General features: G+C 31.7%; 16 protein-coding genes, 2 long non-coding RNA genes and 3 pseudogenes across 26 annotated transcripts; 8 read left to right on the top strand and 13 right to left on the bottom strand.

Annotated features, from left to right (window-relative positions):
- Positions 1–3,981: 3,981 nt before the first annotated feature.
- Positions 3,982–8,195, top strand: LOC137831303 (disease resistance protein RPM1-like). Its single transcript, XM_068638927.1, has 2 exons — positions 3,982–7,563; positions 7,904–8,195. The coding sequence occupies exon 1, from the start codon at positions 4,918–4,920 to the stop codon at positions 7,555–7,557; it is 2,640 nt and encodes an 879-aa protein (XP_068495028.1). The 5' UTR covers positions 3,982–4,917; the 3' UTR covers positions 7,558–7,563; positions 7,904–8,195.
- Positions 8,196–14,692: 6,497 nt separating this feature from the next.
- Positions 14,693–18,105, top strand: LOC137831302 (disease resistance protein RPM1-like). Its single transcript, XM_068638926.1, has 2 exons — positions 14,693–17,545; positions 17,870–18,105. Exon 1 carries the CDS (start codon positions 14,831–14,833, stop codon positions 17,537–17,539), a length of 2,709 nt encoding a protein of 902 aa, XP_068495027.1. The 5' UTR covers positions 14,693–14,830; the 3' UTR covers positions 17,540–17,545; positions 17,870–18,105.
- A 5,080-nt stretch (positions 18,106–23,185) lies between these two features.
- On the bottom strand, positions 23,186–24,169 carry LOC137833455 (protein MAINTENANCE OF MERISTEMS-like). Its single transcript, XM_068641803.1, has 3 exons — positions 23,857–24,169; positions 23,575–23,744; positions 23,186–23,362 (listed from the first exon to the last, which is right to left on the bottom strand). The coding sequence occupies exons 1-3, from the start codon at positions 24,167–24,169 to the stop codon at positions 23,186–23,188; spliced, it is 660 nt and encodes a 219-aa protein (XP_068497904.1).
- Positions 24,170–28,985: 4,816 nt separating this feature from the next.
- Positions 28,986–35,019, top strand: LOC137831300 (ABC transporter C family member 3-like). Of its 6 annotated transcripts, none has more exons than XM_068638925.1 (11): positions 28,986–29,208; positions 29,769–31,573; positions 31,741–31,827; positions 31,927–32,580; positions 32,733–32,897; positions 33,109–33,403; positions 33,506–33,720; positions 33,847–34,152; positions 34,242–34,305; positions 34,415–34,654; positions 34,742–35,019. In XM_068638925.1, the coding sequence occupies exons 2-11, from the start codon at positions 29,792–29,794 to the stop codon at positions 34,852–34,854; spliced, it is 3,921 nt and encodes a 1,306-aa protein (XP_068495026.1). In that variant the 5' UTR covers positions 28,986–29,208; positions 29,769–29,791; the 3' UTR covers positions 34,855–35,019. The 6 variants fall into 6 exon arrangements, with proteins under 6 accessions (XP_068495026.1, XP_068495022.1, XP_068495024.1 ...); XM_068638923.1 differs by having other exon boundaries at positions 29,083–29,410; XM_068638922.1 differs by having other exon boundaries at positions 29,102–29,454.
- A 13,248-nt stretch (positions 35,020–48,267) lies between these two features.
- Positions 48,268–49,419, top strand: LOC137833454 (F-box protein At5g49610-like). The gene has a single exon (XM_068641802.1). It carries the CDS (start codon positions 48,268–48,270, stop codon positions 49,417–49,419), a length of 1,152 nt encoding a protein of 383 aa, XP_068497903.1.
- Positions 49,420–50,587: 1,168 nt separating this feature from the next.
- Positions 50,588–54,431, bottom strand: LOC137831299 (protein transport protein SEC23 E-like). 2 transcript variants are annotated; one of them, XM_068638918.1, is made up of 7 exons: positions 53,800–54,431; positions 53,567–53,679; positions 53,244–53,416; positions 53,056–53,137; positions 52,353–52,430; positions 51,599–51,657; positions 50,588–51,416 (listed from the first exon to the last, which is right to left on the bottom strand). In XM_068638918.1, exons 1-6 carry the CDS (start codon positions 53,816–53,818, stop codon positions 51,622–51,624), a joined length of 501 nt encoding a protein of 166 aa, XP_068495019.1. In that variant the 5' UTR covers positions 53,819–54,431; the 3' UTR covers positions 50,588–51,416; positions 51,599–51,621. The 2 variants fall into 2 exon arrangements, with proteins under 2 accessions (XP_068495019.1, XP_068495018.1); XM_068638917.1 differs by having other exon boundaries at positions 53,567–53,964.
- Positions 54,432–55,748: 1,317 nt separating this feature from the next.
- LOC137833453 (uncharacterized) lies at positions 55,749–56,468 on the bottom strand. The gene has a single exon (XM_068641800.1). It carries the CDS (start codon positions 56,466–56,468, stop codon positions 55,749–55,751), a length of 720 nt encoding a protein of 239 aa, XP_068497901.1.
- A 4,117-nt stretch (positions 56,469–60,585) lies between these two features.
- On the bottom strand, positions 60,586–61,860 carry LOC137833452 (protein PUTATIVE RECOMBINATION INITIATION DEFECT 1-like; annotated as a pseudogene).
- A 1,168-nt stretch (positions 61,861–63,028) lies between these two features.
- LOC137833451 (protein PUTATIVE RECOMBINATION INITIATION DEFECT 1-like) lies at positions 63,029–66,548 on the bottom strand (annotated as a pseudogene).
- A 175-nt stretch (positions 66,549–66,723) lies between these two features.
- Positions 66,724–68,401, top strand: LOC137833449 (protein FAR1-RELATED SEQUENCE 5-like; annotated as a pseudogene).
- Positions 68,402–70,081: 1,680 nt separating this feature from the next.
- Positions 70,082–71,368, bottom strand: LOC137833448 (protein MAIN-LIKE 1-like). The gene is made up of 3 exons (XM_068641799.1): positions 71,135–71,368; positions 70,243–71,060; positions 70,082–70,151 (listed from the first exon to the last, which is right to left on the bottom strand). Exons 1-3 carry the CDS (start codon positions 71,366–71,368, stop codon positions 70,082–70,084), a joined length of 1,122 nt encoding a protein of 373 aa, XP_068497900.1.
- A 3,686-nt stretch (positions 71,369–75,054) lies between these two features.
- LOC137833447 (uncharacterized) lies at positions 75,055–76,204 on the top strand. Its single transcript, XM_068641798.1, has 2 exons — positions 75,055–75,163; positions 75,279–76,204. Exons 1-2 carry the CDS (start codon positions 75,055–75,057, stop codon positions 76,202–76,204), a joined length of 1,035 nt encoding a protein of 344 aa, XP_068497899.1.
- A 777-nt stretch (positions 76,205–76,981) lies between these two features.
- LOC137833068 (disease resistance protein RPM1-like) lies at positions 76,982–80,142 on the bottom strand. Its single transcript, XM_068641450.1, has 2 exons — positions 77,342–80,142; positions 76,982–77,263 (listed from the first exon to the last, which is right to left on the bottom strand). The coding sequence occupies exons 1-2, from the start codon at positions 80,098–80,100 to the stop codon at positions 77,251–77,253; spliced, it is 2,772 nt and encodes a 923-aa protein (XP_068497551.1). The 5' UTR covers positions 80,101–80,142; the 3' UTR covers positions 76,982–77,250.
- A 2,129-nt stretch (positions 80,143–82,271) lies between these two features.
- Positions 82,272–85,034, bottom strand: LOC137831298 (probable cytokinin riboside 5'-monophosphate phosphoribohydrolase LOGL3). Its single transcript, XM_068638916.1, has 4 exons — positions 84,616–85,034; positions 83,434–83,562; positions 83,072–83,256; positions 82,272–82,987 (listed from the first exon to the last, which is right to left on the bottom strand). The coding sequence occupies exons 1-4, from the start codon at positions 84,820–84,822 to the stop codon at positions 82,591–82,593; spliced, it is 918 nt and encodes a 305-aa protein (XP_068495017.1). The 5' UTR covers positions 84,823–85,034; the 3' UTR covers positions 82,272–82,590.
- A 1,348-nt stretch (positions 85,035–86,382) lies between these two features.
- Positions 86,383–88,861, top strand: LOC137831296 (small ribosomal subunit protein eS8). Its single transcript, XM_068638915.1, has 5 exons — positions 86,383–86,521; positions 86,592–86,664; positions 86,895–87,228; positions 87,842–88,011; positions 88,487–88,861. The coding sequence occupies exons 1-5, from the start codon at positions 86,518–86,520 to the stop codon at positions 88,560–88,562; spliced, it is 657 nt and encodes a 218-aa protein (XP_068495016.1). The 5' UTR covers positions 86,383–86,517; the 3' UTR covers positions 88,563–88,861.
- Positions 88,862–89,372: 511 nt separating this feature from the next.
- LOC137831295 (uncharacterized) lies at positions 89,373–94,091 on the bottom strand. 2 transcript variants are annotated; one of them, XM_068638913.1, is made up of 6 exons: positions 93,635–94,091; positions 92,366–92,854; positions 90,986–91,135; positions 90,754–90,885; positions 90,211–90,647; positions 89,373–90,123 (listed from the first exon to the last, which is right to left on the bottom strand). In XM_068638913.1, the coding sequence occupies exons 1-6, from the start codon at positions 93,672–93,674 to the stop codon at positions 89,518–89,520; spliced, it is 1,854 nt and encodes a 617-aa protein (XP_068495014.1). In that variant the 5' UTR covers positions 93,675–94,091; the 3' UTR covers positions 89,373–89,517. The 2 variants fall into 2 exon arrangements, with proteins under 2 accessions (XP_068495014.1, XP_068495015.1); XM_068638914.1 differs by having other exon boundaries at positions 92,366–92,885; positions 93,635–93,851.
- LOC137831297 (uncharacterized) lies at positions 89,622–93,065 on the top strand. The gene is made up of 5 exons (XR_011084397.1): positions 89,622–89,756; positions 89,928–90,062; positions 90,245–91,900; positions 91,989–92,250; positions 92,381–93,065. It is a non-coding gene; the product is annotated as an uncharacterized lncRNA (long non-coding RNA).
- Positions 94,092–95,133: 1,042 nt separating the features above from the next.
- LOC137831294 (uncharacterized) lies at positions 95,134–96,461 on the bottom strand. The gene is made up of 2 exons (XR_011084396.1): positions 96,337–96,461; positions 95,134–95,779 (listed from the first exon to the last, which is right to left on the bottom strand). It is a non-coding gene; the product is annotated as an uncharacterized lncRNA (long non-coding RNA).
- Positions 96,462–98,495: 2,034 nt separating this feature from the next.
- Positions 98,496–102,221, bottom strand: LOC137831293 (beta-1,2-xylosyltransferase). The gene is made up of 3 exons (XM_068638911.1): positions 101,350–102,221; positions 100,450–100,599; positions 98,496–99,715 (listed from the first exon to the last, which is right to left on the bottom strand). Exons 1-3 carry the CDS (start codon positions 101,995–101,997, stop codon positions 98,993–98,995), a joined length of 1,521 nt encoding a protein of 506 aa, XP_068495012.1. The 5' UTR covers positions 101,998–102,221; the 3' UTR covers positions 98,496–98,992.
- Positions 102,222–106,830: 4,609 nt separating this feature from the next.
- On the bottom strand, positions 106,831–110,311 carry LOC137831292 (pirin-like protein). Its single transcript, XM_068638910.1, has 6 exons — positions 110,030–110,311; positions 109,848–109,897; positions 109,714–109,752; positions 109,587–109,615; positions 108,576–108,742; positions 106,831–107,465 (listed from the first exon to the last, which is right to left on the bottom strand). Exons 1-6 carry the CDS (start codon positions 110,143–110,145, stop codon positions 106,967–106,969), a joined length of 900 nt encoding a protein of 299 aa, XP_068495011.1. The 5' UTR covers positions 110,146–110,311; the 3' UTR covers positions 106,831–106,966.
- A 19,930-nt stretch (positions 110,312–130,241) lies between these two features.
- LOC137831289 (glycerophosphodiester phosphodiesterase GDPDL3-like) lies at positions 130,242–138,792 on the bottom strand. Of its 2 annotated transcripts, none has more exons than XM_068638903.1 (9): positions 138,572–138,792; positions 137,288–137,584; positions 136,098–136,219; positions 135,526–136,030; positions 133,734–133,772; positions 133,297–133,581; positions 132,386–132,528; positions 131,221–131,704; positions 130,242–130,905 (listed from the first exon to the last, which is right to left on the bottom strand). In XM_068638903.1, exons 1-9 carry the CDS (start codon positions 138,693–138,695, stop codon positions 130,607–130,609), a joined length of 2,298 nt encoding a protein of 765 aa, XP_068495004.1. In that variant the 5' UTR covers positions 138,696–138,792; the 3' UTR covers positions 130,242–130,606. The 2 variants fall into 2 exon arrangements, with proteins under 2 accessions (XP_068495004.1, XP_068495003.1); XM_068638902.1 differs by having other exon boundaries at positions 133,285–133,581; positions 138,572–138,756.
- Between the last annotated feature and the right edge of the window lie 4,308 nt (positions 138,793–143,100).

The following is a 143,100-nucleotide window of genomic DNA, read 5'->3' as shown; positions in this document are numbered from 1 at the left end:
GAGTGGGCTTTGGCTCTTCAACGGTCTTAGTGGCAGTGGGCGAGGTCTTGCTTGGTCCGGTAGATAGACCCCCATCGGACAACTTCTTCTTCATCTTTTCATTTTCCTTTTGGAGAGCTAGAATCTCCTCTTCATTCTTCTTTTTCATCTTAGCCATTTCTCTCTGTAGAGACATCAACAGTTTCATATGCTTAGCTCCCGATGTCCTATCCTTCACCATATTTCTGGTTGACACCATTTGATTTCTTCTTTCTTCCAATTCTATTAGCCCCACGAAGGCCGCCAATTATTCTCGAATAGGGTTGGAATCAAGAGAACGATTGTCTTCCTTCTCAGTCGGTCGGTCTACCTTTCCTCCTTCCCTCTTGAGATGGTCTTCGTGTTCTCCTTTCACTTCTTTACTCCTCGTCTTCGTAAACTTCAAACTCGGATGGTACGTGCAAAAGGCACTCCGACGCTCAAGTGAGATTTGGGTGTTCAGCGATACTATTAGTATTGCATGATGACGTATATGATTCTTAAAATTTGTGCCTATTTATATAATTATCATGAGTCTTTTTTTATTGGGCCGGATTAGGGTTATGGATCATGATTAAAAGTGTATTACCTAATGTTTGATCATTGATTAGTTTTGTTAATCTTCTGTAAGGAATAATGAATTTGGTCATGTCAGATGACTCTAACCGAATGCTGAGATCTCTATCAGTCGTACGGACTCGACCAGTAGAATAATTACAATATAATTCTTTTGAGATTTAATCAAATTTTAAAATATTTAAAATATAATAATATACCTAGTTTAATAAAATTGTCATCGTTATAGTTATATAAAATATTATTATGTATTAGTTATAGATTATTATACGTAAACTGAAATTATTATTAGGGATTTGAGTGGCTCGGTATCTTCGCCTTCAATTTTTGCTTATTGTGTGCATTTTCTACCTTCAAGGCGTTTACCTCTTTCGCGCTTTCCCTTTTCAAGCTCTTCAATTCTTCTCTCAACTCCTTGATCAACGCCAATGGTTTGGCCTCCAGAACTTGCTTTTTCTCTCGTGGTAACCATATAGCTAATCATCTTCAACTCACAATGGCGCCAAAATATTCTTGCAAGAATCGTGTAAAAAGATCAAATATCCTCTAATCGGCTCAGAATAACTGACACTTCACCTTCCTCCTGCTAAAATCTGGGTAGCTTGTTATCTTTGGATCTGATCACAGTATGCGGCTCACGATGTCTTTGATTTTCCAGTCAACACATCTCGACAAGTGAAGACGTGTGTAGCTGCAAAGAAATTTCAACTTTCAAGACCTTTTTGCGTTAAAGCAGATTATTTATGTTATTTCACTTACTTTTTTACCTTTTTTTAGTGTCAATTTATATACATTTATGATGGACCATGATACGTAACCGAGATGTCGATATGATTAATATTGTTTCAAACTTAACTATAAATACTCTAAGCGACTATTATATACATTAAATATAATTAATTTTGTTTAAAAACTAGCTATAAGCAACGTGACTATATCGCATACGAACATTGATACGACACAGATATGGATATGGAGATACGTAAAATTTCTAATGTAGGACACAGATCTATATATTATATAATTATGAATTATATAAATTGATAATAAAGATTTATGTACACAAACATGTTTTAGATTATTTTTTGGAGTAGAAAGATGTTTTTCATGATTGGTTCACAAGGATTTGTTTCTTATTTTTATAATCATAATAACAATTTATACAATAAAGTTTAAATTTTGAGAAAATTAATATACTTTCCTTTTTTTAAAATTGTGTTAGAACCGTATTAGAATTGTCATAAATCTAACAAATATTTTTTGAATTGGACACTTCACGAATACCTATCCTATAGATGTCATACGAGTGTCGGTGTCCGGTATCGGACACCGACACGTCATTTAAAAGAAGTGTCCGAGCTTCATAACGTGGTAAAAACTCTAAACAACTATTATATAGTAAAACATGCCACACATACCACCGACATGTAAAATTTGTTTGAAAGCTAACCAGTCCAATTAATATTAGAACTACCTATCATAAATACAATTAATTGTACAACTACTACTTAGTACGACAAAATAAATACGAAAGACCTAACCACGAAACATTTTCTTAAATATACAATAAACCATGAATAAAAATAGACTTAATTACTTTATTATTTATTTAATTTGATATTTTATTAAAAGTATAACAATATAATTCTTTTGGGATTTTAATCAAATTTTAAAATATTTAAAATATATAATATAACTAGTTTAATAATATAATAATATAACTATTTTAGTATTTAGTGCTGATAATATAGTAATAAAGACATATTTTTCTCTTGTATAACATGTTTATTTATATAAGATTTAATTACCTTATTCGTCTTTACATTTAAGACTAATATTCGATTTAGTATAGTTAAAAAAATCAATTTGGTCTCTATATTTTTTAAAATATATTCAAAATGGTCTTTTCTGTTAAATCGCATGAAACGACGTTAAGTGGAACACCATGTAAACCACTCAAACCCTAATGCGCCGTGCCGTGAAGCTGCGGTTTTCAAATCCCTCTATGTATACCCAATCGATAGAACATGCATGACCAGATCCCGTTCTCCACATTCTCTAAGCTCTCCTTCAACGCTCTCGAATACTATGATCGTTCATATGATCGCATCACCTCCAAAAATGAACGTCGTTTTGAGTGTTTCAAGAATCAGAACTTCTTCAAAGTCATCACCACCGACGATCCTGTTGTACATAGACTCGTGAATGAGGACAAAGCCACGGTTAAGGAGAAGTGGAACCGGCTGCCCCCGGCGAAGTGAGCTTGAAGGCAGGGTTGAAAGAGAAAGAAAAAACTCACATCTCTCTGCCACATAAGCCATTCTCTATGCTACATAAGCCCCTCTCTCTACCACATAAGCAACACTTGACGTAGTAAATTGAGATTTAACGGAAATGACCATTTTGGATACATTTTGAAAAACATAAGGACCAAATTGATTTTTTTAAAAACCACTGTACTAAATTGAATATTGGCCCTAAATATAGGGACGAATAAGGTAATTAAATATTTATATAGCTTGTAATGAACGATATTATTAATGAACCATATTTAGTGTGTATCATTATAAAAATATAACTCTATCTTTATATATTTACATTAGCCGGTTGGATGATCTTTGATACCGAGTGCGACTGGATTGTCCAACTCCGAACGGTACAATATAAAATATGATATGTAAACTGAAATTATTAATATTTGTTTATTAAAACTGTACTTCTGGTTGGATAGAAAATTGTCAGATTATTACATAATTTTACATTAAATTGAAAAAAAAAGAAAATTAGTCAAGAATGGGACAGATAAAGAGAATATATTGAAGATGCCTACATCATAGAAGTTTCTATAATGTTGAAGGTTTAAATACGTTAGAAGTAAAAGGAGCGTGGCATGTCGTGGAAGGTGTAAAATGGTATTATCAAGTAAAGATTAATCCCATGGTTATTATTCATAGTCTATTTCTCACCACTTTCACCTTAACATTGCTATATAACAACACCAAGCTTTGCACTCACCATTTTTATTTATTTTTAAGTGAAAAACAAATTAATAAATAAAAGGTATTTCAGTGATTCCTCGATCCTTGTACAAGTATGAGAATCTAATATTCTAACCTCTTAACAAAAACTTATCTCCTAGGAACTTTAACTGACCTCATACAAAACAAAGGCTCAAGACACCAATTTGAATATGAAAAACTTACATCGTGCGCTTTAGACGTAATCCAAGACCAAGTCTTCATTTGACCCATAGTGAAAATTTCAATGCGATCGACCCTACCTCCTCTGAAAATCCTCTTATTCCTATGTGACCACAATTCTCCTACAACTGCTATCCACACACCGCCCCAAATTTGATTTACACTTTCCTTGACACCATTCATCATTAAGCTTTTAAAATGAATTTTTGGCTCCCTATGATCCGTCGTTGCCAACCTCATCCACTTAGACCACATGAGCCAAGCTACTCTACATGTGTACAAAAGATGGGATGTGGTTTTCTCTTCCTCCTCGCACAGACAACACTGGTATTCATGCATAACCCCCTTCTAACCAAGTTTGATTTAGACGCTATTTTGTCTTCTAGAACCCTCCATGTTGTGAGATGTGAAGATGGTTGTGCCTTCAGCCTCTAGAAATCTCCATACAATTCCCTTTCAATCCCAAGAACATCATCATTAAGAACTTTGTACGCTGATTTTACCGTGAACACTGCTGACCCTTTTGTCTTTCCTAACCCAAAAATCATCCTTATCCAGCTTTACCCTCTGATCTCCCAATACTTGCATCAACTAATGTTCCTGAGTCTTTTCCCATTCAAACATATTCCTTCTCCATTAGATCTTCCACTTCCATTATGAGTTTTGTGACCTCTCGCCCCCTTGCCAAACGGACAAATCCTTGTTGGAGCTGATGGTGAAAAGTCTCGGAAAGGCGTCCTTGAGATTCAGGTTGCCTACCCATTTATCCTCCCAAAACCTTATCTCCCTCCCATTTCCTACCTCCTAAGAAAAAGTATCCTCAAAACTGTTTTTCCACTCGTCAAGAGACCAAACCTCTTTCAAATCCCTCCACCAAAGAGAATTTGTTATGCTTTTTCTTCGACTTCAAAGATCCCTCTAACCACCATATTTTGAATCTAGAACTTCTTTCCACAAACCCGTGTTCTCGGATCCTAAACTCCAGATCCACTTGTCCAACAAAGCAAAGTTAAAACGCCTTAAACTTATCACATCGAGCCCTCCATCCTCTTTTGACTCACAAACCTTTTTTCACGAAACCCAAGCTAGTGTGGACGATCTACGGTAGAACAACTACCCTAGAATGGAAGATGAACTACGGGGGAAAGTTTCGGAGCTTGCGATTTCAATACTTTGGGAAGCTATCAAAAAGATGAGAGGCCTCCCAGAAGAAGTTCAAAAGATTAAATATGAACTTGTACGCTTGCGAGATTCCATCGATAAAGAAGATGAAGAGGCTGAAGCTGAAAGAGATGACACTCGACGTCCAGAAAAGAAGAGAAGGTTGATGCAGTTGAGAAAAGTATCTTTTCTCGAGGAAGATGTGATTGACTCATATAACATCCGTATTGGAGATGTTCCTCCAACGGTACCTTTATTATCTAAGGCTGTTCACTACATCCGAACTCTGATCCCTCGACTTCAAATATCAAATAAGATTGAAGATATTAAAGGGCAATATCCACCAAGATCAAGCACTTCTGGAGAAAATAAAAGGAATCCATCGCACCAACGTCGATGGGATCCTCTGGAGACGCAAGAGGAGGTTGTTGGCCTTGTTGAACCAACAAACATACTGGAACGTTTGTTGAAAGACGGACCAAAAGAACGCACTGTGATTTCTGTTGTGGGTATTCCAGGAGTTGGGAAAAGCACTCTTGCCAAGCATGTTTTTGACAAGTTCCATGCAGACTTTGAATGCCATGCAGTGATCAGAGTCTCTCAAACCTACACTGTAGAAAAACTGTTGATGGATATGATACAGCAGCTTTGCAAGAAAGAAACTCCTTCTAATATTTCTACGATGAGTCTATACCAGTTGACAACAGAAGTCAGAGATTGCTTGCACAAGAAGAGGTATGTTATCTTATTTGATGACGTGTGGAATGAAAACTTTTGGGATGACATTCAATCTGCTTTGATTGATGATAAAAATAAAAGTAGGATAATAATCACAACAAGGCTCGACGAACTTGGGTACTTAGGATCTACTTTGGTTGAAGTATATAAGCTGGAAGAACCGTTAAGTGAAGATGAATCTTTGAGATTGCTCCACAAAGCATTTAAGTATGGTTCCGCTGGAAGCTGTCCAAAAGAACTTAAACATATATCTCTTGAAATTGTGAGGAAGTGTAAAGGTTTACCTCTAGCAGTTGTGGTCGTTGGTGGTCTTTTGGCTCAAAAGGAACAAAGTGCCTATCAATGGAGACTGTTTAGTGAAGAGTTCAATCGTAACTTAAACGATATAACAGAAATTATAGGTTTGAGTTATGATTATTTGCCATTCCATCTCAAATTATGTTTATTGTATTTCGGAATGTATCCGAAAGGCTATGAAATTGAATCTGATAGATTGGTCAGGCAGTGGGTAGCTGAAGGATTTGTTACACCTGATGATACCCAGAAATCTTTAGAAGAAGTTGCACATGAATATTTGTTAGGGTTGGTCAATAGAAATTTGGTGCAAGTGTCTTCATTTTCCATGAAAGGAAAAGTTAAAAAATGTTGTGTTCATGATTTAATACACGACATGATCCGTAGAAAAGTCAAGAATACTTGTTTTGGCGAGTTTATTGGTGCTGGGCATGATCAATCTGAGTCAAGTGAGTTGGTTCGACGTCTGACAATTGCAACCAATGATGTAATTAGAAGTACTGAAAACTCACTCATTCTGTCAATTATAATCACCATTCCAGAAAAACAAGAAGACTCATGGTTTGTGCAATTGGAAAGCAAAATTCTTGAAGACAATATGCCATTGAAGGTACTTGACTATGAAGATTCTGGATTACCTTTTGTTCCTAAAATGTTGGGGAATTTAATCCACCTGAGGTATTTAAGCTTTAGGGGAACACAGATAGAAAGTCTTCCAAAATCCATTGGTAAGCTCCTGAACTTGGAGACCTTGGATATACGAGAAACAAAAGTGTGTAAGATTCCAAAGGAGATCACCAAGCTTCAAAAGTTACGATATCTTCTGACACCTAACTGTGCATCTTCTTCAATTGAATGGAAGGATATTGGAGGCATGACAATGCTACAAAAGATACCACAAGTGCGTGTGGAGTTTGATGAAGTGGCGATTAGAGAGGTGGGAAAGCTAAAGCAGTTAAGGGATCTGAGGGTACTTTGTTTCAGCGGAGAGCACAACAATTTTCTTTGCTCTTCAATAGAGAAGATGGAACACTTGCAGGCACTACGCATTGAAACATCTGGTCATCACCGCAGTGAAGTAGTCGACTTGAACATTACGTTACGAAATTCTAAACTTAAGAAGCTTTTCCTTGATATGAAGTTAGAAAGGTTACCAAATTGGATTCCTCAACTCCATAATCTTGAGAGATTGACCTTACGCCACTCTGACTTAACCAATGATCCGTTGAAATCACTAAAAGATATGCCTTGTTTGACGGTTCTCTCTTTAACCCACGCTTATGAAGGTCAAACTTTGCATTTTCAACGTGGAGGGTTTCGGAAACTAAGGAAGCTAATTCTCTCAAATCTTTGGAACTTGAATTCGATCCTTATTGATAAGAGAGCACTTTATTCTTTGGAATATTTTGAGTTGACATGCCTTGATAAACTCAAAAGTGTGCCTGTGGGCATTCAACATCTGAAGAAACTTAAATGTCTTGATGTCGCTTCTATGCCAACTGAATTTGTGGACAAAATTGATCGCATTGGTAAAAAGAAGCACTGGAGCATCAATTATGGCTATATGTGATCAGTGGTATGTATTTAGCATGATAAGATTTTCACCACTATAATCTTATTTTGTGTTAATATTTTATGCTTCGAATTGGTAGGTGTTGACCTCAACTCTTGAATTACGTTGTTTAGTTTAGATGTTCATAAGTGTGATCATGATAAACACTTGAAACGTGCGATTTAGGAATAAGTTTAGTCTTTTTGTGGTGTTTGTGAAAGTGTATACTTAGTGTAAATTTAGTATTTAGGCACATTATAAATTTATGTACATTTGATTGTGTTAACTTTAATTGATGTTCTTTAGGGTTTAGGGTTCTTAATTCTAGATGTTCCACTCACTTGTATACAATTGTGAATTTTAGGTGTGCTATGATACGAGTGAAGATTCCCTCAAGTGCTCTCTCTTGCGACCCTTGAAAGGGTGGATCTGGATTTGATGCATCAAAGTGCAAGTGCCGTCATTTTCTGATGATGTTTTCTAAGCTTCCTTCTTTCTCATTCTCTTTTCTTTTCCAAAATGTGTTTCTAAATTGTAGTTTGGGGTGAAGAATCCTAACTGGAACTTGATGTTTTTATGTAATTGAAGTTCATTTTATTTTATTTTATCAGTAAACAATATAATGAATAAAAATGTAGCATTTTGAGGGGTGTTTATTTCTGTGATCGCAATGAGTTCATAAATTGTTCACTTCACCATAAGTTATCTTATTCTCTCTTGACCATTTCAAAATTGGAAGACTATAATTGGATTTAATAAAGCAACATTATTGGAGATACTGTAATTCTTGTCTTAATTGTAAATTTTTAAGGAGTTAGGGCTTTCACTAAAGAAAAAGGTTTCTCACTCAAACTATAAACTTGAGGTTTATTACTAATATTATTTCAATTAGTTAGATTTTAAAATTTGTAAGTAAAATCTGGTTAACTAATTATATATATATATATATATATATATAAAAGTTTAAAATCAATAATATAAACTAATTTAGATATAAATAATTTCTTTTAATTTTTAGAATAATATCTAATTTAATCAATATAATAACTAATTATTTTTAATCTTTTAAAACTATTTTCTATTTAATAATTTTTTCTTATAATATTTTTTTTCATTATATTTATTAATTTATCTTGAGAATTATTCTCAAAATGCTCGCAGATGATTTACTCTTATTTTTTTATTCCTTAATTGCATTATACTTAACTTTGATTCATGCATATATGTTTTCTACTTCCATGTTAAAGATGATTATTCTAATTTATTTTATAGCTTAATTTAATTTATTTCATTTTGATGTGTTTGGTGATATTTTGGCATTTATTTTAATATTTTTTTGTTTTCTCTCGTAAATCTCATTGATGGAAACTCTAAGGTCTCCTACTCAATTGCACCTGGTGGTTCTCTTTAATCCAATAATTGGTTCTCTTTACTACAATATCATTATACTTTTTTCTATTTCTATAATTTGTAATTATTATTGCATATTTAAATTGAAAATTATGACATATTTTTACAAATGTATATTTTTAAATTGAAAATTATGACATATTTTTTATTTTTAAAATTAATTTATATTTGACCAAGGTTTTTGCTATCAAATTTAGAAACTAAATAATTGGTAGTTAAAACTTTGATTTATAATTAGATACCAATTTAAAAACTATTTAATAATAATAGAAACTAATTTAGAAACCAAATTTTGTTTTAGTTTCTAAAATGATCTCTAATTTAGTTACTATTGCAACTAATTATTTTTTGTCTTTAAAAATTAGTTTCTATTTTATGATTTTCTTGTAGTGAAAACTGAATGGAAGTTAATTTTAAAAAATATAAAAAAACTTAAATAATACACTAAATAGAGAAAACAAAATATGAAATTTAAAAATCAAATTTAAAGAAAAAAATATCTTTTCAAAATTTTGATGGGTAAAAAAAGCTATTATAACTGTTAAACTACCACCTGACAAATAAAATTAATTAAATCAACTACTATCTGAGAAATACAATAAATGCAATTTACTGATTCTTGATGTACCACAAAATAAATAGGCAAAAACAAACTCCTCTTCTTATCCGGCAACGTGTTGGTACACAAAAAACAGAAGTAGAAAACAAAAAAGTGATACTAATAAAATCCATGTGTTACGTGGTCATTATGTTATTCGTGTAGTATATATTGGTGTTGTTCAAATTTCTTCAACGATGCTTTATAATTTTTTTCTACCTCAATTCAATTTTAATTTGTTCTTAGTCAATACTTTATTGACCCTAGTGATTTGTTAATCACCTTTATAAAAAATAATTTTTTTTTTATCCGGTTTATGTTTCATTCCTGAAAAATTGTCAATGATAATCTCAAGGTTTGTATATATTTTCTTACTATAAGTAAATCATTAGTTTTGAAGATTTTCACTAAACCAAAGGTCAAAAAGTGTGTGATTTGATATTTCTCAAAGTTCATTAATTTTGATGCATGCATTCATGTGAACTTAGCTTGGATAATTAATATAAGCTTGGAGCAAACACTAACCTTTGCAATTCACCATATCAAAATTTATATTTTACTATTTTTATTTCGGCATCACAAAATGCACAAATAAAAACTAGTGCTCTCTCCATTTCATTTCTTCCGTCACAGATATATTAAGAAAAATAATTGATTTTTTTTACTAAAATTTCATTCCTCTTTTCCATTATTTATAATTATTGTATTTAAACCGAAAACAATGCATATCTTTCCTGTAACATGAAGTTTTTTTTAGTCTTAATTTTAGTCTTCAAGATACTGATACAATTGTAGTAAATAAATTATTGGAATAAGTTTTTATCAATTTCTTGTTTTTACATGACAAACAAATTTTTAATTTGGATTATATTATAATATTATAACATTCATGTTAATGATGAGTTAATATGAAATATTTTAACATCCTATTCCATATTGAAAATTCGTTTACCACTTAATAAAGTTTGTAATGACTCATTCCAATAATTTTTTTACTACTAAAAAGTCTAAAATTTAGATTAAGAATGAAAATCAATTTTACTTGTACAAAGATGAAAAACATATTTAATCCGTTTTATAAATAGATATTATATACTTAGAATTATTTTCGCGTCGAATTGGTTTATAGATGTATAATATTCTTTTTATCTAACTAATTTATAATTCATAATAAAAGAATTTAGATCAATGTGAGCACATATTTAAAGTACTATTAAAATAAAGTTGTAATTATTCTATTGAGAGAACTTAATGGAAGTTAATTTAAAAAATTATAAAAAAACTTAAATAACACACGAAATAGAGAAAACAAAATATGAAGATTACTTTAAAAATCAAAGTTAAAGAAAAAAAAAATCTTTTCAAAATTTTGATGGGTAAAAAAAACTATTAACTGTAAAACTACCACCTGACAAAATTAATTGAATCAACTACTATCTGAGAAATACAATAAATACAATTTAGCGGTCTTGAAGTACCACAAAATAAATAGGAAAAAAAAAAAACACAACCTGGTCGCAAAACATTTAATAAACATGCTGAAAGCTCAAAGTCACGTAGATGCACAAAATTTGCTGGAACAATATCATGAATAAAAGTAGACTTAATTACTCTTTTATTATTATTATTTATTTAATTTAATTTTTCACTATCAATAGAATGATTTATTACAGAAAAATCATTAAATAAAAATTAATTTTAAAAATTAAAATAATTAGTTAATATTTAACTAAACTAAAGACCATTTTATAAAATAAAAAATTATTGATATCTAAAATAATTTCCATTATCAATACAAATTTATAAAATAATTTTTAAATTGGTATCTAATCATGAACTACAATTTTTTTTTTCTACTTACTATTTTATATTTTAAATTAGTCTTTATTAATATTTTAGAATCTAATTTAGAATCTAAAGGATTAATAACATGAACCTTGATAGCTAATATATATACTAATTTAGAAATAATTTAATAAATTTTATTAATAATAAAAATCACTTTAGATATAAATAATTTTTTAGTCTCTAAAATAGTATCTAATTTAGTTAATTACAAATTATTTTTTGTCTCTAAATTTAGTTGATATTTAATAATTTTTTTTAATATTTAATCAAATATCTCTTAATTTTTAAAAATACAGCAATATACTTTTTTTTTATCAATTATAACTCATAGTTTGTTTTAAAACATTTGCTACTTGATAATTATAATAAAACTGAAAAAGTAATTTACTTTTATCCCAATTGAATGACAATCCACTTGATAATGTCTAGGGTGGTGTCTCATGCCTCATATCTAACTTAGTTGGGCTTGGGTTAAATGACTTCTCGCATGTGCATTATTGGACTTGCCTAGGCGAGTTGCAAAAAAAAGCCCCAATGTCACTGGAGTGATCTAACCTGGGCGAGATTGAGCTCGCTTGAGCGAGATTCTATGGGAACTTCTGGCTTGAGTGAGCTTGGGCGAGCTTTGGTGAGTGTTGGTGCACTTCAGCTTTCCCTTCTTAACTTTGTCTATTCTCCTTTTGCCCTTTCATCTCCATTCTTCCATAAAATCTTGAAATTAACATAAATTTGGGAATAATTCGTTCTTATTCAAATTAATATCACAAAATATGTAAAAATGTTTCTTATTCAAATTCATATCACAAATATGTAAAAATGTTTAAATAAATTAGAGGTTATATTATACTTATTTTATCAATTAATACTCCTAAGTGTCTATATTTTAATATGAAATATTACTAAAATATGACACTTATTAGGTAGAAACAAAGAGTTAAACAAACAAATTCCGAGAGAAATCCATAGAAAAGAAAATTTTAAGAGAATATGCATGCTTTTGAACACTTCACAAAAAGGTAATAATTTTGACTTGTATTCACAAAAATCTCAAAAACAACATTCTATTTTGACATTGCAAAGCATAAGGTAATGACCAAAACAAAAGAAAAATGTTTTTTAAACATAGGCCCTTAATTTTTCTAATAAAAACTTTTACAAAAATAATATAGAGCCTTATTTTCTTGTTATTTTCTTTAAACACATTTTGTTAGTAAAGAAACTTATTCAAATTTTATTTGTTATTATAGATGTTCGATTTAGGAGGAAAATAAAAAGAAATAACTAATAAAAGTTGTTGTCACTAAACATCAATCAAATAATGAGATAAATCCTTTTCAAGAGGGAGAGAATTATGAAAATCATCCAACCACCACACCACCACACCTATATCTTTGGTTAAGAGGAAAGAAGAAGATGAAGGCTTATGAGGAAGACTCTACACTTAAAAAGAGAATATTAGAATTTTCTTTCTTCTCAGTTGTACACATTGTATAATAGTAGATTTTCTTTATAAAAGTGTAGGCCTTTTTCTCTGCATTTTGTAGAACCATAACCCTAATTGGTCCTTGTTGGATAAGCAAATCGAGGAGCTAGTCAAACTTCGACCAACACACATGGAGTCCCACATAATGGAGAACATGGCCAAAATAGGCTAAAATGAGGCGCCACTCCTCCTCTCCCTTGGATGTGCCAAAGTTGCTCTCATGTGGAACCTTGTGTTGCATTTTACACTAGTGCAAAAAGAAAAAAATGATACTCTTTATTTAGTGTGGCTTTTGCGTTACCCGCTTTCGTAAAAAATGCGGTGACATTTATTAAATTATTTTGATTTACGAATGCGGCTATTTATATAGCCGCACTTGTAAATCAAAGTACTTGATTTACGAATGCGGCTATTTGTATAGCCGCACATGATTTACGAATGCAGCTATTTGTATAGCCACACATGATTTACGAATGCAGCTATTTGTATAGCCGCATTTGTAAATCAAAACTCTTTGATTTACGAATGCGGTTTTACCTTTAGCCGCATTCGTAAATCCTTTTTTACCCTAAATTTTGAAGCGCGCCACACACAATTTCATACTTTCTTTCTCGTCTTTGCCTTCGTTTCGCGTTCGCACTATGAGTTCGTCTCCTTCTGCTGCATCTGCATTCCATTTGTGCAATGTAAGTTTCTTAAACTCTCTTTCTTCCTCTTCATCTTCACAAATATATGCATAGATGTTTTTCGTTTTTCTTATATATGTTTCTTTCCTTGCATTGGTGGTCTCGAAGCACTGTTTCGTTGGCTGGCATTCGTTTTTCTTACATTGTTTGGTTTCTTGCATTGCTTAGTACTCTTTCATTGTCTTCGTGGGTTCTTGTGGGTTTTTTTGTTTGCTCCGTTGCTGCTTCCCTGTCTGTCGTCGCTTCTGCTGTCGCCAATAGCTCCCGTGATTCTTCATCAACGTTGCCTTCACACAAGATTGACGATGTTTTAAATTTTTTTAATGATTTGGCATATACAAGTGCGGCTACTTAGCCGCACTTGTAAATGGTATTTATAAATGCGGCTATATAGCCGCATTTATATTTCTTGATTTACAAGTACGTGTTGATCAAATGCGCCTATAAAACCGCATTTATAAATTCGAAATAGCCGCACTTGTTTTATGTTTCTGCACTAGTGTTAAGTCCTACACTCCATACAATATGAAGTGTAAAAGACTTGTGTATCTATAAATAAGACCACTTGTCCCTTGATCTTTAATTGAATAAGAATTGAGTTGCAAAATGAATACATTTTTATTGTGTTTTGAAGTCACCAAAATGGAAGTAATTTTATCCTAAGCTCCTTTACCCAGAATCTTTCTTTAAAAAAGGAGCTAAATTCCAAGTTCTCTCTATGATGTAGATGCTTACACCAGAACTTGTATAAGGATTGACTATTGAAGTACTTTAAACGACTATTAGCAACACAACCTACTAAGGAGGACATTAAGTGTGTATAACTACTACCTATGGCAAGTACAATCAATTGTACAACTACCCCTCTTGCTTTAGTACGGCAAAATAAATAGGAAAAAGAGCAAAACACGAAACATTTAATAAAGATGTTGAAAACTCAAAGTCTGTTTCGCCTAAACAGTGCACAGCAATTACATGAATAAAAGTAGGCTGAATTACTTTTATTTTATTTTATTCAATTTGAAATTTTATTAAAAGAATTAATTAATCGTTGTTAATTTTAAAATATGCTAAGGTTCAATAAAAAATTGGAGACACAATTTCAGACAAGTTCATCATGATTATTCTGCTTATATTATATTTTTGAAGGCTTAAATACATTAGAAGTAAAAGGACTGTGGTATGTTGTAGAACGTTAACACATAAAGTATTGCACTCACCACTACCACCACCACATAGCAAAACGCAGATGAAAACTACACTAAAATGGCAGAAACTGCGATGTCCTTTGCTCGCCAGTATATGCTCCCAAAACATTTTGAAGCTGTCAAAATGATGAGAGATCTCCCAAAAGAAGTTGCAGAGATTACAGAAGAACTTGGAAGCTTGCTAGATTTTATCGATGATGTAGATAAAGTGGCTGAAGCTGAAGAAGATAACAAGAGGCGTGAAAGAATGAAGGAAAGGTTGATGCGGCTGAGAGAAGCAGCTTTTCGCATGGAAGATGTGATTGATGAATATTGGATCCGTGTTAGAGAAAAACAACCTCAAGATGGTCCTCGATGGGTAGCTTTACTCTCTAAGGCTGTTCACTACATCAAAATCCTGATCCCTCGACTTCAAATAGCATATAAGATTCAGGATAACAAATCAGTTGTTCGTGATGAAAAAGGTAGTTTTCAAAGCCAATATTCTTTAGAAACAAGACTAAACAGTTCTGGAGAAAATCGAAATGTCACATTGCACCAACTTCAAATGGATCCTCTTCTTATTAAGGAAGAGGAGGTTGTTGGCCTTGCTGGACCTACAAAGATATTGAAAGATTGGTTGACAGAGGGACGAGAAGAACGCACTGTGATTTCTGTCGTTGGTATTCCAGGAGTTGGAAAAACCACTCTTGCCAAGAGTGTTTTTGACAAGGTCCATGACGACTTTGTGTGCCATGCAGTGATCACAGTCTCTCAATCCTACACTGTAGAAGGACTGTTGAGGGATATGATACACAAACTTTGCAAAGAAAGAAAGGAAGATCCACCTTCTAATATTTCTAAGATGGATCGAGGCTCCTTGGAAGAAGAAGTCAGAGATCGCTTGCACAAGAAGAGGTATGTTATCTTATTTGATGACGTGTGGAATGAAAACTTTTGGGATGACATTCAATCTGCTTTGATTGATGATAAAAATAAAAGTAGGATAATAATCACAACAAGGCACCAGATGGTTGCGGTGTTCTGTAAGAAATCTTCTTTTATTGAACTGCATAAGCTGGAAGAACCTTTAAGTGAAGATGAATCTTTGAAATTGCTCCACAAAAAAGCATTTAAGTATGGTTCCGCTGGAGGCTTTCCAGAAGAACTTAAAGACTTATCTCTTGAAATTGTGAGGAAGTGTAAAGGTTTACCTCTAGCAATAGTGGTCGTTGGTGGTCTTTTGGCTCAAAAGGAACAAAGTGCCTCTCAATGGAGACTGTTTAGTGAAGAGTTCAATCCTAACTTAAACGATATAACAGAAATTATAGGTTTAAGTTATGATAGTTTGCCAATCAATCTCAGATCATGTTTATTGTATTTCGGAATGTATCCGAAAGGCTATGAAATTGAATCTGATAGATTGGTTAGGCAGTGGGTAGCTGAAGGATTTGTTACACCTGATACCCCGAAATCTTTAGAAGAAATTGCACATGAATATTTATTAGGGTTGGTCCATAGAAATTTGGTGCAAGTGTCTTCATTTTCCATGGAAGGAAAAGTTAAAAAATGCCGTGTTCATGATTTAATACATGGCATGATCCTTAGAAAAGTCAAGGATACAAGATTTTGTGAGTATATTGATGGTGGGCATGATAAATCTGAGTCAAGTGGGTTGGTTCGACGTCTAACAATTGCAACCAATGATGTAATTAGAAGTACTGAAACCTCACTCATTCGGTCAATTATAACCATTCCAGGAAAACAAGAAGAATCATGGTTTGTCCAATTGGAAAGCAAAATTCTTAAAGATGATATGCCATTGAGGGTACTTGATTATGAAGATTCTGGATTACCTTGTGTTCCTAAAAAGTTGGGGAATTTAATCCACCTGAGGTATTTAAGCTTTAGGGGAACACAGATAGAAAGTCTTCCAAAATCCATTCGTAAGCTCCTGAACTTGGAGACCTTGGATATACGACAAACAAAAGTGTGTAAGATTCCAAAGGAGATCACCAAGCTTCAAAAGTTACGATATCTTCTGACACCTAACTGTGCATCTTCTTCAATTGAATGGAAGGATATTGGAGGCATGACAATGCTACAAAAGATACCACAAGTGCGTGTGGAGTTTGATGAAGTGGCGATTAGAGAGGTGGGAAAGCTAAAGCAGTTAAGGGATCTGAGGGTGCTTTGCTTCAGCGGAGACCACAACAATGTTCTTTGCTCCTCAATAAAGAAGATGGAACACTTGCAGGCACTACGCATTGAAACATCTGGTCATCACCGCAGTGAAGTAGTCGACTTGAACATTACGTTACCAAATTTTAAACTTAAGAAGCTTTTCCTTGATATGAAGTTAGAAAGGTTACCAAATTGGATTCCTCAACTCCATAATCTTGAGAGATTGACCTTACGCCACTCTGACTTAACCAATGATCCGTTGAAATCACTAAAAGATATGCCTTGTTTGACGGTTCTCTCTTTAACCCACGCTTATGAAGGTCAAACTTTGCATTTTCAAGCTGGAGGGTTCCAGAAACTAAGGAAGCTAAATCTCTCAAATCTTTGGAACTTGAATTCGATCCATATTGATGACACAGCACTGCCTTCTTTGGAATATTTTGAGTTGACATGCCTTGATGAACTCAAAACTGTACCTGTGGGCATTCAGTATCTGAAGAAACTTAAATTTCTTGATGTCCCTTCTATGCCAATGGAATTTGTGGAGGAAATTGATCGCATTGGTAAAAAGCAGCACTGGAGCATCAATTATGGCTATATGTGATCCGTGGTATGTATTTAGCATTATATGAGTTTCACCACTATGATCTTTTCTTGTGTTAATTTATGCTCAGAATTGAGAGGTGTTTACCTCAACTCATGATCACGTTTTTTACTTTAGATGTTCATAAGTGTGATCATGATAAACACTTGAAACGTGCGATTTAGGAAGAAGTTTAGTCTTTTTGTGGTATTTGTAAGTGTATACTTAGTGTAAATTTAGTATTCCATTATGATTATAGCAGATTATAAATTTATGTACATTTGATTTTGATAACTGTAATGTTCTGAATTCTAGATGTTCCACTGACTTCTGTATAATTGTGAATTTTAGGGAAGCTATATGATTTGAGTGAAGATTCCCTCATGTGCTCTCTCTTGCGACCCTTGAAAGGGTGGATCTGGATTTGATGTATCAAAGTGCGAGACCCTTCATTTTCTGATAATGTTTTCTAGGCTTCCTTCTATCTTTTCCTCTTTCCTTTTCCAAAATGTGTATCTAACTTGTAGTTTGGGTCAAGAATCCTTAATGCAACTTGATGTTATATGTAATTGAAGCTCATTTTCTATGATCGCTTATCTCCGTTTCTAATGCCTTTATAAATTGGTCACTTCACTTAAATTTGGCCATTACAATATTATGACCAAAACCAATATTAATTGTACAATTACAACCCCAAGCATGATCCATTTAAGTAATAATCGTAAAAAAACAAATGAACTAGCTGCATGTCGAACTTGCCAAAAACATATTAAATAATGGGGCATCGATACTCAAAGTTGGCCATATATAATGTTGAAGAACATTAAGTTTTGCACTCACCAAGAAGAAAACAAAGAAAAATAACTAAAATAGCAGAAACTGCATTGTCCTTTTGCTGGTCAGCATGTGGCTTCAAAGTTTTGGAAGCTGTCGAAATGCTGAGAGATCTCCCAAAAGAAGTTGCAGATGTCAAAGATGAACTGGAAGGCTTTCAAGATTTCATCAATGATGCAGATAAAGTGGCTGAAGCTGAAGAAGGTAACAGTAGGCCTGAGCGAATGAACAAAAAGGTTGATGCGACTTAGAGAAGGTGCTTTGTGCATGGAAGATGCCTTTAGTAACGATTTAGAAACTATTACTCAACAATAGTCAGTTATAGTTTCTCTTGTGGTGTAATACTTTTCATTCTCCCTCAGTTTCCCTTTCCTCTGTCTCACATGGTATCAAGAGCTCAAGCTCCTTCCATGGCTTCCACTCTTTTTTCTCCTCATTCTGAAAACAAGTTTTGCAACGAAAAAATGGAGCTTCCTCCTCCTCAGAATCTTTCTACTACTATGGATAAAAAGATCACTGATATAAGAAGTCAGAAACTGCTTGCGGCAATAAGAGGTATGTTGTTTTGTTTGATGGCATATGGAATGAAACATTTTGGGATGACATTGAATTAGCTGCAGTTGACAATGAAATTATTGACTTGCACACTTTTCATGGCTGCTAAATATGGTGGAGTTGGTTTTGATGTACACCAATTTATCAAACAATCCTTTGTAGTTACGGAAAGATATGCCAAATTTGTTGTCCATCTCTATCAAGGCCAGGGCCTATAAAGGTGAAACTTTGCATTTTCAAAATGCAGGATTTCAGAAACTTAAAGGAACTGGTGCTCTGAGATTTTTATGACTTGGAATCCATCTTTATTGATGAAGGAGCATTGCCTTCATTGGAGAAGCTTCGGTTAAAGAAAAACCCAATACTCAAGACTGTCCCTCTGACATTCTTCACTTAGAAAAACTCCAAGTCCTCGAAATCTGGTTAATGCCTATTGAACATAAGGACAACACTGCACTCAATGGAGGAGAAAAACATTGGATGGTCCAACATGTGTCCCATCTTAATATCATTTCTTCCCTCAGGGCCAAGAGATCAGACTTAGAATTTATAGACTTTTGAGATTTAGAAATGTAAGGTACATTTTTCTCTCTTCTTATTAGTATTAATTTTGTTGTGGATTGATACATGTCCCTTATTCTTTTCGTAGTAGAAATGTATTTGCTTCCTAACTTCTGAACTGATTTCTCTACTTTTTTTCTACCTTCTAGCATATGCTTTATATTTGTTTCTCTATATCACTCCAACAGAAGTTAGCGATAATATTATTTAATAAATAAAAATAATTTTTGTTATCATATTATCATTTTTATTATATTTATTATAATTAACATATATATAATTTATACATATTAATATAATTATTAATAATAATAATAAAATAAATTATATTCATATTATTAATATTATTACTAATATTATTAATATTATTATAATTAATATTATATTCATATTATTAATATTATTCATATTATTAATATTATTCATATTATTAATATTATTATTATTAATATTAATATTATTAATATTAATATTATTAATATTAATATTATTATTAATATTAATATTATTAATATTAATATTATTAATATTAATATTGTTAATGATCTGTTTGTGTTTTTATTATAGTGTCTTTTCATGCTAGTCAAACTAACAATTTTATTTTTATTTTGGAAAGGACGAGGAGTGACTCTTAATTTTTATTTTTATTTCTAACAAGGTAAGATTATTGGGAAAGATTATTGTAAATATCAGAAACATGACACATTTATAACCACTCGGCTGAACACAAAGGATTTGTTTGTCCAGAAGTCACTTTTGCAATAGTGTTACATGCTTGCATGTCCAACTAACAAAGGCTTATGTGACTGGATCGTGCAATTGAAGGTGAAAGAAAAGGAATGCTTTTTCCTGCACCTTCATCACTTACTCAGGCACAATGTATTGTTCTGGGTATATCAAGATTAAGCTTTTGGTTCATATTTCGTCGACCAATTCTTCCTAATTCACATCTTTGTTGAAATTTTTTTTTTTAATTCTTTCCATAAAGATTCAGAAAATACTGGATCTCCGCCAACACAAGCAAATTGTCGATAAAATTCCAAAATGGCATTTTCTTTTGACCCAATTTTTTTTTTATCCTTATCATTTAGGAAAGACACGAAAATTTCAGGATAACAAACATTTTCTAGAATTTCGCTTAAATTCGAACCCATAGCTGATAATAGAATTAGAATAGATCACCTCCATAAATTTTAAAAATCCTAAAATTAGTTTTTAAGTAAAAAGATAAAAATAGAAGCTTTGTTCTACATTTTGTCACTTGAGTGAAAAAAAAAGTGTTTGTAGTTCTTGTTGTTGCTCTGTCGGTTGTGGTGGCGGTGGCAATAATAGTGGTGGTGTCGGTAGTGGTGGTGTGATGATGTTGTTCATGGTGGTTTACTCGTCATTCTTAGTTAAGTTTTTCAATCTGGTGCCTTAAATGCTTATTTTCATATTGGTTAATATGTTGGATCAACATATTACACAATCCATAACGGTTAATGCGAAGAAATTATGTTTTGAATTACATAATACGAAACTTAGTCTAGATCTGGAATAATATTCCAGATTACTCAATCTGTAATAGAACATATGTTCCGCATAAGGTAATCTGGAACATTTTTCCAACTCTGAAACTAAGTTTCGTATTATGTAATCTGGAAGAAAAACACAAAATTAAAATTAGTTAATCTGTACGTATATCGGATCCAAAATTAACCAAACTCACACTTCCAGATTGTGTAATTCGGTACTAAATGAATTATGGATTACACAATCTGGAAGTCATTTTATAACTTAAAATATGTCTTATTGGTTACCTAATCCGGAATTCATTTGTTCTGTTAAAATTTGACGTACGGATTACGCAATCCATAAGTAATTTTTAATTGGCAAATGCTTTACGGATTATCCAATCTGGAAGGTATTTTTGTAATTACTAAATGAGTTATGGATTAAACAATCCGAAAGGGAAATTGGATGTTGTTTTTATTTTGCATACTTGTGTAAATTTATGAAAATTAGAATAAATAGAAATTTATGTTTTATTAATGAAGGTGTGAGTATGAAGGTTGGGTTGATTACAAAAAGATCCGATAAAGTAGAAATGATATGTGGTATGGAAGAATTAATGAATTTTGTGCATTAACATGAATTGGTTGAAGGGGACTATGGTACCCATTTTAAACAAATGAGGTGAATAAAATTTCGTTTCATTCATGTTTATTGCATTATAATTTGAAGAAGTGATTTTGTAATATTGTTATATAACTTTATGTAGTTGTTTCTTTCGCGAGAAGACTTGCTTGAATGAGTTCGTAGGGTTAGTTATGGACTTGATTTTGTTATTGTCATCATTAGGTCTGACATAACAAATGGAAAGTAAGGAAAAAAGACATGTCTTAGGCTGTGAAAGGGGGTAGTTACAGAAAGTACAAGGATGGTTTAGAGGTTACGGTGACTGGTACTTGAAAATGTCAATGTCCCTTTAAATTGCGAGGTAAACCTATTAGAAAGGGCGAAGGTTGGGTATTTAAGGTAATATGTGGTACCCATAATCATGATTTGTATGATACATTAGTTGGTCATCCATATGTAGACAGATTAAAAGTGAATGAACATTCCATTCTTGTTGATATGACTAAAAGCATGGTTAAGCCGGATAACATACTACGTACTTTGAAGGAGAATAATGAGGATAATATGACAACAATAAAACATGTATACAATGCAAGATACTCGTACAAGAGATCAATTAGAGAACCAAGAACTGAATTACAACAATTAATGATGTTGACAACTATCTTCACTGGAGTACGTGTCATGAGTCTTCCAATATTGTTAGTGATATTTTTTGGACTCATCCTAATGTTGTGAAACTTTTGAATGCATTTAACATTTTATTCTTGATGGATATGACTTACAAAACAAACAAATATCAATTTCCTTTGCTTGAGATTGTTGGTGTGACTTGTACAGGTTTGTCCTTCTTTGCTGGTTTTGCGTTCTTATCTAGTGAGAAAGAAAAGAACTTCATATGAGCATTACAAAAATTTAGAGGGTCACTTTTGACATCACATGTGGGGCCTAAAGTCATTGTTTGTGATAGAGATTTTGCTTTGATGAATGTCATCAATATTGTGTTTCCTAAAAGAACAAATCTTCTCTGTCGGTTTCACATAAATAAGAATGTTAAAGCAAAATGTAAAATGTTGGTAGTTTCTGTCGAGGCTTGGAAAGTTGTGATGAATTCATGGAGGACTATCATTGATTGTACAGAGATTGCTAAATTTGATGGGTTTGTTAAAAAATTTGAAACTATTTGTTCACTGTGGCAATTACTTTTTGAATATGTGAAGAACACATGGATTATTGCGCACAAAGAAAAGTTTGTGAAGTGTTGGAAAAATTCGTTAATGCATTTGGGAAATACAACATCAAACAGGTATATCAAAATATGTCTTTACTTTGTTTAGAGCATGTATAACGTCTAATTGTTTTATGTTTTATACTTATACAGGGTTGAATCAACTCATTGGTCTTTGAAACGAATATTACAAAATAGCATGGGAGACATGTGCTCGTGTTAGATGCTATCAAACATGTTATTATACTTCAACATAACGAAATAAAGGCATCATTTCAAATGAGCCTACATGTCATATGACACACATTCAAGATGCAGTTGTATAAAATGTTGGCAACCACCTTTGATCAATGATGTGTGCACCACGACCCTCAACTGACATCGGTGATGGTAGATTTCTCTGCTCGTAGCCAAATTAACGCAACACGCGCTCGGGCATATGTCTCTGTGATAAGTTGCCCAATCGCAAGTGACCCGAGAATAAATAAAATGGTCTCAAATAGCCTGCTCAATATGTGGTCATCGTGTATGAATCCATCCAACTGCACCTGCACATCACCAACAACATAAATATGATGGGCAATAATGTGTCATGTTTCCCGTGGGTGTACCTCATCAAATGAGGGATTAATATCCCTTCTTCCCATGCCCGAGAAGTGCTCTTAAATTCATGCCTACGTAATTCGATCATATTAATTATAAAATAAAAAACATTATGGAATGTAACATGCGATTGCTAATTATTTGTATGGTTTCATACCTGAACTAGTGTTGCATAACTACCCAACTGCTTCATGTTAAAATAACATGCATCCCCCAATTGCTCATATAGATGTGTCAGTGTTGTAGCTCCCCATGCATATCCACCACACATACGTAGATTGTTGAATAACAACAAGTATGAAACAGATATAGATGTGACACTTTTATCTACAAAAATAGTGCATCCAACCATATGCAACAAGTAAGTCTTGGCAGCACACTCCCAAGCCTCCTGAGCGCAACATCCCTCATATATATCTCGGAGCCAGCTCAATCGTACGTGGGCACCTTATCTCAGCCTTCCCACAAACCTCCTCCACCCCTAGTAACTTAGTTAAAATTGTCGTAGCTCTGTTGTACTCTAAGGGCACATATGTAGGGAATTGACCTAAATTGGGGAGGTGTAAAAGAGATGACACATCATCAAGTGTGATGGTCATCTCACCTATGGAAAGGTGAAAGGAATTTGTCTCCCCATGTGACCTTTCGACAAAGGCTGAAATCAACCCCTTGTCCCCCAACTCATAACCTATATTGCACAAACTAAACAATCCAAAATTTTGTACAAAAAGCTCAATATTAGCATGAGGCATCCCAAATTTACGTAATTTCCTACCATGGGATACCAATTTAAGTTCTCCCCGATCCTAATGCAAAATTTGTATATATTCAATATAATTAAATCAATTTAAACAACCCTAGAGGAGACACGCGTCAAGGAGAAATATCATGGATAATTTTTCCTTGTTTTCCATGCTTGTAATTATCAATATGAGTGGTTAATTCTTCCCTTTGGAATTGAGAGCAATATGTTAAAAAACTCTTATGTATTGAGGTGATATTTATTTATGATATTATGTTCTTTATTGATTATTGGTATTGTCACTTTATTATTAAAGTTTGAATATTTATTCATGATTTGATCCTTATATTTGATTAGAAAGTACTTTTAAGTATCTGACCTAAATGATAATACTTAACATATTTGAATGTTAGGAATAATTTTGAAATGTTAATTGTTTTATAACATTTGTTTGTAATGAAAAGGGGGTTTTATAAATATGCGAGAAATCAATATTTAGGAGATTTTCTTAATAATTTTGTATGCGGAGAATCGATATGAATTATTTTTATATGTGCATTAATGTCAATCAGATGAAATGTTATATGTTTTTATTCATTGAAAATACAGATGAGTGAGAAGGATGAACCTCAATCCGATATTTCCCAATTGACTCGTCTAAATCATTTACTTTGCTTTTATTTAATTTCTTACAAATTCATGATACAAATAACCTTTCAAACAAACTTTGACACATATTTTCATATTTAATGCATATTATACTTGAGATTTTAGAATTGTTCCATGTGGATTCGATATCCATCCTTAGGAAAAACTTATTACTTCTGACTCAGTACATTTGTCGTAAAATAGTCATAAGACATTTCGTTTTTTTTTTATCAATACTAAAGGATATAAGTAAAAAAGGAGTATTAGGAGTACTTCAACCTTTATACAAAAGCTCAAACTCTTGAGCCAAAACATGTAGCACCACAAAGATCCTATTACAATCTAAATTAAGCATTATACTGTCATACACTACAATATTGCTTCAATTTTCATCTCCACCTTCAAGGGCAGAACACCTACCAAAGAAACAGAATAATTACAGAAACTCATATTTACCAGTTTCAAACAAGATAATATGTTAGACATTTAGTTTTAATTTTGAACTTTTAAACTATGTTAGCACTTGATCTAGATTATAAATTGTTAGAACTTGATTTGAATTATCTGTTCCGGAGCTTCATTTTTGGACTATGTCTTGTTAGCACTTGGTTTTATATTATATGTGGTTAGTTCTTGATTTGGATTATATGTGGTTATAACTTGATTTTGGATTTTTTAGCACTTCATTTAGATTATGTGTTGTTAGAATTTGATCTGGATTATATTTTCTTTTGGAACTTCATTTTGAGTTGTGTTACAGGAGTACAAAACAAATTTAGATACCAAATAAAATATTTTTTTATTAAAATATTACTTACACATTTACATATGGAATTACATACATATTTACTAATTTTTTTAATTTTAAAATTATTTCATTCACATTAATTACATACAAATTTGTTTGTATGTAATATATACGTAGATATCCATAGATTTCTTACATACTTACGTATCCACACAAAAATTCCGCTATATGTATCTACACCTCCATTTACATATAATTTTTATTTTTTTTTATGTAATCCGTCGATAATCTTTCGTTTGCAAAGGATTTATGACTTTACCTACAAATTTCTTCCCTCAAATAAACTTATTTCTTGTAATGACTTCAATTTTGATTTATAATATTTTTTCCTTGATAAAAAAAAACGTTGAAAGCTAGTCTTAAATGTTGTCAAATTCATTATTATTTTAATTTTAAATAAGTCAATTATTAAATTGAGAAGAATATGTTTTCTTATTTATAGTTACCATAATGAATCAGTTAGTATCACATTTTATTAGTCATTAATCAGTAGCAACTCTTAAATATATTATAGAACAAGATTTCTATTTAGTTATTATTTCAGTGTATTTAAATGTAAGTTATGTTCAATAAATATTATATTCAACAATTCAAAATATTTTGTATTATTTTCTTGTTCAATTATTCTGCTTTTATCTTTGAAAAATATCAACAACATAAAAGAAATAGAAACAATAGTCTCTAAAACTTAGTTATGTCAATTTTATTAGTTTAAGTTTAAATTATTTTATAAAAAAATATATAATAAAAATAGTATTTTAGGATATTTTAACCTTATACAAGTTTGAATGTCTCTTAGTTAACATTTACCATATGTTGACTACTAAAGGATCATAAGAAAAAATATATCTTTAGAAAGTCATCATCCTTCAATCTGAATGACTTTTGTCCTAGATCTGTAACATTTTTGGCACTTGTAACTAGGGATGACAATGCAGGATTTCTCACAGCCCGCTACCAAAATGTGCGGGACATACTCACTAATCTAGCTTGTTGACCTGTTTAGGCCCGTTCCGCATAACCCATAGCCCACGTGGAGCAACGGGGCAGAGCGGGTTGATCCGCCAACCCACACAAATAATTTTTTTTTTTATTTTCTTGCACAAATAAAACCATACCTCACTCACTCATTATTGTAATGTGATCTTTATTTTATTTTATTTTAAAAAAAAAAATTAATATGCTAAAAAAATAAATGTTTTATTTTAATCATCTAAAGAAGTTAATATTAAGAGTAATAGTGAATTTAATTTTAACTAAAGTTTTATATTTAAAATTTGTTAATAAAAAAATAATATAAAGAAGAGATTTCAATAAGATACTCGTTAAAAAAAAATTGATAAGATACTTTGATATATTTACACCTATATAGAGGAAAAATAGATACAAAACAAAACTTTAATTATTTTTAATCAAGCCTTATAAAAATCTTCATACTTAAATTCCTTCATATTTTTTTTTATCTTAATTGAATTAATTGAAATGAAATTTTAATTTTGTAGCAACAAAAATAGATTTTTTTATAATTAATGAAATCTTAATTTTTTTTAAAAAATATTTTTCTTATGCGGACTAACTTGCATGTCTACGGGTTACCTCTTGTGCAGGATAGACCAATAAAATGAATTTGCGCGAGACGGATCAATTCGACCCACATTTTGTGGGCCAAACATGAACGAACCTATGTGGGCCGACTAACCTTGTCACCCCTACTTGTACTTGAAACCTCCAAATGCACAACAAAAGCCTTAAATATCTCTTGTACAATTACAACTTTATTTGTAAGTAGAAGTGTGATGAATTAATTTTTCTTAGAAAATTTAAAGAGTTGGGTTCTTAATCCAAACATAAGAACTGTTTTAGAGAGGCATTGCTTTAACATCTTCCAATTTTCTAATTTCTACTTTACTTTAACATACTCACTCCCAAAGTGAACTCTTTTTCAAAGAAACCCAACTTTCAATGTTGTTTTTCTAAAAGAGAATCTAAAGTTTGCTAGTTGTCAAGTCTTTGCTGAATGAGGTCCACCTTATCTTAAAGAAATGGAAACTATTTGAATTGATCGAAACTGATAACTTTGAATTGATAGATTTTGTTTTGAAGTGATGGGTGAAACAAAATGACTTGTCCCTACAATGCATTGTGAGGTTTAAAAGTGAGTCAAAGCACGTGCAATAGAAAGGAACAAATTTGATTGCAAAAAAAGTCACAGACCTTGCATTATTAGTGTATATAGGACCACACCAACACTTTGAACCCAAAGTTTTGTATCCACTCTACCCTCACAAACCCTAATTCACTTTAAATGTTTTGGATCATTCACGGTTTTTGGAAAATGACATGTGCTCACTAATATCTAAGGACACCAAAAGCAAATCCTATAGGCTCAAACTGTTCATAAATACTTTCTTTTACAATATCATTCAATCACAAATACTCATACAATATATTTATTAACTTTATTTTAATTGAATTGAAAATATATAAAAAAATTCTGTGTAAAAGATTGTTATTGTAAACAAATATGTTTTAATTAAAAATAAGATTAAAACTGATGCATTTAATAAAAATCAAATACAATACCTGAGCCATTTCATAGATTAATATTACGGGTACAAAGTTATTTATTGATTATTATATATATTATCTATTTAATTCATCCATTCTATTCATTACATGATTATAAAAATTATATGGGTTCATCAATTATTTCTCAAAGTAAGATGAATTCTTCTGTCAATACTTCTCAACAAAAGTTTTGTTATACAATATTTTTTTTGTTAAAAAACTTTTTAATTGGTAATACTTTCTAATCAATCAAAGTGATTTGGTTTGAATTTAAAAGTAAAATTACCCAAACTCAAAACAAATTTAACACAACATTCACAATTTTATTTGATGGAATAATAAAATTAACCATACTCTATCGAAGTAGATATGTCTTTATCCCCAAAAGTTTCATTGAATAATTCTATGTGTTCTGTTTGTACTAAAAAATTATTATAAATTTTTTATATATAAATATCATAACTCTGAAGTAGTTGTCACTTGGCTCTTTGTCTGAAAAGAACATTCATAAGTCACTTAGAAACTTTTACCTCCCACTCATAACAAATGAAAGACTAACAAATAGACTACCACCAAATTTTATATATTCACTTCTTATCTTTTCTATTTTTATTTTAATTTAGTATATAAATTAAATAAAAATAAATAAATTGATAAAATATTATTCTTTGTTTTAAATAGAAGAACTAAAAAAATTATTAATTTTTTATTTTAAATATAAGCTTAATAAATATTGAAATATACCATTGAAACTTTCACTTAAATAATATACTATATTTGATTTAAATTTTGTATATACTTTGAACAGTTTGTATTGTCATAACATTATGATATTATATTATTTAATATTTTTTATGTATCATTGTATTATTATTAAAGTTTGGTTCAAAGAGTGCTTAGGAAAGAATATGATTTCTTGATGGTTTATTGAGAACTCTTAAGTGAACAAGTCAATCACTGTTCTTCAACAAGAAAAAAATATCCAATAATGAAGCTTTATGCTTATTATGTGTTTTGAAGTAAAGGTATATTCATATCATGTTCTTCATGTTCTTCTGTTCTTACTTTTCTTCACTACTGTTCTTGTGATGCACCATCCAGCTCATTCACTCCCCCCCTCCTCTTTTCACACGTGATGTGTCTGCTTCACTCCACCAAGTCTCTTGTTTATTATGCTTCTTGTGTCATGGCTATGAAAACAAGTGAAAGAAGACCTCAGACAAAAGAGTGAGAGCATTGGATTCCAAAATTCTGGTTTCTTGTAATTCATGGTTTGTAAATTAGTTATTTTTGTGTTCAACCTTGTGTTATGCTTACTAAACTACTTTTACTTGTATAAACATGATGGTTGAGAGAAGCTTTGCCACAGTTTTTTATTTGACCCTCAGGACAGCCTTTTAGGATGTTGTTTGTGCTTACTCCGATGCAAAGGATCATAGTAGTTTCTCATGTTTGTTAAGAGTTTGGTGCTGTGACCATTATTTTGTTTATTCTTGTTTCCTTGTGATTGACTCTGTAGTTTGTGGAAAGCATGTTTTCTTGAGAATTATATACCTTGTTTCTTATATTGCTTCCTCTATCACAGGTTTATTTCTATGTTATAACAATATGGCTAAGCTTTCCCCTCTTGAAGAGACCCTTCTAAATGGTGACTCCAGTGCAAGCAAAAACTCTGATCCCATTAAGACAAGAGAAAATGAAAATTTAACTAGAAATTCAAATCCTGGGTTTTTCAGTATTCTCAGTTTCTCGTGGATCAGCCCATTAATAAAAATAGGCAATGAGAGGACTTTGAACCATGAGGACATCCCACTTCTTGGTAGTGATGACAGTGCCAATGGGATTTTTCAAACTTTTAGAAGCAAACTCGAGTCAGAGTGTGGTAGTGTTAGGAATGTGACCACTCTTAAGCTGGCAAAGGTATTATTCTTGTCGACATGGCAACGGATCCTTTTATCAGGGTTATTTGCATTCTTGTATACGTGTGCTTCATATGTTGGACCCTTTCTTATTGATATCCTTGTTCAATACCTCAACGGGGAATACATGTTTAGAAATGAAGGATATATTTTGGCTGCGGCATTTGTTGCTGCTAAGCTTTTGGAGAGTCTTTCAGATAGGCACTCCATGTTTAGGATCCAGCAGGTTGGGGTTCAAATTCAAGCAAAGTTGGTGGCAATGATCTATGCTAAAGGTTTGACTCTTTCGTGTCAATCAAAGGAGGTTCATAGCACTGGGGAAGTCATCAACTTAATGTCTGTTGATGCTGCAAGGATTGGAGAATTTTGTTGGTATATTCATCGACCCTGGATGTGTGTTTTGCAAGTTTCTCTGGCCTTGTTAATTCTCTATAGAAGCGTAGGGGTTGCTTCAATAGCTGCTCTTGCTGCCACTGTAATTGTAATGTTGATAAACCATCCTGTGTCATCATGGCAAGAAAAGTTTCAAAGCAAGATAATGGAGTTCAAAGATAAAAGAATGAAGGCTACATCTGAGACTCTTAAGAATATGAGGATTCTAAAATTGCAAGCATGGGAGATGAAGTTCTTGTCAAAGATTATTCAGCTTAGGAGAGCTGAGGAGATATGGCTAAAGAAATTTCTAGCTGGAACAGCAATTACTAGATTTCTCTTCCATAATGCCCCAACGTTTATTGCAGTGGTTACTTTTGGTACTTGTGTTCTTATAGGCATCCCACTTGAATCAGGAAAGGTCTTATCTGCACTTGCAACATTCCGAATTCTTCAAATACCCATCTACAGTCTTCCTGACACAATTTCTTTGATTGCACAAAGTAAAGTTTCTCTGGATAGGATTGTATCATTTATTCGACTAGATGAGTTGCAGACTGATATTGTACAGAAGCTTCCATGGGGTAGTTCCGATAAGGCAATTGAATTAGTGGATGGAAACTTCTCATGGGATTTATCTTCCCCTAATCCAACATTGAAAAACATTAATCTCAATGTTTATCATGGTATGAGAGTAGCTGTATGTGGCACTGTTGGATCAGGCAAGTCTAGTTTACTTTCTTGTATTATAGGGGAAGTACCAAAGATATCTGGGACATTGAAAATATGTGGAAGAAAGGCTTATGTTTCTCAATCGCCATGGATACAGAGTGGCAAGATAGAAGACAACATATTATTTGGTAAAGAGATGGACAGTGAGAAGTATGAGAAGGTGCTAGAAGCATGTTCCTTGACAAAGGACCTTGAGGTTCTACCATTTGGTGATCAGACCATTATTGGGGAGAAGGGAATCAATTTGAGTGGTGGACAGAAGCAAAGAGTGCAAATAGCGCGTGCTCTGTACCAAGATGCTGATATATATCTGTTTGATGATCCATTCAGTGCGGTGGATGCTCATACGGGATCTCATCTCTTTAAGGTACTATTTTCCAACAGTATCTTATTTACAGATGTAGTTTCACAGAATTCGATTTTTCTTTTTTCTTTAATTGGTGATATAGTTTAAACATAGATATGCTAATTTTGGTTATGCCTTTGGATAGACATGCTGTAATCTGATTGTCCATTTACTCTGCACTGTTTCAGGAGTGCTTGCTTGACCTTTTAAAATCCAAAACTGTGATATACATAACTCATCAAGTAGAATTCTTACCTGATGCTGATCTAATTCTGGTAAGTGATTCATAGCTTTCATGCTCAGGAACTAAAACATGAAAATTTGATCAATTTTCTATTCTCTCAGTAATTTTCTCTTGCTTACACTGTATTTAGGTCATGAGAGAAGGAAGAATAACTCAGTCAGGAAAATTCAATGATATTCTCAGTTCAGGGACTGATTTTATGGAACTTGTAGATGCACACAGAGCAGCTTTATCTTCATCAATTAAGTCCCTAGAGAGAAGACCAACATTTAAACAAACAAGTACCACCGAGGAGAACAAAAATTCATTAACTGATTTTGAATATGAGCAGAATGAGGAAAAAATATATGATGAAAATAATAATAAAGATGACACAAATGAATTAAAAGGACAACTTGTTCAAGAAGAAGAACGGGAAAAGGGTAGAGTTGGGTTTAATGTATACTGGAAATACATCACAACAGCTTATGGAGGAGCTCTTGTACCCTTCATATTACTTCCTCAGACACTCACTGTGGGTTTTCAGATTGCAAGCAATTACTGGATGACTGTGGCAACTCCTGTTTCAACAACTGCTGAACCTGATATTGGAAGCTTTACACTTATGGTTGTCTATGTCGCTTTGGCTATTGGAAGTTCAATTTCAACCCTTGCCAGAGCATTTATTGCTGTGATAGCTGGATACAAGACAGCAACAGTGCTCTTCGGTAAAATGCATTTGTGTGTTTTTCGAGCACCGATATCTTTTTTTGATGCCACCCCAAGTGGTCGAATCCTGAATAGAGTATGTTATAGTATGTTCATAATTCTTCATTGGTTTAATTCCAAGAGACAACTCATTTACCTGATCATACTTCTTTTTGCATTGTATTAGAGAGTTCAATTCTCTATTTTTTCCCTACATGGCCTTATTCAATATTTTGACTCTGGTTGCAGGCTTCAACAGACCAAAGTGAACTAGATATGAACATTCCAGCCTTCGTATGGGCAATTACACTCAATTTGATTCAACTCTTGGGAAATATTGTTGTGATTTCTCAAGCAGTATGGCAGGTGTTTATAGTATTGGTTCCTGTAATGGCAGCATGCATATGGTACCAGGTAGTTTTATAGATAATGTCTAACCTATATTATATGGTAACAAGAACTTCAGATGTCACCAAGTGAATTTGATTTTGACTTTCTTTCCCTCTGTTTAATTCTTCCTGGCACATGATTTCCTCATTTATTAAGTATTTAAAGGGTACATAATTTTATCATATTATTGTGCAAAAATGTCATTTATGCTAACGTAGTGCTTTTATAAATGCAGCGATACTATTCTGCATCTGCAAGGGAACTGGCAAGATTAGTTGGTACATGTCAAGCTCCAGTTATACAACATTTTTCTGAAACTATTTCAGGATCAACAACCATAAAATGTTTTGAGCAAGAATCAAGATTTAATGACATAAATATGAAACTGATAGACAGATATTCCCAACCTAAATTATACAGTGCTGTTTCAATTGAATGGTTGAATTTCAGATTGGATATTTTATCCACTCTCACATTTGCCTTCTGTTTGGTTTTCTTGATATCTTTTCCAAACTCATTTACTACTCCTGGTGAGTACTTCAAACTACACACATTCATTAGACAAACTTTACTCCTTGTATTCAAAATCTTCATTCCTTTTTTTTTTTACTTCAATTCTTGTCTTTTTCAAGGCATTGCTGGACTGGCGGTGACATATGGACTTAATCTAAACTCTCTACAATCTAATATAATCTGGTTTATTTGCAATGTGGAGAACAAAATTATATCTGTTGAAAGAATACTCCAGTACACATCCCTCCCAAGCGAAGCTCCTCTTGTGATTAAAGACAACCAACCTGATTCTTCTTGGCCATCATTTGGCGAGATTCATATCCGGGATTTACAGGTACATTTCAATGGTCATTCATTTGTTCCGTTAAGAATTGAAGCCTACAATTATAATTTCTTGGTTAGAAAATCTTTCCTGATTTTCTTATGGTACATAGATGTAATGAGGAGCTGTGTTATGCAGGTTCAATATGCTCCTCACTTGCCTATTGTTTTACGAGGTCTTACTTGCACTTTTACTGCTGGAGCAAAAACTGGTATCGTGGGAAGAACAGGAAGTGGAAAAACAACTCTGGTGCAAACACTTTTTCGACTTATTGAACCTGTTGCTGGAAAAATATTGATAGATAGCATTAACATCACTTTGATTGGAATTCATGATTTGCGGTCTAAAGTCAGCATTATTCCTCAAGATCCAACAATGTTTGAAGGGACGGTAAGAACCAACCTGGATCCTCTGGAAGAGTACACAGATGAACAGATCTGGAAGGTAATTTGGTTTTGTTTGTAACTATGAGAAACTCATCTCTTTAGTGCATGCATGGTATACTTCCTAATTTGCTTTAAGAAATATTTTAGGCTTTAGAGATGTGCCAACTTGGAGATGAAGTAAGGAAAAAAGAAGGGAAGCTTGACTCCATAGGTTTGACTTCTCAAAACTTTGAACATAGACATAACAGGTGTTACAAGTTACAATCATATGTCTAAATGAAGTAAGTATGTGTATTACTTATCATTACGAGTTTTTACAGTAACTGAAAATGGAGAAAATTGGAGCATGGGTCAAAGGCAATTGGTCTGCCTAGGCCGTGTTCTACTGAAGAAAAGCAAGATCTTGGTGCTTGATGAGGCTACTGCATCAGTTGATACAGCCACAGATAATATTATTCAGCAAACAGTTAAGCATCATTTTGCGGAATGCACAGTCCTTACTATTGCTCATAGGATAACTTCAATCATCGATAGTGACATGGTTCTGTTTTTAAATCAAGGTAAGCATCACTGTGTCTCTTTCTTCTTGCTAGTGTGGTCTTGTTTTAATTTCAATCATATGATTTCCTTTCATATTGATGCTGCAGGATTGATTGAGGAATATGATTCACCAAAGAAACTGCTTAAGAACAAATCTTCCTCTCTAGCTCTACTGGTTGAAGAATACACAAGGAGATCAGACTCTGGTTTTGGAAATTAAATTCAAAACTGATTTGAAATTTTCCTCGAACCAGATATATCTGTAATATGTAGTATTTGTTATCCTACCTAGCTGAACTGTGTAGAAATTTCCTAAAGCCTTTTCCCAAATGCCAAATAACATGCTTTGGTCTTTTATAAATAAACTTCATGAGTGCTTGAATTCTCTTCATGCAAGTTAGAATAATCATTGAAGCGATTAAGAGTTGTTTATATCAATGATGTCAAACTCTTAACTCGGAGGCGGATTGGAGAGAAAAAAAAAATAGTAATTCGGGCATCAATTATACATAAAATAATTAAAATAGATTCATAATTCATGAAATGATCCAAATAAATGACATAATATTTAATACAGATAAACTATCCAACAATATCATTCATATTAATTATAGGATAATCATCTTCCTCTTTTAAAATATCTTTATTTTCATTATCATTCATTGGAGGAATATGTAGTATAAAACATGAATTACAAAAACTTTTATATTATTTATTCATTTTCTTACACAATTTTTTTTGTGGTAGACCTATGGAAAATGAAAATATCTTTGTAATGGTGCGAAGATGAATTATGACCCACCATGTATCTCTGTTTTTTTAATGTACATATTATGACCCTAAACCCAAATTGATGAACATAGAGATAGAGAAAAAAAAAAGTGAAATGACCCTCCTATTCTAAACGAAATCTGCATAAAATCTGCATAAAAGTAATTGTAATTTAATATGTTGAATTTTCAATTTCTTATTATAAATTGTGAATTTCGAATGATGCTTATTTGAAAGAATGAGATATATAACAGAATCCATAGGTTTTTGTTGTTTATAAATGTTATTGAAAATTGGAAATGATACCATATCCATTGTTTTGAATCTCTTTAGTTTTCTTTGACTCTGCAAGTAGAAAATGAATGTTGACGATCAAAACTCTGACCTCAACGAGCTCTCCTCGCAGAGGAGAGGCTCAAGGTTGCAGAGGTGAATACTCCAATTCCACTTCTTTCTTTTATGTGAGATTATGTTATGACTATATTAATATATGATGTTGGGTCTTTTTGTGATAGAAAACATAAAGCAGTAAAAAAATATAATGGAAGAGAGGCGATGGTCAAAGAAAAAATAAAAAGTCTTGAAGAGTTGATGGAGACTCTGGAAAAAAGAGTAAAAAATATTATCAACAAATTTGAAGAGTTGTCTGAGACTATGAAAGCAATAGTCGAAGAGAACATAAAAAGTCTTGAAGACATTTGTGATACTGTGATCCAAAGAGTCCAACCGATGCAAAATCTCGAGGAAGTGTATGAAGCCTGCACAAAAGTATGGAAGTGTTACAAGTAAACCTAAATTATTTAAGAGAATGATGAATTGCGCAAACAGACCTAGTGTTTCTAATTATGTAATGATCCATTAATCATGTCTATCATTATCAAATTAATGGTGTTTAATTGCGTACACGAAACCGGGATGAAGGTAATTGCAATTTCATATGTTGAATTTTCAATTTCTTATTATAAATTGTGAATTTTGAATGGTGCGGTTTTTGATGATTATAAATGCAGAATGTTGACGGTGAAAACTCCGACCTCTCCGAGCTCTCCTCGCAAAGGAGAGGCTGAAGATTGTAGAGGTGAATACTCCAATTCTGTGAGATTATGTTATGACTGCATTAATATATGATGTTGGGCCTTTTGTGGCATAAAGAAATTGAAAAGAGAGCATTACAAAAATATAATGAAAAAAAGACAATGGTCAAATAAAAAATAAAAAGTCTTAAAGAGTTGATGGAGACTCTGAAAAAATGAGTTAGAGATATTATCAAAAGATTTGAAGAGTTGTATGAGATTATGAAAGAAATAGTCGGAGAGAACATAAAAACTCTTAGAAGACATGTGTGATACTGTGGCCCAAAGAGTTCAACAGATGACAAAATAATTCGCATGAAGAGAGGTGTGAGAGCCTGCATAAAAGGATCAAAGTTACAGGTAAACTTGAATTATTTAAGGGAATGATGAATGGTGGTTAGTGTTAATTGTTACATGACAAAGTTAATTTCTCTTTTCTATTTTTCTGTTTTGGTTATGTTTTCCTCTTGGTATAATTGGATATGATTATTTAGTTTACTCTTTTCTGTTTTGCACAAACAGACCTGCAGTGTTTTTAATTAGGTAATGATCCACTAATCATGTCTATCATTATCAAATTAATTACGTGCAATAATTGTGTATAATTGCGTATTGTTTGATAATCATTATTTTCTTAATAATGTCTGAAACTATGGAAGCCCAATCGTCTGGTTAGGCTAATCTCATCAAATTTCTACACTGCTTTGATCCATTGTAAATGTAGTTATTTAAATCTGGATTTTATTTTAATTAATTGCGTACAATAAATTGTGTATAATTTGATAATCATTATTTCCTTAATAATGTCTGATATTATGGAAGCCCAATGCACCCATCTATAGTAATAAAAATCACACTCCAACCAAAATGCATGCACTCACCTACTCTAAACGAAACCTGCATGAAGATTAAGGTGGGAAAAATCTGGTTAGACTAATATGATCAAATTTCTAAACTGCTTTGATCCATTAGAAATGTAGTTATTTAAATCTGGATTTTATTTTGATTAATTGTGTACAATAATTACATACAATAATTGTGTATAATTGCGTATAATTTGATAATCATTATTTTCTTAATAATGTCTAAGACTATGGAAGCCTAATGTACCCATCTACATCAATAAAAATCACACTCTAACCAAAATGCATGCATCCATCTGAACGAAATTTGCATGAAGGTTAAGGATAGAAAAAAAAATCTGGTTAGACTAATCTGATCCAATTTCTAAACCTTTTTGATCCATTATAAATCTGGTTATTTAAATCTTGATTTTATTTTGATTAATTGCGTACAATAATTGTATATAATTGCATATAATTTTATAATCATTATTTATTTAATAATATTTGAGACTATGGAAGCCCAATGCACCATCTATAGTATTAAAAGTCACATTCCAAAAAAAACATGCACGCATGAAATCTGGTAAGGTTAATCTTATCCAATTTCTAAATTGCTCTGATCCATTATAAATTTGGTTATTTAAATCTGGATTTTATTTTGATCCACATTTAACCGTTTTTCCAAATCAGATATCTATTTTATTTATACAAATTTAAAAAATTTAAAAATCCAAATTTTCAATCCAAATCACATATTGCACTTCGCTCTGCACCTCCGACAAAACGAACGAAGCACACCACTGCCTCCGACTCTCTCCACCGCCTTGGCAAATCGATTTCTTTGCATTGAAGCACTCTGTCTCTGCAGCAAAAGCAACTTATTTTGGTTTTCATCCATAAGCACTTATGTTTGGATGGTTGATGCATTATATTTTTTCAACTCACTATTACTTCTAGTTTTCCTTGGATCATCTCATTAGTTCCAAATATGTTTGCTATAGTTTATCCAAATCATTTTTTTGGTAGGATAAACTCCCATTTTTGGGATTTCTACATTGCAAATAATAGTGCAGTTTTATATTTAAATAATTATAACTTTTCTCACTTAGCTAATTAAGAATCTCTTACCATTTTCTTGAAAAAATTCGCTTCTGGGATAGAATCATTTTGGCATTACATGAGATCTTGATTCATTTTACCATATTTAGGAAAACTATGAGGTTTCTCTCGTGTAAACTTCCTCTTATAAATTATATGGAAGACATTCTTTTTGTCAAGGTAATAAAGAGGTCAATGTTGGATCAAATTAGAAGCCATGGCAAGGAAGAATCAAATAGATGCTTTCTTTGAATTTAGAGAAAAAAGACTTTTTTGTAGCCATTGCCATAGATTTGTGAACTGTACTTGGATGCTATGTGAGACTTCAAATGGTTAGCCTATGGAGACCAACATAGCTATAAGTCAATTATAAACAACCATGGACAATTAGTTGTTATTGGTTACTTTATATACTAGTTTCAATGTGCTTTAGAATGTAGGGTAGACATTTAATCTGTAATTGCGTAATTGCTTGGAGCCAACTATGATGGTATAAGGCATTCAGTTCAGGTTTTAGGAATATAGAGGACAGGCTTGAAATAGAAGTGAAGTATTGTGCAAAAACGTGTGTTTCTACTTGGTGTTTCACATGCTTCTTGTGCATGATATGTTTTTAGTTGATAAGACTAAAGAAGGGTACACTCTAAATTTGAGTGCTGGAGTAAAGCCTAGCAATGGAGCTTTTAATTTAAAGCATAAAGAATTATTTCAAACAGCAGTCACATACACAACAAAAGACGAATGTAAACTCCTAAAAACTAGCAATGTGACTGCTAAGAATCCACAACTTGAGTTTTTATGACCTTCACATTGACATCACACGCATAAATGCCTTCATAAATTGAGAATCCCTACTTTCTAGAAGGTATTATAGAGAACAGGACAACTTTAAAGAAAATCATACCCATGGACCTTATAAAGTTGTTGCTACTACACTTCACTTAAAAATTTGTCTTGCTTGCGATGATATATACAATAGTGATATCATTCTTATTTTATATACTTGTATGTACATGTATAAATGACTTTGTAGTCTTTACTTCATATATATATATATATATTTTTATTGTAGAGGAGACCGTCTAGCCATATTGCAAAGGATACAATAATAGGTTGTATCTTTTACTTTTATTCAATGTCATCAATGCACGAAGAAGATAATTACTCAGTTTCAAAACCAATTTAGTATGTGGTTTCTACTCCATCAACTGTCTCTGACTCTACAAATGCAAGACCTTCTTTCCATGAGGGAAGAAAAAATCGCTCAGAAACTTGAAATCATTTTATTCAACTAAAACCTAAGTCGGATAAGAGAGCTTAGTGCAAGTATTGTGATATTCTTATTCGATATGAGAAAGGAACAAGTGTAATGTGGAATCATGTGTTGAGATGTCCAAATAACCCTAATAAAGAAGAAAACAAGAGACAAAAAGTAGGTACATCTTCAACAGTTGATGGAAATATGAACTCTCCTTCCTACGGTAGATTTGACTAAGAAGTTTGTCAAGAAGAACTGGTAAAAATATTTGTGGAAGTTGAACTCCCCTTTCGATTTGTTGAGCATGTTGCTTTTAGGAAGTATTCAAATGCATTGCAACCAAGATTTAAGATCCCATCACACTATACCTTATCACAAAATATTATATCATTATGGAATGCAAAAAAAGGTATATTTGAATAAGTTTTTTTCTCAAATTTGTTAGAGAGTTTGTCTAACTACTAATACATGGACTTCACCTCAAAATAAAAGTTATGACAGTCCACTTCATTGATAATGATTGGATCTTGCATAAAAAGATTTTGAATTTTTGTAAAGTAATAAGTCATACAGGAGAAGTCATGGCTAAATTTTTTGAGTCATGCTTGTATGAATGGGGTTTCGTGTTTTAACCTTGACAGTAGATAATGCTACATTAAATGACACAGGAGTTCAACACTTGAAGAAAAGACTATTATCTTGGAATAACTTGGTTTTGAAAGGTGATTATATCCACATGCGTTGTTGTGCACATATTTTGAACTTAATTGTGAGTAGTGAGCTAAAAGAGATTAACTGCTCTATTTTAAGAATTCGTATTGCAGTAAAATATATTAGATCATCTTCTTCTAGATTTATGAAATTCAAGGAGTCTGTTGAGAAATAAAACATTGAATATAAGGGTCTCATCTGTTTGGATGTTGAAACTAGATGGAATTCAACTTATTTGATGTTAGATGCTGCTTTGAAACATAAAAAGGCATTTGATGAGCTTGAGTTTCATGATACAAAATATGCTAATGAGTTAGGAAAGGGAATTGGTTTGCCTTCTTATGAAGATTGGGAATATGTTGAGTCTATTCTACCATTTATGAGTATTTTTTATGAAGCTCTTATGCGCATCTCTGGTACCTCCTATGTTACTAGTAATATGTACATGTTAGAGGTGGTAGGAATTTGGAATGGGATCAATCATTTTCTTAAGTCCAATAGTGCAAGCAGTGCTACATATAAGATGGCTGAAAAAATGGGAAAAAAATGAGAAATATTGGGGTGAACCTAACAAGTTGAATATGTTATTGCTAATTGTCGTTGTCTTAGATCCTAGATACAAAATGAGATATGTGAATTGGACAATTGATCAACTTTTTTATTCAGAAAAGACAAATAACGGATGTTTCTTAAAGTCAAGATTAAATATTTCTTTGAAGTTGTTGTTTGATGAATATAAAAGTCAAAAAGGGGGAGCTGAAAATGACACACAACAAATACCTACAAAGATACCGATTTATAAGAATGATCCATATGGTTGGAATAAATTTTTTCAAACAACAGGGTTACCCTCTTCAAACAAATATGAGCTAGCTTCAAAAATATTTAAAGGAGGAACTTGATACAGGTGCAAATTTGAATATTCTAGATTGGTGGAAAATTAATTCATGTATATTTTCAATCCTTTCAAACATAGCACGAGAATTATTAGTTATGCCTGTTTTTGTAGTAGCATATGAGTCCACGTTTAGGAGAAAGAGTGTTTCATCCATATCATAGTTTTTTTATCACATCAAAGAGTGGAGGCACTTATTTGTACACAAGGTTGGCTAAAAGATACACTTTTACCGTCATTGTTAGACTATGATTTTGAAGAGCTTCAATGTGTTGACCAAGGTATGTTGATGTTCCAATTATGTATTAATGTTACAATTAAATATGTATAAATAATGATAAGTTTTTTTATTTCTCATAAAATTGGTTTCTCAACAAGATGTTGGCGGATCAACCACAATTTCTCTTACATAATATGTTTGCTTCATGACCATAACTTGATTTCTTTTAGATTGAGATGTTATGATTCACCAATGATTTTGAAGAGATGTTATCAACAGATTTCAAGAGTTGTCTGAGACTATGAAAGAAGTAGTCGAAGAGAATTGAAGACATGTGTGATACTGTAGCCCAAAGAATCCAACAGATGAAAAATCTCAAGGAAGTGTATGAAGAGAGGTGCGAGAGCTTGCACAAAAGGATCAAAGTGTTACAGGTAAACCTGAATTATTTAAGGGAATGATGAATGGTGGTTGGTGTCAATTGTTACAGGACAAAGCTAGTTACTCCTTTTTGTTTTTCTGTTCTAGTTCTCTTTTCCTGTTGGTATCAATTGGATATGATTATTTAGTTTACTCTTTTATGTTTTACGCAAACAAGCCTGCAGTGTTTCTAATTATGTAATGATCCACTAATCATGTCAATCATTATCAAATTAATTGCGTATAATTGCATACGATAATTACTTACGATAATTGTGTATAATTGCATATAATTTGATAATCATTATTTCTTTAATAAACTATCTGTTTAGACTATGGAGAAGCCCAATGCACCCATCTATAAAAATCACACTTCAACCAAAATGCATGCACTTATCACATACTCTGAAGCCACATTCCAACCAATAGGGGTGGCAATGCGGGTTGGTTCGCCCCGCATAAGCCTGCCTTGCACTTGGCACGCAAAAAGTGGGTCGGGTTGGCCCACCCTGCATAGAATTTGCAGGCTGATTTTTCTAGCTTGCCCCACATAAGGGATGGCCCGCGGGCCTGCTGGCCAACTCGCATAAGAAATATTTTTTAAAATAAAAAATTTGATTTTTTTTATTTAGATGCATTAGGTAAATGATTTCATAATATTATTTTCACGAGACATGCATAGTAAGACAAAAGGCGCCTGCCATGGAATTCGGCCAATGGAACGAATCCTGTAATCATCTTCAAGATGGCTGCAAGCGGTTCAAGAAAATGTCCCTAGGACAATTGTCGAATATGTAACTCGACCTTTGGTTATAGACGGTGTTCAAGACAACTCATGTTTCATCTTCGAACTTGTATTTTGGGCTTTCAAGCCTTGCATTGATGACTTTAATTATTGCAAGCCAATAGTCCAAGTTGACGGAACATTCTTGACTGAAAAAATACTACGTGACTTTGGTAACTACAATTGGTCAAGATGGCAATCAGATCATATGCCCTTTAGCTTTTGCAATAATGAAGGTGAAACAAACGAAGCATTGATCTAGTTCTTCCGCCTGTTGCGATCACACGCCATACTGCAACAAAGTATATACATGATAACTAATAGATGAAAGGTCATTTTATCAGTATTAAAATCTCCAGAAGTTGCTTGGGAAGGACATGGTATCCTATCAGTATATTGCATACACCACATTGCATTTAACTTCAATAAAAAGTTCAAGAATGTTGAGGCGAAGAGAAAATTGATAAACATGGGTATTCGGAAGATATTACTATCTTGTTATGAAAAAATGAACAATAATTTGTTATGTGTCATGTCTAAAGCTACAATAGACAAAATTCAGAGTTTGATGTTCAAGAATTACTCACTGCCCAACTACGACGCCTACTTATGTCATACACAGTAAGACTTGATGACTAGTAGTGTGATTGTGGGGAGTTTCAAGCTCTCTAACTTCCCTGTGCTCATATTATCGATGTTTGTTCGGCATGTTGTTTACAACTAACAACATTCGTTGATCCTATATATAGTCTGCAGTATATTTTGCAAGCTTACGAAGTTGAATTTCATCCAATTCAAAATAAAGATTATTGGTCTACTTATATGGGATCGAATTTCATCCCAGACCTCCACATGCACGGTAAGAAATCAGGCAGACCAAAAACTCTTATGCATAATGAAATGGATGAACAACTCCCAAATAAGTCAAACAAATTATTATATATTCAAACATTATAAACGTATTTTCATATAGGATTAGTTAAAAGACTATATCAATTCTAGGTTTTAAATTTCTTTTTTTAAATTTTTATATATTATAATATTATAAAATATATATACAAAATACGATTTCTAATTAAATTGTATATCGTCATATATATGATTTTTTTTTAAATAGTAAACACAATTGACGATTTATGGTAAGCGTACTCTCTGTTGGCTATTTACCCATTTCTAAAAAAAAAATTGTGCATATTGAGAAATTTGAAAATAAATTAGACCAGTTTAAGAAAAAAAAACCTCACATAGATTTTAGTGCATTGACGAAGACTATGAGGTGTCTTTCTTTAAGGTTCTATTTGGTGTGAAGATTTGAAGTGTAAAGATTTGAAGTGAATGTATGATAATTTGAGAGGAAAAAATAGTGTATTTAGAATGTGTTATTATGTTATAATTAATTTATAAGAAACATTAATCAATCAAAATTGGTGTGATGATTATAAGGATATACTTTTTAAAGTTATAAAATATAATATTATAAATTTATTCTTGTCATTTAACAAAATAGAATAATCAAATATTATATATTTTTTATAAAATTTAGATGAATTAAAATTATTAATTAATATAATTTGATGTAGTTGAATAATTAATTTTAAAAAAATATGAATTACTTGATGAAAATTATGTACATGTAAAATTTTGAATATATGTAAAATTGTAAATTGTTATATAAAAATAAATAATTTAAAATTCATAAATTTAAAAATTTTAATTAGAAAATATTTTTGTATTAAATGCAAATAATATTATTATATTTATAATAATAATTATATAATTTATTTATTATAAATAACTATATATTTTTTATTAAAATTTTATTTTTATTATTAATTATTATTATTATTACTTTATTAAAATATTTGTGTTAGTTAAATTTATTTAATAACTAATATTTGTAATGAAATCTATCTTTTATTAATGAAAAATGTAAAATAAATGTAAAATCATAAAATAAAAAATGATAAATTTGGAGAAAAAAAAATCAATATTGAGTTTGGTTTCCCTTTAGTTCTGTTCAACTGTTCAATGGAGAGAAAAAATTTACTTTTCACATTTATATTCTCTCCTCCACAAAATCATAGATTCAAATAACAAAAATACCCTCACATTTGTTTATGAAAACAAACTCTAAATATTTTGCGAGCAAGTAATGGATTTTTTTTTAATTTTGCCGTAGTAAGTACAGCAATGTAGTGATATTGTGCTCCAGCTAAGGTGATGAAATTAAACAACGATAACTGTATTTTTCAGTGGTTGTACCAATTAATAAAATTTTATCCAAAACCGTATATGCTTTCCAAAGTTTTTGTCTTTCATTACAGGAATAGTTTCATTTGATTATTCATTTGGTTCTATTGTTTTAAGGCTAATAATTCAAAAAACCATTTTTGTCCCTCAACCGTATATATATATGTACGAGAACTTGCAACTAGAAAATACATTTTTTTGCAAATGCCTCTTAGACAATGTTTGAGTAGCTTGCGATGGGAAAAACCTACGTCAAAGCAATACACATAATCACGAATCAATGGCATAAAATAAACAACACAGGATTTAACGTGATTTGGTCGTCAACTACAACCTACATCCACATTGGCAACTATTAGGTTTTCATTTTTGTCTTATTGCACACCAATTACAAGTATAATGATCTCTTTAAATAGAGATTATAAAAGGGACACAATTATTAAGCCCACACACTAAACATGGTGTCTAGTCAGCCTAACACAATTGGACATGGCTTCATACCCAACAATCTCCCACTAGAAGCCAAAGAACAATGTTTACTTGCTCTTCAACTCTGTACATGTACTTTTGTAATCTGTTGACGGAACTCAATGTTCCACCTCTAGTTGTCACCAACCTTCTTAATCATTTTGAAAACTTTGTTAAAACTTCCTTGAGTTTCAACACGTCAGTCATGACTGAAACTGCCACTGACTCGTTCTCTATTACTACCGGCTCTCACTTACACGAAGTGCCGGATCCTAGAATAGCCTGAGAACAAACATAGTTCATACTCAACAAGAAATTTTCTGGAGATGTTTCAACAACTGGAATACTGATTCTCCTAACCCACTGTCGTCTAGGAATCTCAGCTAAAGCACAACCCGTGTTCCCACTGCAATAAGTACCTCTAACTATCTACCTGAACCTTTCCATGATCATTCATCCTTAATTTGACCTGTGGCTCTAGGTTTCTCTCTTGTAAAGACAAACATCTTCTGTCTACGAGATTCTGTGAATCGGACTTTGTTTATCTTCTGAACTGGGATGGTCACTCCCTCAACGGTAATTCAACCATATACAATGAACCTCTCTTTCTTCTGCGGACCATGACAAGATTTCCCTTGACGACCTTCCACTGCTGATTTCCGAACTTCATTTCATGTCCTTGTTCATCCGACTGCCTAACTGAAATCAAACTTTTCGTCAAGCTTGGAACAACTCTAACATCCTTCAAAGTCCAAAAACCAACTGGTGTTTTCAACACCACTATGTCACTCATGCCCGTAACATTAAGAATTTTGTTGTATGCTAGTCTTACCTTTACAAAGTCTCCAATAATTAGATTCTACAATGCTTCACTGTTGTGGGTAGCATGAAATGAAGCACCAGAATCCATGACCCAATAATCCACACTGCTATCCGTGCAACAAACTAAAAGGTCTTCGCCCGCGAAGTCTTCTGCAATGTTGACTTGTTTATCATTTGGGCATTGATTCCTTAAATGTCCCACCTCTTTTCAGTTCCAACATGTTACCTTTGATCAATCTAGAGTCTTTGACTGACTCCTTCCTTTATTATTGCTTCCACTATCTCTGATATGTTTCTTACCTCTGATGACATATAGCGATTCACTATATAATTCCCCAGAACTCCTTTGTTATGGCTATGAATTCTATTAAAAAATTATGAAAAAATAATTTATTAAAAAATTATTATCTTGTAAAATACTAACTAAATACTTTTGATATATTTATTATTTTTAAATTGATAAATAATTGCTTACGCCAGATATTAGTTCTTTAAAATATCTTCAATCAAATATAAAATAATCTTAAAATATACATTATATTACTTAAGAATAAAAAGTTGAATCTAAAATAATTATGAGATTGTAATCAACTACACATTTTAATTAAAATATTTGGTTATTGAATTTGCACGATTTCCATAATATCAATCTTATCAATAAAATAGTTATCATTGCTCTCAAAATTAAAATATAAAAGGGCGTTGACTAAAATTTGAATTTTTTTTTTTTCTTTCTTAATGATCAGATTGTGAGGTTATGCATTTTTTTTCTGTTTTTTAACCGTGCAAATAAAAACAAAAACAAAAACGTGTTAATTTAAAAAAATAAAATAAAATTTTTGTTAACATTTTTTAATTGTATGTACAGATAAAATTTTAATTTTTTTTCTAAATTTTCTTAACACTACTAATATAAGTTTTTTTTCACATCACAGTGAGGTTTGGAATATATTTGAAGAATAGAAACAAATAAAAAAATGGAAAGAAAGGATGAATCTATCTGTCTATATATATTGTAATGGATATTAGATTATATTGATAATATTCATAAAATAAAAAGTTATGAATAAATAACAAATTATTAATAACTAAATACTTTGTATATATTTACTGTTTTTAAATTGATAGGTTGCTTACACCTTACACCTTACACTACAATAAAATCATTAAATATAAAGATAAAAAATAATTAATCATGATTAAATTAAATATTATTATAAAAACTTAAAAATTATTGATATATAAAGTGTTTCTATTATTAATAAAAATTTATAAAATAGTTTTTAAATTATATCTAAATTAGTTATTAAGATTTTGCTACTCATATTTTATACTAAAAAGAGTAATATTGATTAATTTAAAATATAAAAATTTGGTAGTTAATAATTATATATGAATTTAAAATTACTTTATAATTATTTTATTAATAATAAAAACTAGTTTAAATATAAAAATAATAATTTATAAAATAGTCCCTAATTTAATAAAATAATAAACTATTTTAATAAAAAAATTAATTTTTATTTAATAAGTTTTTTAGTGTTAATTCCTTAAAATATCCTCAATCAAATATAAAATAATCTTAAAATATATAAATATTAGTTAAGAATAAAAAGTTGATTATCATTGCTATCAAAACTAGAATGTAAAATAACTTTATTTGACTAAAATATGAAATCTTTTGAGGATGTATTATAAAATATTTTCTTGGAAGAGATTTTGTTAATGATTAAATTGTGATATTGTCGCTTTTTTTTTAAAATGTGCAAATAAAAGAACGTATTAATTAAAAAAAATCAAGATTTTCTGTTAATACTTTTTTAATTGTATGCATATAGATAAAATTTTCTTATCTTATCTTTTCTTTGTTAACAAGTTTTTTTTTATCTATTTCTATATATTCATCAAACTATAAAACTGAGTTCTCCAGATATCACATAATCTCTTTCTTGAATTTGCCTACACATTTTTCTCTACTCACTTTTTTTCTTTGCTTCTCACACTAACCTCATCCTGCCATGACTATGATTTCAAGCGAGATATTTCCTATTTATACTTATTTGCCAGCAAAATCTCTTTACAGATTTAAAGTTGTGAACAAGGGGTTCTGCAATCTTCCAGAAGAAGGTTTTTTCCTAGTAAATCATGTTCATAACTCGTTGAAAAGAGATGATACATGTTTCTTCTTACAACTAGAGAGGTCGTGCAACGAAGAAGTTATGTTGCATCCATTACCTTCGCAACAAGGATCAGGTGTGTCTGGCAAGGTTCTTCAGTTCTTGTCAAAATCCAGTCAAATCTTAGCTTCAATCAAGGGATTGATTCTTTGTCGTGTAACAGATAAGACACCTTCTGAGTTTTACATTTGCAACCCAGCTACAAAGTCTCGGTTGCCAATTTCTTTACCCATCAATGATGAAAATTTGAATGCGCATGCACATGTGATGATCATGTTGTTGGAGTGTTATGATGAGTTTGATGATTACATGGTGGTTCATTTTGAAACCCCAACTGATTGGTCTTCAGATTATGCATGCAAAATTTTGAAGCCTCGGGAAGGATTGTGGAAACCAATGGAAAAGGGTTTCTGTGCAGGTGGTAGAAATATGAAGTTTAACATGCCTGTGCATGACAATGGAGTCATCCACTTCATTTCAGATTGTGGCTCTTACATCACTAAAGGGAGCCCTTATTTTGAACCTTATATAATGTCCTACAATCTCAAGAATGGCACCTCCACAATGCTCAAGTTGTCCAAAACTGCTAGAAAGAGCTCAACTGATGAGAAGTGTGACATGAGCATTTTCAACTGGGGTAAGGTGTCAATGGCAAGTTCCTCCATTTGCTTGGTAAGACTTAAAGGATTTACTTTCAAAGTTTGGATTTTGAAAGATTATAAAACAAGTAGGTGGAGGAGCATTATGAAGTTAAAAACAATAGAAATTGGTTTGAAGGAAAAATACCCTACAATCACAGGCTTCACAGTTATAAATGGTGAACTTCTCATTTTTGCTACTGAAAAATATATCTACAGTTGTGGCTTGACTGATGAAAACTACATGAAGATTAAGGAAATATGTGAAAACAAATGTAAATACTATGTTTCTCTTACTTCATACATGGATACTCTTCGTCCATGTGGACCTGGAGCTACACCTTTGCTATGTTAGAATTCTTATAGATGTTTGATTTGTAGAAGAAATAAATGTAACTCTTTTATGTTTTTTTATCATACTTTGTTATTATAATTTCTTTTTTATCAAATAGTAATATTGTTATGATAAATTTCATACTAATTGTTTCTACAAAATACTGTTTATTTTTTTCTTCTTTCCATTTATTGATATTTTAAATTAAAATAAAATCTACATAATATTTTATTAGGATCTTAATTTTTGTAAAATCTATTGAATATTTTACTAGATTCATATTTTTTTTATTATTACTAAAATGAGAATATTTTGTTTGTGACGTGAGTATTCAATTTAAGGTACAGAGAAAACATAGTGTTGAATAAAATTTAACTACCAATTACAGTGAAAAAGAAAGTAACCTTACCAATAACCAAAATTATCACACAAAAAAGTTGAAGTAATTCTTAACCAAAATCAAGATAATAAATGTTCTAGTCAAACTGACGCCGATAAAAAAATAAGAATAAAATAGACGTAATAGTAAAAGAAAAATCAATAAAAAAATCTAAATCTTTACATAAAATTTGAAATCCATTACTTTACTTTAATAATTTTTTATAATTTCAATTTTTTACACTTTCTTATCCAAATAACACAATATTATAAAGCATTTCAAAATCTTTACTATTATAAAATATTTCAAATTTATTTTTTAAAATAGTAAATGCCACTTGAAAAAAATCATCTATACATAACCGCAATAAAAAAAAGTTAAAATATTTTAGCTTTCGACTTAATTAATTTTCAATTTTGGCTAGATTTGCTATTCAGTTATGAGCTTCCCTACAAATCATTCATGTTAAAAAAATTATAAAATAATATTTTTTAAGGAACTCCTACTTTCTATTCAAGTAAAAAAAAAGGCTTTCAATTTTTGTAATTTAAATCTTCCACATTTTTTTCATTAATTTTGTTCTTCATAAACTTTAAAAGTTTAGATAATAATACACGCATCTAAATCTAAATAGTTAAAGATAATAATACAACATCCCATATTTTTTATACAACTTCATTATAATTCCTATTAATTCATACAACCTTAAAGTTTTCAAATAGTAAATATGTCATGTACTTCATCATCACAATATAACCACTAGCATGTCACAATTCGGTATTGTAACATCTTTTCTAAGATTTTGAAAACTTTATAAGAACTAAATTAATCTATAAATTTCTGTAATACAAGTAAAATAATTTTTATCCATGTTTATATGAAATCAAAGAAAAACATTTAAGCATGTCCCTCTTCATGCAGGAAGACAGGGCACTGAAAGTATGAATTTCACCGAGATGGGTCCTATAAGCTTATTTCACAATATACAAAACAGTATCAAGAGAATGATATGAAGCTCAACATCAGAAAATGACTTTACTTACTTTGCTACCTAGGGAACATATAAAAGTAAAAAACTCAATAAATTAATCCAGCTGAGGAACCCAAAAATTCAGATCTGGGCCAAAACAAAGAGAAAAAACTGAGTAAAAAATATATCCCTCATTTGCTAAGCTGCTGTCGCAAAGGTGGTCTCCTAACTCCATTTTCTATCCTTTCTTCCCGCACAATACCCAAACTTAACATACTTTCCAACCCTTTATTTTCTCCATAAAAGAAAAATCAACCAGAATCTTAAAGAATCATGTTTCAGGTCTTCCTTATTCTTCAATTCATGTAGGCTCCGACCTTCTCTTTGTTAAGAACAAAGGAAAGAAAGGAAAAGTATTTAATGCAACAGCACAACCCAGGACACACATGATTGGTGAATTCCCCAAACCAAAGTCCAGACACAACCCATAAAATCTCAATCTCTACTATCATCTGCCCTCAAGATTGGACAGCCAACCTTTGCAGATGCTCAAAGAAAACTTGAAGGCTCACAACATCAGTGAAGATTACATCCGAACCAGCAGACATTTCGTGTGCATTATTTATTATACGTTGCTGAGGGATTCAGTTTTGTTAATAAAAATCTAGCCTGTTAAAACATCAATGAAAACTCAGTAAGTTTCAACACGACTACAAATCTAAACTTGGTGAATCAATGAAATAAACAAAAAAAACTGTTAATATGATATGTGGTGGAAGGGGAGGAAAAGTAACTGTAACAGTTAATGAAGACAAATAACACTCAAACTGGTCTTGATAAACTATACTGACCTGGGAACCGTGCTGGTCACACACTACCAATCTAGGAACCGTGTAGCATCGAATGTTTCCTGATCAAGCGAAAATGGATGGTTAGCCAGGGATTTGTTTATAGAAAGTTTTACTCTAAAAAATTTCTCACAGATATGATAGAGAATAACATTCATAAACTAATAAAATTTAATTTTGAAAATAAAAATCATACTCAATACAGCGCAATACAATTGCTGTCCCAGAAACAGTATATTTTGTCCAGAAACTGCAAATTACAGCCTAGTTGCCTAATTCCACCGACTATCATAAGATATACCGTAATGTATAACTTTCATAAGTTATTTTCTATGAATAACTCCAATAATGTTGTTTCCAATACAGAGCTAATACATAATTACTAATAAATGATAAGTTATTTTCTATCACGTGCATTCCTCCTAATAGTAACTGCCTCCAATTTAACAATGGATCCTTCCTAACAAACCCACTTGGTTCTTGTTCCCATCACAGTACATGCCCAACAACCAAGGATTTGATATTTGATAAACTGGTTATTTGCAGCGAGTTGTGAACCAAACATTTATACACACGTACATACACCTTTCATCAAAACATCAATATAAACCTGTTCTCCCAATTTTAAGTTTTCCTATAATCACATTTGAATAAAGATATTATATAATTTATTAAAGCTTGAGAAAATAAATCTTAATGATCTTAAATTATTTTAGGAATACCAAAGAAACGGGTAAAAATACAACTTGTGACATACCTCACTCTCCATTTTTAGAGAAGCAAATCTAGCCATTACAACTTCTGCGGTTTCTTGGTCAAATCCTTGAACCAATTCCTGAAGAGAAAAATGATATAAGTAATTAAAAACCCTGTATTTATCAATTTCGTGGTCAATAAATAATTATCCTAAACAGAAAATAATGCATATGTAGGAACTAAACTAATTCAATTCAGTTTATTACATTGATATACACAATGAACACCCGGTTAGGATCCAAGAATTATAAAGAGAAGAAAAGAAAGGTTTTTATTGAATAGAAAGTAAAGAACAAGAAATAGGGGAGCACTCTCTCCTCCAAGGGTTTCTCCTTCACAAAGAGCTAAAGCTCAATCTACAAAAATATTACACACTCCCCTCCCCCTCCCCCTCTCCTTCTTTCTCTTCTTTCTTATTTATATCTAACTAGCAAATCAAATAACAAATTCGTGACTATTCTAATTCTAACTAACTCCTACTATACGTGTAACCTAACACACCCATAAATGAAAATAGATAGATTTGGATAGATATCAGCATATGACATAACATGAGAGTCAGACTTGACAATTGAATGCAAGAAACAAGAGTAAGAAGTTAAAACATTAAAGCTTTCTTAATATTATGATAAGTGTAGGCGTCCCAGATATTACTTTGACAATGAACAAGCATCCACCAAAGATATAGAAAAGGCTGAAACTACCTCAGAGCTAACAGTACTATCTACCCCTCTCCTAGTTACTGTCGTGACACGAAGCACTGATTGACCAGTTGGGTCCTGGTAACTGCAATAAGAACATGAGCATTAATATGCAATGCCTAGGGCATAAGTTTAATTAGGTACGAAATAGTACATATATGAGATCATATTGGTGGAAGTTATGTGACAACCTTGTAAGGAACTGTAGGTACAACTGTGGGTTCACAGCACCTGGGGTGTTTGCCCGATCACTTGATGAAAGATCAAACATCACAGTCAAGCACGTGCTTTTGTCAAGGACACACATCTTCCATGCCGTTGTGTTTCCCTCTCCTATAATAGAATCAGCAACAGAAGGCCCTTTCTGCAGTACGATTATAACCATCAAAATCCAGAAAAAAAAACACATTGATTCTGTCTTAGTTCTGTTACTTTGATTGACCCACTACCAACTCCAATTCCAGAGTTAATAAGCAACACGGAAATAAGAGTTTCAAACAAAAGAATATCCAACCTTTTCCAAGGAAGTGCAAGGCCCAATCACTCCCTGAATTTTGATTTCCTTGGAGCAATTTATCTCCAGGGTTCCAGTGAAACATACATAAAAAGAGCTGGCAGTGAGTACATCTGATGACAGATAAAGAAAAAAATGTCTGAAGTAAATAAGAGATAAGGGAAGAGAAAAATGAAAACACATTAACAAAAGGGAAAATGTCAGAATAACATTCAAAATGAACGAATTCTCACCAAGAGACTGTTCCCCCATTCTCAAAAACTCGCTTAAAAGAGTCCTTGAAGACTGAATGACCAAAACTTTCAGACAGGACAACAAGACCACCAGTTTTTTCAACCGCAAATTTAATTTCTGCAACTCCAACCTTTATATTTAAAGCATTCATGAATCGGCACGGTACAGAATTAAATCCTAATTGTTTTTCATTGCAACATTCTGAGAAAATTACAAACTCAAATTCATGCATGCCCACTGCATAATATAACAAGAACTTTCTTGCATACCCGCAATAAAGTCAATCACAAAAATAAAATAAAATAACTGAAATATCACCAGATTCTCTTTTAAGCAGAAAAGTAAATGGAAATCATGATTATATTTTTTTATCAACAATGAATTAATAGAATAAAATAGAACACTTTAGGGTGTCCCAACACAGCAAAGCAAAATTAAGTGATACACCACTTAACTCAAATCTTAAACTATTTAAACAGTCCCTATCCAAACAGAACTGGGACTTGATGGCTATTTAGCCACTGAAATTTTAACAATCTAAAAACTTGAAGTCTATCTCTCTACCCATTGTAGCAATACCAAACCTACTACCATGTGCACTACACTTTATTGCCAAAGTGAGGCACGGCCTATGCTGCCAATCTACTTCCAAAAGTTACAAAAATCTCCACACATCCTTATCTTTTAAGCTCCAAGAGCTGGTCTACTAACCACACAAAAGATGCATCTGCCAAAACTGCAAAATGTTGACCAGCATTGACAGCATTTGGACATGGGTTTACAGGTCAGATTTTTGCCTAGCAGACCACACAACAAACCTTTATCCTGCTTGCTGCTGCAATAAATAACCCAGAACCCTTTTATGCTTAATAAATCACTTATACACCATCATCTTCCTTGTCCCTTCCTCAGCGCCCTTCTTGTAACGTATATATGACTCCAGCATAAAGAGAATCATTGTCCCTGCATCCCTACCATAAGACTTTTCCAACCAATAGACATAGATATACAATTCTAACCAATAGCTAATGCGCAGAACAGAAATGGAAATCATGATGCCATCATACAATCACTCAGATGGATGAAAGGGACACATTAATAAACCACACTGAAATATAGCTTCACAGGTCATGTAGCCAAGCGTTGCCAATAATAGGGAAACAAATTTAATTTGGAATATGTCATCAAATAAGCCAGTAAAAATTGTACATAACTACACGAATCTACTTAGTCCGTCAATGTAAAATAAGATAATAAGGTGTTTTATGAAATTAAATTAAGAGAAAAGGAACTTGATAATCAGAACTCACTACGTGATTCAAACTTTCTGATATCTATCAGCAGCACAGCAAGTGAAAGAAATCATTAGGTATGAGAATATTAAAGTAAATTAATGAATTCCAAATTTTATGTAAGGATTTGGATTTTTTTTTATTGATTTTTCTTTTTCCTGTTAAGTCTATTTTATTTTTATTTTTTTATGGACGTCATTATGACTAGAACATTTATTACCTTGATTTTGGTTAAGAATTACTAACTTTTTTGTCTGATAATTTTGGTTATTGATAACTTTCCTTTTTCACTGTAATTGGTAGTTAAATTTTCTTCCACACTCAGTACCTTAAACTGAATACTCACGCCACAGACCAGATATTTTCATATTAATAATAAAACTAAACAAAAATATGAATCTAGTAAAAATATTCAATAGATTTAAAAAAAATTAAGATCCTAATAAAATATTCTGTAGATTTTATTTAAATTTAAAATATAGATTAAATGGAAAGAAGCAAAAAAAATAAGCACTAATTTTTAGAAACATTTAGTATGAAATTTATTATAACAATATTACTATTTGGTAAAAAGAAATTTTAATAACAAAGTATGATAAAAAAAACATAAAAGAGTTACATTTATTTCTTCTCCAAATCAAACATTTATAAGAATTCTAACATAGCAAAGATATAGCTTCAGGTCCACATGGACGAAGAGTATCCATGTATGAAGTAAGAGAAACATAATATTTACATTTGTTTTCACATATTTCCTCAATCTTCATGTAGTTTTCTCCGATCAAGCCACAACGGTAGATATATTTTTCAGTAGCAAAAATGAGAAGTTCACCATTTATAACCGTGAAGCCTGTGATTGTAGGGTATTTTTCCTTCAAACCCATTTCTGTTGTTTTTACCTTCATAATTCTCCTCCACCTACTTGTTTTATAATCTTTCAGAATCCAAACTTTGAAAGTAAATCTTTTAAGTCTTACCAAGCAAATGGAGGAACTTGCCATTGACACCTTACTCCAGTTGAAAATGCTCATGTCACACTTCTCGTCAGTTGAACTCTTTCTAGCATTTTTGGACAACCTGAGCATTGTGGAGGTTCCATTCTTGAGATTGTAGAACATTATATAGGGTTCAAAATAAGGGCTCCCTTTAGTGATGTAAGAGCCACAATCAGAAATGAAGTGGATGACTCCATTGTCATGCACAGGCATGTTAAACTTCATGTTTCTACCACCTGCACAAAAACCCTTTTCCATTGGTTTCCACAATCCTTCCCGAGGCTTCAAAATTTTGCATGCATAATCTGAAGACCAATCAGTTGGGGTTTCAAAATAAACCACCATATAATCATCAAACTCATCATAACACTCCAACAACATGATCATCACATGCGTATGTGCATTCAAATTTTCATCACATGGGTAAAGAAATTGGCAACCGAGACTTTGTAGCAGGGTTGCAAATGTAAAACTCAGAAGGTGTCTTATCTGTTGCACGACAAAGTATCAATCCCTTGATTGAAGTTAAGATTTGACTGGATTTTGACAAAAACTGGAGAACCTCGTCGGACACACCTGATCCTTGCTGCAAAGGTAATGGGTGCAACTTAACTTCTTCGTTGCACGGCCTCTCTAGTTGTAAGAAGAAACATGTATCATCTCTTTTCAACGAGTTATGAACATGACTAGGAAAAAACCTTCTTCTGGAAGATTACAGAACCCCTTGCTTACAGCTTTAAATTTGTAAAGAGATTTTGCTGGCAAATAAGTACAAATAGGAAATATCTCGCTTGAAATCATGGCCATGACTGACTAAGGTTAGTGTGAGAAGCAAAGAAAAAAAAGTGAGAAGTAGAGAAAAGTGTGTAGACAAATTCAAAAAAGAGATGATATGATGTCTGTATAACTCAGTTTTATAGTTGGATGAATATATATAGAAATAGATAAAAAAAAAAACTTGTTAACCAAGATAAGGTAAGATAAGAAAATTTTATCTATATGCATACAATTAAAAGATATTAACATAAAATCTTATTTTTTTTAATTAATATGTTCTTTTATTTGCACATTTTAAAACAGAAAAAAACGACATTATCAAAATTTCATCATTAACAAAATCTCTTCCAAGAAAATACTATATAATACATTGAAATTTTAGTCAAATAAAATTATTTTATATTCTAGTTTTGATATCAATGATAATCAACTTTTTACCATTAACGAATATTTTGTATATTTTAAGATTATTTTATATTTGATTGAGGATATTTTAAGGAATTAATACAAAAATAATTTATTAAATAAAAACTAATTTTAAAGATTAAAATAATTTGTTATTTGATTCAATTAGATATTACTTTATAAACTAGTTTTTATTATTAATAACAAATTATAAAGTAATTTTTAAATTGGTATCTAACTAACTATAAAGTACACATTTTAATTAAAATATTTGGTTACTGAATTTGCAGGATTTCCAAAACATTAATCTCGTCAATGTTATCATGGCTATCAAAACTAAAATATAAAGGACTTTATTTAACTAAACTTTGAAATCTTTTTCATAATGTATCATGTAATATTTTCTTGGAGAGATTTTCTTAATGAAGATTTTGATGTTATCTCCTTTTCCCTATTTTTAATAGTACAAATAAAATAAAAAAGGTATTACTTCAAAAACAAATCAAGATTTTCTGTTAATATTTTTTTACTTATATGCATATAGATAAAATTGGTTAACACATTCTTTTCTTCCTATTTTTATATATTCATCAAACTATAAAATTGATTTTTCTAGATATCACTTAATCTCTCCCTTGAATTTGTCTACTTCTCACTTCTTTACTTTGTTTCTCACACTAACCTCACTTTGTACTTATTTAACAACAAAATCTCTGTACAGATTTAAAGCTGTGAGCAAGGGTTATGGAATCTTTTAGAAAAAGGCTTTTTACTAGTGAATCATGTTCATAACTCGTTGAAAAGAGATGATACATGTTTCTTCTTACAACTAGAGAGGTCGGGCAACGAAGAAGTTAGGTTGCATCCATTACCTTCGCAACAAGGATCAGGTGTGTCTGGCAAGGTTATCCAGTTCTTGTCAAAATCCAGTCAAATCTTAGCTTCAATCAAGGGATTGATACTTTGTCGTGCAACAGATAAGACACCTTCTGAGTTTTACATTTGCAACCCAGCTACAAAGTCTCGGTTGCCAATTTCTTTACCCACCCATGATGAATATTTGAATGTACATGCGCATGTGATGATCATGTTGTTGGAGTGTTATGATGAGTTTGATGATTACATGGTGGTTCATTTTGAAACCCCAACTGATTGGTCTTCAGATTATGCATGCAAAATTTTGAAGCCTCGAGAAGGATTGTGGAAACCAATGGAAAAGGGTTTTTGTACGGGTGGTAAAAACATGAAGTTTAACATGCCTGTGCATGACAATGGAGTCATCCACTTCATTTCAGATTGTGGCTCTTACATCACTAAAGGGAGCCCTTATTTTGAACCCTATATAATGTCCTACAATCTCAAGAATGGCACCTCCACAATGCTCAAGTTGTCCAAAACTGCAAGAGCTCAACTGATGAGAAGTGTGACATGAGAATTTTCAACTGGGGAAAGGTGTCAATGACAAGTTCCTCCATTTGCTTGGTAAGACTTAAAAGATCTACTTTCAAAGTTTGGATTTTGAAAGATTATAAAACAAGTAGGTGGAGGAGAATTATGAAGGTAAAAACAAAAGAAATGGGTTTGAAGGAAAAATATCCTACAATCACAGGGTTCACGGTTATGAATGGTGAACTTCTCATATTTGTTACTAAAAACAGTTGCGGTTTGACTGGTGAAAACTACATGAAGATTAAGGAAATATATGAAAACAATTGTGACATGAATATTTTCAACTGGGGTAACTTGTCAATGGCAAGTTCCTCCTTTTGCTTGTTAAGACTTAAAAAGATCTACTTTCAAGTTTTGAAAGATAACAATGATAGATGTCAAATAAAAAAAATTAAATGACATTTTATGGTTGATATTGAATTAAAAAACATCAACTTAAAAAACTAGTTTATTGGTATTTTTATTACCATCTATGAATTAATCCAATAATATTGTTTCTAATACATAACTAATACATAATTACAAATACATGATAGTTATTTTCTATTGCTAGCACTCCTAATAGTAACTGCCTCAAATTTAACAATGGGTCCTTCCTAACAAACCCACTTGTTTCTTGTTCCATCACAGAACATGTCCAATAACAAACCCACTTGTTTCTTGTTCCATCACAGAACATGTCCAATAACTAACGATTTTGTTGGAGATCCCACATCAATTCAGAATCAGTACCATACACCCCCTCATGCTAAGGCTACCAACTTGTATGTGCAGGGATATATTAGATATCTCACGTCCACTAGAGATTAGGACATTTTATTCTGTATAAATGAATACAAATCTCACCTTATAAATCGATTTTACAACTTTAAGTTAAACTTAAAGTTTATTCTTAATAGATTCGATATTTGATAAACTAGTCATTTACAGCTAGTTGTGAACCAAACATTTATACACGTACACAACTTGTGACATACCTCACTCTCCATTTTTAGAGAAGCAACCCTAGCCATTACAACTGCTGCGGTTTCTTGGTCAAATCCTTGAACCAATTCCTGAAGAGAAAAATGATATAAGTAATTAAAAACCTTGTATTTATCAATTTAGTTGTCAATAAATAATTATCCTACACGGAAAATAATGCATATGTAGGAACTAAACTAATTCAATTCAGTTTATTACATAGATATACACAATGAACACCCATAAATGAAAATAGATTTGAATAGATATCAGCATATTAATGGAAGGGGAGGAAAAGTAACTATAACAGTTAATGAAGACAAATAACACTCAAACTGGTCTTAAAACCTGTGAAGAAGTGTACTCTTCCCTTCACCCTGAGGACAGAGAAAAGAGAAATGGACTTACAATGATCTCATTGCTTTATTGACATAAAACATACTGGTAGCATGACTGCACGAAACCAAGATAGGTAGTTATACCATCTTTGCCAAATTCAAACGTACCATGGATGAGATGAAAAACTGAAGCTACCTACAACCACCATCATCTACAGACAAGGAAGTGTAAAACATCTCTATTTCTTCTGAGAGCTTTTTACTGCCTGTATGAAATCCCCTGGAAACCGTATCTACGTACGCCTCTGATGTCATTAAATCAATGAGAAACTCAAAAAAATGTCTCCCGTATCATACGATGCCGTGAGGACCTTCTTTATCACCTCATTTGGGAGACCCTCTTGAGCATAGTTAGTGTAAATGCACTTTCTGCATTCCTGTAAATATCAGAATGGCATAACTACGGCGCATATACAATTTAAATAACCTTAAGTTTTATACACATTCTAACTTCTATACCCATTTTAAACTTTATTTCTTTCTCTGTATCCTTCCTATCTCTCTTCTCTTTCCTTCCCTACGAAAGTATACAAATTTCAATGAGTGTAAAGGGAACCTTTTCACATTATTCTTTTGCTGAATCACCTTATAAAATGGATACGCTACGCATGAAAGAATTGTATTGTATGAGCTTTACAAAATACAAGGAAATAATGGTATGTATGGTGCAAACACGGATAAAGCATAAAGTAACTGCGGAAACCTAATAGAAGACAAGGAAGGAGTTACCTGGGGAATTTGATTTATAGTTGCAATTTGTTCTGTAGTTAAGAAGTTAGATTCCAGTAGTTCTCGAAATAAAACCAAAATCTCCGAACTCAAGTTACTTGCAGTAAAGTTATCCAGTATGCCAGATATACTTTAACTATCAAACACAGATCTCATCCACTGAGGGATTTTACGCAGTTTTAGCAAAGCTATAGCTATGAGTACTTGAGGGCTTTGTTTGTTCGTGAATGATTGTGATGCTAAAGCAGGAGCTGCAAAAAGATATTGTCATCTCCTCAATAGTCAATCTACACCAGCTACTCCCTTCCAAGAGTTTTGTTTCTTTTGTCAGATTTTCCCATCCCAGAATAATTGACAGGCAGAAGCAAAAATTTGTAGCCAGATCATTATATAAAACCAGCCCTTCCAATATGCTCCTTATGGACATTAAGTACCCAACAGTACATCTCAACTCTTCATGATTACTGTTTATTTGATCTGATATTCTGTTAAATAACTCCAACAGACTATAAGAAGCAGCAATCTTGATCTTGATTACAGGAGATTAGGCTAAACAGGCCGAACTCCATTAACAATTTTCGAGTGTGTTTTTTCCTCTTTATCTCTTTTATTATTTCGCTTTATTTATTTAATATTATTTGTCGGGTAGCTCTGTTAGGGTTTTGTTTTAGTGGGAAAATTACCCGTTTTTCCCAACAGGTTTCAATGAAACAAGAAGCTTTGCCAATCCACAAACTCTGGTAGGATAGCATGCAAGCTAGAATAGAAGATTTAGGATTTAAAACTCATTGTTTTAAATATTTAGAAAAGACCATTAAGGGTGCAAAATATAATTTTCTTACTTTAATATGCTATAATTTATTTGCCAGAAGTGAAGAAGATAAAATATACTTTTTTTTCTTTTTGTTACTGATGTGAAGGGCTTACCTTTTAACCGCGAAGTAATGAAGCAGAAGCACAAATATTAAAGTTTCTCCAGTGCTTGTTCCCTCGTCGTGTTCTACCAAAGCAGGTCCCTTCAAAGAAGCAGTAGAGACTACGGTGTTGACCATTGAGATTATAGAAGTATTAAAAAGAACGGCCTTCGAAGTCTCTTCAAGTCTTTTCTTGGTGGAAAGATGCAAAATTAAGGAAAGAATGCCAATAACGAAGAGACTTTCGTCACTTAAGATATCAACCTTTTCGGATGGAATTGAATACTACTCTATCATCTTCAGTAGTGGACGTGGTGTGAGAACAATCATTAACTGAGTCATTATGTTTTCTAGTATGTCTAGGGATACTCTATCATTATGTATTTTTCCACCTCATCTGTAACAATGGTGGTTTTGCTGTAATCTACTTCCATTTGGTGCTTATACTTGTATCTATTTATTTCTAATATTTCGTAATAATTATTGTAACACATCTCCAAATAGTTGTTGGTGGCCTGTTATGCATTATAATGTACTACAGATGTTTTTGCATGCATGGGCATTGTATTACTCAATCCTCACATCAGTTATCTTTAGCCATACAGAGTACAGCTCTGCTCTCCCTAAAATGCTTGTAACTAACGCTCCTCTGCATATTCAAATTTGAAAATCGGGCTAAATGACAACGTATTAACAAAACTCAATAATGTGCCATGTCATCATTACGGACAAAGATTATGCATGAATGGGTTCGAATTTGATATTACATTAAAATCAATCAAATCACACAAATTTAATGTTTAACCAAAAATTGAATCAAACGACACTGCTAACACCTCTGAACAGAAGTAGGGTGGAACGTTAGAAAATTCAGGGACTATGTCGAAAGCTAGAGTAAATTGGCACGAACAATTGTATTCTAACCAAATAAAAAAAGAGAGGTCAGTAGACAACCAAAGGAAATGAGACCCAAAAATGGCTCTACCCACATAAAAAATAGGTCAGTAGGCCGCTCTAAGAGGAAGATAGGACTTAAAATAGAAGTCTAATAATGATAATGATTAAATTTATACGGGAGCAATATGAATAAATATAAGTTCAGCTACTCAAACCTTCATAGCTACCGCAACCCAACTTTGATCAGCAGATAGTGTTTCAGGATGCACTCAAAGTGTTAAAAACCAAAATCAAGATGGACATGTAAGTTGCTGTCGACAAGGAATTACTCAAATAAAACCAACTCCTGATTGTTGTCGCCATTCCATGCAAAGATAATTGCTCACAAGCAGTTGGGTAGACATGGACCATAGTTTCCATGACATTGGGAACACATACTACGTCACATGCATGCCTTTCTTCCTTCAAGAGCTGTGCTAATAGGCACACGAAAATTCTAGCTCCGTAGTTATCCTCTGTTGATACTAACTCTGCTAGCGTCTGGACGTTAACAGTTTGATTATTGTTGCAAAATTTGGTTGATATTCCTTTCAGAGAGACAAGCTAAAATGGCATGTCTTGTTGCTTCCACGATTGATTTTGACATATCCAGAGCTCCATTACAAGATGGATATCTTATAAGAGCCACAAAGACGGAGCAGACCATTATAAAGGTCTCGGGAATCATACCCATTTCTCCATCAGAATACTTTCTGAGCATACTTATCAAAACAAGAATCAGTTCCTCTAGTTGAGAAATTGATACAGATCCAGGGCACTGAGAAATGCATTCATAAATAAGCTTCAATGTCGCACACTGGACAGGGTGAAAAGGAATGTCCGCCACATAATGTAATGCCGGAATAAGAGTTGAAATTCCAACAACGAGTCTTAGTTTAAAACTTTCCTCAGCAGTTGATAACCTGAAGGCGCATCTTGACTGCTGGATCCTTATACTCTGTTCATTAATAGAATAATTAGTAAGCCACGTACCAATGCATAACAATAACGACAAAATTAAGTTCTGCATTCACAAGCTTATAACAGAAAAAGTTCAGGTAAACTAAATTAGATTAATAAAACCGACTAGATCCAGATAACCAACTCTGAATTCCGTTAATAAGAAATGAATCTAAATTAGGACAAATGTTTTCAGTCTATATATTGTGGCAATAAACGAGGCTATAAAGTATGCACAGTATTCAACACAGCAAAATCAATATCGCTTTCATCTAGGAGAGAAAGAACTTCTTTGGCAAGTTCAATACTAGGTTCTCACCTGACAATCTTAATATTTCAAATAAATAATCCGCAATATTTTCTTCCACCAAGACTCGAATCTCATAGTCTGAAGTTTTGACTGAAGACAAATAGTGAAAGAGTAAATCTATAGTGCCGATTTGAACTTTACTGTCTGACGACGTAATGGGCCTTTGATGGCTTCAGCAAACAGATTTACCAGAGATGTGCCCCTGGTTCCATCTTCAGTTTCTTTAGAGTTAACTCCTCCATTGGAAGAGATGTTACAAGCATCATATGCACATTCTTCCCTGAGCAAACGTCTTCGAGCCAGAATGGTCAAAAGTGCTAATTAACAAAAATGTAAACTGTCATTCAAAAAAGAAACAAAAATGACAATTATGTTGTAAACTATAGCATCTTACAGTTGTTGATATCTATTCTGTGAACTATGGCCATACTACTGACTTTTAACCATCCCTGGAATTTTAACGTTAACCACTCGTTCATTAAGCCAGCAACTTTGGTAATTCGGATGATGCAGGATACGGATGCAAACTCTTGGAGAAAGATACAAACAGGTAATCAACCTTTCCATTGAAATTCATGAAACAAATGGTCATCAGATGTAATGCATGGCATGCCAGTGTTTTTTGTCTTCATATTGTCAACATGTAAAAGTCTAGTGTTCTATACCACCTTTGTATCTAGTACTATGAGTAGTTATGTAGTTGAGTATCCGTTTGAGACAACGTCCTAATGTCAATCTCTAGTCTACCCATCCAAAATAGGCTTCACGAAAAAGTTAAAACAAACAAGACAACCAAAAAGAAGTTTGGAGTTTTCTTTTCAAGGAACAAAAATACTGAGAACTTGATAACGGACCAATACAATTCAAGCGAACATCGTCAGTCTCCATGAGCACATCGACCAACAGGTACAATATCTGTGGACAAAAGGGAATCAACATATCACTTCCTTCTCCCTCTGCTAATGTACTCTGAAGAACAGATAGTTTATAAAGGACAAAGAGGACCTCCCCTCGGATCTCCTCACTGCACGGAGCGAGCAAAGGACTTACCACGTGAAATAAATTTTAAATTCCTCGGTACAGCAAGTATCCAAAGCATAATATATGTGAACAATACCTCGGAAATCGAAGGCCCGTAACAAGAACAGAAATGAGGCTACAAATGTCTTTTATGTGTTTATGGAGATCATCATCCTTCTCACTATTCAGAAGAGCCCCAAGGCAGTGAACCTGTCCATTCAGAACAATAGAAACAATCCATAAAAATTTCCATTTAGGTATAATAAGATTATTAACTTCTGTAATAGGCAATCATATCTAGGGTGAATCCTAAGTTATGTATGGATAAACTAGTCTATAAGTATAAACACTTTTAAAAAATGAATTGAATACTTTAATGAAGTTAAAATAAACTTAAACACTTCAGTTCATGAAATTGTTAATTATATAAATTGATTTTAGCTATCGAAGAAAGCTAAATTTATCTTACTTCCTACTTATAAAAGGTTACTAAAAAATTTATTCAAACAGTTAATTGACAAGGTAAAAATGCGGAAGGGAAACTGAAATCACCATGTGCAGCTGAGGGGAAGACCAACCGAAAGCACCGGAAGTGATGCGATCGGAAACCCTAGCGACGAATTCGCGGGAAACGGAAGGATCGGCGGACGCAGAGAGGGAGAGGATGAGATGCGTGAGCTGAGCGGCGATTGGTTCGTCGTGGAAGGAGGAGAGGGCGGCGACGAGAGGCGAAAGGAAGAAGTGAGGGTGGAAGGTGAGAAGCGGTTGAAGGAAGTGAGGAAGTGAGAAGGATCGAGAGAGCTGGGAGAGAGCGTAGGAGACATGGACGGTTGGGGAGAGAGGATTGGAGAGGAGGTTGGAGAAGCAGACGAGGCAGATGGAAGCGCCGTCGTGAGTTTGGAGGTTCAACGAAGATCGATGGCCCTGAGAACATGAAACTGAAAATCCCTCGTCGTCGGCGACAACAACTTCCACATCGCGTGAATCGCTGCACCACTACATTCTCTTCTCTCTACTCAACAATCACCACAATGCTGCTGCTACTGCTTTCGTTTTTTTGGCGCCATGCTTAGCTTTAAATTGAAAGGTAGTTACTAAGCTTTTCTGTTGAGCTGCGTTGTTCGTATGTGATGGCAATTGCTTCCTGCACCCGATCAATTGTGATTGGCACCCGATACATTTTTTAAATTCCAAAAATGCCCTTGTCTTCTTCATTTATGAAAACATTGAATGGTGAGGAAAAAGAAGTTCATGAATGTGTGAAGCTTTGGTTTGAGCTGCAAAAGAGAAGGTTGTGCTTCGTTCATTGTTGCTAAGTTGAGTGTAAGCTTCGTTTGGCAAGTTAATGAGGTAAGTAAGCCATTTTCGTTCGTCTTTGGTTATTTTCTCGAGCTCAGCTGGTCTCGGATATCGGAATCCGGAATTCAAATTTTCTGCCTACGGATATTAATATCCGGAAGTCAAAATTTTGTATACGGATAATAATATCCGGAACTAGGATTTGCCTACGGACGCTGATATCCGTAGTTCATATTTGCCTTACGGATGAAAATATCCGAAACTAGTATTTGCCTTACGGATGCAAATATCCGTAGTTCATAATATTGCCTTACGGATGAAAATATCCGGGACTAGTATTTGCCTTACGGATGAAAATATCCGTAGTTCATAATATTGCCTTACGGATATATATATCCGTAAGTTAACTGTTGATATTTTTTTGGTTATGGATTAATTTATCCGGAAGTGAAGTGTTAATTTTTTTCAGCAACCGAATGGATACAACAGAGTCATACATGGGAGTTTTAGGGGAGATTAATGTGTGGGATGGATTAGATGATGTTGATCTGGAGCAGTCAACAAGTTATAACGCATTAGATAATGAACACAGGGCACATGAATGTAGTGGGGCATTTTCTACAAATGAGGTATGGTCAATGTTGGGTTGTGAATGTTTTTTATATGAATTATTTTTAAATTTGGCATGATGATCAAGATGTTCTTTTAAATTTTTAAGAATGTTATTGTAGGTATTTCGTGATCGAGATGAGCTGTTAGATTGGGCAAGAAGTGTTGGCTATAGTTATGGGTTTGTCATTGTTATATTAAGGTCAGATACATGGACGGGCCAACGAGGAAGGATGACCTATGTATTGTTAGGTTGTGAGAGAGGAGGTAAATACAGACGGTATAAAAAGAAGTAGATGTCAGTCAAACTGGAAGTAGGAAGTGTGAGTGTCCTTTCAGATTGCGAGGCAAACCAGTCAAAGGTGGTCAAGGGTGGAAGGTGGAATTAATTTGTGGTTCTCACAATCATGAATTGGCAGAGACAATGGTGGGTCATCCCTATGCTGGAAGGTTAAGTATAGAGGAAAAGGTTATGGTTGAGGATATGAGTAAAACTGCGGTGAAGCCAAGAAATATTTTACTAACCATGAAAGAGAGAAATGAAAAGAATGTGACAACGATTAAGCAGGTTTATAATGCAATCACTGTTCACCGAAGATCACAACGAGGTCACAGAACAGAAATGCAACAACTGATGTTGTTACTAGAGCGAGACAGGTACGTGCATTGGTGTAGGTGCGATGAGGTCTCTAATATTGTGCAAGATATATTTTGGACACACCCAGATTCAGTAAAATTGGTGAACTCATTTAACATTGTCATATTAATGGATAGTACGTACAAGACGAACAAGTATAGGATGCCGTTACTTGAGGTTGTTGGGATTACGTCTACAGGTTTGACTTTCTCCGTTGCATTTTGTTTACTAGCAGCAGAAAAGGAAAATAATTTTTTTTGGGCCCTTGACAGACTTAAAGGGTTGTTTTTAAGAGTTGATTCATGCCCTAGGGTGGTGGTATGTGATAGAGATGTTGCCTTAATGAATGCAATTAGAATGGTGTTTCCTGAAGCTTATAATTTGCTATGTCGGTTTCACATTGATAAAAATGTGAAAGCAAAATGTAAAATGTTGGTGCATCCAAGAGAGGCATGGGATCAAGTAATGGAAGTGTGGGGATCTGTTGTGGATTGTGATATTGTTGAGGCCTTTGAAGATCGTGTCAATGCTCTCGAGTTGTCTGTTCTCCATGGCCTATATTTGTTGATTATGTGATGGATACATGGTTACGTCCACATAAAGAAAAATTTGTCAAGGCATGGATAGATAAGGTGATGCACTTAGGAAACACAACAAGTAACAGAGTTGAGGCGGCACACTGGAGCCTAAAGAGAGTTCTTCAGAATTCGATGGGGGATTTATGTTTCTGCTGGGATTCCATCAATAAGATGATTATTTTACAACATAATGCAATCAAAGATTCATTCCAAAAGAGTTTGCATGTGGTTGGACATCGGTTCAAGGTTACAACTTACAAAAAATTGTTAGGTTTTGTGTCTAAATATGCTTTGAACCTTATTTCAGAAGAACTTGATAGGGTTAAATCAGTGGGGTTTGATAAAAGTAGGTGTGGATGTAGTCTTACCAGAAATTGTACCAGCAAAATGTATTCCTTTCCTTGATCAGTTCCCTGTAGGGTATTATCCATATATTGTTGATGTTGTTGACGTTAGGGCTGATGGCCATTGTGGCTACCGTGCTGTTGCTGCCCAATTGGGAATGGGAGAGGAGTCATGGGCTGTTGTTCGAATGAATTTGTTAAAAGAACTAAGTGAATGGAGACAAGAATATGTTCAACTCTTTGGTGGTGATGATAGATATGAATACTTGAAGAACTCACTTCTAGTGGAACACATGTCTATGGTACCAACCACTAAAACCATTTCATTTTTACATTGCATTTCTTTATTTAACTTTGTTTGTCAATTGTACTTGCAGGCAGGAACAGATAAGTGGATGACAATTCCAGACATGGGATATGTTATTGCAAATCGGTATAATGTCATTCTTGTTTCTTTGTCCATGTTACAATCATTGAGTATTTTTCCTTTAAGAACCCAAGCACCAAGTAACTTCCGTCAACACCGAATCATTGCAATTGGACATGTCCACGGAAATCATTTTGTCCAGGTTTAAACTAAACCAATCAAGATTGATGTGCTAAATCAAGATTTGTGTACCTTATATTTATTACCTTTATAGGTCAAGCTCAAAGATGGTTGTCCAATTCCACCTACGGATATATTGTGGGCATCACATCGTTATCCGGCGGCCCAAACTTGGTCAACATACTACACTAGCCGGATACAAGTTTATACCCAACTAATGTCCATTAGACGATATTTGTAATTATAACATTTGTAATAGCATAATTTAGATTTATGGATGTTTAGTACATTTGCAGTTGTCCTACAATATTCACTGAAGTCACTGTTATGCCTACGGATAAAAAAATCCGGAAGTCACTGTTATGCCTACGGATAAAAAAATTCGGAAGTCACTGTTATGCCTACGGATAAAAAAATCCGGAAGTCACTGTTATGCCTACGGATAAAAAAATCCGGAAGTCACTGTTATGCCTACGGATAAAAATATCCGTAAGTCATACTTTTGCCTACGGATAAATATATGCGTAAGCCAGTGATTTCTGTACTAATGATCATATTGAAACATATAAGGATCATATTGAAACATATAAAGAAATCGTAATACATCTGACATATTGAGAAATCCTAATCAATCATTCCTACGTGCATGTCTCCTGACATAAACAGCTATTTGATCAGTCGCTCCTCGTGCTAACGTAATGGCTGCTTGTATGCCTTCCCAAACAGGGCTGCCCTCCACGACATCGCCATGATCAAGTAATGGCTGCAATGTCTCTGTAATTCTACGACAAATACCCTACAAGCATGAATGACATACTATTAGAAAAAAACAATAGAAATTAATATCTTAACAAGGTTAGAAGCATACCAGAGCAGGATGTGACTCCTCATGATGACTTGGCACTGCTTCGTGATGACGTGCATCTGAGGGTACCGGTACAGGACGGTCATCCTCATCTGTATTAATCACATATGGATGTGATACAGATCTAAACCAACCCATGTACTCTTGAACGCAAGCGTCAGGATGACGTGCTATGGCATAGTCATGTATGACATAATCATTGAAATGTAACCATCGACGGTCCATTTCATTTGTATCCGAATGACCATGTCCAATTACAGATGGGTTGCGAGGGATGATCTGTGTATAGCCATACTGACGCAGAACACGTTCTGGCATGTGCAGCTGTGTCCAATTTCCAAGCCTCAAATAACCACAGAATAAGGAAATCCACTCGAATGGACGTTCTTCCCTGTGCTCGTTGTATGGACAAAACCGAATGAAAGCTGGTGTCAATGTATCCAACTGTGATCGTACAACAACAATTGAAGTACCTTTTCCAGCATCATACAGCCTGCACCGAGGTTGATCTTCAGAATACAATGCTTGCATACGTCTCATCCCTATAGACGGGAAATGCTCATAAATCCACCCCTGCAACAATGTTGCATAACCAGCTAGTTGCTTTGTATTTGCATAACTACAATCTCCTAGCTGTTCATACATGTGAGTTAGGGCAGCTGCTGCCCAAGAATATCCCCCGGTGAGCCTCAAATCAACAAAAAATCCAAGATAAAACACACTTACTGATGTAGCACTCTTGTCCGCAAAAATAGTGCAACCGACAAGGTGAAGTAAGTATGCTCTGGCAGCCACAGTCCACTGCCTCCTTGAGCATGCATCTTGATACACTTCTCTTAACCAGCTAAGGCACACATGAGCTCCCCGACAGTGTCTTGTTTCTTCAGATGCAAGTGCATGGTCAACATGGAGGGCTTCTACCAATAAATCAGTCGCCGAATCAGAATCTAAGGTTTCCTGTGTGTAAAACTGACCGACAATGGGTAAATGTAATAAATTTGACACATCATCAAGAGTGATGGTCATCTCCCCAACCGGTAAATGAAAACTGTTTGTCTCTGCATGCCACCTCTCTACAAAAGCACACAGCAGTCCTCGGTCTAGACTCTCATAACTAGCATGAAGCAGACCACCTAAGCCAGACAATTCTACAGCAGCTTCTATGCGCTCATGAGGTGCTCCTAACTTATTTATCTTCCTCCCATGTGAAACGACCTTCAGCTCACCACGATCCTACAATAATCAACATATATCATCAATAATCAGGAATACATAACAAATACAAAAATTTGTTTTTCATTACTTACCAAACCATCCCACAACTGTTTGGCTACGTGATGTTCATAATTAACAAGTAAGGACTTATCCAATGGCCCTCCTGGATAGCCTTCATCATCAACTTCAACTTCTTCTTGTTCAATATAATCTTCAAACTCTTCATTTGGAATTGAAGTACTAGACCCACCCCGTTTTCTTCTAATCGATGCAGTTGGACGCACACGATCCAAATTAGAACTTCCTCCACCTCTAGTCCGCACCATCTTACATTTCATAAAAGTAACATTCAATCCAACATATATAACAAAATTATAACACATATAGTTTAAAACACTTGTGAAAAATTTCACATTAATACGGATATTAATATCCGCAGACCAATAACAACAATCTGGATAAAAATATCCGCAAGTCAAACGTAGCTTACGGATAAAAATATCCGGAACCCACTTTTGAATTACGAACAAAAAATCCGGAACCAATTCTTGCACTACGGATAAAAATATCCGTAAGCCATTAATGAAGTCCGGATGAAAAAATCCGGATGCCAATATTCCTCTGCGGATAAATTTATCCGGAACAAAATGGTGGTCTACGGATAAAATTATCCGGAAGCAAATGGTGATCTGCGGATAAAATTATCCGGAATGTACTACTCTACGAAGAAAAATCCATGAACGGTACCTCAACTTCTTTGACGATGAAGCACTCACGACGAAGCAAACCAACTCTGCTCACGGTGGCTCACGGTGTCTCCCTGCAACTTCACGGTGGCTGCTGCTGCTTCACGGTGGCTGCTGCTTCACGGTGAAGAAGAAGAAGAAGAAGAAGAACCCTATTGTTGGGTGCAGGCATTGGGTGCAGATCATAATTTAAGTGTTTTTAATTTCATTAAGGGTAATATGGTCTTTTCACAAATCTGATTGGGTGCCAGTCACAAAGCATTGGGTGCAGGGAGAATGAGCCGTATGTGATTTGGCAAAATTGGGCCTACTGAAGACAGAACTTTTGAAAAATAAGTAGCCTTTTTTTCCTGCACCTCCCCAATTTCCGACCTGCACCCCCTCAATTGGGTGAAATAACCATATTACCTCATGAGTTTTACATTTTTCTCTCACGGTCATCACCATCGCCGTTGTAGAAGAAGAGAGGAAGAATGTTGTAAATGAAGAACAAGAGAGTTTAAGATTCAAAGATAAGAAAAACTTAACTTATAAGATATCTATGTAATTATCAACAAATAAACTCTTAACTTGAGGTTATTTAAATTTTAAACCAGAATATTTATAAAAAATAAAAATACATAAGGAGACTAAACTATTATTTGTTCGTGGAAACAAAAATTAAAAATAAAATACTTATAGAGATTAAAAACAAAAACTACAAATTATAAAGACTAAAATATGATATATCTATGGATGAAAATAAAATAAAAATTGAGATATTTAAAAAATATCTTTAATGTTAAACTAAAGTTGATTGATATATTTGTGTTCCAATAATTTGTTTAAAAAATTACTAAATTAATCAATTTTAAAATTAACTTTGAACTCTAATAATATTTATATTTATAAAAAATATAATAGTCAAGTAAATGTAGGTTTTATTTTAAAAAAAATTGAATGTATAGTTGTTAGATGTATAGAATTATAAAAACAGATTTGTTGGAGATCCCACATCGACTAGAGATTAGAGCATTTCATTGTATATAAGTGGGTGCAAACCTCAATCCTATGAGCCGATTTTATGGGGTTGAGTTAGGTTTAAAGTTCACTTCGTAATATGGTATCAGAGTTTACACCATACATTTCTTTAATAAATAAAAATTTATCCTAAATAATACTTAATATGAAAACTATATATATAAAAAAAATTATTAATTTTCATTGGCTTAATGAAAAATTAATAAATAGTTGTGTATATAAAAAAAAAGTTAACTGATCATGGATCATTCTAAATTAAAACTTAAGTAAAACAAGTGAAAATATATATACTTTTAACAATAAAAAATTATAATCTTTTTAATGTCCAATAATTTTTTTATTTTAATCCTTAAAAATATATTATTTTTTAGTTTAATATTTGATGACCTATGATGTACACTTTTAATTATATGATTATTGTTAAGTTGACTAAAATTCAAATAAGTAATTTTTATATTTTATTGAGATTTTTCATTTTGTCCATTAACAAAAACAGTTTTAGAGAGACATTGGAATATATTTGAAGGACCGAAACTAATAAAAAGTTAAAATATATATTTATTTATGGCTATGAATTCTATTAAAAATTTATGAAAAAATAATTTATTAAAAAATTATTATCTTGTAAAATAATAACTAAATACTTTTGATATATTTATTATTTTTAAATTGATAAACAATTGCTTACGCTAGATATTAGTTATTTCAAATATCTTCAATCAAATATAAAATAATCTTAAAATATACATTATATTACTTAAGAATAAAAAGTTGAATCTAAAATAATTATGAGATTGTAATCAACTACACATTTTAATTAAAATATTTGATTACTGAATTTGCAGGATTTCCAAAATATGAATTTCATCAATAAAATAGTTATCATTGCTCTCAAAACTAAAATATAAAAGGGCGTTGACTAAAATTTGAAATTTTTTTCTTTCCTAATGAAGAGATTGTGAGGTTATGCATTTTGTTTTCTGTTTTTTATCCGTGCAAATAAAAACAAAAACAAAAACGTGTTAAATTTTAAAAAATAAAATAAAATTTGGGTTAACATTTTTTAATTGTATGTGCAGATAAAATTTTATTTTATTTCTAAATTTTCTTAACACTACTGTAATAAGTTTTTTTTTTCACATCAGAGAGAGGTTTGGAATATATTTGAAGAATAAAAACAAATAAAAAAATAGAAAAAATGATAAATCTATCTGTCTATATATATTGTAATGGATATTAAATTATATTGATAATATTCATAAAATAAAAAATTATAAATAAATAACAAATTATTAATAACTAAATACTTTGTATATATTTACTGTTTTTAGATTGATAGGTTGCTTACACCTTACACTTCAATAAAATCATTAAATATAAAGACAAAAGATAATTAATCATATTAAATTAAATATTATTTTAAAAACTTAAAAATTATTGGTATATAAAGTGTTTCTATTAATAATAAAGATTTATAAAATAGTTTTTAAATTGATATCTAAATTAGTTATTAAGATTTTAACTAGTTTAGGTTTTAGGGCTTAGGGTATTTTATACTAAAAAGAGTAATATGGACTAATTTAAAATATAAAATAGTTAGTACCTAAAAATTTGATAGTTAATAGTTAAATATTAATTTAAAAATTATTTTATAATTTGTTATTAATAATAAAAACTAATTTATAAAACAGTCTCTAATTTAATCAAGTAACCAACTATTTTAATCTTTAAAATTAGTTTTAATTTAATAAGTTTTTTTGTGTTAATTCCTTAAAATATCCTCAATTAAATATAAAATAATCTTAAAATATACAAAATATTAGTTAAGAATAAAAGGTTGATTATCATTGATATCAAAACTAGAATATAAAATAACTTTATTTGACTAAAATTTGAAATTTTTTAGGTTGTATTATATAGCATTTTCTTGGAAGAGATTTTGTTAATGATGAAATTTTAATAATGTCGCTTTTTTCTGTTTTAAAATGTGCAAATAAAATAACATTAATTAAAAAAAAAATCAAGATTTTTTGTTAATATTTTTTAATTGTATGCATATAGATAAAATTTTCTTATCTTATCTTATTTTGGTTAACAAGTTTATTTTATCTATTTCTATATATATTCATCAAACTATAAAATTGAGTTTTACAGACATCATATCATCTCTTTTTTGAATTTGCCTACACACTTTTCTCTACTCCTCACTTTTTTTTCTTTGCTTTTCACACTAACCTCACCCAGTCATGGCCATGATTTCAAGTGAGATATTTCCTATTTGTACTTATTTGCCAGCAAAATCTCTTTACAGATTTAAAGCTGTGAGCAAGGGGTTCTGCAATCTTCTAAAAGAAGGTTTTTTCTAGTGAATCATGTTCATAACTCGTTGAAAAGAGATGATACATGTTTCTTCTTACAACTAGAGAGACCGTGCAATGAAGAAGTTAAGTTGCACCCATTACCTTTGCAGCAAGGATCAGGAGTGTCCGGCGAGGTTCTCCAGTTCTTCTCAAAATCCAGTCAAATATTAGCTTCAATCAAGGATTGATACTTTGTCGTGCAACAGATAAGACACCTTCTGAATTTTTCATCTGCAACCCAGCTACAAAGTCTCGGTTGCCAATTTCTTTACCAATCCATGATGAAAATTTGAATGCACAGGCACATGTAATGATCATGTTGTTGGAGTGTTATGATGAGTTTGATGATTACATGGTGGTTCATTTTGAAACCCCAACTGATTGGTCTTCAGATTATGCATGCAAAATTTTGAAGCCTCGAGAAGGATTGTGGAAACCAATGGAAAAGGGTTTCTGTGCAGGTGGTAGAAATATGAAGTTTAACATGCCTGTGCATGACAATGGAGTCATCCACTTCATTTCAGATTGTGGCTCTTACATCACTAAAGGGAGCCCTTATTTTGAACCCTATATAATGTCCTACAATATCAAGAATGGCACCTCCACAATGCTCAAGTTGTCCAAAACTGCTAGAAAGAGCTCAACTGATCAGAAGTGTGACATGAGCATTTTCAACTGGGGTAAGGTGTCAATGGCAAGTTCCTCCATTTGCTTGGTAAGACTTAAAAGATTTACTTTCAAAGTTTGGGTTTTGAAAGATTATAAAACAAGTAGGTGGAGGAGAGTTATGAAGTTAAAAACAAAAGAAATGGGTTTGAAGGAAAAATACCCTACAATCACAGGCTTCACGGTTATGAATGGTGAACTTCTCATTTTTGCTACTGAAAAATATATCTACTGTTGTGGCTTGACCGGAGAAAACTACATGAAGATTGAGGAAATATGTGAAAACAAATGTAAATACTATGTTTCTCTTACTTCATACATGGATACTCTTCGTCCATGTGGACCTGGAGCTATATCTTTGCCATGTTAGAATTCTTATAAATGTTTGATTTGTAGAAGAAATAAATGTAACTCTTTTATGTTTTTTTTTATCATACTTTGTTATTATAATTTCTCTTTACCAAATAGTAATATTGTTATGATAAATTTCATACTAATTGTTTCAATTTAATCGATATTTTAAATTAAAATAAAATCTACATAATATTTTATTAGGATCTTAATTTTTTAAAAATCTATTGAATATTTTACTAAATTCATATTTTTGTTTATTTTCACTATTAAAATGAGAATATCTTGTTTGTGGCATGAATATTCAATTTAAAGTAATGAGAAAACATAGTGTTGAATAAAATTTAACTACCAATTGGAGTGAAATCAGTAGCAAAGAAAAGGCTAATCCACATGGAAGATATATTTTTTCTTAAGAAGTCCCACATTGTTCGCCTTATTTCTCAGGACGCAATTTATATATGTTGAGTTTAAAACCTGAAAATTTGACATGGTATCCAATAGTTCATTTTGGTATCTTGTCTGATAGTGGGGAGGTGTTTGTTAGAGTGGGGACATGTTTTTTGGTCAATAGTAACCATTGAAGAGGTAAAGTGACCATATTATTATAAACCAATTCTTTATGTTTTTCCCATTTCACTTATCACTTCAGTTGTTGGGTGATTCAGCAACTGCCATTATTACTCGTTTTGTATCTATTTGGCTATTGGACTGTTCCTAAATCATCACTTGCACCCATGGATTCACGCACGAACCACATCAAGCACAACAAAAACAAAATGGAAACATACATATACAAGGTTATGACTCGTTGAAATTTATAGTGATTAACTCTTTTTTGAAATATATAGGGTTAACCCTTTTTGGAAAATCAAAACAAAAAAACTAATTAAGACCAAATGCTTAAGCCCTAGAATTTTGTGGTGAAGGACTAAAATCCCAGTTCTTCAAACTTCACACAGGTTCAAACAGTAGCAAACCTAGTAGATTTTCCATAGCATCACCCGCCTAAGCTGTAGGAATTAAGTGAAGTTGATGATGAATTGGTACCTTGTCCTCCAATAGTCACTCCCTGACCCTTCAAAAATCAAAAGGAAGTTGTTAGTTTAGTATGTTTAGAATAATTGAATACTGTAATTTTAACTTCTAAACTTACACATTGGCAAAATGCTCTGTGGCACACTCTGGCGAAATAGTAATATTCTGGAGAATAACATGCGGCACATGTTGGATCATCCAATGTTCTCTTCCTCCATTGGGAACAATGCTTTGTTCAAATTCAGTTGGCATCTTCCAGACAGTGAGAACTTCAAGTTTCTCTAAGTGTTGAATGCCAGAGGGTACCCTCTTGAGTTTGGGGATTTCCTTTAAACGAAGTTTTTCCAAAGAATGCAATGCTCCTCTATCAAAACATATGGAAGTCAAGTTTTGCAAACATTTGAGCCGTAGTTCCTTTAGTGTCTGAAACCCTCCCTTTTGAAAATGCAAGGCTTCACCTTCATAAGCATGGGATTTGATAGAGAGGAACAACAAATTTGGCATATCCTTTATTGATTCCAATGGATCATTAGTTAAATGAGAGTACACCAAAGACAGTTTCACAAGATTTTGAAGTTGTGGAATCCAATTTGGTAACACTTTTAACGTTCCACATAGGTAAAGCTTCCTAAGTGCATTCAGAGATGACTTAAAGTGCAAATCAATAACTTCATCATCATCTTCTACATATATATGCAGTGTCTTCAAGAACTGCATCTCATTGACTGAGGAACATAGAGTATCACTGTGTTCTCCCTTAAAATTAGTAATCCTCATATCCCTTAATTGTTTTAGCTTTCCTAGCTCTCTAATCACCACTCCATCGTCATCAATTTCCAGAAACAGTATCTTTTGTAAGGATGCCATGCTTCCAATAGTATCCTTCACTGAAGTGGAAGATATTTCGTCAGCCATAAGATGACGTAGCTTTCTGAGATTGCAAATCTCCTCTGGCATGTCATACACTTCTGTTTCTCGTACATCCAAGGTCTCCAAGTTTTGGAGCTTACCAATGGATTTTGGAAGACTTTTTATCCATGAATTCCTGAAGCTCAGATATTTCAAGTGGATTAGATTCCCCAAAATTTCAGGAACATCATCTATCATAACTTCTTCAAAATCAAGTACCTTCAATGGCATGTATTTTGCAAGTATTCCACCAACGCAACTTTCAAAACATTCTACATATGAGAAAAATAGAATTGACCGAATGTGTGATCCTTCAACAATTAAATCATCACAATCGGTTTCTATTGTTAAGCGTCTAATGATTCCACCAGACATTGACATATTATTCTCACCCATATACTGACAAAACCCTGTATCCTTCATTTTTCCACTGATCATTTCATGTATTGAGTCATGAACACGACACCCTCTAGCTTTTCCATCTATGGAAAATGAAGATACTTGCACCAAACTTCTAGTAATCAACTCCTTTAAATGTTTTTGTGCAACTTCTTCCAAAGTTTTTCCTCTTTCCTGTTTGATAAACCCTTCAGCAATCCACTGCCGAATCAATTTACCAGATTTAACTTCATAGTCTTCTGGATACATTCCAAAATACAGTAAGCATAATCTGAGATTGTAGGGCAAGTCATTGTAACTTAAACTTAAAATTTTTGTTATACTACTTAACTCAGAGTTACTTTCCAACTTTAAACTTAGATTTTTACTAAATTTTGCCCATTTAGCTGCAGTTTGAACTTTTTGAGATAATAGACCACCGATGGCCACAATTGCTAGAGGTAAACCTTTACACTTTCTAACAATTTCAAGAGATATATCTTTAAGTTCTTCTGGACAACCTCCGTTAGAACCATAAAATGCCTTCTTACATAGCAATCTCAAAGATTCTTCTTCACTTAAAGGTTCTTCAAGCTTATGCACTTCAATAAAAGAAGATTTCTTACAAAAGTAAGCAACATTTTCGTACCTGGTTGTGATTAATATTCTGCTTTTATTCTTATCATCAATCATAGCAGATTCAATGTCATCCCAAAATTTTTTATTCCACACGTCGTCGAACAAGACAACATACCTCCTATTCTGCAAGTGCTTCCGAACTTCTTTTATCAACGACCTTCGATCCATTGCAGCAAAATTTTGAGGAAGAACCTCCTTTTTCTCACCGCAAAGCTCCTTCAACATATCCTGTAGCAAGATTTCTACTTTATAGGATTGAGACACTGTGATCAATGCATGACACTCAAAGTCGTTATGGACCTTGTCAAAAGCTTGCTTTGCTAGAGTGGTTTTTCCCACCCCTGGAATTCCTACAACAGAGACTACAGTGCGTTCTTCTCGTCCATTTGTCAACCAATTTTTCAATATATGCCTAGGGCCATCAAGGCCCACAACATCATCTTCCTTGACAGAGAGAGGATCCATTCGAAGTTGGTGCCAGGTGATATTTTGATTTCCTCTTGAACGGTTTGGTTTTCGTTCTAAAGGAAATTTGTTTTGAAAACCATCTCTTTCAGCATGAGCAAGTGATTTAACATCCTGAATCTTATACGCTATTTGAAGGCGAAGTATGAGAGTTTTGATGTACCCAACACCCTCACAGAGTAAAGCTGCACATCGAGGATCATCTTCAGGTTGCTTTTCCTCACAGATCACATATTCATCGATGACATCTTCCATGAGAAAAGTTGCTTCTCTCAGTTGCATCACCCTTCTTTTGATTCTCTCCCGCCTACTGGTATCTTCTTCATCTTCAGCCAGTTTATCTGCATCTTTGATGAAATCTTGAAAGGCATCAAGTTCATCAGTAAGGTCTGCAACTTCTTTTGGGAGATCTCTCAGCATTTTCATAGCTTCAAACAATTTTGGAAGCACATGCTGATTAGCGAAGGACACTGCAGTTTCTGCCATTTCAGTCTAGCTAGCTTTGTTTTCTTTTGATTTGTGGTGAGTGCAGAACTTTATGTAGTTCAAGATTATATATAGGCAGTAGTAAGAGGAGGACTTTGAGTTTCGCTTCTCAATTCTTTCATTTATTCAGCAAGTTGGATTCATAACTAATTTATTGGATTTGACTTCTCATGTTGTTGCTTAAAAGGATCATGCCCATCATCAAAAATACTTTTTGGATTGTTTACACATTATTAAATATCATCCATTGGTCCAAAAACACATGCATGCTAGTTTGACTTTCTGCAGATATGTGGGAGCATGCCATGCCAGCATTGAATTTGCATTTTGTTAATGTTAATTAGTTGTCACCTATAATTTTTAAGCTTGCTGCACCTATAAGAAAGTTAAATTTCATCTCATCTCACAAAAAGTCATAGCATCTGATAAAGAAAACAGATTGTGGTTAAGTTTTGATCTGTTTATATTCAGTTTCAGATAATGTGTCATGAAAGTATGAAAACAAATTATGAGGTGAATATAGTGATTCATATTACTTTTTGTCTTTAATTAAACAATAATGTTAATTATATTGTTTATGGAGAACGAGCTAGATGCTTGTCTTGTCAGTATTATTTTTGGCAACAAAAGTCGTAACCCTGCTTGGGAATTTAATGGCATGCCATTTATGAAATACTAGCGTTTGAATGTTGCATTGGCTATGTAGTTTTAGCTTAAAACTTCAGTTAAAAACTTTATTTCTTACCAATGTGCATCTGAACTTTGCATCTGCAATGTTTAAGGGAATAGAAAAGAAACTGAATAATTTGTTAACCAGGTACTGAATTTCAAGAATTGAACTCTAAAACTTCACTTGGACTTTTCTTGCATGTAATTCATCTTCATCTTGTATCTTTATATTAGACATTGTGTTTGAAATCATTCTCCTGTGAAATAGTCATGTCAATCTTTCTTTCTATTTCTAGTTTATTCTCTTGATTACTTTTGGATGAGTTTTGAGAAGAAGAAAAGAAATTGAGACGAGTTGAAGATATAAAATCAACAGTCACTTAATCTTGTTCCATCTCATGATTCTCATTGCTATTTATTTATTAGAGCTCTTTCTGTTTGATTTATAGATTATAATTTTGTGTTTTTGTTACTGTTGAAAATGTTATCTGAAAAACAACTTTCTGGTCATTCAAAGTGAGAAAAAAAAGAAACCAATTTAAAATTGAATCTCAAAAGGTTGTCCTTAGAATTTCTATTCAGAAGGATGAAAATCTAGAAAATTTATGCTCTAAAGCTGAAATTCTAGAGAATGAAGAACAAGAACGAGATATATACGAAGAGTAGGATATTTTACTTAAAAATAATGAGATTCAAGATTATTTTCATAATGAAACTGATAATAATTCTTATGTTAAAAGCTGTAAAATTAAGCGTTGAAAGTTTAATTATTAACTCTGGACACAAACATGTTGGGAAGTCTTATAAATGTTGTAATTGCAATTAAAACAGACTAGAGATATAAGAGAAGCTTCACTTCAATTAGTTGAACAAGATAATGATTCAGGTTTAAGAGCGAAATTAAATCTTTAGCATGTATGGAATTGGAACTTAGTAGGAATGATTATTTGGTATGAACTATTGACTATTATAAATGGAATTAATAAAAGTTCGCAAACAAAATATATATGTGTTGATGTGGCTATAAAACTTGTAAAAGGTTTAATTAAGTACTTAGAGAAATATTGAGAATATGGTTTTGTAAATGCTATTGTTACTGAGAAAACATACAAATAAAATGGATATTAAATTGGAAATTAAAAATTTACTGGATACTTATGGCAAAACCAATCATATATTAATAAATTGAAACCCCTATTGATTTTTCTGAAAACATTCTATTGTTTCTCTAATGCATGTATAACTTAAATTACTATTACATCTCTTGGAAGATGTTTTTTCGAAATAAAAACTGCTAAAATCTTATTTGCAATCTGTTATCTCACAAAATAGATTAAATTGCTTAACTCTAATTTATATTGAAAACAATTTCTTAAAATATCTTGGTTATGAAAGAATTATTGATGATTTTCCAATATAAAAAATACAGATAGAGGGATAGAATCATAGGCTAGTGTCAAATAGTTTGAGAGAATTGCAATCTTAGAAAAAAAACACACTGATTGACTAAAAGAGGATGAATGAGATCCAATGGTGTTTTATTTATAGAGAAATTATTAATAACTAACCATCAAGAAACTACCCGATCAACTTACCTACCCCACTAACTATTCTGATACATGCATAACCCATAATCCAAGAAAGCTTCTGTTCACAGTGTTATACTTTCCTTTTCATACTTTATCCAACTCACAAATGTGTTATGGGTGAATCATAGGATACCTTTCATGTACAATCAGAACTTGCTAGTGCACATGTCAAATGTCAACAAAAACCTGGTAATATTGCAATAGTTCAGGAAGAAAAGGAAAGTAAAAAATCTCACGAGGAGGGTGATTCATACGTGCTACAAAATTTAGTTACACTCTTACTTTTGTCAATAGAAGAAATGCCATAGAATTCTTCTAGGTACGCCAAAGCTTCTGAGTTGCTGTTACAAACCTTCCACAATGATGCAACCTCTCCTTTAGAGACAGTTCCCCAACCCTCACAGTCATTTAAGAAATCAAGCAGCTTTGAATAAAATGAATCATAGTTCATCAAGAGCAAGGGAACAGGAAACTTTGATCCAATCCGTTCCAGCTGAATCAATGCCATCATCTCAAACACCTCATCTAAAGTACCAATCCCACCAGGAAGGGCAACCACGGCAGTCTTATCAAATGAGTTGTTCCTCACTACAGCATCCACCAGCCCATGCTTCCTTGCAGAGAAAAACCTGAGCAAAAACGTTAAAACAATTCATGCAGCCAATTACATATATGTCAATAGAACATGTTATTGATCAACAGTTGAAGATTACCTGCAGGTGAGGTAATTTTCTGATGGTAAGTATGGATGAAAGTTAGATGCTGTCCATTCACCAGCTTCTTTTCCTATCTTGAATCCACCGACTGGTTTTCCTGCTAGCATGGCACCTTGAGTAACAGCGTCCATTAGCCCTGGTCCAGCCCCTGACCAAGAAGTGCAGTCCAAAAGATTTGCTATCTGCGCAGCAGGATATATGAAAAAAATAATCACAACTTGTAACACCCTTTGCCACTATCACTGCTGTTAATGCCAGAATCCATGTGAATAGATAACAACTGAATGAGATCTTATACAATACCCACAAACATCTAAGCTGAAAAAAGAGGCAGGAAGCTATTGTAAGAATTTACTTGCCTCTTTAGCCAGCTCTTGTGTCTGCACATAATGTGAATGACTGGGTCCCATCCTTGAAGAACCCAGATACACAGCTCCTCTCCCTAATCTGTTTATGAGTTCATAACATTTTTTAATCTCTTCTCTAACCTGTAATATTAAGAAAACAGAAAAGGAGTGAGGAATCAGTTTCCTGGATTATCACTGGAATTACGAAAAAATCTTTATATGAAGTTAAACAAGAGGGAATGAATTAACAGCATAGCAAAACTCGGTGTAAAGTGTTTTTCCAGTGAACTCAAATATGTAACAATTACGATTGGTCCCTGCCATTAAACACTATTATTTCTGTAGTGCTTCATAGAGCTGCATCAAACACCAAGAGTTTGCACTAGTTATAGGCACCAGAGATTGAGATATTAAGTCCAAATATACTTAGAGTGACACCTGCTTGATTAAGCCAAAAATATATTGCCCCAAGTCAAGACCAGATAGAATTTACCGTAGGTCATGCAACACTTTGCATCATATATTGCATCTTACATTTCTTAAGCTCTCTCCTTTAAATGAGGCATATCCATGATATTCATTATATAATCAATAGCACCATCCACCAAGTGCAAGAAAAAATATAAAAATTGAAAACGAATTTAAGAACCAATACTCTCTGAGGCAGCAAAATAGTAAGGCGGTTAGTAGACATGTCAGAAGCCAACAACTACTTCAGCCCTACTAAAATATGAATTTCATGACTAGAAAACACAAAACCTTCTAGATACAGATCATGTTATAAGTTACTTTTCCAGATAGGAATGTAAAATTCAATTAGAACTTAGTTTTTCATAGATTAAAATATTCCTATCAGCAAATTGAAAACTCGACAGAATAAATATTCCTATCTTCCCATCATTGTAGCGCAGGCAATTCTTCTATCAATTATCAACAACACATTCCCAAAAACAGATTCAATTGAACACATCTTACCACTGGTTACACCCTCTGAACTAAAACATCACACAGCCATCAGTTGTCACCCCCACTGCTTACATGGATTTAACCCCTACTCTTCCAAGCAACCCAACTAAACAGAAACTTTCATATCACAAAAGGGTTTCAACTTTCACCAATTCCCATCAAATTTATGCAGCAAGAAATAAACAAATAAGCAAAAGGCACTAACTTTGACAAGATGGTAAATGCTACCTCATCTGGGCTCTTCCTCTCATCCAAGTCACTGAACTCTTGCTTGCTTAGAGAAATCTTTCTTTGAAGGGCCTTGGGCTTTGAGAACTTGAAACCAATTATATTGCTCTCTTGTCTTTTGTACAAAAAGTGGCACTTGATTCTTGCTTCGTGAGTGTTTCTCAGTGCAATATGAGTACCCAACGAAGCTGCCACTGAGAAACCCATCCCTCAGATTCCTAAAGGCTTCAACTTTTGAAGCCTTGTAAGCACCCAAAATTCAAGGTCTGAGTTTTCTAGGAACATAAACAATATAAGGTCATTGCAGAAAAAGGAATCAGGAATCAGGAATGAACAAGGTGCTCTTCTTCTCACCCTCTTACATCTACAATGCTGTATAAAATTATCACATTACCCTCACCCATTCTCATGAGTGTTTTAAAAAATATTTAATTATGCTTTCAGTGTAAATCTGATTTTGTTTTCTCAAAATAAAAATTATTTTAATTCCTCAAATTCCACAAAAGAAAATTAATTTACAAACGTTAAATTTGAGAAAAATAAAAATAATTTAAAAAATTCATTTAAATATATCAAAGTGTTAATAACTTCTTCATGAAGATTGTTCCAAATAATCTTAATAAGTTGAATGGATTTGCATTCGTGAATAAATAAATTTAATAACTTTAACTAAGAAAAACTTTTATCAACATCCACCCAGCAATATTGATTTATATTAATTGAAAATAATTTTGTTCCTGTCAATAAAAAAAACTCTGTCAATATAAAACAAAAAAATCTCTATTAAATTAACTGAACTAACACTCTAATTGACACGTTGATATAAAGACAATTTTCATTAATATCAATTAAAAAAGGGTTTACTGAAAAATAAAGTAATTATTTATAACTTCATAAATAAATGAAAGTATAATTTGTAGTGTGTTTTTTGTTTTCATTACTTCAACTTTTTGTATGATAAATATTATTTGTTAATTATAATTCAATTTTTCTATATAATGAGTAGCTTGTTAATAATTTGAAGATTATTGGATAATGAAATGTTATTCTTTTTTTACCATTTACTTGTTAAAGTGGTAATAATACTATTTTTTGATGTTTTTTTCTCATCAAAGAGAGCTTCCCCAAGGAGACTATTTATCCCCATATTTATACTACTAATGCATGGAGAAGTGATTCAATCAAGGTTCAAAGTGGTGTTTGGCAACTTGTAAAGGTTTCTAGGAATGGTTCCACTATTATTTATTTATTTATTTATAACTATTTTCTAATTATTATTAAAAATATTCTTTGCATTCAGATAAGATTATTTAAATAATCTCTTCTTAAAATTTGTTTAGTTTTGGAATTGAAAGCTTTTCTTGATAGGTTCTACAAATACTTTTGCATAATATGGCCAACCTTTTCAAAATGTATGGGCAGTATTCAATAAAATCGAGTGGTGCAGAAAGAAGATAAAACCCATTACAGAGTAGGCTTTAATTTACACTAGGTTGGCCATTTACTTCCTCCACTATCATAATTACTAATTGCACCTCAATACTAACAGCAAAAATCTAAAATACCACAGACACCATCATTCTTTACTGCACTCAATGAGAGGAAGACAGAGAGAGAGAATAACACATTGGGTTTGGTGAAAACTAGAAAGTTTTTTTTATGTGCTCTAAAAAATTTGTTTCAAAAAATAATTTGATCTAGAAACTTTTTTTATATGTTTAAAAAATACGGTGGTGCAATTAGTAATTCTTTGTATGCATGTTGTAAACGCTCAATGTGGCCCAATGGGTTCTTAACCTAACATCCTTCAACTTTTCTTCTTCTTCTTCTTCTTCTTCTTCGCTGAACGGGCGAAGTTACTAGCCAGAGCTCGCAGCAGTACCACCGTTCTACTCTGCCAAAATGGGTACGTTTTATTTTTTTCTTTCTCTCTCTCTCTTGTAACTTAATGTGTTGATTCATGTGAGTTCGCGTAGGTATCTCTCGTGATTCCATGCACAAGAGGCGCGCTACTGGTGGCAAGAAGAAAGCTTGGAGGAAGAAGAGAAAGTAAGTTCTTCTAACTCTAACTAATTATATTTCAACATTAGTTGAATAAATTTTTTTTATAATCAATGTTATGTGTTTTGACATTTATTTGGATCTAATCAGAATTAGAGTGAAACAGTCAGTAATTCAAGGTTTATCAGAGTGAAACCCTAATTTTAACAAAGAAGTTTATCGATGTCATGTTTTTTTTAGTGATGATTTTGTGTTTAATGGGGTGTGTTTGATTGCAGGTATGAGCTTGGGAGGCAGCCAGCAAACACAAAGCTGTCAAGCAACAAGACAATTAGGAGGATTAGGGTTCGTGGTGGGAATGTAAAGTGGCGTGCTTTGAGGCTTGATACTGGGAACTATTCTTGGGGGAGTGAGGCTGTGACTCGCAAAACAAGGATTCTTGATGTGGTGTACAATGCATCCAACAATGAGCTTGTTCGGACTCAGACATTGGTCAAGAGCGCCATTGTTCAAGTCGACGCTGCGCCCTTCAAGCAGTGGTATCTTCAGCATTATGGCGTTGACATTGGTCGCAAGAAGAAGATTGTAGCTTCTGCCAAGAAGGAAGGAGAGGTACATGTTAGTTTAATTTCTTGCTAATACGTGTTTACATATAGTTTCACTTTTAGTTATTTTCCTAGCTGAATTGTGGTATGATATTTAGTGTCCTTAGCCCTGTGTCAATGTTGGTTGTTGGAACTTGGAAGCTTGCATCTTTTTCTTTATTGTCTCATCCAGTAATTCTTGTTATTTTTTAAGAATTTAATTTTTATGCATTGTCCCTTTGGAACTTTTTTACATAGATATTCAATGAGATTTGATAATTTTATCACATATTCTCTCTATTTCATTAATATAAGATGTCGTAACCCTTTGAAATGGTAAATTTTTGTTGGATACCTATGTAAAGACCTTTCACTGATAATATATATAATTAAACTTATTTTATAATTATTGTTTGAACTATCCAAGGTTATGAAGTATCAATGTAGAACAAAAAGGATCTAAAACAAGTTCTGGAACTGTGTTGCTATTGCTACATGAAATAGTTTATTTTTTAAACTTGGGAACAGGTTATCATTTTTTACAAACTGCAATTTTGTTTTTCTTTAAATAAATGTTGTATATTTTGCTTGCTTATTGTTTATTTGCTTCATTCACTCATTCAGTATATTTGTTTGGACAGGATGGTGAAGCTGCAACCGAGGAGGTGAAGAAGAGTAACCATGTCCTAAGAAAATTGGAAAAGCGAAAACAGAGCCGGGTGCTTGATTCTCACATTGAAGAACAATTTGGAGGTGGTCGCCTTTTGGCTTGTATCTCATCCCGACCTGGCCAATGTGGCCGTTCTGATGGGTATGTTACTTTGTACTCAATTAGATAACGGAGATGTAAATAGTGTTTGTTTTCCTGCTTCCCAGTGAGAGTATTTTTTAAAATTGCTTTTCATAGCTAGAACAATCATCCCATTTGTGACTTGCAAGAGCATATATATGATGACCTAGCATTTAAAATATGTTGATAGTGGCGGAAAATAAGGGATTTAGTCTGTCAAGTGTTAACAAGTTGATCTCATGTTGTGTTGAGGAGATCTTGAAATGGTTTGGTTACCTCTGCTAAAATGAAATTGCAAGACATTGATGTAAATCAGTAGCATACCTTATTAGCAATTTTATCATGTAATCTGAAGCAGCATGTCTGGTATGCTAGCGTCAAAAATATATTAAGTTATATCAGATGCTTGAAAGTTTTGCCAAGTGAACAATATTCTTTCATTTTTAATTTAATGGTTCTGGCTGTTGGTGCTTAATGTCTTCTAAATTATTGGCAGATATATATTAGAGGGCAAAGAGCTGGAATTTTACATGAAGAAGCTTCAGAAGAAGAAGGGCAAGGGTGCTGCTTAAGATATTGTCTATCTTCCTAACTCTTTTTATCAGATTTTCTTGATGGTCTTAACTATCCAGTCAGATTATACGTTCTGCTAGGAAGTCGACTTTCTTGAGGAGGGAACGGTTTATGGTGTAAACATGGCCAATAACTTCTATTTCTTTATTTAGAGTGAGTTTAAATCGATTATCTCCACCGTTACAGATTTATAGTACATGACTCTCTCACCTTGTATTTTCCTGAACATGATGTGCTGGTTTTTCAAATAGTGTGGTATAAGCAAATCCGTTACCAATTAGTAGTATTTTTTAAACAATTTGGAAACCCAGTTATGTTCTTGTTCATGTTATAGCTTGTTAAAGAACAAATATAAAAAAACTCTAGCATAAACTAAAGTATCAAAAGGACCAAAAAACACTCTCGCTTTACTTCTAAAACAAATTTGGAAAAACTAATAAATTGGATATTTAATCAGAAATTTTAATAAAGATACAAGTGACGTGTATTTATACAGAATGGCATACAACTCGAAATAGTTTGAATTGCATAAAAAATATTGTAGTCATTTTGATCGAATAACAATATGTAAACCAACTTCAATATTCTTAACAAATAAAATACTAATACAGCCAACATAGCTAATCAATATCATGTAACATTCCAAATATTTGTGACTAAAATTTATTAGCTTTAGAAAATTGTTTCATAGTAGTGCATTAACGAATAATAAGAGATCGCCACGTTCATGTATAAGGACTAATTTATTAAATTTTGAGAGATTATTAGTGACAAGTGTTTAGAAGACTGGGAAGTATTTCCGAAAGCAGTTTGGTCAAATTCTATTTTCATTATAGTTTGTGAAACCAACTTCGGACTACACTCAATAATAACAAATTCCAAAACTAAAACCTCATGGTTTTACATTTCCATTCTTCAGCCTATTTTTCATATGCTGGAACAACACAAGAGTCCTTACCAAAGACTTTGATGATGATATATACAAGAACCATAAGTTGATATGATCATTTGTATGAACAAGGGAAGTTGAAGCCTTGCAAATAGGGCAACTGGAACACATGCCAGAAGAGCAATTGGGATTGACACCCATTTCAGTCTCTCCCTTAGCAACAAATCCAGACCTGCACCAAATGCTATCATTGTAGTTACAATGGAAAAGAACAAAGAAGCCAGACCCAATATTATTCTCTCAGGTAATCTCTTGAGAAAATCTTCTTCTGCATAATGTGCAGTTAGAATTGATAAAAACATCAAAAGGGAAACCATGGAGGAAAACAAAGCTAATGTATCTGACACAATGAACACCATGAATGTGCTATCTGACAAGAATAATGGAAATCCTTTCTCTTGGTTGTTTCCACCAGGTACTGTTATGGAAGCAGCAAAGACAACTGTAGCAATAAGAGTTGCCACCAACATACAAGAGTTTGATGTATCTTTCATCCAAGTCTTTGCTTCTTCAAGCAAGGGCTTATGCTCTTCCCTGAACAATTGCCAAGGTGTTTTACCATCTTTGTTTTTAACTTCTTTATGAAGAGGGTGATCCCATTTCTCTACTTCCTGTTGGACATTATAAAGTGTTATCAATATTTTAGCATAATTGATCTTCAAAAATTTCTAATAAGGGAGTTATGAGATAAAACAAACCTTAAACCACTGCAACTCTTTTTGCATTTGAAAGGCTGCACCAGAAATTGATGCCTGTTGAGGAGAAGCAAACCTTGCTGCTAGATGTGATGTGGAGTTTTGTGATTCATCTAATGCCAGGACTAAAAACTTGCAAACTATAGGCATCTTGCATAGAAGACTAAAAACCTTCTCTTGCCTATACTTGATGGCAGTTTGAGCTACATATCCTTCATTTGGCATGTGAGTCCAAACCAAATCAGGAAAAAACTGGAAACAGATCCTTAAAATTTCAACTATGCCTGATGATGAGGCATTGAAAACAATGTCTGCATTCACAAAAGACTGCCAGAATTCAGCATCATTCAAATTTGAAACCTGTGTGCAAACGAGTTCCACCAATCTCGCAGCAGATACGTGTCTCAACTTAGCCTCTCTGACTAACTTTATACCAGGAACTGCACATGAAGTTTTTATTTGTTTTAATTAAAGTATAAAAATTAAAAGGAGAATACAATAGTTTAAGGATATATGGAAACGCTCTTCAGGACAAGTACAACATACCAATATTCTGAATGCCATTCCACATTGTACTTCCAAAATAAGATTGGTGATGATGGCTTGAATTCCCCAAAGAATTTTTCAAATTTCCTCTCAAATGACTTGGTGGTAAAAAATCAAGTTCATCTGGCACACCTAATATAGTTGAAGAGGAAAGTTTAATGTCATTTAGGCAGAAGTGTATTGCAATGAAGCTTGGTAAGAAAAGAGAATAATATCAAAATAGGGTCCTTACAGTGATAAATGCATCTTTTCCAAAACCCAAGCTTATTTCCACTTTGAAAGTCCGAGGGCAATTTTGACAAAACATTAAGTATAATGCTTCCCTTTGAGTCTGATAGAGTAGCCAAATTTGGGTAGCGCTGGAGAAGATATATAGTGACATCTGTAAATGGGAGACCCAAAATAATAGCTATAAATATAAACAACAAGGATAATAGTATGTTTTATATGCTTGGTTATTAAAGTAGCATAATTGATAATTATTCTAAAGCATGAAGTAGAGTGTGTATGGATGTTTTAATAATTTGGTAATCTCTGGCTTTTTATGGTGCATTACATATATAAAAATATTGTGCTGAAAGCCTGAAACTACTAATAGGCAAATTTAAGAGTAGAAGAATGGCACTATACTTCATTAGTTCAAGTAAATTCTACATGTCTTGAAAATTTCAAGAAAATTTAAGGATCTCTCGAGTCTAGGAAAATGTTTTGTTTTCACAAATAATTATAAAAATGACACTTCATTTCTTTTGTTTCCTGATATCAAAATTTTGTAAAAGGAATGGTGAAAATAGAAGTCTGTTGATATTACCATTTTGTCACAACTTTATTTTAATGTCGTTTTCACAATTTTCCTTACAAAATTTAAAAAATAGAGAACAAAATGAAAATTGACATTTCCATGATGACAGATTCTCAGTCAAAGCAACTTCAGAAGCGCTAGATTTGCTTAGGTATGGTGTTCAGGTTGATAAAGACAGAGTAAAAATATGGTGACTTAAAATTCCACCCAAAGAAAAATGTTTTCTCTAGAAAGTACTCAACAATAGATTGGCTACAGCAGAAAATTTATCCAAAGTGGAGTGTCCCTTCTTTGGACCAAGAAGCTTTAGTTCACATTTTGTTTGCATGTGAGAAAAGTCTTAAGGTATGGAGTCAATGCTTGTGGTGGGTTGGTACAACGTGACCGATGCCACAAAATGCTTTTAAACACTTTGTGTAATTTTTGGTTATAGGAAACTCAAAGGAAGGAAAAGAGATTCGAAACGAATGTGTGTTCTCTGATGAAAGTTTTCATCATATCCCAATCATGAAGGACACTACTTTCTTTAGATGGATGTGGGTGAGAGGGTATACGGCATCTTGCTCATATTCATATGCCCAGTGACAAGCTCCAGTTACAGATGGTGGACATAATAGAACATTGATGCAGTTGAAAGTTGAAGGGGTGGAAGCAGAAATCAAAGTCCACGTCATTTACTTTGTGTGATAATTTAGGTATGTAAAACAGAAAAAAAGGAACATGAGGGAGAATTAATTCTGATTTTCCCAACATTTAGGTACCTACTACTGTATATTATCTCTCTCTGCTGAGAAAAAAAAAATTGTTTACCATGAAATCCTGCAGCTGTAAGCAAAGCAATAAGTTGACCAGCAGAAGGACCAGTGAAAGGACTGCCAGGTCTCTCGTCTGTAGTATTCAAAACAAAGTACCACACCATTTCTTTGCATCTAGCAGAGGTAATACTGTAGATAAGTGGTGTGAATCCTTTAAAGTCAGTGAGTTGTGTCAGAGAGGGATTTTTAGCCACCAATGCCTCGGCAGCACTTCTGCTTTCCCCCATTGCAACATAGTGCAGGCAAGTACAACCCATCAAGTCCAGCTCTTCAAGTACTTGTGCAGGAACATGTTGCACCAACTTCTCAACAATTGGCCACTGCCCTCCTACAGCTGCTACATGCAGCGCAGTCCTGCCAAGTATGGTGATCTTAGCAGTCCATGCACTTGGATCATTGTCAAGAAAAGCCTTTGTAGATTGCCAATCTCCTTTTAGTATTGCTATGTGCAACGGGTGGTAGTAACTGTGATTAAATCCCTTAGCTTTGGACCATAAATGCAACAACATCAGTTCCTATGGAAGCATGAAAACACCAAAAATGCTAACAATATACTCTCTGAATGCTCTCTTTCTAATATAGTCTTTCCTATTGATTGAAATTTGTCGGAAATCACAAAGTTGTCTAGCTCTCACTCCTTAGTCATTGAACTCATAATTTTGTAGTTTTTAATAAATTTTAACCAATCAAATAGATGTATATGTTTTAGGCATGTATTGCTAAATATAATGGCTAAAAGGCCACAATTTTTTTTTTTAAAAAACAGCACTTAATGAGCATGTTTTTATGTCTGTTCTCACTGTGAATGTATAAACTATGAATATTATCGTCTGAAAAGTATGCTTATGAAGAACATCTGGGTACATCATAGTTCACAAGTAGAAGAGTTGAGCTTTTCAACAAAGGGAGACTAGACATCAAATTGAAAAAAAAGGGAGGATTATATTTTTCTCTCTAAACTTCAGTTTTTTGCATTTATTTGATCTAAAGTAGTATTTTTCATTTTGGTTCAAAGTAGATTTTAGTCATTCCAATTTTCATAAATTTTGGTTTTGATTCTCATCATATCTCTTTCGGCCTGACTTTTGGTCCCTTTAATCTTCTCATAAAAAGAAAATGTTTCCTATCTATAATGCTAAAGTTCAATTCATCAACATATTGATTGTGAAACTATAGGAGCACACACTGAAGAAATTTTTTTTACTGGTATCAAAATCTAGATACATGAAAAGTGTAAAACATATGTATATAGCAAATCACATACCGAACTCACTAGCAGCAGCCTTAACATCTTCGAAAGACATGAGTGGACTTCAATGCCTTTTGAACTGCAAAACTTTGTAGTGGTTTGGCAAGCTGAAACCTGATTCAAGGGTTTACTACTAGATGCTGCAGAAGGGTAATGGAACCATACACAAGCAGGTTCTTTCTGCCCTTTCAGATATATGAGTTGGAGATGCTTCCCCTGAAGACAACGCAAAGTTAGAATCACTTTCTAACTCAGCTACAACTGCAACAGTTTGCAAATCCTATTCTTTACATTTAGAATGAAAGGGCACAAGGAACACTTCAAGTAGAGGTTCTGTCATTTCACACAATGAATTCTTGTTTTTACATTTCTTTATGTTTGCATTATTCACTGTGCAGTATTAAAATATTTGTTTGTGTAAGCTTTTTTAAAATCATGAAAAAGTAGAGTACTGGTTGATGATTCTCACTTCCACCACCTCAAATTTTCTGTGATATGTACTTTGGACAAGATGCTTTGCCAATAAAGGAGTAAAAGTTACACATGTCTTCTTAATATCGTTTTAGGATGTTTGCCAAATATGTGAATTTTGAAATTTTTTAGTATGCTGTTTTTGTATTTTTATAACTCATCTCCAATTTTATTTACCAAATATACTAATTACTTTTAAGGTGAGAAATCATATCTTACCTAAAAAATTTAAATTTTTATACATGAGAAATCTTTATTCACTAACTGATTTCTTTTAAATTTGTTTTTATTTACCTATACATCTCTTTGAAAATTTAATTAGAAATGTTAAAATATTTGTATTTATTGAAAATAAGTTAAATATTTAAATTAATTAAAAATATTAAATATATACATTAAAATTTTAATTAAAACCAACATAAATTAAAAAAAATCAAAAAAAATAAAATATAAATAAATAAAATTTTAAAAAAATTGGATAAATAAATAAAATAGGAGATGCATTATTTAGATAAATAATTAAAAAACAATATATTAAAAAAAGCCTTAAGCTTTGGTTTTGGTTCTTTAAAATGAGTATTTATTCAAAGTATAGAATAAATATTTATATAATTAAATTTACGATAAGTACATATTTTTTTAATGTATAAATTATATTTTAAGTATAATTCATAATAAGTCAATATCTTTAAATATATAAATTATACTTTGAATTTATAATGAATAATTTAAATTGTGCTACAAGATTTGCTTTTGTTCCTTTTCTACATAAGCTGCAAAATTGGCTTTTACTATTTGAAGACACTGGAAAAAGCCCTTGTTTTAAAATTAATTTACTAGCCTAATTTCACTTTAATAGCATATATAGACTTTATGTTTTTCTTAGATGATAGACAGGAAGCCTTCACAGAGAAGATACCAGTTAAATCCTTCATGGAGAAGATGACCAAAAGATAAAAAGTAGTGGATCTCATACATCGGAGAAGCCATTTTGAACCAGTTTATGATATGTTTGCACTAAAGGATTTGAAGAAAAACAAAACAAAACAAATATTTATAAACATTGCAGAAACTCGTCAATTTAAAAGACACTCTGCATTATCTTGATCCCCTTTAAATATCTGCTCAGAATTTGACAAGAATCACAGAAAAATTAACAATCTTGATAGCAGAAATTAGAAACTTCATACCAAAGTGCAACTATAAACAAAATAGAAACTCATGTACTGCTATAAATATTGAAGATGTGCCTGCTGATTGCATTAGCAACAATATTTATTCTTCATTGATTTGGGAATCACATAAAGGACCAAAGGAGCAAGTATGAAAACCAAAGCTTTCAGAACCTAACTTCTGCTATTTTTTAAACCCAAGGTTACTAATTGTCTCTTTGACCAACTCTTGGCGAGCCTGAGCATACTGGTCTCTCGTAGAGGATACCTGTGTTCTCTCATCATGAGAATCTTTGCGAGCCAATTTCTCATACGGGGAAGTATAACCATACTTTTTTTTCAACGTGTTCATGACTAATTCACTGCGAGCTTTGGTTCGAGCTTGTTGGGGTGCAACATTGGTATAAGAGAAGTGCACCCCAACAGCAAAAATGGCAGCACCAGAGAGGAAGCATGCTATGGTCATGGCCAGTTTCTTGGGTGTTGAGGGAAAACACAGCACCATTTTCTCAACCACCTATCACATGTCATCAGCTATTTAAGTCAACAAACATCAATATCTCACAATAAACTTTAAGGATCCAACTCTTAGAGCTACTCATGAATTAACCATTTCAGAGTTTATATCCATGTGAAGCCACAAACAAAACAATTTGTATCACCACATCTTTGATAACAAAAAATGCACCTTTCATTACTGCATAATAGTTAACACAGAATCAAAGATTGTAACTGGCACAGTATAGGTGCAAATTCACTATCCTTGTATAATATACTACTTTTATTTTTTGAGTTTTAAGAATTGCAGAAAGAAAAATATTGGTCGCAATTTAACAAAATGAAAATAGACACAACCAGGCATTTTATCAAACATGCGGAGTGCATCAAACAAAGAATTAGAGCAGAAGCAACGTGATTTTACCGAATCATAAGCGAATTGGAAATTGGCTTCACGACTTTAAAATCAGATTTTCAGGTTTATCAATTGAAACATAAATTTGATTTTGGGCATTGTGACGTTGGAAAAATATGAAGAATTTAAAGATGCAATTGGAAAACTGATTAATTGGGTACCAGCGTAAATGCTGCTGAATAAAGTTTCGGGTTGTGGTTGTTGCTAATATATAAGCACTTCTATCACTGAAAAACTCTGAAAGTGACCATTTTTTTTCTCTCTTATTTGATAATAAAACCATATAGACACTATAGTGCTTCAAGCTTCACTTTTATTTAAAAAATTCAAATGATGAAGTAAATTACAGTGTATTAAATATTAAATGCCAGTTTTTTTTTTAAAGTTTAATCCGTACTTATTTAAAGTATGATTTAGTCTCTTAATTTATTTAAATTTCATATTAAAACTTTAAGGAAATATAAAGTGTATGGTTGTATTCTATCTAAATACGTTGATTGGTTGATCTACTAATGTTAAAAAACATTATGGTAAAGCAAATACAACTATGAATATTCAAATCAATGTTAGTCATAGTATAATAGAACAGTGTAAACATGTAGATCAAGGTTTATATGCAAATATATTTTTTATATAAGATCAATTCATTTAACATTAAAAATGTTGTGACTAGGAAATAAAATAATTTAATACTCTCAGATTTTGAAAAACAGACAAAAGAGAAGTTCATTTTGTCTACAATTAGAAAATTCACTCTTTCTAAGATTTTTTTTAATAGAAACTAATTTTAAAAACTAAAATAATTAATTATTATTTAATTAAATTAGAGACTATTTTATAAAATAAAGAACTATTAGTATTTATTAGTATTTAAAATAGTTTTTATTATTAATTAAAATTTATAAAATATTTTTTAAATACGATTAACAATCAATTTTTTTTTTACTTAAAACTTTATATACTAAATTAGTTTATATTAATATTTTAGATACTAATTTAGAATCTAAAATATTAATCATTAAAACTTAGATAGATAATTTAAATATAAATTTAAAAATCATTTTATAATTTTTTACTAATAATAAAAATCACATTAAATATGAATAATTTTTTAGTCTCTAAATTATTATTTAATTCAATTAATATAGTGATTAATTATTATTTTTTCGAAATTTGATTAATATTTAATTATTTTTTTTAGTGAATAATTATGAAAAATATATTTTTTTTATTAAAATCAAGTTTATAATTATTTTTATTTTATGATTATTCTGAAAAGTTGTAACACAAAATGAAAAGTATTACTATTTAAAAAATTATTATTTGATAAAAAAAAGTTAAAGAACTGGACCGTGATATAACTTTTTTAAAGATTAATATAACTTTCATGATAATCTTAAAATAATTTATGTAAAAGTTTATTTTACAATAAAGTATCTAAGTCGGACATAATTTTATACTTCAATAAAAACTTATAAGCTCTTTATCAAGTAAACACACTTCAAATTCACACACACACACACACACATATATATATATATATATATATATATATATATATATATATATATTACATTATCAAGAATAAAATAAAACCAATAAAAAATATTTGCATAAATAAATTTATTTTTTATTTAAATTACTTAAAATACAGGAGTTAATTACGTCCTTATAACATAGAATATTAATTACTTTTATTTAACGATAATTTATTATGATTAAATTTTTATTGCAACATACTATTTTTTTATTAAGTTTAATAAAAAAAAACTAACATGTAAAAATATTATATTTGTTGTGCTCTCTTTGAATTGAGAGATTATGTACATACTTTGAATAGAGAAATTCTGGATTTACTAAATTATATTTTTATAAAAATTACCCATTTGTACTTCATTAAAGTTGTCAATTTTATTTTTTATCAAATAATAAATTTATTCCTATTTGGTAAAAGGTAATAGTCTATACAAAGAAAAAACAGTTATTCAAAAGTATATGCCCTTTAATATAACAGTATAAATAAAATAATAAATAATAGTTTATAAACTCATACATTAAATTAAGTCATATTTAAACAAATAAAATACTTGCATGCAGTCACATAAATAATAAAACAATAAAGTATATCAATTATTAAGTAATAAAAAAAAATCATAGTTCATAAAACAAACACACACGAAGCATTTATTATTTGAATAATCCAAAAGATCATGTAGTTAAGACAGTTTAACATAAATTCTCAGAATACTCTCATGACATGCATCAACAAAACCCTAATATAATAAGAAATCTAAAAAGGAAAATTGTCTTCCAAGAAATATTTGTCAGTAAAAAATTTAATGCAATTTGTATGGTAACCTCAAAATGAAGTAACATTATATCTGTATCAAAATTAATCAGAAAAAAAAAAAGAGGTAAGGGATAAATCTATTGTACAACAAAATCCTCTTCTGTATACAACTCGTGGGACAAGAAGCAGGTGAAGGAAACAAAATCCACTGCAAAATGCCATATTCTGCAAGTACTAAGTATCCACCATTCTATATAAACCAAAACAAATGAACCTTTTTCTCATGGAACTTGCAACCTTCAAGGGTAATGTAGAATTGTCAAGCCAAATTCATTTTAGAAGAGTTATGCTACTTCTGTTGCAACAAGATATGAACAACTTTGTATCACTTAGCAGCAACCAAACTGGATGCAATTAAAGCTGAAACATTGCAAGCCAAATATGAGATGTGAATCCTTGGAAACTAAAGATCACCTTCCATTTACTCTAAGCACAGATATCTTCAACACTTCCAACCCCCAAAACAGTCAACATCCAAGGCTTTTCATTATGTCAGTCAGCTCTTTGATCACAGTTCCAGGATCAGCATGTGATCCGGAAAGGTTGATAGCATGATACTCCAACCCTTTCCACCGTGCAATATATTCAAAATGAGGGCGTCTGAATTGGCTGCTAATGATCTCCAGAATCACAGTTTTAGACAATGCAGATACTATATGAGTAAGACCAGCACCATGAGCGCCAATGATGACTGATGCATCTTGAATGGCTCGAACCTGATCCTTCATTGACATGTGCGCAAACAATCCGTTGACAAGGTTAATTTTACACCCTTTATAACTAGATACCCAGCTCTTCAAGGACTCAAAGACTTCTTGCTCGTTACTTAGTCGCGATTCAACTTTACCACCGTGGCGTGGATGAGCTAAATAATCTTCTCGGCGAACAAAGAGGACATTGTGTGCCAAGAGTGGTTTTCCACTACGGCGTATGTTTAAGGGTAGCCCAAATGCTGCTCTGATCATTTCTCCAAACTCAGAAAGGCGTGCAGTTTTGTGGTCATCAGGGTTTTGCCACAGTTCTTGTGCAGGAACTCCATGACAATCTATATCTTCTGTTAGTCCTTTAAACAATGATGTCTCATATCCCAAAGGTGAGAGAATAGCATGACGAAAACAAACGGAACCACTGAAGTTTTTGGCATATCTGAGGCTTGAGAATAAGGCCTTCCATGTCTCTTCAAGAGGAGACTGAACGTTTAGGAGGAAACTTGTAAATCAACTTGCAAATTTAATTATCTTGCAAACTCAAAAAAATGGTGTCCAACAAAAAACTAAACTAGTCATATTGTTAAGGCTGGTTGAAACTTGAAAGTTTAGAAGATTATATTTTGGATTGGTAAACCATGTATGTACCAAAATCTAAACACTCTTTACTAATACAAAATACCAAAACAATTGAACATGCTTTGGAAATACAAAAAATAAAAGAAGATGCTAAAAATAATTTAAAAAAAAACTAGGTCAATGTAACATTAACATCGTCAATTTTAAGATTATAGTTGATATTTAATTAATCTAAAGCTTCCTACCAAAAAGTTCAAGAAATCCAAAGGCATAGTACCACTATTGATTCTTTTTATTTAGACATGGAAACCAGCTTGGTCCAATCAATTCCTTATATGGAAGGAAGCAAAAAGCGTCCACATTATTGAAGAACATCCCAAGTTATCAATATCAACAATTACTTGTTAATTTCAAATTGGGTTACAACAATTACCTACATAGTTAATAACGTCTTAATTTCTTGACATTTATTTGTATTTCAAAATCCTAGATTTAACCTCCAACTTTTTGGGTGCTTAGTCAACAGCATCAAAGATACTACATGTTGTTTGCTTTTTGTGCTTTCGTAGGATGAAAAGCAACACCATTAGAATGTTGAAAGTAAATGAAAACAAATTGAGAAAACTGATAGTGCATACCATACAGTGGCCATCAACAAAGATCAAATGTGGTAGATTGGGCAGACCAGTGACTCTAGAAGAAACATAAGCACTGTACCAGTCTGTAACAGTATGAAAAAGATTAGCATACTCAAAACGTGTCACAAGAAGTGTTGGTTCCTCAATCCACTGCAAGAACAAACATTGTCGTCAAACTCGAGGGAAAATAAAATTGTTCAAAGAAAGATAACAATAAGGCAACAGAAAACTGTCAAGGTTATTAATTGTGAAAAATTAAAAGCTCAAACAAATAGAGTAAGTATACAGGGAATGATAAGCTTCATCAATTGAATATCTCATGCACATTCACTACAGAAGGAAAGGAATACTTGTATCTCTAAGGTAATCAAAGCACCTAAACTTGATCAGAATAAAAGATCTTACACAACTATTGCACATTAAAACCCCCCATTTGATCAGAAAAAAGCAAAACAAAACACCCTTAGTTCACCCCTAAAAGTGGACTCAATTAAATGAGTCTTTCAGACTCAGACAAGATATAATAAATTAATAACCAATCACCATAACAAATTTCAATTCAGAATCACCAAACACAAGGAAATCCACAATTGTCCCCGCTCAATCCAAGCACCACTCACAACCCTACAACTAAGGTTTTAAAGATCAGTTCAAAATCGCAACACCAAGGTTTTATGAGGTGTCTGGGTCTACAATTATGGCCAAATCAGTTACATTTATCTGCAACTTTCACAATATAAAGGTTTTGGCAAAATCGGTTACATTTATCCACAATTTCTCACAAAATCAAGTAACAAAGCCACAACAAACTAAAACCTTGCCTACAACAACTCAACCACTAAACAACAAACACCCACATGAACAAAAGCACAGAAGACCCGAATTTTCCACTCCCCTCACCTCATCACATTCAAAATCCTTCCCTCCCACGATCTTAATCTTGCCGATCAAGTCCCTCATGGTGTGCCTCGTGATCTCTCCCCTCGGTACAAACCGATCCAAAAATTCACGGTCAGCCAGAAACTCCCGGTCAACGAATTCACCCCCATCAAGCTCAAAAGCACCGTCTTGAAACGCCGGCAACTCCTCCTCCTCCCTCCGCCCAATCACTGCCGTTAGACTCTCCCCTCCCACCGACATGGCGATCCTCTCCGGCACCATGCGCAATCTGCCCCCCTCGCACACGGAGCTTCGGATAGTATCGCTGTGCCAACACCGGAACCACCCGGCGCCGTTTCGGGGGCGGAGGAGGTCACGGCGGTACGTGAAGCCGTTCCCGAAGTAGGCCTCGCAGGAGCGGAGAGGCGCGGTGGTGGCGCTCTGCGGCCAGGGTAGGTAAGAGGGGAGAATAGGCCATGGCTTTGAAAAGTGCGTTTGGTTGGAAATGGGTGTGAGATAGTTGTTAACATTCAAAGGAGAAGAAGATGATGACGATGAAGAAGAGGGTTTTGGTGAGTTGTAGTGGGTGAAGTAGAGGAAGAGAGACAAAGAGTTGAGGATGAAGAGGAACACGAGTGTTTGAACAAGCAAAGTTGTTCTTCTGTTCATGGCTTCTTCTTCTTCTTCTTCTTCTTCTCTCTATTATCTCTCTTCTTTCTCTCTCCGCGGCAACAGTGTTCTGTTGTGTGTGAATTTATCAAAAACTAAAACAGACCAATGGGATGGTGCCATGGCAAATCGTGACGGAACTTGGACCCTCTTCTTTCTTTCCCAACTTTTTCTTCCAACAACAAGAAACAATACTATCTAAGGATAAAAGTCAAGCCTAAAATGTGTTTTTTACTATTTCTAAATCATAAATAGGTATTTTATGTTCATTTTTAAAATATTTTTAAGAATTTTGGGAATAGTTCCTCAATTGCAGATTGTTATAAAATTAGTGGGATGCAACTTATGAAATTTCTATTTTTCAGTTAAATCTTTTCAGATGTTTAGTATTTGAATATTCAAATTTCCCTTTTAATATAATATTAATTAATTAAATTATCTGTTTTTAACATTAATTACTTTTGTTTTGGTTTAAAGAATCACTAGTGGGATGTAATCTTGGAATCTCATATTTTTAAGTTGAATCTTTCCAAATGTTTAATAGATTAAAAATTTAAATTTCACTTTTAATAAATAATAATTAATTTTATTTTCTAATATTGAATACCTTTGTACTTGTAAATGTGAATAAATTTCAACATGTATTGCAAAGCACTCTCAACTCTCTAGCATAAAGTAATGTTAAATATGTAATGTTAAATATCAAGCAGAAAATAACGTTAAACATATTATTTAAGTTGATTATTATTTATACTTTAGTTAATATTTTCGATTTATCTTTGCCTTCATATTTTCACGTTTTTGTATCAGTTTAATTCATTGTCAATATATGAGTTTTACTCTTTTCTCTCTCTATGTCTTCCACTCATTCTCTCTCCTATTAACATGGTATCATGAGTCAACTTTTTTGACTCATGTCTTCGTCCCCAACCTCTTCTTCTTTCTCTACTATTTTTCTTTCCTCTTCTTCCACAATGACCTCTGTTTAGCAATTGACCACTTCCATAAGCCTTAAACTTGATGAAGATAATTTCGTTCTCTAACGTCATCAGGTTCTTGCCACTACTATACAGGACCTTAAACTCTTGAAGTTTCTTGAATTCGTCTCCTTCATCTCCTTCTTCTTCTTCCCCTTATCAATCGTCATATGCTTTTCTTCAATATCAACAACAAGATCAACTTATCATAGGCTAACTTCTTGCTTCAATGACTACACAAATGCTTACAAAATTTATGGGTTTGGATACTTCCGCACAAATCTTGAAATGTCTTCAAGAACAATTTTCATCTCATACGCGTGCCAAAATTCAGAAGATGAAGTTGCTTCTAAAGACTCCCAAGAATGAAAAAATGGTTTTTGTTTATCTTCACGATATTAAAATGGCTGTCAACATGCTTGCTGCAATCGGTGCCCCAATCACTATTGAAGATCACATTGAGAGTATTCTTAAAGGGTTACCAGAAGAGTACAATGAGTTTATTGTTGTTGTTATGTCTCGCATTGATCCTTACTTCATCAATAAGATTTAATCTCTCTTACTTTCCCAAGAAGAACGTTTTCATAGGTATAAACTTGCTCACTCACCCTTTCAAGCTAACACTACCTCCATTCACTCGCAATATCATCAAACCCCGTCTTTTCGTCCCTCTTTCAATCAATACTCTCGTGGTGGTCGTTTTCCACATAAACACTCAAGCATATATTCTCAATCTAATGGACCACGTCCTTTTCACCGTGATTCTTGGAACTTCTCAACTTCTGCATCCTAGAAACCTAACTGGGTTCACTGTCAATTATGTTCTAAAACTGGTCATAATGCACTTCAATGTTGGCACTAGACTGGTAAGCAATCTTCTTCGACGGTCACTGCTAACACATCTCAGTTTTCTACTCTCTCTCTCTTGATGATGGTTAACCATTGATTCTTGGCACACCCTCCACTATCGAAGATCCTCTCTGGTATCTGGACAGTGGGGCCTCTCACCATATGACACATGACCCAACTCTTTTTAGTGATAATCAAGAATATCAAGGTTCTGCAAATGTTAAGCTTGGCAATGGTGCAAGTATGGCTATCTCTCATATTGGTTCTACATCTTGTGTTTCTGTTGTCACTAACATTGTTCTTTGTTTACAAAATCTTTTGCATGTTCTTACGCTCAATAAAAAATTGTTAAGTGTTTCCAAATTTGCCAATGATAATAATGTTTTCTTTGAGTTTTACTCTGATTCTTGTTATGTTAAACATCAGGTAACCAAGCAAATTCTGTTTCAAGGCATCATTAAAGATGGTTTATATGTTTTTCCTGCTCTAAGATCATCTCCTTACTCTGCTAATTACACGTCTTTTAAATCTGAAAAACCTGCTCTGCATTTGTGGCACAACAAACTTGGACATTGCAGTTTTCATGTTGTCAAGAACATTTTAAATCAATGTAATATTGCTTGTACAGCTAAACCTGTTTTTTGTGATGTGTGTGTTCAAGGGAAAGCTCATAAACTTCCTTTTCCGTCTTCTACGTGTCTATACTTTTCTTTTACAATTAATATACATTGATATATGGGGTTATGCATCTATTAATAAACCACATATGTTTGGAGGTGTTCTAGAATGTTAGAATGAATTTTATTAAGTCTATTGATAGAGGGATGTAGGATGCCATAATAAATGAATCATTTATTCCTAAACATGTGGTTAATAATGATCTTGTAGAAAAACATTGATTTGATTTGTCTGAAATTGAAATCAAGATAGCTTGATATGATTGTATGGCAAAAAATATTATAACTTTTCCTTAAAAATATATTTTGTTATAAAATATCTAAAACATGTAATAGACCATCTAATTCATGTGTCCTAGATCGTCTAATGCTTACAAATCCTAAACCAACTAATAAATACGATTCATACATCGTCTAATGCATATAACTCTTAGATTGTCTAGTGCATACAATTCCTATATCGTCTAAGTAAATGAAATTAACTTTTTAATGCATTTGCATATTTTTCTCCATCAATATTCAATAAAAGTCATTCCCAAAAGAATTTTCAGATGATTAAATCTCTTTTCAACAAAAGGTTTTGTAAAGATGTTAGCAAGTTGATAGTCTATAGAGATGAATTGTAAAATCAACAATACTGTTTTACACACAATCTCTTATGAAGTGGTGTTTGATTTCAATATGTTTAGATCTAGAAGGAAAAAAAAATGAATTTTTAAACAAGTTAATATCAACACTATTATCACAGATAATAGGAATGTTAATCTCATAAACATTATAATTTCAAGATAATTAAATCCATAGCAATTGTAAAGAGCAACTACCAGCTTATATATATTTATCTTCTGTTGTGAAAAAAGCAATTGTACCTTACTTCTTAATCATGAGAGCTAATATTTATATAGATTGTATTATTAATTTATTATTTTCATAGTTTTAATTTGGTAAATAAAAATTTAATTTGATAATTGATCAATTTATTTGTGTTTATTTTTGGGAAAGTACTTTTTTTAATTAAAAAAAAATTAACTGTTTATGTATCCATTTAATTTTTACTTTTAAAATAAGTGGTTTATGTAAAATTACTCATTTAAAAAACAAGTAAACTGACCTTTTTATTTCTCTTTTTATATATTAAATAAAATGCTTCTTCAAAAACACACAATATGATATTTTATATTTAAATAGATATTACTAAAATTGAACACTTGGATTAAAAAGGTATAATTTTTAATCTTATCAGTACAAAACACTAATCAATCACCATTATTATTGTTTTTTGGGGGGCTAGAGCCATCATGGGCTTCATTCTCAACACTTTGCTTTTGTACTCCTTTTATACAAGGAAAAAGGTAGCAAGTCTTTAAACATTTAACATTTATGCTTAATTCTGGACTGTTTCTTTCTGCACCTCCGTACCTTTTTCTTTCACCTCCATAAATTTTCGAATTTCTAAAAATGTCTCTCTATAATATTCCAGATTACATAATCTGGAAGTCATTTTTCAAATTTATAATTAGCTTCCGGATTATGTAATCCAAAAACATTTTTTGAGATGCATGATTACTTTATGAATTACATAATCCAGAAGTCTTATTTAGTTTATGGATTATGTAATCCGGAAGTTTTTTTTAAATGTGTTTCGGATTACATAATCTGAAAACTAATCTATGGGGATAAAAAAAAGGATAAAAATGTATTTTATTATGTATGGAGGTGTGAGAAGATATGGAGGTGCAAGAAGAAACCGTCTTAATTCTATTGTGAATATTTACGATCTTCTAGGCCTAATGGAATTATTTGGCTGAAAATATAGATAGGGTTTCATTTTAAGTTAAAACCAACCAACTCTGTGTGAAATTTTAAGTTTCAACTACGGTGTTTTTTTTCATCAATATAGTTCATCTTTAAAAGTTTATAAATTTACTTGAAAAACATTTTATAAATGAGTTTTATAACATTTTTTTCTAACGTTATTTAACATTATAGCTATAAATTATTATTACCATCATCATTTATTATTGTTTTACTTTTTACCATTCATATTTTAAAAAAATTTACCTTTTATCTCTTTTTAATTCAAAAAAACTTGATGATGACATAAACATATATTGTGTGTAAATTTATATTTATTGGTTAGTTATTAGATTAATTTTAATAAATTAACTTTACTACTTTTTCTTCTCTTATCAATTATTTTTACCAAAACTCTAAAAGGATGTACAACAAAGTCTTGATTAATTTAGTTGCTGCTTACCATCATTAATTACTAGAACTTGGAATCTGAGATCTTTCCTAAACTAATTATTTTTTAACTGAGAAAAGGAACATAAAAATGCTTCATCTAATTTATTAATTTAATAATACATTGTGTATATGAGGGATTGCAATATTGATTAGGACTCATTCCTTGTTATGCAAAGCAACTAATGTGACTAAGGCTAATAAAATAAGATATAACAAAGATTAGTTAATTTTGTTTTCAGATCTCCAATCTCTTGCTTTCTCAAATCCGTTTGTAAAGTTCTCAAAATCATCAATGGTTTGGTCAATCTCTTCTTGAGTGTTCATCACAAAGGGTCCAGATTGCACTATAGGTTCCCCCAAAGGTTCTCCTCCAACCAAAATGAACCTAAGGAGCTTAGAAGATTTGTTCCATGCCTCTAGGCCATCACCATGACCAAGAAGAAGAATATGGTGAGAATTTGAAGGTTGAGATTTCATGCTTCCAAAGATACCCTCTCCTTCCAATATATACACAAAAGCATTCCAAGATTTTGGTATAGGTTGCTGCAAGTGACCTCCTGGTTTGAGAGAGAAGTCCAAGAACATGGTTGGAGTCCTTGTGAAGATTGGAGACTTTATCCCTACTGCTTCACCAGCTATAACTCTTACCTTCACACCATCATCATCCTCAGCTTCTGCTATGTCCTTACTCAACACTTCTTGATACCTTGGTTCAATCCTAATATCTCAGAACAGAAAAAAGTTATACAATTATAAAATCTTTTTAATTTATAAATAAAATAATTTCATTTATGGAAAACATTTATTTCATCTGTTTCATTTTTTAAGTGTATTTCTGAAAAAGTTTGTCCAAACCAATCTTTTAAGATAGAAAATATGAAAGAGAAAAGTTGAAAAAGTCTTCACAGATAATGGTAGATTTGGTATAATAATTATTTCATATCTTTCCCATTTATAACAAGACCAAAACTAGCATGAGAGAGTCTGAATCCTTTCTTAAACAAGGCCGAAAGCCAACTTAAACAGTGATGTTTTTGTGGCATCACAAGTAGTTCCAAAAAGCTATAGTGAGAAAAGTAGAGTACATCTACTATAATGGGTCACTCAAAACCTGACAAACTTTGAAACTAGAAGTGGCAATGTGTTGCCTTTATTATTGAAGTTACCATCATCACAGGGAATATGGATGAGAGGCACATATGCTTGCCATTTCAAACCGTTATGCACACTTGCATCATGTAGCTACTCAATACTTTAAAAGCACTTCTAGGAAATGGTCCATAATGGCATATGGCGGGAATCATGAGAAAAAGTGGCATGTGAAAGTAAGCAAGGTATATACTATTTCCAAAAGTAAAATTATATTTAACTTCTTTTTTCTTTGTAATGTTAGGAACCCCCTTTTGTCTCATTCATGGTAAGCATCATCCGAACTAAAGGATCATTCAATGACATAACAGTGATGACCAATGACGCAAAAAATATGTCATCTAATCCTCAGTCCAAGGCTAAGGCTGTAGTTTGAGAAACTCAGAAAAGAGAAAAGGTTAAAAGGTTTTGTCCTTGAAGGTTACTTCTAACACCCTTATTGTAGGATCTTTATCATTCAAATCTTATCCAAAGTGTGATAGGTAAGATTTAATGGTTTGTTTAAGGCACATTAATAAATATCTTCTTAGTATTTCTTTTCTCATGTTGCCTAATGAAAACTTTATTCCACTATATTTAAAATTGATCATTCAACCCCATATGACTATGTTAAATACCAGAGTTTCAGAAGTAATCTAAGTTCAATCCAATGAGAAAAAAAGGGGATTTATTTACTGACATTTTATATTTGGAAGCAAGGTTGATCCACAATTGAAGACCCTTTTGGGTTCCTTGAGCAACAGGCATTTCTGAGTGCACAATCCCTCTCCCAGCAGTCATCCATTGCAAGTCACCAGCTTCTACAGTCCCCCTGTGTCCTTCAAAATCTTCATGCGTGATAGCTCCCTGAAAGAGACCAAAGATTGTAATAATTATATGTACAAGCACAAGGGAAGGGACTTGCATAGCACCTTCACAAGTTTAGGCACAAGTTGGTATTCTAGAAGCAGAAACAAGACACTAGCATGTGGGGTCATTCTTGCCCTTTTGCTTATGTAACCAGCTTTTATGGACAATGTTTTCGTGGTTGTGTTCATATCTCACTAATTAATATGGCTGATTTGGCAACCGTTCAACTTATTTGTTGGCATATGTGAGTTGATAATATCTGATTAGAGTTCAAAACTTCAAATCAGAAAACCAAATCTTTAGGACATAGTTGATTCTCCTTTCATCTTTTTTTTTTTGGTTGTATATATGGTTGTTTTCTAAAATAATCAGAGGCTTCTTCTCATCAAAAGCTGTTAAGTTTTCAAAAATTTATTCAAATAAGTGTTTTAAAAACCAAATTATTGAAACAACTTAGATGCACTTTCATCTTCTTCTGATTTCTTCAAATGTTTTTGTTCAAGTGCTTAGAGGAGGCCTGATCAATAGTGTCATGTCATCTACTAGGAGCTATCTCTCATTGGTATATGTTAGAAAATAAAGAATTTTTTTCGAAAGAATAATGAAACAAGTCTTCAGTTTGCTTTTGAATTTAATTTTGTAAACCTGACCTTCATAATGGCCATTAGTCCATTAAAATAATATGTTCCTAACCTTAAAAGGGATTTATAAGTCAAATATCTAATCAAAAGATTGGTCCAATGATGGCAAACAGTTTTATGGGCAGCATGTGATGTTTCCCATTGAGAAAATTGAGCATGAAAGAAGAAGCTTGTCAATTGAAGCATTCAATTTTCTCTACCTGCAACATGTACGTGACTGTCTCAAAGCCTGTTCATGAAAAACATCACAAAGAATGAACATGGAGTCATTATAACTCATCAGAGAAAAATATCTCAATAACAAAAGAAAAAGGCCAATTTTCAAACCTCTATGAGGATGATCAGGAAAACCAGCAGGAGCAGTAACTGCAATGTTACAAAATTTTCACATTCTTAGAAAACGAAAAGCCACACACTTTTTCCTTGGAAGAAAACAGAGCAAAAAACAGAGACTCTCTCACCTGAGAATTCATCCAACATAAGGAAGGGATCAAAGTACTTGAGCTCAAACCTGATCAAACCCACTTAATAAATCAATTCAAAGATCACAACTTTGCATTGAGTGCAAACTTTTAATCCAAACTGAATAAAGGGTGGTGAAAATATTAATTTATTTTTTCCATTCTGTCTTATTGTCACTTACCTTCCTATGCTTCTTCTAACAACAGCTCCAACGCCCTCATGCTGAGGTCTAGCCAAGAATTTCTTGGCAACAAGACAAGGCTCATTAAAAAAACTGCAACCTTTTCTCAGTGGCATTTTGTGAAATGGTGCAAAACAAGAATCTTAGGTGGCTGAAAAGTGTGAGGAACAAGAGAAAATGCTTGAAGGTATATATAGGAAGGAGGAGTGGAGAATGAGAAAGAAAGAGAGAGAGAGTTACCCTTTGGAAAGGTCAAATGAATGAGAATGGAAGAGTATGTATGAAAGAAGGAAACTTTGGTTTGATGGTTATGAGTTTGTGTGAGCGTCAGCATAACGCAGTGATGATGTGCAGTTTGGGGGATCCATCTCAGCCATTACATGAGTGCCACGTGGCGTTGTTTTTGTTCAAAGTGAGAGCTCCAAGAAAAGGAAAAAAAAAAATCTTCTGCAGTGCTGTTTGACATGAAAATGAACAGCACCAAACAGACAGTGTAAATGTGGAAGATATGTTTCTTTTTCACATAAATATTAGTTAAAGTTTAACAGGAGGGATACATTGCTTTCAATCACTCAGAAATTAATACATTTAGCCTTTTCTTCAGTTAATTCACTGTTGTTGATGCAGATGGATGGATGTCCATTGGCAATTATTTGAGTTTAAAAGTTATGTTAAAACAAATAAAGCTGCAACAAAAGGTTAAAACAAATAACAGTTTTAAATTTAAAATTAAAATTGTCTACAATTTTTAATTCTCAAAAAGTATAAAGAGTACTTTTTTAAATCTAATGGAACATTATAAAATCTCATGTCATATATATCATATGTGTGATTTTCACTTATTTATAATATTATAATAACAAATAACTTTAAATTTAATCTAATTTTATTAGATTAATTTATAAAATAATATTTACACTTATTTATATATAATGAAATATCTTTATTTAATTGATATGAGATCTTCATTAATTAGATTGAAGTTACAAATTTTCGAGTGATGTATTCTTAATTTTTATTTTATTTTAAAATAAAAAATGTGATAATTGGTATGGTTGCCTTTTAATGAGTTATTCAAGATTTAGTAATGGGTAAATGAAAGAGAGTGAATAATTTAGGATAATATGAGATCGATTGATGATAATAACAAAAGGAAGAGAAAGATTGACATTGAATTTGAGTTATTTGAAGAATTGTTTAAAATAAAACTTTTTTTTATTTGTAGAATCTTAATCTTTGGTTTTAAAAATATAAAATATAAATATAGGTTTAATCCATATATTATGAAAACATTTTTCTCATTAACATTATCATCATCTTGTTATTATTGATTAAATTGTAAATTGTATGAGCACATCTAAGTATAGCGTAGACAAAATTTCATGAAGTTTAGATAACTACCTAAAGTTTAAATGAAGTTAAGTCAAATGATAGATAAAGTTACGTTACACAAAGTCTAAAGGGTACTAGATATAGTTTATTCACGAACTCAGTTGACTAGAAGTATAAAAGAGACTCAATGTTATCTGAAGATAAGACGAAGTTTAGAAGACATCAAATTGAGAAGTAAATGTAATGTACACATATATATCACAAGATGCAATTTGAATTGTTCAACGATTTACTTGTCATCAATGTTGGCATTCCTAATATGATTTTTACATAATGGATCAACTTTGAGTTGTATGGTCACTTTGGTAATTTGGTAATGCTAGTATTATAAAGGGATTTCAAAGAATAAGTTATCATGCACATAATTATTTGAGTGATTAAGAAAACAAGTATTAGCCTAAAGACAATCACATTCCAATACAACACTATATAAGAACAAAGATCAACATGCGACCTACACTGATTGTATTCTAGACGACTATATAGAAGCTTTCCTATACATAAATTATTAAGATTTCTAACTTATTCTTCATAAATCTATTGTTGCACATACAAGTATTTAAGTAAAGCTTCTGAGTATTATATCGTAAGATCGTTTGCTAAATGACTTAGAGAGAGTAAGTTTTATTGTAAAACATTCATTGTGTAAAATTATTATCACATATAAAGAGTGTTAATAAATTATATCCCCTTTAATATAAATTTTTTTATAATCATTTTCAAATAACTTTTGTTATAAAGTTAAGAGTGACATTTGGTACTCGAAAAAGTTAAATTAACTTAGTAATTAAAAAATATTCATGTTTAATCTCAAGGGGATAAATAAATGGTAAGAAGTGACAATATATAATACTGTAATCAAGTTTTATTTATGAAACTATTTACAAAATTGGTAAAAGAGGATTGAATGTGATATTATATATTTACTGGTCTTTTAGCTTATTTGATCTTAACAAAAAAATTTACAAAATATTTGTGAACTATTTTTAAAACATTAAACATTTCCTATTGAATGTTTAATTAAATAGGACAAAAATATATAAAATTAAAAATAAGAAGAGGCATCTTAACGTTATACACAAAAATATCACAAAAAGAGCCTAGAAAGTTACTTAGATTATTTTATCAATATTTTATTAACATTTATATTTATATTCATATTTATTATAATTAGAAAATAATATTAAAATAATAAAGAGATATATCTAACTTTCTACTTCTTTCTTCCTTTTTTTTCCTTTTCTTTCATTTTCGATCTCAATAAATTCAAAAGGAATACCAATTATTTAATTTTTTTAACTATAATCTTTATGTTAATCATAACTGTCGTTACATGAAAAAATTTATTAAAAAAAAAAGTATGAAATGACTAGATCAAAACACATGCATAAGGAATAATTTCAAATAATTTCAAATCTTGATGAACATAGAAACTTAACACCTTTTAAGAAAGAACCTAAAGAATAACACTTTATTATAGTTATTATCATATTTTTTATTATTATCATAATAACTAAAATTATTATTATCATTATTTATGATTATTAATCTAATATATATTATTATACTACAAGAAAAATCATTAAATAGAGATTAATTTTAGAGAAAAAAATAATTAACAACTATATTAACTAAATTATATATTATTTTAAATACTAAACAAATATTGATATCTAAAGTAATTTAATTTTTAATATTTATAAATAGTTTCTAAATTGATATTTAATTAGTTACCAACTTGAGAATCTAATTAGTTGGTAGCCAAAGTTTTGGTAGCCAAAATTTTGGCTACCAAAACTTTAAATATTAATATTAATTAAATATTAATTTAGAAACTATTTATTAACAATATAAAGTACTTTAAATATCAATAAATTTTTTATATCTAAAATAGTATATAATTTAATTAATATAATGATTAATTATTTTTCTCTCTAATATTAGTTTCTATTTAATAATTTTTTTATAATATTATAAATAAAAATGTTAGTTTTATAGAACTCTTGATTTAACTATTTTAATAAAAAACTAATATGTTTGTAATTAAATGTTATAAAAAAATTATTGAATAATAATAAGAATTGTAATATAGGTGTAAAAAATGTCAAATTATAATTATCCTATTATAAGTGGGCTACAATCATTATATCTACTATATTAATATTATAATAATAATAATAATAATAATAATAATAATAATAATAATAATAATAATAATAATAATAATAATAATAATAATAATAATAATGCAGCCACCTATATTATTATTATAATGATTACCATATAATTATTATTATATTAAAACTCTTAATATTTTAAAAAAAATCTTATAATAATTTTTTTTACTTAGTCTATTATCTATTAAACATATATTTTTTTATTAATAAAAGTTTTCATGTTAGGCATCATTATGCAATTTGAGATCTCAACTATGCTGACACTTAAAGTAACAACAATTATCTATCATCACATGAAAATATTATTTTTTTTAAAACAAAAAATACAAACATATGGAAGAACTCGACCAAAACTTGCATGTTAATAAAAACGATACATAGGTAGACTATACTTATTCATAAAGAATTCTAAGAACAGGCTAGATGGAAGCCTATTATACGAATGAAATTATTCTATATGAATAAATCCTAAATTAGTCAATTTATCAGCACACACATTCTCTTTACAAAAAATATGTACAAAAAAGTACATTAACGACGGTTAAAAAAGACATATAAAGATGATTCCCAAACCGTCGTTATTGCAAGCGACGTTATAAAGTAAACATTTTTAACGACAGTTGTGAATCGTCGTTATAAACAACTTTTAAAGACGGTTCTATGGAAACCGTCGTTATATGTAGGACTTTTAACGACAGTTCCACGTGAAAATATGTGGGTTTAAAAATAAATAAAAAATTGTTTTTTAAAAAACCTTAAACCTGCATAAAATATCCAATTCCAGAAAATCAAAACATTTCAAATCATATTTTAAATATAAAAATTACATATAACAAATTATAACATTCTACACAAAGTTTTCCTAATATATGAAAAAGTATGTCATTCTAATGATTTATCTATATTAAGGTGTTATACATGGTTACAAAATACTTTGACCATGTTGTTCTCACATACTCCAATGCTTCTGAATCTGTACATTTGAAATTTTTTGAATTAGTGCATGAATAATAAACCCCGAATTTTAAAGTGTTTATTGTATTGAGGTATTACCTGATCCCAACCTTTATTAATTACAACTTGAACAATAGTCAACATCCACTAAATAACATAATAACCACACTCATAACTTCTGGATTGCTTGTTGGATTGCATGTGAAAATAAATGAGTGAGATACATTAAATTGAGTGAAAAAATATAATTTAAATACCTTAAGGTACATCCAAGTGAGTCTTTGTGCGTTTGCACTTCTCCCACTCAACATGTTATATCCAAAGCAAGAACTAAAATAATAAGATTTCATGTTAGAATACATAACATTGTATAATGTATAAGTAATAATAAATGTTAAATGAAACTGTCGTACCTATCTATAATGTGATTAAAATAGGTAGGGGGGTTTTTATGCAAAGAGCAAAACCATGTAGCGATATGATCTTGAACAGATATGATCAATAGTTGCCAATGACACCTGTATAACAAATCAGTTAGTTTCTCTTATGTCAATAATTTAGTATAACTTATTTAATAAATAAGGACTTACTCGTGAATGTACGCAGTAAAATAAATTTGTTTTCCTCCATTCTTTAAGGCAGTGGGGATGCATTTTTGTGTTTCTGACTTTTTGTTTCCAATTAATTAAATGAGTTAAGGGTCTAAAAACCCATATATATATTGTGTTTCCCCTCATTGAAGCATAATCCACAAATATACCTAAATTTCAATAAGTTAGTACTAATATATTTAATAAATCAAAAGTATAAAGATTTTAATATTTTTATATCATCCATAATTGTAGAACTGTTATGTTAATATCTTGATCTCCGGATGCAAGGTCCAACAAATTATACATGTGAATGTACAACGGTACATCACTATGCCTCCCAAAAATATTGACATCCCATGCATTCAATATGTAATCATTAAAAAATAAAATCAAAATTGTCGAAGGTTGGACACCTCCGGACTCAAAACCAGTGCGTTCAATATGTCAAAACAATATATAATCATTAAAAACTAAATCAAAACTGTCGAAGGTCGGACACCTCCGGACTCAGAATTAGTTCGTTCAATATATAGAAACAATATCTAATCATTAAAAACTAAATTCAGATTGCCGAAGGTCGGAAACCCTCAAACTCAGACTTAGTGCATTCAATATATAAAATCAATATCTAACTCAAAACAAACACTTTCAAAATATAGTTAATAATATTTAATATATAATTAAATAATAAATAAAAATATATTAACCTCAAAAGTGAAATGAAGTTGAAAAGAAACTCGCGCGTACGAGCAGGAACTTTATTAACGAACGGGGCAACGGTGGTCTTCGCAGGCGACACGAGCGCAGGCGGCGCTGATGCAGTGGGCCAGAGGCGCGGGGCGCAACGGCGTGGGGCGAGCGACATTGGGGCGCAAGGTGAACGGTGCTGGGGCGCGGGTCTTGACAGAGCGGTCACGGGGTTTGACGGAGCGGTTGCGTGACGTGACAGCAAAGGAAGAATGGTGGCATGAAGGGTGACCTGTGAACGGAGTGGGCAAGGAGTGAAAGAAGAAGGAAAAGTGAGTGTGAAAATGAAGGGGAGGCAAAAAGTGCTGGTGCTGAAAAATAAAATAAAACTATCACCTTTAACGACGGTTCTGTGAGAATCGTCGTGGAAACCCCACTTTTAACGATGGTTCTGGTGCGAACCGTCATTGTATCCTCATGCGTCCACCTTAACCGCGGTTGTCGTTAAAAATGCCAAAAAAAATTCAAAAAAATTATGAAACTGCCACCGTCTTGCTTATTACGATAGTTGTTTCCAAACCGTCTTTAAAAGGTGTCGTTAATGAAATATTTTGTACTAGTGGGACAACCCTAAATCTGATTTTCTCACAATAATTAAGACAAGTATTTCAATCTATTAAACATATATTAAACTTTTGTTGTTAGACACAATTAAAAATAAATAAATTCAATACATTCCTTATATTATTCATAAACTTTCATACATTTTTTTTTATAATTTTATGATATTTATCATAATCAAACAAATTTATTCTTTAAATAATTTCCATTTAAATCTTAAATTCACCACCTTAAACCTACTCTCTAGTCAAAACATAAGCTTAATATTTACAATGAAAACTCTTATATATTTTGAAAAAAATATATAAAATGAAAGTCTTTATTAATTGTTGAGATAGCCACAGAGATACTCTAATGAAATCAAAGTCACATCACATCTTTCATGATCAACTGTAGAAAGGCACATGATGGAGGGAAATAAAAAACATTGAAGATTGTTTCTAAGAAGTCTATGGCAGTCACCTTCAACTCAGTTAACTCAACAAAATACCTTTCATGAATTTCAATATTAGAATAACCATGACGATAAGCTTACGTGATAAAGCTCAAGAATTCAGTTTACATATAATTTTGTACTTTAATTATATTTTTAGTTTCTAAGATTTAAAATGATTTGATTTTGGTTTTTCATATTTAAAAAAATTATAGTTTTGTTTTTAAAATTAAATTAAGGGGTTATGAGTAATTTAAAATTTTAATTTAAATCCCAAAGTTTACACTTTAAACATTGAAAAAATTGTTTTAGTTTCTTAAATTTAGTGTTTTAGAACTGAAAATATATTTTTTTCTTATTTTGAGAGACTAATTTATTTTTAAATTTAAGAAACGAAAGCTAGAAATACCACCATTTTTCAAAGATTAATTTCTTTTTACCAAACTATGGTTTGAATTTATCAAATTATTAACAAAAATTGTACTACGATAAAGTAAGTCGTAGTTACTTATACAAGACATGTAGAAATTTTCTTATTTTAAAAAAATTAATAAAATCCTGATCAGTGTATTTTTTATTTTTAAATATTATATTAATTTAATAGTATAGTAAGCTAAGTTACACTACTAACTTATTAGCTTTTATCCCATAGGTTGTAGTGCGTATCAAACATATATTTCTAAAATTGTTCGTATATGATATTTTTGGAATAACTTTTCACTATTAAAAAACTAATAATTTTAAAGAAAAAATAATTAATTATTATATATTAAATTAGATAATATTTTATTAACTAATATTTAATTAATTTTTATTAATAATAAACAGTTTTTAAATTAGCATCTAAATACTAATTTAGAAACTATTAATAATTTTTTATTAAATAAAATTTAATTTAATTATTAATTTTTTTTTTAAATTAGTTTTTATTTAATATTTTTTATAATATCTATTTACATTTACATTTAGTTATATAATTTAGTGTAAGAATAAGATGGAGCTAAAGTGCCCCCCACAATCATAGATTTTTAGACTAATTTAAGGTGTATATTATATATACATGAAAACAGTTTTTGATAAAAAAATTCCTAAACTTAAGGTTATTTTTTGTAAATATATATTAAATAAAATAGTAAATATAATTAAATTAAAATAATCAAATATTAATAATTAATAATTGAAAAATATAAATGTAACCATTATAAAAGTAATTTCATTAATTTGAAATTTAAATTAATACTTTTAAAATCATTAATATGTTAAAAAAATAAACGTATAGTTATTTTTAAAATGATTTTATATATATATATATATATATATATATATATATTTAGATGTGTTATCTTACCTATATTTGTTAATTAAAACATTAATTTAATCTTGAATCGTTATATTTAAAAATCATTATATTATAATATACAATATCAACATTGCTAAAATTTGTCTCGGAAAAAATGAATTAACTTATATTAATATTAGCATAAATTAAATATAAATTAATTTATAAATTTGTTTTATTTTTTTTATGTATTTTATAGTAATTACTAAGATATACTCAAGAACTATAAACTTAAATTTGTTTGTTTTCTTATAAATTCAAAATGACTTCCAATATTACTTACATTTATTAATGACTGTGCTTCCAAAAAACCACATATTGTGCATCAATCTTTAGAAAGCTTTTTAATAATATCATTCATGTATAACTATTTATTCTTTCTAACAACATTGTTTCGATATTAGTGAATTAAATATAATATTTTATACATTTTTTCTAGATTTGACTTATATATTCATATTATAATTAATGACATTGAATGAGATATTTTATTTATTTAAGTTATAATACAAATTTTTGGAAAACTGAAAAATATTTGTTAGATTTAGGTGTGAAGGTTAAACAAATTTATCAACAACTTATTACTATGAAAATCATTAAATAAAAATTAGTTTTAAAAATTTAAAATAATTAATTATTAACTAAATTAAAGACTATTTTATAGACTAACTAAAAAATAATTATTGATTTTTAAATTGGTATCTAATTAGCTATCAAATTTAATCTACCAAATTTTGAATTTAAATAATCGATAGTTAAAACCTTGGTAGCTAATTAAATATCAATTTAAAAATTATTTATTAATAATAGAAATTAATTTAAGAACTAATTTTTTTTTCTTTTCTAAAATAGTTTCTAATTTAATCAATATAACGACTAATTATTTTTAGTTTCTAAAATTGATTTTTATTTAATAATTTTTTTAGTGTATGTTTTATGGCTAATAAAACTATTTAGTTGTTATTAAAGTACTTATTTATGTTTTTATTATCACATGATAATATTTGTGAAAATCTTCCATGGAAGTTTAACCCGTTATAGGAAAAAATATATGTTTTTCAGAGATGAGATTAGTCAAGGAAATATGAATCAAAATCGACAAACTTTTTATTATTATCAGACAATATAAAGAACTTTGTTTTAATTAAATCATTTTCTAATTTAAAATCATAATTTTGTCATTTTTAATACTAATTTATCTCTATTCTAACATTTATGAGTAAGACTAAATTAATTTAATTTTTAGAATAAGAATATATTAAAATCTTAATATATAAAAGTAAGGAAGTGCTGGAAGATCCAATATGAATTTATTAATAAATTTTAAAATGAAACTCTAAATCCTAATTTAACAATGACGTCTATAAATAGAAATGTTTATTTCTTAATTCATTTTAAAATTTATGGTTTACTTTTTTTTTTCTTTCTGTATGTTTTTTTTTTATTATTTTAAAGGAATTTCTAATAGTTAGATTATTGTGAAATTGAGTTCTTGAAAAGCTAGTTAAGTAAAGATTGTTTTGGACCGATCAAAACTTGGCTGTGATAAGTAGTTTTATTCTTGCTTGTGTCTTAAGTTCTTTTCTTTTTCCTTTTCTCTTCTTAACTAGATGGTTAATAGGAGATTTAAGGGTGTAAGATTTTTGAAAACTTATTTGGATTGTCGGATATGTTTTTCTAAGAGGTTGTGGAAATGTTTTTCTAATAGATTGTAGGGTTAAGGTTATTTGGATTGTTGGAGATTTTTTTTAAGAGATTGTTGGGTTAAGGCATGCTTCAATTCAGATAAATGGAGTAATTATGAGAATTTTGATGATTGTTTTTGGGAAGTATTAATTATATGAAAGTTGATAATATGTGAATTATGTGTTAGTTTAATATGATTAGATGTATATGGTTATTGTTGGTGTTGAGAAAGATTTTAAAATGTTGTTATTTGGGGTTGCTCTTGAGCTAGATGTCGTTAAAGCAATGTGCGGTCGTTCATGCGATGCCAAAACTGTATGCAATCATTGTATTCACCAACTTAAGTAGTATGAAGTGTTGGTCACTCAAGCATTGTGATGGTTGCTCAAACGACATGCTATATAGCTCAAGCGATAACTTGTAGCTCGAGCAAGAGAGATGTCGAGATGATTTTCTCTCCTCAAGAAGAATATTGCTCAAGTGTGGGTTTGGGTTCTCAAGTGTTGGTTTGGGTGCTCAAGCGATATGTTTGGTCACTCAAGTATTTTGTATAGGACACTCAAGTGAGGCTAAGACGGTGTATATGTGTTATGAATGTATGGTAGTGCGTGACACGTGGTTTTGGGCGCTCAAGTCGTGGAGACAAGTCAAGCTGCAAAAGGCGGTGGAAGAATTCCCTAGAACTTGTTGGATTTGATTCCATTAAGTAGGTGTTGCTTAAGCATTGGTTGTAACATTCAAGTGAAGAAGCAACAAGGTGTTAGCACGATCTGTTCAATGACAAGTGTCAAGCGTACAATAACAAGTAGTGAGTAATCATTAAATTAATGTTTTGGAAAGCATTAATCATATGAAAGGTGATAATATGTGAATCATGTGATAAAATGTGAAGTTGTGAAGATATTCTTTGTTATTGAAGAATATATATATGTTAGTTTAATACGATTAGATGTATATGATTATTGTTGGTGTTGTTAATATATTTAATTTTCTATTTTAAGTTATTGGACTTTGTTTGTTTGACCCAACTTTCCTTTTCTGTTTCAGCTAGGTCTTAATCTTTTTCTTATATATACACCATGTATTTTACTCTCTAATATACAAGTGAATAAAAGTTTCTTTTATATTTATTTTTCTCTACAATTAGGGTTCATCAAAACCTCTCTTTCTTCATTACGATTACGTGCGATTACGTACGCTACATTAGCATCACATCAGACAAGGAATATTCATCTTCATTTACTGTAATATGGTATCAGAGCTCTTCGAATGAAGAGTTCTGCTACGTTTCTCTCTGATTTTTATTTCCCTATTTGCTGTTCTTGGTTTTTTTTTTCTGTTCTCTTTCAAAATCTTGATTGGTTTTAAAAATCTTTTAGGCAATGTTTAATGAAAACCCTAGTCTTCATAGTCTTAATAGTAGTCACACTATTACATGCAATTTTTGTGGTAAATATGGTCATACTAAGGCTGTTTGTTTTCGTAAAGTGGGTTTTCCTTCTGGTAATGTTAAAACCTCAAAGTTTTCTTTTACTAGAAAAGTCTGCACTTTTTGTAATCGTCTTGGTCACACTGTTGACACCTGTTATAAAAAGCATGGGTTCGCTCCTGGCTACAAATTCACCAATTGGACATTCCAAGCCAATAATATGATTACTACTGACATTTTTTCTGAGCTTTTTCCTAAAGAATAGAATGTAAAGGGGATTCAACTTACATCACAACAGTGTCAATTCCTTACCAACATTTTGCGTCAGCAAAACCTTGAGGATCCTGCCCCTCACACTCAAATTAATCAAGTCGGCACCATCTCTACGGATGAAATCCCCAATACTGAGCATTCTTCAACAGGTAAGTTTCTCTCTTCACTATCTTCTATAAAAGAATCTTGGATTATTGATTCTGGTGCCACTGATCATGTTTGTCACAATTTGAACATTTTTACTACTTATACTAAAATTAAACCTGTCTTAATTAGTCTTCCAAATGGCCAAACTGTTTATGCCACATATTCTGGTTTAGTACGTTTTTCTGATCAGTTTTATTTGTCTGATGTGTTATACATGCCTCATTTTCAATTAAACTTAATATTTGTTTCTAAACTCACACACCAACTTAAATGCACTTTAACTTTCACTTCAACCCACTGCATTATACAAGACAATCTCACTCAAGAGAGGATTGGTACAGTTAAAGCCACCGCTGGCTTGTACCTTGTCACTACCTTGCCTGCTTCTAGTCATTCTAAACCGCATTGTATTGCTTCTTTTATTAATTGCAATATCACAGACAAAACACTATGGCATTATAGACTAGGACACCCTTCACATGAAAGATTACATGTCTTAAGCAAACAATACTCTTTTATTACTGTTGATACTCATCATGTATGTGACACTTGTAGTCGTGCAAAACAGAGAAAACTTCCTTTCACTTTAAGTAATATTGTTACCTCTGCTATTTTTGATCTTGTACACTTTGATATTTGGGGACCATGTTCCATAATTTCTATGCAAGGTTTTCGTTATTTCTTGACTATTGTTGATGATTACTCGCGTTATACTTGGGTTATTCTGCTGCATAACAAATCTGAAGTGCGTCAACACATCATTAACTTCACTGTTTTCGTTCAAAATCATTTCAAAACTAATATAAAAACGATTCGTACTGACAATGGTGTTGAGTTTGCTATGTCAAATTTTTATGCTTCAAAGGGAATTATACATAAAAAATCTTGTGTTGAAACAGCACAACAAAATGGCATTGTAGAACGTAAACATCAATACATACTAAATGTAACCCGGGCTTTACTTTTTCAAGCAAATCTTCCTCCTATTTTTTGGGAATTTGCTGTAAATCATGTTGTTTTCTTAATAAATGCTATTCCTACTCCATTACTTGATAACATCACTCCTCATGAAAAGTTGTTTGGAAAACCATATGACATTTCCTTTCTAAAAGTGTTTGGTTGTCTCTATTATGCTAGTACCATTACTGCACATAGGAAAAAATTAGATGATAGATCTACCAAAGGTATTGTTTTTGGCTTCCCGCAAAATACAAAAGGTTATATTATCTTAAATTTAAAGTTTCATAGCATAGAGATATCAAGACATGTAATCTTTCATGAAAACCACTTTCCATATAAATTGGACAGTGGCTTGCCTAAGGACCCTAACACTTTATCTCTCCCTATTTCTAATGCATATAATTCTGCTTTTGATTTTTTTCTGATACTGCACCTCCTGTCGAGCCATGTGCCTCTACTCTTGCACCCAATACTGTTCCTCCACCAGCCTCATTATCCTATGATCTTCCAAGAAATAGTGCCTCTGCTCCTGCATCCAACATTGCACCTCCATCAGAATTATCACCGCCTGCATCTCCAGGAAGCATCTCACCCCAATTTCCAAGAAGATCAGCTCGTCCTCACCGACAACCTGCCTATCTTGCAGATTTCCACACTGCAACCAACACTGTAAGTAGTAGATATCCTATTCATAATTACTTGTCTTACAATTCCTTATCTTCCAATTTTAGAAATGTTATTTCCTCTATCAATTCTCATCTTGAACCTCGGACATATAACGAAGCCTCCAAATATGCTTCTTAGCAATCTGCCATGCAAGATGAGCTTCAAGCTCTTGCTGCTAACAATACTTGACAACTTACCCCTCTCCCTCCAGGAAAGAAAACTATTGGTTGTAAATGGGTATATAAAATCAAATACCATTCTGATGGCACTATTGAGCGCCACAAAGCTAGAGTTGTTGCCAAAGGGTTTACCCAACTTGAAGGACTTGATTTCTTAGACACTTTTGCACCTGTTGCTAAACTCACTACCCTCCGCCTTCTGCTTGCTATTGCCACTACCAAAAATTGGATTTTAAAACAACTTGATGTCAATAATGCATTTCTTCATGGTGATCTCCATGAAGAGATATACATGACCCCCCCACCTGGCCTCTCTCTTCCTTCTCCCCAGCATGTTTGCAATCTTCAACGGTCTTTGTATAGCCTTCGTCAAGCTGGTCGCCAATGGTACGCCAAACTTTCTACTTTTCTTTTATCAAATAATTACTCTATTTCTGTTGCTGATCACTCTCTTTTTCTTAAATATAATAATGATAAACTCACTGTTATTCTTGTTTATGTTGATGACTTGCTCTTAACTGGTGATGACACGGAGGAAATCAATACAATTACTGCATCCCTTCACCATCACTTCAAGATAAAAAATTTAGGTAATCTCACTTACTTTTTGGGACTGGAAATTGCTCGCAACAGTACTGGTCTTCATTTAAGTCAACGCAAGTATACTCTTGATCTCCTTCAAGAAACTGGCATGCTTGACTCTGCACCTGTGGCCACTCCTATGACTCACACCTCCCGTCTCTCTCCCGACCAAGGCTCACCTCTCGATGCTGATGCCACTTCTTAATACAGAAGACTCCTTGGACGTTTAATTTACTTAACCAACACGCGACCAGACATCGCCTTCGCTGTCCACAATTTAAGCCAATTCATATCTGCACCCACAACTCATCATCAGCAAGCTGTCTCATGTCTTTTGTGTTATCTCAAGGGCACCCCTGGTGAAGGACTATATTTTTCTCACACTAGTTCACTTGGTTTTAGTGACTCTGACTGGGCAACATGTCCTACCACATGCAAATCTGTCACTGGATATTCCATCTACTTAGGAGACTCCCTAATATCATGGAAATCAAAGAAGCAGTCAACTATCTCCCGCAGCTCCTCTGAAGCCGAGTATAGAGCCCTTGCCACCACCACATGTGAGTTACAATGGTTGTCTTACCTCCTTCAGGATTTACATCTTCCTCTCTCCCAGCCTGCAACCCTGTACTGTGACAACAAATCTGCCCTTCAAATAGCTTCCAATCAAGTTTTTCATGAACAAACCAAGCATATCGAAATTGATTTCCACCTAGTTCGTGAAAAACTTAACTCTGGTCTCCTCAAACTACTACCCATTACTTCTGCAATGCAAGTTGCTGACATATTCACCAAGCCCCTTGCTTCCGCATAATTCTCTACTCTCAAATCCAAGCTGGGCCTGACAAATATCTACTCCCCAGCTTGAGGGGGGTGTTAATATATTTAATTTTCTATTTTAAGTTATTGGGCTTTGTTTGTTTGACCCAACTTTCCTTTTCTGTTTCAGCTAGGTCTTAATCTTTTTCTTATATATACACCATGTATTTTACTCTCTAATATACAAGTGAATAAAAGTTTCTTTTTTATATTTATTTTTCTCTACAATTTGGGTTCATCAAAACCTCTCTTTCTTCATTACGATTACGTGCGATTACGTACGCTACATTAGCATCACATCAGACAAGGAATATTCATCTTCATTTACTGTAATAGGTGTTGAGAAAACTTTTGAAATGTTGTGTTTTTGTTATATAATTGATGTTGAAATTGATAAGTGTTAATGTGTAATATTTATAATTGAGAAAATTGAACACTTTGGAACTTAATTGTTACTTAATGTCAGAAAATTACCCTAATTTGAGAATTATTGAATCTGATTATATATTTTGAACTAGGAAACAAATGAAGAAATTTAATCCCAATTTTATGTAAATTTCAGATGAATGTGAAGCATTAAAAATAAAGAAATTAAAGACTTATAGATTGGATCACAAGAAGAAGTAAAGAAGGAAATTTAAAGGAAGCATCTTGCTCAAGCTAGAAGATTTAGCTCAGGCTAAAATTATCCAGATTAAATTAATGGTGCAGTACTGATTTAGCTCGGGCTAGAATTGCTCGCCCAAGCTAAAACAACACCGAAAGATCTAGCCTAAGCTAGTTTGACTCGCTTGAGGTAGATTTCATTAAATAAATTTTTGGAACAAAGTTAAAACAGAGGCGGTGGAAAAAAAGTGAGAGAAATTGAGAGAGGTTAGTGACAGAAAAATAAGAAGACTATGTTCTTAGGAGAAGAATCTATTTAGATCAGCCCTTCTTATGCAATTCAGATCAAGAATGAAGATTGAATGAGCTATCATGAGTTGCTAAGTGCTTTCAAACTTGAGATTGAACGTAATCTACTCTAATCAAATATATTCTTGGTGATATTATATATATATATATAATATTCTCTTTTTTTCTACTTGTTCTTGGTATTTTCGTTTCATGTTTATTGCTAGATTCTTTTTTATGAATGGAGTCTTGATTTTGATCCTTAAATTTATCTGGAAAGTATTTTTAAGGATCTAAAATAGACGAAAATACTTGATAACTTGTAATGCTAGGAATAAATTTCAGATTATTAATTGCATCATAATTATGTTCATAAAGCTAGATGATTATTAGATATATGAGGAATAAGTGTTGAGAAATCATCTTATGAATTTCATATGTGAGAAATCAAGGTGAATGACTTTAAATTACAGCATCAAGAATAAGTAGTTTTGAATATTATATATTGTATCATTCCAAACTATAGATGACTGAGATAGAAGTAATTCAATCCCAAGTATTTTATCTATATTTGATAAGTTAGTTTCGTTACTTGTTGAATCAAATCTTAAACTTTGAGTTACTTATGGTGAAATCGTTAATTTGGTTATGAACAAGTTCTCACAATTATTTTCTATACTTAATGAGTTTTATAACAAAACTTTTTAATTAGAATTGTTCCTTATTAGTTCGACATTCGTACTTTAAAAAGTACTATATTACAGTTGATTTGGTATACTTGTCAAGATAAATCAACAGAGATGCATGAGATGTTGTATGCATGATGTGTGCCCTTTATGGGTGGTGGATCCTAGATGGAACATTTTTATACATGTATATATGCTTGTATACATATATATAAGGTTAGACCAAGTGGTGAATGACCCTTCATGAGTGGTGTAAAGACACTGAGGATGATATCAAGCATTGAGTAGTGGTGGTAAACATGATACTCAATTATCAAAGGTATCCTAACTTCATCGTTGTCTAGTCATTTAGGTAGAACTTCAGGTGGTGAGAAGCTAAAGGATACTTACATCAGGCTTGGTAAGTAGATGTGTTTGGATATTGATAGTAGATGCTTTGTGTCACCCTAACATTAAGGACTTTAGCCTAAATTTGATATGTGTTAGGTGTTAGCCTCTAGTGAGACTTATTTATTATGGTTAGACTCTTTTGAAACACGTCTCATATTAGTCATAATATGTTGTGTGGCTAAATATGAGGTTATTTGCATTTATATGCATAATCTCAATATATGCATGGTGAATATTACTTGATAATGATAGCACGTATGTTGTTATGTTGTTTTCATTAGTTCACTCTTACGAGTTGTATGTTACTGATGATACATAAATATTTTCTTCTACACATGGATTTGAAAGCAAATAGGCTTGTAAAGGGTGTTAATGTAGAAATTTTATTTTTAAACATATAAAATAACTCTAATGAACATTGATTGAAAAACAATCTTGATTGACTAAAATTAAAAATAACCTTAGTTGACATCAACTAAAAAAATGGGTTTGACATAAGTAAAAAAAACATTGCTAATATTAACCAAGAAAGCATTGATTAAAGAAAGCATTGATTAATGTTGATTAAAAAATAATTTTAACCTACACCAATAATAAAAATAACCTGATTATGTTGACCAAAACATAACTATGATCCACTTTAATTTTAGAGAAACAATGTTGAGATTATGACATTTAAATATCACTAAAACAAATAATATCTCGATTTTAATCCAATCAACATTTTGACTATAATTAAGTTGAAGAGACAAAAAAATAAAATATATATAAATTTAAAAGTATGAAGAATTTTAAATATAATTTAAAATTCTCTAATATTAATTAATTACTCTCATAGAGTTATAAAATTTCAATTTCTTATAAAACATTTCAAATTCTATGTAAAAGGAAATTATTTTTTTACCAAAGACATATTAAAGAATGTCATACTCCGTGCTAATAACAACTTGAGCCAGATTAAAAAAACTACGAGAATATTCTCGGAGTAATCCAAGCAACATAATTACTTTCAGCACCCGATTTATTTTTAAATTTATAAAACTGCCTTTTATTCTGAAATTAAAAATATATTTTGAAAAAAATTTGGAATAGACTTTTGTGTTCCAAAAATTAAAGTTTAGAATAGAATTGAAAAATCAAAATCTCATTATGAAAAAGTAATTCCAGAATAAAAAATACATTATGAAAAAGAAATTTCAGAAAACAAATTCATAAACATTCCAAGGAATTCCAAAATGTATTTTGAACTAAAACTGTCATTGCACATAAGCACTAGGTCTTCAAAGTTAATCTGGTGCTGAAAGTAATTGTCTCCAAGCAAATATGTTCAGGCTGATTCTCCCTACATCATATCAATTCAGATTTGCACCCAACATACTCATGTGAAATGTCAATTTTGTCCTTAATGATTTTAAACTTTTGCCTCCTGGATATTCATATCCGTAAGTCAAATTACAAAGTTCTGGATATACAAGTCCAAAACTAATATGTCACTTCCGGATTTCACCGTCTGAAAACTTATTTGGACAGTATAAATGACCTTTTGGATGTCAAGATCCATAAGCAAACATAAATGAGTTCTGAATCTCAATCCTCAACATCATTTACAACACACCATTCCGGATATGAAAATCCAGAACTCATAACTCACTTTTAGATATGACCATCCGAAAACTTGAATGAAATATAAAAATGACTTTCCAGATTTCAAAATTCGGAATGTATAAAAATGACTTCCAGATATTGAAATCCGTAAGCAAATGTGTGAAAAGGACAAAATGGAATTTTAAAATTTTCGTACAAGTCAAAATTGATTGGATGCAGGAAGCAATTGCCATATATTCATTAGGATAAATTGGAGGATCAATCTTTGAAGGTCATTTTGAAAAGTTCTCTCTCCCCCTCCATCAGTTCTTCTTACACCTCCATAATAATTGTGAAATTCCTTTTTGCCCTTTCTTAAAAATTTAATACCCTAATTCTCTCCTAACACTACACTACACACCTTCATCTCCTTCCTTTTTGTGGAGTTTGTACAATTATTCATAATAAATATGTATTTTTGTTACCAATAATGGTGTTTGAACTACAAGTACTCATAATAAATGTGTATTTTTGTTATAAAAAATGGTTTGAATTACATCCATGAAAATATAGTTTCACCTCTCAAATAGGGTTGTCACAACTATAAGAACCAGCGCGAAGGACTTCCATTATTGTGAAGGTAAGTTTAATATTTTTGTTCAGTGAATCTTTCTCAAACCATTTTTGGACTTCGTTTTTTTTTTTTTGTGTTGCATTGATACCGGATTGTACAATTTGTTTTGCAATATAAATTATATGTAGATGTCAGATTCAACAATCCAAAAGCTAAAATCATATCCAAGAGCCTGCGGAACTGTACAATATAATATACAAATTAAATTCACATACTAGATTGTAAAGTTGGATATGCAATTTCGAATCCAGTTTTAGCTTCTAACTTTTCAATTTGGAATCCAGTTTTATCTTCTAATTTTTCAATTCGGGTGTGTACATTTCAGATGGGAGGTGTTACACACAAATGGGTACATTTGGAATTTAAAATTATATGGAGGTGTTGGAAGAACCAATGGAGGGTGCAGTGCCCATTTTGAATTGCATCTCAGCGCTGTAGATAGCTTAACTAAGTGAGAAGCACTTAACTTCCTGAGATATTTTAATAGCCATGTTTAGATTATAGTTACCTACAACTAGTTCAAAACAAATTAAAAAATATAATTAAAATAACAAAAGTTATTTTAAATTAAGATAATTATATATTTTTAGTCACTAGTATATTTGTTATTTGATATAAAAGGTAATTATCTCTGTTATTTTTACATTTTCATCTATTAACTTACTTTTTAACTTGCAGTTTTATCAGAAAACATTTAAAAAAGTATCAGTAATTTAAAACTAATAAACATTTTTTCAAGAGTAAAAACAGTCATACTTATGATTAAAAAATATATTTAATCCTTTTCTTCAATTTCTATCGGGTTTAATCATTGAGAAAGATGGTAGGCTTATAAACCTGAGCTCTGTTACAATATCTTAATAAAAATGTGTTTGGGAAAAGAAAGTCCACTAAAGATGACAAGTCAAATTTCTTCAAGAAAAAATAGTGATTCTTCTTTTTCCATTGATACACAGATAAGAAAGGTGGGGCACTAAAGGTTAGTACAATTTACTCTTACACGTCTCAATTCTAAGAGATGAAGCCGAGACATGATGACAGGTTTTTAACAATCCAACAGAAATTACTCATAGGACTTAATAATATATGTCACTTTAGAATCAATAACTATATTATAGAAAATGTAGTTTCCAACACCAACCAAAGATTGACCATAATCAGATTTCTTACTTCCCAAAAGTTGTTTCCTACTCCGTATGCTACTGCTACAACAGGAAGAGGTAGGAGAAGGGGATATACCTAACTACAACAGCTAATGGAAATAAATTACTGCTATGCTACAAGTAAGAAATCAGGACTATACAAGCAGTCTGAAACCAAAAGCTTCATTCTGCTTAACAAAGAAAGAAAAAGGGGAACTAGAGGACTACAACCAGCATAACCAACCTTTTCTTTCAAATTTTATTTTTATTTTGCTTTTTTTACTGGGAATTGGGAAGCATGCAGCATCACTTAAAACAAAAACGAAGCTACAAGCACAGTCAGAGTGGATAAAAAGAAGCACACAGTGACCTGAGCCTGTGCATTGTGCGGTGGTTGTGCTCCTGCTTGAGTTCCAGAAATAGGGCTAGATGGGGCAATTTTAGAAAGTGGAGGCAAAGGGGGTTCTGTCACTTCATCTTCAGTCAGGGGAGGGGCTGGAGCCATAGCTGGTGGCAATAAAGATTTGTCCATGGCTTGCAAAAGGCCACCTACTGCAACTGGTTCCATGTAAGCAGGTGTCTTTTCACCCAAATTTAAGCATTTGTTCCCTGTGGTAGGATGAGGAACAATAATATCAGTAATCAGATGGGAGACTTCACTGTAGTCCTGAATTTGATATGAAGGAAAAAAAGAACAATTTTTCTATGAAAACAAATTGAGACCCCGTCAAAATTATGGAAAGATAACTAGAAGTAAGAAGTTGTGAGGGAAAATCACAACCTTAAAATGAATCACCGAAGAGAACTAGAAGTAAGAAGTGTCTAAACCCTAGAGTGATTAAATAAAAAATATCAAAACCAAATAATGCCGAAGTTGAACCTTTGGTTCAAAGAACAAGAAATAAAGGTTTTGTATGCACTTACTTCTATATCTATTTGCTGTTTTTGGAAAGTCTGTGATGACACCGTCAATTTCAGCATCTTGAACAAACGTGTTGATCTCCACATATGCATCTGACATGAAATCCCAGTCCTGAGATACAAACTCATTGCTGAATGTTTCCACGTAAACAGAGAGATTGGAAGATTTGAACTTTGACACAATCTTTGTAGAGCCAATCGCGAATAATTCACTAACAGGATATACAGATGCCTTTTTGACAACCACAGAATGAGCAAATCTTTTGATATTCGAAATAGCTGAATCAACAGCACCACCAACTATCTCATCAATCTTGTAGACAAGCTCGTACTTGGCTTTCTCCTTGAATTTCAATAGTACAGAACTATTAGTGGATTGAATCATAACTTTTGGAGCCCCTGGTTTATCATAACCTGCTCTGCTCAAAGTATCAATGACTGCATCAGTCACACTTAAGTTTTGTTTCCTTGCAAGATAGGCTGCATTCTGACAAAAGTAGAAAACAAAATAATGTGAATAAAAAAACAAGAGAAAATAATTTTATAGAAATTCATCATGTCACACTAAAAACACTTATTATCTTATATAATAAAAAAATAGAAACCAGACAATTCTCTCTCTTTCCCTCACTCTCTTTATCTTAGTGATTTGAGATCCCTATTGTGATTGGGTAATTGGGATAGGGAATGGGAATTGCAGGGTCAAGGTTGTCTCTTTGACGTTCATACTAAGTAGAAAATTAAACAAGGCACCGGTTTATTTGTTTTAAATTTGATATTATTTTATCTTAAGAAATATTTTTTTCTACAATGAAGCACTACATGCTTATATCTAGAAAATAATGATACTTCATAGTTGTATTTGATTCTAATTACATCTTGTAATGCTTCTATGTCCCAACAATTTCTTGACTCCCTTCTCAATGTTACCTTGCTTCTAGGTCCAAACAATTGCTTAACTCCCTTCGCAATGTTACCTTGGTATTTACAAGGCTTATATGAATGTCCCTCATGAATCATAAAAGTCATTTTTTTAAGTTTTACTATATGGCTTACCATTTATTAAGCATTACTGATTTTTACCAAGGATATTACCTGTTCACATAATCGACAGCTAAGGAATGAATTGAAAACTGAAACTGAAACATCAGGCATAAGCAGAACACACCTCAATGATGATCACAACACTTAGTGTGGAAGTGTGAGCTTTTGTCAAGTTCAAGAAATCTGACAATGTTAAATATTGCCCCTTCTTGTTGTATTCTGGGTTCCTATACAAATTGTTCATAGAATGTGGGTTCAACATTAAGGCTGCATGAAAAGAGAACAGGAAAACACAGATGTCAAATGTTTGCATATTTTTTTTTTCATATTTTCAAAATATGTAAATACATTCACAGAGGGTAGTGAAGCACAAAAAGAAAATTAAAGTGAGGGTAAAATGAATAAATATTTTCATGAGACTATTCTTCCAAGAAGCTATAAATAACTTGGGATTTGTCAGAGCAGGATTATGTGCACCTCATTCAGGTCCATACCAACTTTAAAATATATCTTTACACAAATAAAAACACCACCAAAACAATTATGATAATATATCTGTAAGCAAGATTGATTATACTGTACAGAGAAGCAATAATGTTACTTTCATCTCAATTATTCCTAACGTATTATTTGTCTGTATCGTGTATGTGTATCTCATTCTACATTAATTTACGCTTATTTAAGGTATATATCATTTGTTGTTTGATAGATCTTTGTAAGAGAATACTCTTCTCAAGTATTCTGTCTTGTGTATAATATTGAACATAGGTTGTATCTTGTTTAGTTAATTACAGCTGTTAGGTTGTTACAGCAACTGCCATTGATTAGGTAGTTACAACAGCTATAATTGTTAGAAAGTTACAACTATATTTCAGTTCTAACTAGTCTAAGTAGTGTAGTTATTCAGATATTCAAAACTAATAAAAAAAATGTATTATACAGTTTCTAATCACTAATACTTCTACCATTTCTGAGTTTTCTTTCAAATTGATAGTCTTTCATATAAATGAAATAGTATTGCACCATTAGACTTACGACTCAAGCTTTTTATATCATTCCATGCCAAGTCGAATGTAAATATTCCATTGCCAGATTTGATCTCTGGGATGGTTTTTCCAAGTCTGCTGAAACTTGATTGAGCAACATTTGTGCTCTCTATAAGATCAATAGAGCTTAAGCAAAAAGGTATTCCATCCTTGGACATTTGAACAGGACAGTCAAGAACATCCACACCATCTGAAATAGCCTTCCCATATGATAAGTCGGTACAGGGAGGATAGTCGCCACTTGCTCCATATTTTGAAATGATCAAGGTGTTAACTGAAACATGAACAAAATGAATGTATCTGTTTAACAATGATGCAATCTGCACAAGCATAGAAGTGTTATGAAATGAATTGACAAGGGATACACTAAAGAACAAGATGAGTACATAGCCATAGAAGCATAAAAAAACTTTGATTTTAACGCACCTTGCTTTGGAGCATTGAGGCCTATGTGAGCAAAGCAGTCTGCATAAGAATAGAAATCAACAGTCATTTAAGGGGGGTAATTTTATACTCACGCATACATGCATTCTGAAGTTAGTCAGGTTAGGATTGCTATGTAGAATCCACATGAATTAATATCAAGTAGTGAAGTACATACATATTTTTAGAAGATGCAGAACCATATAAAAAAAGCGGTACAGAAATTCAGTTTGGAAAGATAATAACATGCAATTCTTAAGAGAAAAAATATCTACATTTGTGCTAATAGAGTAAGAAAAATGAACATCATGTTTTTACAATAACTGCCTAAAGTATATACAGTTGGAATCTGTCTAAAGAAGAAGCATAATCTAAACATGATTTTGCTTAAAAGGTGGAAGCATAAAAAGTAGTTGGTAATGGTCGCCCAAAAATAATTTTATAAGATTATGTGCATGCACCAGCACCAGCACCAGCATCAATTATAAATTCCTCCAGTGTCATTTCTTTGCTAAATATATTCCATATGGTCAAGGTTATCAGACTCGAGAGTCTACACTCGTGGGAGCCTAGTAAACCTGACTCGTAAACCCGACTCGTAGACTCGTAACTTCACCTAAAAATTTTAACAAAAAATAAATAATTCATGATACCAAATTCATAATATTGAAATAAACAAGTTCATACACTAATAAAATAACTAAAACAACACCAATGTTATATAATTTAAAAGTCTCATTTATCTAATCCTCTAAGAAAATCATCTAACCCTAAAAAAAATAATCAATTAGCCAATCTGCCCTGCCCTAAAATTAAACATAAATTCAATCTGTCCAAAGCAGTAAAAAAACTTCAAGATGTCAAAAAGTCTGCCCCAAACCCAATGAACAAAAAAGCCCCAATCCATTTTTAAAAGCTTAAACCTAATTTTAAAAACCCTAATCCAATATGTCCCAATCTGTCCTCACTGCAGCAGCAGAAGTGCTTTGTGAACGGCGCGCAGTGCGACGAGGATCGCAGTGAGGTGCGATGCGAGGAGCGGCGCGGCAAGATGCGACGACGAGCGGCGCGAAGAGATGCTGCGGCGATGACGGCAGTGGAGAAGATGAGATCGTGAGCGTGAACCAGGGAAAACCCTAAAAATCTAACCTAATCGCAAGAAAATGCACCGTTTTGGGTCCATTTTACGCAACTCGGTGACTCGGTCTTAAACTCACGAGTTTGGCCGAGTTTGTCCGAGTTTGACCGAGTGAGCTTCGGGTTTACTCAAAAACGAGTTTACTCCCGAGTTGACTCGCCAACCTTCCCCTGACTCTTAAACTCGTAAGGGTTCGAGTTAACCCTAGAGTTAGATAACCTTCATATGGTATAACTCTCTGAGTGGCATCCTCATGGAAATGCTACCCTTACCTAGATTTCAAAATAAAGATAAACTAGCTTACAGACAAATCAATATCCAAGTACATTCCAAAATTTCCAGCATTATACAAAATCAGGCATGGTGATTCACACCATAGATCCTTGCTTTAACATGCTCGAGCACTTAAAATATTAACAAAGTAAGGAGCAGGCAAATGCAAGAGAAACTCGTTTAAGGTGATTCATAAAAAATACTACGCACACAAGGCCAAGGGCACACTAGTAACGGGACCATAGCTGTCAACTCCATTGCAATGAACAAATACAGTTTCTCAGTAGAAAAATAATGATAATAGTAAACGAGATTTGATAAGTTCAAATGCATATTATGTTTATTGAAGGTCATTCTAACAAAATGAAGAAAGACATAACTTACCTATAGCTTCAGATGAAGTTAGGGGGAAATCAGACAACACGCCATCAACAGAGAAATTTCCATTGTCAATGAAATTGAGGTACTCAGCAACAGGATCATAACTATAATTATAGCTGATTGAGATATCATTCATAAAATCTGAGGCAAAGACTTCCAGCCCCACTTTGTGCGCATCAGAGACCAAAGATGTATGTGGTAGTAGATAAAGACTTGTTGGATCTACAGGCCATATGTATTCTTTGGGAACAAGTATTCCTGAAGCAAATGTCTTGATAGATGTTAAATTTTTTAACAGTGAACCATAAGTCTGATTGGTTGATGGATCTACTTTATCTTTTTCCAGAAACCTAAAGACCAGTTTTGTTTTACTTGGCTTGACGAGTGCCCTTAAACTTCTGAGGAAACCAGCTTCAGGTGATGAGATATAACTGACATTTACTGTTCTAGAAACACTAAGAACAAAGTTCTTCATACTCAAATTGTGTTGTGCATAGAATACATCATGCTGCAAATATCAGAAAAAAGGGTCTTAGTTTTGGAAAACTAGAATACTGGGTGAAAATGCATTATACCTGAATATTCAACCACAATCCAGATGGGTTTGGAGTTTCCCTTCTAACCAATTCATTCACAGTAAGAATTGGAAAATCACTGCCATCAAACCTGTTTGTTCGAGTATAATCTCCCTGAATCACTGTCCAGTACCCAGCAATTAGTATGTATGTATGTGCATATATATTTGTAATTGACATGTAAAGTGCAGATACTAGTGCGTACATACAGTATGTAAACAATTAATTAACAGGGTATGAAACTTTAAGTTGTTTCGAAGAACAGTGTTGAAGATCTCTCAGTTCATTATAATGATTGAACAAGAGACTTTGTCTTAAAACTATCAGAAGATTAGCTATTGTTCTATATATCATCATCATAACCCATATAGTATACTCAATGTGTAATACCGAAATATGGGTGCGTGTGTGTGTATACTGTCGATTTATACTGTCAGACAGTATACATTGACTCACAAAACAATCCATTATAATGTCAAAATCGTTAGTCTTAAATGTATAAGATGCGAAGTGACTGCATTATCAAAATAATAAATACCAACATAAAAGTAATTGAACGCGCTTGAGAGAACTGACTTAAAGGGTATAACCCAAATGAGTAGAGGTTAGCTTGATATCAAATAAAAGAAATAAGAACCAACTTCACCGTCATAAACCCTAAGAGTGGAAAGTAGAACTAGAGTATCAAAATTTCTGAATGGGTGGGCAGCACTATCTTCATGGTTCAGAAGCCCAAGAATCATAGATGTAAACCTCAGGGTTGTCTTTCTCAATTTTTTCTTCTTCTCCACTTCTATCCTCCAACCCTCTTATTAAATGTTAGTGTATATGTATTAGAAAGGGTATGAGTGTACCACACAGCTGTCAACAATCTTTGTTAGTCATTAATGGAGTTTCTTTTACCTATAACACGACTCTATATAGAGAGCTTGTACTGCTCTCAGAGAATAGATTATCATACTCTAGTAATTTTTAGATTTGGTTCATACAAAAGAATTCTATGTGGTGTGTTCGTTGATCCATCTGTGAATCTTAACATCAAGAATCACAAACCTAAATCAAAGTGTTTTTTACTGTTAACTTCTAAATTTATTATAAAACATCAATGTGTACGAAAGGAATCAGTTAGTCCATCAATTACTGAAAGTATGTAACAATAAAATTATATCTTTAATATAAATTGAACTTACAGACGACATTCGAAAGCAGCTCCTTTAGGGTGTAGTCGACAGAAAAATAGCCACTGGTTTGTACACCATTAACTGAATAAGTCTTACTTTTGAATTCAGAAACGTGACCAATGTCAGTAGCATTTTCAAGTTTGATATCTGGAATGCAGATTCCCTCTCTGTCTTTCGTTAATTGCACATCACACCACAGAATGACATTTGCTAAACTAGTTTGTGCAGCAAGACTATATGCAATATCACTGGAATCAGGATATATCCCAGAAAACCCACCACGTGCTATGACCAATGGTGGACTTCCTGCAAAAAGAACGTGTTGAAGTGAGTTTCAAGACACAAAGTACAGAGCAGAAGTTTTTCCTAAAACTAAACTTAAGATTGCATAAATCATTCAAGTACATGTCAAATGCTATTCAAACAGTGGTTTCTTAATTCATGCGAGGAAGAAGGTTCTAAGATCTAATTATATCTAGACTTGTATCCATCGTTGAAGTCCTCTCCATCATAATAACCAAACAAAAACTTGAATTTCTCGATTCACAAACAATCCATTTCACCAAAAAATATGCTTTGGAAATTAATTTCCCTTTGTTACCTCATACGAACTCGCTAACTTGTTCTCTTTTAATCTCTTTTAATCTCTTTGTATTAAATAATTTATAAGTCAGCTATACAAAAAGTATTAAACATATCAAATTTGCACTTGCTCCAAGCTTTCCAACTTTCCCTTTATCACATATAAGATTCAATAAAACAATCTGTGACCGTGATTTCAGCCACAACATCAAGGCTTTTGCCGTTTCTGCAACCACAATCGAGGTCGCATTGAGACAAATTTTACCAATATGATTGCAACCACAGTTCAAAAACCTTGACTGCATGCAAAAACAGCCTTACCAATTTCTGATAACAAGTCATCTACACCAACTCCGACAACTTGATTCCTAATTCCCACACCAAAATTCTCACTTCCCTGCTCTAATTCTAAAATCATCAAATACAACTACACAATTTTCTAAGCACCAGAACACAGTACACCACAGCATCTGAACCCTCAGCCTTATTTGCTTCCATTTTCACCAACAAAGTTTCAATTAAAGTCCACAAGCAACAAATGCACAGTTAATTTTGGAATTAACACGAACTCGACAATGAAGAACAAAGGCACGTTCAAGCAAGTTAAGGTAAGCTTCGAAAAATTCCACTGATTTCAAATTTTTTATGCATTTTCACAGAAACACATGCAGAAGCAAAGAAAGGGAAAGAAGAGTGAAAGGAGAGACGAACCGGAGAGAGTGTTCCAAGAGGTGGTGTTGGATCCTTGAGCAGACACCAAAGGCAGCACCGAATGAAAAAGAAGAAGATAACGCAGGAGAGAGAGTAAACGGAGAAGAGCGCGTGAGTTCCACATTCCGGCAAAGTTCCGACTATACCAGCAGGAGAAAAAGTGGAGTGATTTGTTCAGCTTAACGTGATTAATATGCACTCTTATATACAGCAACAAACAGAGAAGTGTTTCATTCACTAAGTGGGACTCTATATATTATTGAAAACAATATTTCAATTTTAATGAAATTTCAAACTAAAATATTATTTAAATCTTTATGTTAAGTTAATACATTATTAACACTATAGTCATACTAATTAAGAATAATATTTCAAAAATTTAATTTTATTCTATAAATAAGTTGATCACATCTAACTTAATATAATATTTAATATATTTCAACTTTCAAATATAAAAAATTAACTTCACCCTGAAAATTAAAGACTGTGAATTGAGGTCGTGTCAAAACTTTCCCATCACTTAAAAAATATATTTTAAAATTGAATTTTAATTGATTGATAATATAAAAGTTATATATTTTACAAAGAAATATATATATATATATATATATAAAGAAATAAATAAATAAATAAATAAAATATTAAAATATGTTTACAACAGTTCATTTTATGAAGTCTGATTACTCAGAATGCAATATATTGTATGGTTTGTTTTTCCCTTAAATTTTTAGTGGTTTGAGAAAACTGATATGAACTATTAATTATTACAACTTGCATAACGTGTAAACTGAACATAATATATATACATTTATTTATTTATTAAAAGTAGTATTTTTTAAATTATAACATGCAGCAATATTTATTTCTAAAAAGAATTGTTGTAAATAAAAATTAATTTGTTTGCTCGTGCATGTTTTGGTGCATGTGCGTTAGAAAAGTTTATATAATTTTAGAATAAGTATAATTTTATAGAAATAACAATTCATTTATAATGTAGAGATTAATAATTACTAAATTTATTCCTCTAATATTTAATCGTCATTTTAAAGAAAAAAGTATTAAATTTATTATTTAGTATTCAATTAATATATTAAGATTATGCAAGATTTTATAGAAATAATATACACTAATAAGACTTATAACTTAACAATGAATTTAAAGAAAAAATATATTTAATGATAAAAATCACTTTAGCTTATATTAGAGTATTTCCAGTGAAAAAATCTTATTTTAAAAGCTTGCATTGTTTTTTTGAGGTTCCTTCCCACTATGATATAATATAAGATGTCATGGTATTTATTCCAATTTCTTAAATAACTTTTTGAAGGTTTCGAGAGAAATTTTAAAATATGAATTTTTTTTGTCATTTTGTTTCAAAAGTGGAGATCTTATCTCTCTTTTTAATACAAAATCTGGTAAATAATGGATGTTATATTTAAGATATTTATTAAATATAATATCCAACAACACTAAAATGTGTTCTTAATTGAAGTTTATATATAAAATATAAATATTATTTTAGACTTTGAAATTTAATATAAATCTATTGGTTAACATATTTTAGGACTAAACTTTATATTTTGTGATTTTTTTTTTCAAAACTTTTAATTTTAAAAATTTTATAATTCTAAATGTAAAATTATATATAATCATTTCATTTCAAACCTTGACATTATTAATTGCTTTCAAATTTTTATTTCTCAATTTCATCGATCTATTTTATTATTTGATTTTCAAAATTATTTGGGTGTTCAATAATTTGCTAATATTATATTTGTTAAAGTAAAAGATTAATTTTCTTCTACATGTTGCAAGACATTAGAATATAGGGCTTATAGGTTCATTTTTAGTAAATCATGAGATTTTATTTAAATTGAACCTTATATTTCATCACTCACAAAAGACATTTTCATTCTTTCTTAAAGATATTTTAACTTCATTTTAAGAAGTTTTATTTGTAATAGCTATAGTTTATATATATATATATATATATATATATATTATGTAAATCTTGAATATTTTATTTCAATAAAATATTAATGAATTGTTAAAAAAAAGATTTATGATATACTTCCATTTTAAATTACATTAATGATTTCCATTTTAAATGACATAAATAATTAAAGGAATGATTGTGAAAGTTGTACACACAAATGAAATAAATGCAATTCAGGTAATAAATTTAGAGTGATATGTAAATGTTTTAGAAAAAGTTGGAATTTAAAATCACCTCAAAACTTGACTTAATTATTATTCATTAAGAACTAATCTCTAACTCACTAGATTCATAATAGAAAAAAAAAATATTATCAGTTGTAAGAAGTTTACCACAAGTATTGCATTTTTTAATCCTATAAAAAAAATTTTTGTTCATGTTAGAATATTTTTAATAGGGTTTTTGACCAGGGTTATTTTTTTTTGTTTTTACTAAAATGGGGTCCGTTGAAAAAAAATTACAAATTTAGGCAAGTCGTGCCAATTCGGCACGACTTCATATGCACAAATCGTCCCAATTAGACACGACTTCGCCCATGTCATACTGAAGTCGTGCCAACTTGACACGACTTCTGCTTTGTCATACTGAAGTCGTGCCAACTTGGTACGACTTCTGCCACGTCATAATTTTAATTTTTTTTAATTTTATTGTTTATATATTGGGTAGTAAGTTATATAATATTAAAAATTAATTTGATACATACCGTAACAAATAAGTCAAATCACAAATAATTTTAAAAAAAATTATATATATTTTAAATAAGTCAAATAATATAAATAATTTGACTAATGTAGCAAATCACAAATAACAAAATTATAAACAAATCATAAATTATGATTTTTTTTTTGTCCGAACTAATAATTATTTTTATCACAAATCAAATAATACATTTTTCGTAAACCTGTTTATTCTTTTAAATGCCATTTATATTAAAATATAAAAAGGTATAAGTACTATAATTATTTTCAAATGATTAAATAACTGTAAATACTTTTATTTATATATTATATATATATATATATATACTATGAATAATTTAAATAATATAAATAATTGCATTTATGTAACAAATCTCAAATAACAAAATTCGCAAATTATTCATGCTTTCAAACATATAATAATTCATTCATGATACTGTAATATCTTTAAACAAATCCAAATAAAATAATTTATTTTTATTATTTTGTTATTTATGATTTGACTTATTTGCTACATTATGTATCAAATTAATTTTTAACATTACATAACTTACTACCCAATATATAAACAATAAAATTAATATATATATATATATATATATATATATATATATATGACGTGGCAGAAGTCGTGTCAAGTTGACACGACTTCAGTATGACAAGGCAGAAATCGTGTCAAGTTGGCACGACTTCACTATGACATGGCAGAAGTCGTGCCTAATTGAGACGATTTGTGCATATGAAGTCGTGCCGAATTGGCACGACTTGCCTAAATTTGTAATTTTTTTTTAAATGAACCCCATTTTGATAAAAACCAAATAAAATAACCCCATAATGGTAAAAAAAAAAAACCTTTTTAATTATATTGATTTGAGTGTATTTAATTTTAAGAAAATATTTAATTATATTATATGATGTATTTTTAAGAACATAAAAGTTTGTTGTAATATTAGAAAAAATCCATCTGTTATTTACTGTATTTAAATTTTCTATTAGTTATATTGTATTAATTTTTTAAAGCAATAATATATTGACACTCAATATTCACTATTTCCCTTCTTCTTCTTATTCCTTCTCTACAATTACAGATGTTTCAATTTTTTTAATTACTACAATAGGTTCTCAAATGATTGTTTGAATGTAAAAAAATCTTATTTGTTTTTGCTGTATTACTATTTTTAGGAAATTAAATAGTTTGTAAACTATTTTTTTTAATATAAATTATTATTACTATAATTTTTTTATTCGTGTTTCTCTAAAATTAAATTGTTATCGTGTTAAAATATTATCATTATTATTATTAAAGAGAAAATTTATTACTGTTTGTGGTTATTTCTTGTATATAAATTTTAAACTATATGATTTATAAATAACAATGTTTTGGAGAAATTATATAAATAAAATTTTGGGGAAATTAGTTAAAATAAATAAGTAAAAAATAAAATAGAATGTTTAGTTGTACGGTGAAATTAGTTAACATATCACTTTTTTTTAAAAAAAAAACTACTTACTATTTTTAATAATAAAGCATTAAATAAAAATATATAGTTAAAACATAAATTAAATTATTGAATAAAAATAGTTGTGGAGTGATCTTATACACTAATAGGTCCTCAAACATATAAGAACCCAAGTAAAAGTAAATGAGAAATAAATTAAAAAAATATTTTAAAATTTGTGTAATTTAATTGTTTGATAACTATAAAAAAAAGATTAATAGGAATAGGTGAAAAAAATAAAAGAGTGAGTGAAACCAATTTATTATCTCCCTGTCTCTCCTCTCTACTAAACTAAGTAAACCCTAAACTCTAAAAGTTGTACCTACTGCTTTGGTT

Source organism: Phaseolus vulgaris, chromosome 6 (assembly GCF_000499845.2).
Source record: "Phaseolus vulgaris cultivar G19833 chromosome 6, P. vulgaris v2.0, whole genome shotgun sequence".
NCBI lineage: Eukaryota > Viridiplantae > Streptophyta > Magnoliopsida > Fabales > Fabaceae > Phaseolus > Phaseolus vulgaris.
The sequence above is the reverse complement of the archived record's forward strand: the minus strand, read 5'-3'. Positions and strand labels throughout refer to the sequence as shown.

Bases quoted from the DNA above. Each gene is read 5' to 3' on its own strand.
- LOC137831303 (XM_068638927.1), top strand. From the start codon at position 4,918: ATGGAAGATGAACTACGGGGGAAAGTTTCGGAGCTTGCGATTTCAATA.
- LOC137831302 (XM_068638926.1), top strand. From the start codon at position 14,831: ATGGCAGAAACTGCGATGTCCTTTGCTCGCCAGTATATGCTCCCAAAA.
- LOC137833455 (XM_068641803.1), bottom strand. From the start codon at position 24,169: ATGCCTCATGCTAATATTGAGCTTTTTGTACAAAATTTTGGATTGTTT. The intron at 23,745-23,856 runs GTACGATTGAGC...CTATTTTTGTAG, and splicing joins GGCTGAGATAAGGTGCCCAC to ATAAAAGTGTCACATCTATA. The intron at 23,363-23,574 runs GTATGAAACCAT...GGTGATGTGCAG, and splicing joins GTTATGCAACACTAGTTCAG to GTGCAGTTGGATGGATTCAT.
- LOC137831300 (XM_068638921.1), top strand. From the start codon at position 29,792: ATGGCTAAGCTTTCCCCTCTTGAAGAGACCCTTCTAAATGGTGACTCC. The intron at 32,898-33,108 runs GTAGTTTTATAG...TTATAAATGCAG, and splicing joins CAGCATGCATATGGTACCAG to CGATACTATTCTGCATCTGC. The intron at 33,721-33,846 runs GTACATTTCAAT...TGTGTTATGCAG, and splicing joins TTCATATCCGGGATTTACAG to GTTCAATATGCTCCTCACTT.
- LOC137833454 (XM_068641802.1), top strand. From the start codon at position 48,268: ATGACTATGATTTCAAGCGAGATATTTCCTATTTATACTTATTTGCCA.
- LOC137831299 (XM_068638917.1), bottom strand. From the start codon at position 53,818: ATGGGGGAACAGTCTCTTGGTGAGAATTCGTTCATTTTGAATGTTATT. The intron at 53,417-53,566 runs GTTGGATATTCT...ATCGTACTGCAG, and splicing joins CTTGCACTTCCTTGGAAAAG to AAAGGGCCTTCTGTTGCTGA. The intron at 53,138-53,243 runs GTTGTCACATAA...TTCTTATTGCAG, and splicing joins TACCTACAGTTCCTTACAAG to TTACCAGGACCCAACTGGTC.
- LOC137833453 (XM_068641800.1), bottom strand. From the start codon at position 56,468: ATGTTGTTGGAGTGTTATGATGAGTTTGATGATTATATGGTGGTTTAT.
- LOC137833448 (XM_068641799.1), bottom strand. From the start codon at position 71,368: ATGGTGCGGACTAGAGGTGGAGGAAGTTCTAATTTGGATCGTGTGCGT. The intron at 71,061-71,134 runs GTAAGTAATGAA...TGATTATTGTAG, and splicing joins AACAGTTGTGGGATGGTTTG to GATCGTGGTGAGCTGAAGGT. The intron at 70,152-70,242 runs GTTTTGTCCATA...AATTGGACACAG, and splicing joins TTGACACCAGCTTTCATTCG to CTGCACATGCCAGAACGTGT.
- LOC137833447 (XM_068641798.1), top strand. From the start codon at position 75,055: ATGGCCATGATTTCAAGTGAGATATTTCCTATTTGTACTTATTTGCCA. The intron at 75,164-75,278 runs GTTTTTTCTAGT...TTACCTTTGCAG, and splicing joins CTGCAATCTTCTAAAAGAAG to CAAGGATCAGGAGTGTCCGG.
- LOC137833068 (XM_068641450.1), bottom strand. From the start codon at position 80,100: ATGGCAGAAACTGCAGTGTCCTTCGCTAATCAGCATGTGCTTCCAAAA.
- LOC137831298 (XM_068638916.1), bottom strand. From the start codon at position 84,822: ATGGGTTTCTCAGTGGCAGCTTCGTTGGGTACTCATATTGCACTGAGA. The intron at 83,257-83,433 runs GCAAGTAAATTC...CCTGCTGCGCAG, and splicing joins CACAAGAGCTGGCTAAAGAG to ATAGCAAATCTTTTGGACTG. The intron at 82,988-83,071 runs GTAATCTTCAAC...GTTTTTGCTCAG, and splicing joins GAAAATTACCTCACCTGCAG to GTTTTTCTCTGCAAGGAAGC.
- LOC137831296 (XM_068638915.1), top strand. The intron at 86,665-86,894 runs GTAAGTTCTTCT...GTTTGATTGCAG, and splicing joins GCTTGGAGGAAGAAGAGAAA to GTATGAGCTTGGGAGGCAGC. The intron at 88,012-88,486 runs GTATGTTACTTT...AATTATTGGCAG, and splicing joins CAATGTGGCCGTTCTGATGG to ATATATATTAGAGGGCAAAG.
- LOC137831295 (XM_068638914.1), bottom strand. From the start codon at position 93,661: ATGTTAAGGCTGCTGCTAGTGAGTTCG. The intron at 91,136-92,365 runs GTAAACAATTTT...TCCCATTTACAG, and splicing joins TACAGCTGCAGGATTTCATG to ATGTCACTATATATCTTCTC. The intron at 90,124-90,210 runs GTTTGTTTTATC...AATGTCCAACAG, and splicing joins AAGAGTTGCAGTGGTTTAAG to GAAGTAGAGAAATGGGATCA.
- LOC137831293 (XM_068638911.1), bottom strand. From the start codon at position 101,997: ATGAACAGAAGAACAACTTTGCTTGTTCAAACACTCGTGTTCCTCTTC. The intron at 100,600-101,349 runs GTGAGGGGAGTG...TTGTTCTTGCAG, and splicing joins AGGATTTTGAATGTGATGAG to TGGATTGAGGAACCAACACT. The intron at 99,716-100,449 runs GTATGCACTATC...CTAAACGTTCAG, and splicing joins TTGTTGATGGCCACTGTATG to TCTCCTCTTGAAGAGACATG.
- LOC137831292 (XM_068638910.1), bottom strand. From the start codon at position 110,145: ATGCCACTGAGAAAAGGTTGCAGTTTTTTTAATGAGCCTTGTCTTGTT. The intron at 109,753-109,847 runs GTGAGAGAGTCT...GTAACATTGCAG, and splicing joins TATGTTGGATGAATTCTCAG to TTACTGCTCCTGCTGGTTTT. The intron at 108,743-109,586 runs GTAGAGAAAATT...GGTCTCTTTCAG, and splicing joins CAGTCACGTACATGTTGCAG to GGAGCTATCACGCATGAAGA.
- LOC137831289 (XM_068638902.1), bottom strand. From the start codon at position 138,695: ATGTGGAACTCACGCGCTCTTCTCCGTTTACTCTCTCTCCTGCGTTAT. The intron at 136,220-137,287 runs GTAAGTTCAATT...GGTACTGGACAG, and splicing joins GCTGCTTTCGAATGTCGTCT to TGATTCAGGGAGATTATACT. The intron at 136,031-136,097 runs GTATAATGCATT...TGATATTTGCAG, and splicing joins GATTGTGGTTGAATATTCAG to CATGATGTATTCTATGCACA.